Source organism: Seriola aureovittata, chromosome 4 (assembly GCF_021018895.1).
Source record: "Seriola aureovittata isolate HTS-2021-v1 ecotype China chromosome 4, ASM2101889v1, whole genome shotgun sequence".
NCBI classification, from domain to species: Eukaryota; Metazoa; Chordata; class Actinopteri; order Carangiformes; family Carangidae; genus Seriola; species Seriola aureovittata.
Genome location: NC_079367.1, coordinates 4,267,360 through 4,411,538, shown reverse-complemented (window position 1 = coordinate 4,411,538; position 144,179 = coordinate 4,267,360). Strand labels below are relative to the sequence as shown.

General features: G+C 41.2%; 6 protein-coding genes and 1 long non-coding RNA gene across 12 annotated transcripts; 3 read left to right on the top strand and 4 right to left on the bottom strand.

Moving 5' to 3' along the window:
* Positions 1-1,004: 1,004 nt before the first annotated feature.
* On the top strand, positions 1,005-14,683 carry LOC130167283 (POU domain class 2-associating factor 1). Its single transcript, XM_056373291.1, has 5 exons — positions 1,005-1,079; positions 6,575-6,702; positions 10,877-10,916; positions 11,007-11,272; positions 12,503-14,683. Exons 1-5 carry the CDS (start codon positions 1,064-1,066, stop codon positions 12,935-12,937), a joined length of 885 nt encoding a protein of 294 aa, XP_056229266.1. The 5' UTR covers positions 1,005-1,063; the 3' UTR covers positions 12,938-14,683.
* A 14,050-nt stretch (positions 14,684-28,733) lies between these two features.
* linc.pou2af1 (lnc RNA pou2af1) lies at positions 28,734-35,592 on the bottom strand. The gene is made up of 5 exons (XM_056375105.1): positions 33,513-35,592; positions 31,515-31,615; positions 31,115-31,166; positions 29,998-30,380; positions 28,734-29,297 (listed from the first exon to the last, which is right to left on the bottom strand). Exons 1-5 carry the CDS (start codon positions 33,517-33,519, stop codon positions 28,947-28,949), a joined length of 894 nt encoding a protein of 297 aa, XP_056231080.1. The 5' UTR covers positions 33,520-35,592; the 3' UTR covers positions 28,734-28,946.
* On the top strand, positions 31,714-35,547 carry LOC130168339 (uncharacterized). 2 transcript variants are annotated; one of them, XR_008827415.1, is made up of 2 exons: positions 31,714-32,207; positions 33,462-35,547. It is a non-coding gene; the product is annotated as an uncharacterized LOC130168339 (long non-coding RNA). The 2 variants fall into 2 exon arrangements; XR_008827414.1 differs by having other exon boundaries at positions 31,714-32,211.
* Positions 35,593-36,112: 520 nt separating the features above from the next.
* Positions 36,113-78,212, bottom strand: LOC130168337 (POU class 2 homeobox associating-factor 2-like). Of its 3 annotated transcripts, XM_056375108.1 has the most exons (7): positions 77,995-78,212; positions 54,826-54,929; positions 54,428-54,467; positions 46,422-46,522; positions 39,367-39,406; positions 38,799-39,103; positions 36,114-37,421 (listed from the first exon to the last, which is right to left on the bottom strand). In XM_056375108.1, exons 5-7 carry the CDS (start codon positions 39,371-39,373, stop codon positions 36,987-36,989), a joined length of 747 nt encoding a protein of 248 aa, XP_056231083.1. In that variant the 5' UTR covers positions 39,374-39,406; positions 46,422-46,522; positions 54,428-54,467; positions 54,826-54,929; positions 77,995-78,212; the 3' UTR covers positions 36,114-36,986. The 3 variants fall into 3 exon arrangements, with proteins under 3 accessions (XP_056231081.1, XP_056231083.1, XP_056231082.1); XM_056375106.1 differs by lacking the exons at positions 54,428-54,467; positions 54,826-54,929; positions 77,995-78,212 and adding an exon at positions 47,578-48,003 and having other exon boundaries at positions 36,113-37,421; XM_056375107.1 differs by lacking the exons at positions 46,422-46,522; positions 54,428-54,467; positions 54,826-54,929; positions 77,995-78,212 and adding an exon at positions 39,904-40,187 and having other exon boundaries at positions 36,115-37,421.
* A 941-nt stretch (positions 78,213-79,153) lies between these two features.
* zbtb44 (zinc finger and BTB domain containing 44) lies at positions 79,154-94,914 on the bottom strand. Of its 3 annotated transcripts, none has more exons than XM_056374279.1 (6): positions 94,358-94,914; positions 89,424-90,527; positions 89,016-89,100; positions 88,601-88,752; positions 86,123-86,423; positions 79,154-83,371 (listed from the first exon to the last, which is right to left on the bottom strand). In XM_056374279.1, exons 1-6 carry the CDS (start codon positions 94,419-94,421, stop codon positions 82,957-82,959), a joined length of 2,121 nt encoding a protein of 706 aa, XP_056230254.1. In that variant the 5' UTR covers positions 94,422-94,914; the 3' UTR covers positions 79,154-82,956. The 3 variants fall into 3 exon arrangements, with proteins under 3 accessions (XP_056230254.1, XP_056230255.1, XP_056230256.1); XM_056374280.1 differs by having other exon boundaries at positions 94,602-94,914; XM_056374281.1 differs by having other exon boundaries at positions 83,209-83,371; positions 86,340-86,423.
* Positions 94,915-97,538: 2,624 nt separating this feature from the next.
* LOC130167682 (A disintegrin and metalloproteinase with thrombospondin motifs 8-like) lies at positions 97,539-113,778 on the bottom strand. Its single transcript, XM_056374101.1, has 9 exons — positions 112,727-113,778; positions 110,426-110,665; positions 106,068-106,200; positions 105,750-105,917; positions 104,724-105,016; positions 102,040-102,226; positions 101,080-101,252; positions 100,480-100,655; positions 97,539-99,821 (listed from the first exon to the last, which is right to left on the bottom strand). The coding sequence occupies exons 1-9, from the start codon at positions 113,444-113,446 to the stop codon at positions 99,077-99,079; spliced, it is 2,835 nt and encodes a 944-aa protein (XP_056230076.1). The 5' UTR covers positions 113,447-113,778; the 3' UTR covers positions 97,539-99,076.
* Positions 113,779-115,236: 1,458 nt separating this feature from the next.
* On the top strand, positions 115,237-131,586 carry LOC130167681 (A disintegrin and metalloproteinase with thrombospondin motifs 15). Its single transcript, XM_056374100.1, has 8 exons — positions 115,237-116,512; positions 119,065-119,197; positions 120,950-121,117; positions 124,595-124,878; positions 124,951-125,128; positions 125,618-125,793; positions 127,159-127,334; positions 128,592-131,586. The coding sequence occupies exons 1-8, from the start codon at positions 115,559-115,561 to the stop codon at positions 129,367-129,369; spliced, it is 2,847 nt and encodes a 948-aa protein (XP_056230075.1). The 5' UTR covers positions 115,237-115,558; the 3' UTR covers positions 129,370-131,586.
* Positions 131,587-144,179: the final 12,593 nt, after the last annotated feature.

The window sequence follows — 144,179 nt, the reverse complement described above, 5'->3', positions numbered from 1 at the left end:
AGCAGGTTGATGGTCTGAACATGTGTGACTAAGCACAGGAGATATGAGGTAATTATTCATCATGACACATGTTGGTTGGTGTATTTTTGAACTTTGAACTTCGTGAGTCAGACTCACTTAATGCTAAGCTAGGCTAACTATGTCTTAACTCCGACTTCCTTTTAAATTTGAAACAAGATCATAATAGTAGAATCATGTTAAAGAGTATGTCACTGAACTCCTTCAACACCGTCAGACTCATGATGGACTGTTTAAAAACCTGTCACCTACATTACCCACAATGCATGTGTTATGCCAGTTGCCAGCGTTGACTCGTGACATCACTGGAGGACATTCAGATGTCACGCCACCACAAAAAACTTTTTAGCCTACAACTTTATTCACATCTCCAACATCCAAACAGACCTTGATGTGCAAAAGTGAAAGATTTCCCCTTTAAGTTAAACATCAACTTAATTATTGATTCATATCTGTTTAAATGATCCAAAGGTTTTTTTGCGATCAATAGCTTTATGTGAGTTTTCGAGGGGGTTGTTGTATTTTTTGCTGACTGACATTTTATTTTTATCGCTATTTTTGTGTTAATAAAGGTTTTTTTTTTTTCTTTCACATATTTTGGGCTTTTTTTGTAGCGTGTCAGACAAATCTACCCAGGTCCGACCTCAGCCACTTGTAGTTTGTTTCCTTAAGTCGTTACATAAAATGTTGTTGAATAATTATTGACGTTTCAGGAAGGAAGTCTGTCACACAAATAAAACAGTATTTGCATCAGACGTAACACGATTGTTTCTCCTTTATTTATTTGTTCATTTTCTTTAAGGCTCTGTTTCATTTCAGCATCACTCTGTTTCTCTTTTTCACAATGTTTTATCTCTTGTAGTGATGATTCAACTTAAATAGCATTAGCACTGAAACTAGATGCATAAGGGAGATTTGTGGTTGGAGAAACTGTGACATCCCAGGGGGATTATTAGCCAGTTACAGGCTGCTATAAAGCACGTCAGTCAACCCGCCACTTTGATTTTCTTCAGTTTAACTAAACGATATTAGCAAGATAAGCAGTATGCACTGGGAGAAATGTAAGTACAACACGACGTTGCTGTTTTATTTACATGATATACACAAACTTTAATATCTTTCATGCAGATTGTTGCACATATATGTTGCATTTATTGATGAGCGGTCTATGATTTCAGTGATTAAACTTTGGCTTCAGTGATGGAGATAAGAGCTGAAGAAAGTTTTTTAAGTTTTGAGACTTGTTTCAGGTTTCACCTCATCTTTTACAGTTTGTGTACGTTACATCACCTTTCACTTTGAGCAGGTGGAAATAATATCATCGGCAGAATATACTGTTCAATGCAATGCCATGCAATCCATTTCAACAGCCCTGCAATATCTTCAGCCTTTGAGAAGCATAGATTTGATTTGATTTAATTTTTTGGCAGTGTCTGTGTGGAATAATTTACAGATAATTATCTGCTTGAAGACGAGATTTGTTGCTGAGACAAAGAAATTTGATTTAATCAAACTATGAATTTCCGCTGTTGTGTTTTTGGCCAGTTGTAATTGATTAGTTTATTATTTCTGATTAGAAGAAATGTGGTTTGTAAAGCTCTAACCACAACATCACCTACCATAAAGAACATCCAGTGAAATGTTTAATTCAAGCATTTGGGTGATTTTTTGAATATTAACACAAGGAAACAACTGTATATGAAACATTTCCTGTTGTGTTCTGTGTCAGGAGAAGCTGCTGTGTCAGACTCTTTTGGAAAGAGGAAGGTGGTCTTTTGGAAGTTGGCTGCGTGTTGCTATTGGCCCAGAAATCTTGATAAGCAAAATGGTGGCAGACCTCCACCGCAGTAAAAGACGGTGCAGCTGTGGAGCTTCCTCTTTTGTGTTATCCCCCCGTGCATGTGCCGTGCTGATTATTTGTCTGTTTGTGTGTGCTCATGTGTTTCAAACCGAGGGAGATGAGAGACAACAACAGCTTCTCTACAACTGAGCTTCAATTCAAAAGTCCATATTAGCATTTACCTTAACTGTGCATTTACACAGCACCGTCTTCTGTTTGAAGTCACGATAAGCACCACACCCCTGTTTGTAGCACACTCCTCACAATCCTTCAATCCTTTGCCAGGAACTTTTACAAATCCTTTGTTACTGTTGGCTGAGTGACAGCCTCACTTCCTGAACTCCTGCTGCGCTAGAGCTGCTCCTGAATGCTCCACAATGAGCATTTCCAAAATGCTACAGCAGTCCTCTGTTGCATGATGGGAAAACTTTGCTTCACATCCAGAATAAACTGAGGCTTTGAAGAAATATCCTGCAGATTTACAAATATCTGATTTAGCAGACAGAGTTTGAGTAACTGAGCTGCTGGCTGAAAACATGTTGGCTAACTAGCATTTGAATAGCTAGCTGTGTTTTTGAGAGATTTCAGATTATACAATGAATGATCTTATTGTCATGTATTTCCCCGTTGTATGAAAACTGTTCCTGAATATCAGAGTTTGGGGTAACAGTTGCTCTTTATTGAATTTTGAAGAAAGTTAACATCAAAACAAATCCATCCAGACATGACTAGTTATTGTCCTAAAACAGGAGGTCACCAACCGACCCAGGTGCCGTCCAGATCTGTAACCTATAAATTATTGAGAATTATTAAATATTGACACAGCATTTATATTTCAACTCGCACAGCTTTTCTAGCCTTTACGGTTCTGGTCACGTGATGCCCAGTGATCAATGATTGTGACTCGAGTCAGTGAGTGGGATACGAACACAGAGGAGAGACGAGACAGGTTGGAGAAATGAGTGGAGAAAGTGGGATGTGAAAGAAAATGTAATGTTAAAATCAAAAGATATTGTTTTTAAATATAGAAACAATAAAAGCTAAACTCTGTTTGTCCAAGTAAAGCTACTCAAACTTTTGACTGGTACTGTATCTGGGTAAACTGGTTTATGGTTGAATAAAATAAGAGTGTGACATCCATCTAATGTTTTAATATTATATTTTCTCTTATCATATATACAGTAGTGGGACTAACTAGCTCTGCAATACACGAAAAACAACTCTTTCATGATGCTAACCTTTCACCTTTTAGCCTCAGTCTTTTAGCATAATATTGTGTATGTAGCCAGCAAGTGCTTATTTAAGATCTGTTAACCCTCTGGCTTGAAAATGAGTGAACAGGAAACATTAAAACGTCAGCTGGAGTTAGTGTTTGTAGTGTTTTCAGCCCAGTCATGTAGCTAAAGTTAGCTTCATGAGCTAGCTTGCTGCAGTGACCAAACCTGCTAGCGACAGTTGACATTTCAGTCAGCAAAATAATAAAAAACTGTAAACTGCCGTGAAATATGCTCCAGATATTCAGGCCCTGTTTCTGTTAAGCTTCGTGGACTTGTCTGCACACAGCACCCGGTCACACCGTGTTGTTCAGAGCGTGTCTGACCTGTGAAGGCAGATCAGTCAGCCGCAGATAGGAATCTGGACAAGATACTGTCAGGACACCCTTAACCTTACAACAGGGGTTAGGTAGAGGACAGAGACAACAGCAGTCTGGACCACAGCTCTCCCTCCTCCATCACTGATGGGAACAACAGTCACAGGCTAAAGGTCAGAGGAGCAGGCCTGATAACTGGAAGGAAATTCTTAGCAGGAGAATTAAGAGGATTGCGGTGATCGCAAAACACTTCCAGATTGAACCGAAGCTGATGAGATGATTGTCTTCCACATGATTTACTGAAACAAACTGATAAATACCATCAGAAACAGATTTGATAAAACTATTCTGGGCAATGGTAAAGAGCAGAGTCTGATTACTTATTACTTTTCATACTGTATGGGTCTATTGTTTTGTCTTGTTTGTTAATTTTAAAATCCAAAGAGGACAGCCATAGTTGGGTATTTTTATATCATATATCTTATATCATATCATATTATATTAATTATTATTTTCATCCTTTAAAATCTTAGATAATTACAGTGTATTCAGTCCACTGGCGTCCATGATCACTAGACTAATTCATCTAAAACCATTTTTATACACCAAATGCAAATATACTGATGTTTAGGGAAATAAGATAACACGGCCGACTGCATTTTAGGTTTAATTTTGGCGCTCTCGTGCATATGCATTGTTTGCTTGTTGCACCAGACAGCTGCTTGTTAAGGTTAACACATGCCCGTGAACTGTGGCGATGGCGTGAGCTGAACTGTGCAACAGCAGAACGATGGTAGCAGTAGATCAAACTGGATTTCTGTGGAAGCTGCTTGTAAAATCTCGTGTCACAGTCGCTTCCAACTATGCAATATGAAAATAAACAAGATTTAAACCGTGAACATGTGTCACCAGTGTGTGGACATAAAACTAAAAACTGAGGGTTTCCAATTTCACTGTGTGAAAATATGAAGGGGTTGTTACCAGATGCGTGTGCACACTGCCGCAGTTAAAACACAGTGTGGCACCTTCTTGCCATAAAACTACCATGTTTCCTGTTCGTGCACGCCGTTTCATTAGTACCGGCTTAACTGTACACCAGTCCAGGCTTACTGCCGACTTAACTGTACGCTACTACCACTCCCACGATCCCTCCCCAACAGCCGGCAAATCACACTTTCTCTCAAATGGAGATTTTGCGATAATTACATAATTATAAATGATTTAAATCACACTGTGAGGTAATGGCGACAGGAAGTTGTCGAATCCAAGAGAGTTGATGTATTGAGGCAGGTTGATGTCATTTTCTGTCTGCGATCAAAATACAAAGGTGCATTTAGATCAGGCAGCATGAGACAATCCTCACTGTTGGGATTCGGACTGATGTTCATTTTTCATTAAAGAAAAGTTCTTGCAGATTTGCAGCTCAGCCTCAGAGGAACTACGATGTCAGAGGGGCTCATAGTTAACCTAACCTAACATATAGAGGCTATAGGGTAATGATAGGGTATCACTATAAATACTGAATTAAGATGCTTTGACTTCTTTAAATGTTGCTGTGATCCTGTGAGTCTGAGGATTGTTGCTAAGCATCTGTCAGGAAATAGGTGGAGGTGACACCTCTCCTCATCTCCCTGTAAAACTACACCTGTGAATGTGCAGAAAAGTAAAAGTGGAGAAAGGAGGCAGAGGGGTGAGTGATTGAGAGACACGGTGCAGATCACTTTTCCTGGTGCTTTTAATGAGTTATTCCACCCTCCTCCACTTCCGTCCTTCTCAGGTGACTTTTAATGACTTTTAGTCATTAATGCAGGGTCAGGACGCGCTGCATTTTATTTTACTTCCCCTAAAAAATGAAACTGAACAAATATTGTCCTGCAGCCTATTTTGGGTTCACGCAGTGTTTAGGTTCAGGGGGGGAAATGCCTTTACTCTGACTCTGTAGCCTCAGGCCTGACTGAGGTGAGGGATGCCACTGTCTGCAGTTGCACAGGTACGCTACTGTTGCTTTGAGTTTATTCAGAAGAGGCCCTCTGTGTCGGATCAGATTTCTCCTCCCTCATGCTTATACCTGCAGGAAATCACTGGTTGTAAACACTGGGATGTACTGGGAGAGTATTTAGCCTGAAGTCTCACAGGACACTAAGCCTCGGTTATCAGTGAAAAATTCAAATCCATAGAAGTGTATAAGAACAGAAAATCTTTACGATGCTGCCGTTACCTGGACAACACAATAAACTGTTAACCATCAGTGACCACAGCAGGTGCCACCAGCCAAATATCACTGAAATATTTTGAGTTAGACGTGAGTGACAATGAATACTGTAAGTTATATTTCATTTATTATATGTATAATTATATTATATACTGTATGTTTGGATTTTATTCCTATTTTTACTCATTTAAAAATTAACTTACAGTACAAAATTACACATACAGTATCTAAAACATTACAACACAAACAGAGCTGCTATTAGCCTTTATAATGTACAATATTACAGTATTATAATATAATATTATAATGTAAGATCATATTGTGGAGAGAGGACTATTGATTATTGATGTGAACATTTATGAGATTTATGAATTTCACAAGATAAAATTTGCTCATTTAACATTTATTTGGATGATTTGGTCGAAAAAAGGAGTTTTCATTTTTATTTTATTTTATTTTATTTTATTTTTATTTTACTTTTTGCAGAATGTCTGAAGCTGGTCATTACTTTTATGCTATGTATTTCTCTCTTCAGTTTTTTATTTCTAGTTCTACGTTTAACTTTGACAGACAATAGAAAGGAATATTTTTGCAATATATACAATAAATATATATATTTAGCAGAAATTGTATCTGTTCAAATTTAAACTTTTCAAGTTAACATCTACAGTTTAACGTGCAACAGTATGTCGCCATGTTTTCCGACCTTTACTGACTCTGCAATGTCAAGGTGTGACCCCTTGTCACAGGTTGAACTTTTCTCTAAAAAAACAAAGTTGAAAGCGGCGACGTGGTGGTTCATGGTCGTGAACTCTGTGAACCCATCGCGTCCGTCACAGGAGCTGCCTCAAGACAACTGAAGAGCGATGAAGTCATGTATCTCTGCCTCTCTCTCTCTCTCTCTCCTGTGTAGCGTCACCGTCAGCTCTGGTCAGGTCCAGACCGTACCAAGGCGTTCGCGTCAGAGACCCGGTCAAAGAGCTGCTGAGGAGGAAGCGGAGTCTGGAGCCGCACAGCACCAAGACAACGCCCCTCACTGCGGTGAGGACACGGAGACACATGACACTAACATGTGATTGCATAATGCTTTTTGATAATATTGAACACACTCTGTATTCTTCATCTTACATTTACATGCCGACACATAAACCACTGTTTCCCATCAGGTTTGAGAACATGTTGGCAGACTGCCTTTCCAAAGAAAATCACTTTCCAAAGATCCTTGCGAACAATGAGACACATTCTTCTCTGCACTTTGGGATTAGTCACTAAACAAATAAGCAGCACAGGACACAGTTACAGTGTGGAGCAACATTAGGATCATGTGCAGGATGGATTCATCAAACACTCTTTGAAAGAGCAGAAACTTAATTGATAACATGAACTTTTTAAATGCATTTGGCTGGAAAAACACCCACAAACATTTCCTTGTTGTGCCTCAGCCAGGAGCAGCTAACTTAACCCAAGTTCACTAACTCTTTTTGGTGCTGCGACGACATTTTTGCACATTTTTCTCTTCGATGCATCACTGAATAATGTCTAACTACCATGTTGCATTTCGAAAAACACTTCCTCAATTGTGTTCAGATGATTTATCTCCATTAGTCTGCAGGCTAACATTCATCTGAACTATCCTGAAGATGAACAGAGTCAATAAACGTCAAAAGAAATGCACGTGGGCTGAACCTCCTGACGCAGGTTGTCGACCGTAAAAGCTGAAGCACGACAGATCAAAACTGTGCAGAAATAAAGGGGGTCCCTGCGGAGGCCATCAGGATGTGAGCAGTCAGGACCCAGGGCCTATCCCAGAGCCAAGAGGGGGGATTTTGCCCTTATATAATCCAGGTGTTTTTCCATGACAGTTACAGCCATTCCGTGCATGGCTCCAGGGCTGGGCATGCAGCCCTATGCAAAATAACTCGCAGCCTTGCCAAAGAGCCCTCCCCCTTGCTATTTATTAAATCCTCCAGATCAGTAGAGGATAGACACAAATCATTCACACACAAACACACACATGCACATACACACCCTGTGATAAGACACAGAGAGAGAGAGAAACAATCTGAAACTTTATTTGATACGAAGTGTAGTTCGATGTTTTGTTCAGGTGGGTTAAAACATGTAATACATACTGCTCAACTTTCACTCTGAGAGCATTTTTGAGGAACATGAAAATAGTTTATCGACATTAATGACATTTAATATCATCCAAAACATTCTTTGATTTCAGTTCTTATAATTTCCTGCAGCAGGATTTATGTCTCTTTTGTACTTTTGGCTTCAAGGTTCCTTTTTATCTTTAAATATCCGGGTCTTGAAATGATTCCAGTGGTTGTGTTATTATAATGTTTTCACATGTTCCACCTTATAGTTTGACATTTGAGAAATGTGTCTTTTCTTTCTTGAGATGAGAAGATTAATACCACTCTCATGTGTGCATGTGCGCCAAACAAACAGGTGCTTTTGTGTGTGATTGTCAGTCTGAGGTTGATGGTTAGCAGCAGAAACTCCTGGAATTCACTGCACCAGCGAAGAAATACAATATCTGCATCAGTGAAACCGCAACTTGTTCTTGTCACACTGTTGTTCTTTAAACAAACAACAGTTAACAGATTAAACAAACAATGTAGTGTGTGAAGACTTAATTAGACAGCGTTAAAGGTGCCTGCAAGCTGTTTCTTTTTACCCTTGTTCGGAGCCAAGCTAGCAGTTTCACTCTGTTTTTAGTCTGCATGCTAAGCTAACCGGCTGCTGGCTGTAGCTTCATGTTTAGCGCACAGAAAGGAGAGTGCTAACAATCATGACGTGTTATTTGTGTCAGCAGCTCATTACGACCCATAGTTATGTTTTATTGTTAAGCGAGCGAAGTAACACCCTCAGAACGACATGTTTACCTCCATAGACTGTAAATAAAGATGGACGGAGCCTCCGTGACGTCACCCTCGGTTTCTGAAGAGCAGTTTTGAAGCTCAGAGTGAGCTGCCCTGCTGTCACCATCTTGGCAGTGCCTGACTCCGCCCCTAAATTCGTGCTAATCCAAAAAATGGGCAAAGAGGAGGGACGTGTGTGTGTGTGTGTGTGTGTGTGTGGTGTGTGTGTGTGTGTGTGTGTGTGGAGGCGAGACTTTGGTGCATGCCGCTTTGTGACCAGCATATACTCTTATTATTTATTTCTAGAGTTACACACTCTGAATGACTTTTGTCAAAAAGGACAGAGTGTATTGATAGTAGTAATTAGTAATTAGTCTGGATCATTAAATTACATTTAACTAATGGCAACAATTTCAGTCCAAAAGTGCTTTAAGTGTTAATTTTTGTTGATTTGATTTGGTTTTTCCCACCATCCTCAGCACTTGATTAAAAGTAATATTAGGAGCTGAGTCTTTGGTGTAATGACTGAACTCTGTGACCCTCCACCTGCTGTCAAAGCCGTAACATCAACCAGCTCCTGGGCGACTCTGCAGTCTTACAGGCACCTGACGGCACGAGCCCTGCTGCCTGCTGGCTGACTGCCTGCTGCCTGCTGCCTGCTGCCTGCTGCCTGCTGCCTGCTGGCTGACTGCCTGCTGCCTGCTGCCTGCTGCCTGCTGCCTGCTGCCTGCAGTCAGCCAGCAGGCAGCAGGCAGCAGGACGAGGTCTTGCACTGCTGCAGCCTGAACACTGACACCAGCTGTCAGTGCTGTCATCATCCCTCTGACTTCAGCCTCTTTGCTGTATCGCTGCCTCATTGTGCACACGCCCTGATAGGGACCGTACAGAGCAGATAGACTTTTTCATATGTGCATACACGTGTCTCTCAAGAGAGATTACAGGCGTGTGGTTCTGCACAGTGGAGATCTGGGGGTGCACATGCAACACAGAGAGGTAACACAGGAAGTAGAGAGGGACAACTGGACAGGGTCACTGAACTTTAAGTACGAACTGACAAAATATCAAATAATCATCGACGCATCAGGACAAAAACATAAAAAACCAATGATTTCCTGCCCAGATTCAGTCCAGTGAAGGATATAAAGCTGAGGAATGCAGTTCAATCAAGATAAAAACAAACTGTCAAAACAAGTGATAAAAAAAGAGATGAAACTGAAGTTTGAGTTGCAGCCTTTTGGCTAATGATGTGCACTGTCTCTCAGAAATAAACCAAATTATAAATTATAATATAATAAATTGAGAAGATTCAAGATTTAAAATGATGTTACTTCCTGGTCAGCGCAGTGTTTTTCTTAAAGTCATATCTCTGTTGATCTTTGTTTACATCTCCACAGCTGATTTACAGCATCAACTCAACATCAGTTTATTTAATTTAAGATAAACACAAAGCTTGTGCTACAGAAAATGGACCAGACTCAGTGAATAGCTCCCTAAGCTTAACATGTCCTATGATAACTATTAATTTAGCTGTACAGACTAATGAGCAGTGATAACTAACATGTCTTTGGGGTCATCAGGTGGGAACCTCCTTTCACCAGTGTTTCGTCTAGTTGGTCCCACAACACCTCCAGGTTAAGATTAAGTGCGATCTTGAAGTCCATTAGTAGCCGTTCTGGAACTTTCGATCATATCTCAGGGTCTTCTTTGGTGGATGGTTTTCCAGAGAAAACCTTTCCCAACAATTTCTGACGAGTCCGTCGACCAGAGGAAGATCATGTGATACAACTTCCTGCTCAACAACAGAGCTGCTGTTCTGCTCCGACAATCCTGCAGGAAGATTTTATCAAAGGCAGAGATATATATAGCTTTCAACACCATCATGTGGTCTTCCTCAGCAGTCAGAGTATATTTTGTGTAATGTATTTGTCAGTGACGTTGTACAATCAACATTAATCTCTTAACAGATTCAGCTGCTGTTCGCCTGCAGGTAGAAACTGACACTTCAAAGTGAATCCTATAATTATATATGAATGATCTTCCGCCCGGGCCCATGTAACATATACACTTTCCTCCACCCAACACACACTTACAGCTGCTAACAATGTCCACACACACACACACACACACACACACACACACACTCAGACTTTATTTATGGTCTTGATTCAGCTGCTGCTCACACCTGGATTTGGTCGGTACAAGTGTAAATACTGAATATTTATATATCAACTTGAGAACCGGGTCCAGTTCTGCAGCAGCAGCATGTCACTATGGATCTTCTGCAACTACTGACTTGTTCAACTTCAACATTTTTTAATTGATGTAATCTTCTTCTTTTTTTATAGAATGTGCATTCTCACAACAACCAGTCATCGTACACACAAGGTATTTCTTCACTGATAATTGACTCCTGTTGGAGAAGCATGTGTCTGTGCACGTTGAAAGACTCACTCTCAGCCTCTCTCTGACATTCAGCCATCTTTGGCTCTGATGTCGCCGGCGGCACCGCGGCTGAGCCGTCAGCCACGGGAGGAGAGTGCGCAGGATGGAGAGCTCCGCCCCCTGCCACGGGCCCCGGCCTGCAGCCGTGGGCTTCACCCGAGTACAACCAGCAGGACCCCTCGGCCCAGCCTCTGGCCTACCCAGCCACCACGCTGACTGCAGACTTGTACATGCAGACTCTGTGCCCCAGCTACACCATGCTGACCTACACACACGCACCGCTGCTCACTAACTTTGGGGTGAGTAAGAGACAATGTGCCAACAAACCAGGCAAGACCTTACATGCAAAAATACACTGGCAACTTTACAAGAGGAGTCCTTTTCTCTAGTGAATTAAAATGATCGAGAACCGAAAGAAAACAAAGAAAAAACACTGACAATGAAACAAACCACGACTCTGTCTCTGAGGAATTATGTTTCTATGCAACTGAACTGCAACAGAAGCTTGTAGATACTTCAACAATGAGATTATATGATCAGAGCTAAAGTCACGCTGAGACTGAGGTTTGCCTCTAGAGGAGTCCTGTCTGCGGTGAAGTCCAGACAACACAAACACTTTGGTTTGTGTTTGAAGCCACTGAAGTTTTTCTGTATTAAACCAGATCAGGATCTTTCTCTAAACTGGACCAGGTTCTGTGAGAGTCTCAACATAAAACAGTTTAATAAAGCTGGAGTCGCAACATCTGATGTTTTGGAGGAAAACAAATATGTAGCTGAGACGCTCAGTATCAACATATCTCGGCCAAATATGTAAATGAGCAACATATCCTCATTACGATAATAGAAAACATGCAAAATGTGTTTGCTGCTGCAGTTTAGTTGAACAGAAATGAAACAGCTACAGGCAAATACTCAAATTACACCTTGGCAGATGCTAACAACTGGCATAATACATGATTAAACTTTCTCTGGTGGGGTTGCATTGTGGGTAATGTAGGCACCAGGTTCTAAGGAGGAAGATGGAATCAGAAACATAATATTTCTGCTTCTACTGCTGATTTTCTGCCTTTTTTATTTTTAAATTTCCATGAGTCCCAACAGACAACAGGTCAGTGTTGAATCAGTGGAGATGATTTAATGGTAGAGAGCAGGGAGTGATCAGCGTTTGATTCCCCGCCGGTCCTTCTGCCTCAAAGAGTCTCCAACCTGCAATTAACTTCATGATAATGATGTTTAAAAGTCCTTTGACTGACAATGAAAATAGACAATAAAAAGACAGTAGATGATAAAATATGTAAATGAAAATAAACAGGTTTTCCATATTTCTGGAGCAGTTAAAAATATTGTGTGTCTGTAAAAGCCTGACAGTCGAGGATCCAGGAGTTCATGAAGGATTATAAAACCACAGAGAATCTGCAGTGAAGGTCCCAAACCATTAAGATATTTTCCTATAAAATACAATTTGTGTCTTTGCTAGTTTTACTTCCCTTGTGATGGACAGTAATATTTTATTCTGTGGTTCTCTCCAGACCATACCAGTGGCCCCAGCACCAGCCGCCCTCCCTCAGATGGAGCTCCCAGACTCGGGGCTGACGTACCTCCCCTGGGCCCAGCCCCTCACCACCATATCCACCATGCCCAACCCGGGGGTCCAGTTTGCTCCCGGCTCTGCGGCCCTGTCCGGCTCGCCGCTGGTGCACATGCCCTTGTCCATGTCTCTGACCACCATGATCCCTCAGCTGGAGGCCCAGGGCGCAGACCCTCAGCCCCAGATCCTCGACCTCCCGCAGCGCTCGGAGCACCAGCTGGACCCCGAAGCACAGGGCCGGTCACTGGACGAAGATCCGGAGATAGAGCCGGAATCGCCGAACCTGCTGGATAAACTTCTGGAGGATCACAAGGAAGACGGCGAAGAGGAGGACAAAGACTCGTACAGCGGCTCGCTCTTCATCCCCAACGTCTGAAAACACTCAGACTGTACAGCAGTTTTTTCCCCCTGGGTTTCCTTTCTAATATTAATAGTGACTGCCATCTGTTTCAGAGCCCTGTTATTGAGCACGCTGGATAATTTCACGTTATTATGACTTGGGTCTTGATGTTGTAGATGTGGACAAAGTAACTTCAGACGCCAGGCTGGGTTGTCAAATAGGCAAATCAGGTAAATGTCCCCGGGGCTCCTGAACCTGAAGCCCCCGGTTGTCTGTGTGTAATATGATTCATTGCAAATTTGTTTGGTAACATGCATCAATATCACACTATAAAAACTAATCCTTGAGGTCCTTGTCTTGTGTAGAGAACCTGTGTCACAATCTATCTTTATTTTTATGCCGCAGAGCTGCAGCCATATTGTTTTTGGGTCGTACGTCCGTCCGTCCGTCCGTCCCATTCTCGTGGACACGATATCTCAGTAACGCCTTGACGGAGCTTCTTCAAATTTGGCACAGACATTCACAGGGACTCAGGGATGAAGTGATTAGATTTTAGTGGTCAAAGGTCAAGGTCAAGGTCAAGGTCACGGTTACCTCACAAACTGTGCCTTGTGAACGCAATATCTGGAGAACACAAAGTGTTTTGGCGGAGACCTACAGACTCTAGTTTCAGGTGATATTATACATGATGCATATTCTTAAACAAATTTGTTTTTAATCAGAATGATCACAGACTAAATGACCTGTTGTAGGTTATTGTGGGGCAGTAATAGTAGTTTGCCTCTTGTCCTCTGGGAAAAATGGGTTGGGGGGAAACAAGTATGTTGGGCGGAGGTCCGTTGGGGGCCCACAGTTCAGCTTTGCCCTCTGGGCCCCTCGCAGGTTCGTCCGGCCCTGAGATCTGGGAACACGTACAGCAACATGGTGACAGACAATCAGACAGCTGAGAGTTAACCAGATTATTTAAACCGAGTTTAAGTGGAGTTCAGATTGAAAGCGAACACAGTTAAAATGTTGGTAATGAAGCTGCATTTCACAGGAAACAAGAGGAAGGTCAAAGTTGAACCAAACAGTCTTTTAACTATGTTGGACATTTACAAGAGAAAGTTTGGGTAATAATTTATAAATCACCTCCATTTTCTGGTTGACTAACTTGTTTTTTTTTTTAAAAACCTGGTACCAACATCTATAATAATTAAACTGTTGCTAAAACCCGTCTGATGATGTTCCCAGATCTCTGAGTCATTTCATGATACGAGAACTAAACTGTATTAAACCATGTTAACAGTTAAACTTTTACATTTTTCCTCCAATTTCAGCCAAAATGCCTTCGACTGTTATTGTTACTGCTATTTCTCATATACATCATTCTTTTATTGAGTATGTAATAAGATGTAATGCTTTGCTTCACCTAATTTATATTCTTGTAGCAGCTCCTTCATTTTCTTTCCTTTAAAAAGAGACGTGTCAGATGTTTTCTGGGACAGTTATCGTACAGCACCCTGAGGTGTTGCCTTGGTTATAAAAGCCCGTCATTAACGCTGTCAGAGGGGAAAGTTGACGGAGGAACAACGATGAAGTCGGGTCCTGACTGTCGGTATCCGTCAGTGCCATCCTCGATACTGTGCAGCATCATCACTCAATTTTTAAAGGGAAGAAGGAGGTTTTCATGATGAAAAATGGATTTAGAAAAGTGCTTTTTGAATCCTGCAAGAAAAAGAATGTCATGGGCACAAAGTGAAAACTGTGTACTACAATAAATAATCAGAAAATTCAAACTGAGCCTTCAGTGTGTTGTCAAACAACTGACTGTGAACTCAGACTGCATCAGGAAAGATCAAAAATACAGTGTCTCCAGTGTCATGAAGCGCAACATGTTACATTTCCATTAAAAATATACAGTAAATTCTATGTTATTACAGAGATACAGCAGCAGCTGCAGCAGCTGCAGAGCGGGATACAGCAGGAATGCTCAGGCAAAGTTTCATAAATCTGTTCAGATAACAAAGAGGAGTTTCCCAAGAGAAATAAATTACTAATTTAAGAATCAGTAAATTATCTTGCTGCCATTTGGAGCTGTCCAAACACCAACCTGTCGGAGCAGCTTTAAAGTGTAAACTGGAAATGTTCCTGCTTAAATTAAAGTTTTTTTATAGGTAGTTGTTCAAGCAAACACATGTGAGGAAGCAGCAGAGAGCTGAGGCTTTTACCCCGGCGCTCCTGCTTCCTCTTGGCAGTGAAAGCCTCCGAGTCCCGGGGGTTTTCCCGCAGGGGACATTGACATCATGAGAGGGGCTTCAACTCACCTGTAGAATTCCACACCTGGGTAAAGCTGAGATCGTATCACAGGTTGGGGGGTGGGGGGTGCCAGGCAACAACAGGTAACATCTGGGAGCAGAAACCGAGAAACAGAAAAAAATAAGGGGGAGAGAGAATAAATCAAAATGACAGACACGTGGGTGCTGCAGTCAGAAGTTGAGAAAATGCATAATTCTCTGGAGGGTTTGTGTGAATTCCAGGAGTTGATGAGACGAGACGACAGAAGGAGAGCTGATATGGAAACGTGTGGAAGTGAAGAAGAATTTGTTTTTCAGAAATAAATTTAACTCCTTCACAATCCTGAACTAAACATGGAGGATTTTTAAGTTCTTGGCTGCTGAAAGATGCAGGAAATGTAGAAACTCGTATCTCCAGTGTGATTTTAAGACCCATCATCATCATCATTATCAGTTCCTGCTGATAATGATGAACCTTTCGCTGACTCTTGGCAAATGGTCGATCTGATGGCTCATCAGCCTGGGCGTGTTGTTTTTCCAGTCTTTGTGTCAGTTTATTGCAAAACCGAGCCGAGCGTCTCGCCGCTGGTCGAAGACGAGGCAGCTGGTCCTGCGCTGACACAGCTGATGTCCCCAAGGTTCCTCAGCAGCAGCGACACAGATGGATGGAGTTGAAATATAGCGTTGCTTTCATACTGGCTGTTTGTGTTAGAGCCACGTGTGCTGAATCAAAGGTTCCCTTTAAAGCCTTACATTTTGTGCCAAGAGGAACTGTGGAAACAAGCCTGTGCAGCACCTTCAATAGCGTGCAGGGGTGGGACACGTGGAGCCAGCCAAGGTTGCATCAGGGGCCCCACAGATCTGCCCATGGGCGTAGGTTTGCAGACGGACAGTCCGGACATGTCCTTACCAATATTTTGGGAGAACAGAATTATCTCTAACAATATTTGAGTATTTCATTCTCACGATGTTGTGAAAGTCACATTAGATGATTGCAATGTGCCCTCCAAAAGGCTACGTCTCCAAGGCAACCGATTCAGGCATGCTAGTATTGCATTGACTGAAAGGAAATATCACAGTGGTACCAGACGTCACCAGAAAAACACTAATGCTATTATGTTTTCTGACGTTTTCTGCCTCATTACACTGTGACTCTTTATCCCTTTCTTCACCATCAGTGTCATGACCTATCTCTAAAGCCATAACTAAAAGTAAAGGAACACAGTTTTGGTTATCAATAACAAATTTATCAACAACAAAATGATATGTGTGCATGAGTGGGATGTGTGATGAGTGGGATGTGTGAAGTGTCAGCTGTTAAAATATGCTGGGGAGTCGAGAGAGAGATCGGCCCGAGACAGCGCGAAGAGGCGAAGTCTTATTGGGCAGAAGCACTTGGCCCAGGTGCTTCCAACTGGGTGATCTAGGTGTAGCTCCGCCCTCCAGACACCTGCTGCACAACTGGAAAATCACTGGGGTCCATCACTGTGACGTTTTATGCCTTAATATATTATGACTTATGACATTTATATGACATATATGTGCTTATTTAAAGAGTTATGTTTCCATATAACATACGTCTATAATATAAATAGACATACTAAAAGACATGTTTCTATTAGCTAGACAGACATTATATGTCAATATATGAGATTTTTCCAATGTTTAACATGCTTCACATTTCATTTTTACACATGTAGGTAATATTTTAAATACATACAGTTATTAAAACACCTGACAGATCTGAAAATATTGACCTGTGATTTAATTTCACAAAGTTCATGAAACATGCAGATGGCTGCTCTGAACACAACAAATATGAGATGAAGTGAGTCCTAATGTTTTTATCCACTGTTAACTTTAATATCTGGTATGTCCAACTCTTGCAGCAACTACAGCAGCACATCTCTCTGGCATAGTGTCAATATATTTCCTGAGAGCTTCAACGCTAATGTTCTCCCATGTGTTCTGCGACTCAAGCCAAATGCTTTCCTTTGAATGTACAATAGATCTGTCCAGTTTTCGATGGGGTTGAGGTGTGGACTGTGAGGAGGCCAGTCCATCATTCTCAATGTTCCAGCAGATTCTTTCTGTCGCAGGTAGCTCCAGCAATAGTTAGAGGAAAGTTTAGGGTCATCGTCCTCTTGGAAAATAAATCCAGGCCCAATAAGACGACTCCCAGATGATGCCATCAAGTCACCAGTTCCTGAGGCTGAAATGACGCCCTACACCATGATACTACCCCCTCTGTGTTTAACTGTTGGCAAGAGACTCATTTTTATATCTCTCCCTCTCCCTCCGTCGAACATACACTCTTCGCTTGTTGCCAAACTGTTCAAACTTGGACTCATCAGTCCACAACACTTTGTACAAATCTTCCTTCGTCCATTTCTTGTGTTCTTTTGCAAAATTCAGGCGTTTCACTCTATTTTCCTCTTTCAGTAATTGTTTCTTTGCTGCTATTCTGCCAACAAGTCTTTCTTCTCCCAGTTTCCGACACACAGCTCTTGAAGACACTGTTGCACCGTTAGTCATTGTGGTGTTGATTCATCACGCAGTTCTCGTGACGTCTTTCTTCGGTCCTTAAGACTGAGAATTTTGAGATGCTTCACTTGTCTGTCTGAAAGTTTATTTTTTCTACCTCTCCCCTTTCGGTTCTGGTGTGAATTGGCGGCATCATGGCGGTCTGAAGTGAACTTCACAGTGCTCGGACTGCATCTCAACTCCATGGCTATGCGGCCGTAACTCCAGCCAGCATCAAAAAGGGCCTTTATTCAAACCCTTCTTCACTTTAACCACGTTCAAAGAGCAACATGTGCTTCAAGAACGACTTCTAGAGGCTTTGCATTTATACCAACTGGTGGTTTGACCTCAGTGACGAAACCCTGATGTTACCAATCACTTAATGAGCAGGAGAGGCCTCGTACATTCACAAGAATCACACAGCTGTGTCCTCAGACTCTTCAATTCAACCACGATCACACCTGACAATGATTACAAGAGTAATTAGGCGTCTTCTGAGAAGGAACATGATTGTGTGACATTGATAGTGAAATACGCCTCGCTTGTTTTTTGTAAGGAAAATGACCTAAATCTCCTTATGATGGCTCTATTCTATGGTTTATAGAGCATGATGAAGACTTTGTAGATATTTTATTGGTTTTATGGGTATTTTAATGGCCAGTTCAACAAAAACAACTGAAACCTCTTAAATATGCCAAGTCGTCTAATAATTGTGGCCACCACTGTATATGATTTTATTTCATATGTACATATATTTCATAAATGGAAATTCAATACATGTACATATGTTAAGAATATGTACATAATATATATAAGAATGAACTTCCAGAATCAGTTTGATGTGTATGAACTTCACGAGTGTTTGAAAAGCCGTTGCTGTGTTCTTGGAGCCCCCCCGTCCCTGTGCATTATATTCCCATGCTTGAATATTATATTGCTATTATTTGGTTTACTGTGAGATAATTTGATTAAACACAAGTTAGTTTAGACAGAGAGCGTATACATGCAGCTGATGAAAATAAAGTCTAGTTGCATATAAAGGCCATTATCGCTGTAGTTGAAGTTTTGTTTAAGTTGCACCTTTATTTTCCACACATAGAACCGGGAGCTGTTGGAGGTCAGGGGCCCTGGGGTGGATGTTAATCTCACCATTGTAATTTTATTCATCTGGGTTAATAAAAAAGTACACAGTGAGACGAGAGAGCTGTATCAGGTTGACTCAGGATAAAAACTGTGACTCACTTTGTCAACACTTCCCCACCTCATTGGGAAAGAGTCTGTTTTCTCTCTTAAGTGGCTCAAGTGGTTTGTTAATATTTGAACTCCCGTGATGATGAATCATTTTTAAAGACGGGGCTCTTCACAAGACGTGAATGATTATTAAGATTTCAGCATTTAATATGATGTCGGCCATTTTGTGAACTGTGGCGGACCAATAGCAACAGTTCATTTAAATGTACCTTTGATGCAAACAGACGCGTTAGTGGAGAAAATCATGGGATGCTTGGAGGAAGGAGGAACAACAACATTTACCAAGTGTGTGTTTGTGAAAGAGGGTCAGGTTCGACATTTTGGGGAAATGCACTTATTGCCTCTGTGTCACTCTCATATATGTCTGTTAGATATTTGCAGCTTTACAGGAGGTTATGTAACCTCCAGTGAACTGTGGTTTTCATGCTTCTGTTGTGGTTCAGATTAAAGATACTGAGTTTAAGAGGTGCTGGTAGACAGAGACAGGCTGTTTCCTCCTGCTTCGAGTTTTTATGCTAAGCTAACTGCTAACTGCTGGCTGTAGCTTCATATTTAGCAGACACACAGTGAGAGAGTACCAGCCCTTTCAATTCCATTCAAGAAACTTTATTTGTCCCCAGGGAGCAATTTAAAGAATTAGAATAGACATTAAAAAACATTAAAGAATGATATTATTGTAAGTAAATAACTGCACACAAAGAAAGACAAGAAAAGTGTTGAACTCTTCCAGCGTTTAAAGGTCATGTGGCATAAAACTGCAGAGCTCATCAAGCTGCAGAAAGTGGAGTGATCCAACTCTACATAGTCAGACAAGTCATAAACTGACTGCAGGTCAGATCTGTGATGTAAAATCAAGTCCTCATTGTTAAGGGTGTCTCCAGGTTTTATCGCCATAAAGAGTCAGAGGTACCTTTAGTTTTTTGTGCAACAGTTTAACTGACTTTCAGTTCAAGACCAGATCAGGAGAAAAGCTGAAATACTGCAGTGAACATTTTAAGGAAACATTACGGAGAAAACTTACCCTCTTCCAGAGAGTTTTTCTCAGTTCTGCACATCTTGTTCAGACAGTGTACAACATCTGCTTTCTCTTCTTGCACATCAGCTTTATCTTGGTTTTGATCTGTGAAGAAAAAACAGCACAACATGAACAACAGGAGCGGTGCTGGTACCAGTGCCGTCATGCCGAAGCCCGTCCTTCCTGCTCCGCTCTCTCAGACTGTTAATGTGAAGCTTTTCCCCCCGTAAAACAGTCCAAGAACAACACAAGTTTTCTGACATTTTGTCATCTGCTCTCACACACAGGCATCTCCACTGTTATCTATTAAGATTGATGCAGGTAGAGTCTTAATGCAGGAATGTGGTGGTTAAATAAAGACAGGGTTGATAATTGTCTCCCTCTGGTTTTATTTACATTAAACCTTTATGAAACGTCTGACAGGTGAACTCTGCCTCTTTCTGTCTGTAGCAGGTAAACTGATCACCAGGAACGTAAATAAACCAGTAACATGAAAAACACTCAGAGGGTTATTCCTTGGAAAAGCTCTACCCTTCTTTTCACAGCTACTGATTTACATGAAAAGTCCTGTCAGTCTCTCTGCGGTTGTACAGTCGAACCACTCTCCCTGTCATCGGGCCTGGGTGTGTGTGTCGGTGTGCAGAAAACATGAATGAGTGCAAACAGCCCTTGATTTACTCAATAAAGAAAAGCACCTATATGATATGAACACACACATGTCAAGGGCTCACTTATCAGCTGTTGCGAAATAAAGTGCGATGTTATCTGCACTGGTTACCATCCGCCTCTGCTGCAGCCGGGACAGTGTTTCATTTAATGTGACAGGGATCAGACGTGTTTCCACGTCTATCAGAGGAGGGCGGAAAAGAATTTATCCTGTTGTTTAAATATTAACAAGGACAAAAGAAGCTCTGTGTCTAGACACGATAAATATGATCATAAAACTTCAAAGGAGTCTCATAAACAGCATCACAGGACAGCGAACGACTTCATGTTTGATTCTGGAGCATTAGTTCAACTTCCAGAGCGACTGTGTCCTGGAAGTTACCTGACGCATGTGCAAGTAAGTCTCAAGAGACTGTGGAGAGAGCAAGTCACAAGCTGGACTTTCTTTCCTTAAGTCAGTTAAAAGACAGAAAAAGTTTCATTTTACTTCCAACATTAATGAAAAAAAAGAAAACTGAAACTGATTTGTAGTAAACTCGGTGGAGGGAAGGGACAGAGACCAGGGACAACAACCCTCTGATACGACCCATAGCAGTGTCTCCTGAATAGCGACCCTGCGGCCGCAGTTGTACCGGAAATCGGTTGTCATGGTTACAATAATAAACAGCGAACTGTACCAAGAGCGGCGTACCGGACCTTCGTCGCCATGGTTACGATAATAAACAGTCACGGCTTGGTAAGGTTTAGGCAAAGGTCGTGATTCGGGTTGAAATAAGTTCGTAGTAAGTTTCTCAACATTAGACGATCTTTGTTGTCACGGTTACAACAATAATAGCGTGTTTTCTGTAAAGCGTGGACTTTGTCGCTCTTTATACTACGTCAACGCACTTTTCCTTTTTTGCGCCTGTCATAATTACTACGACCAGCAGATGTCACCTAGCAACAAAACGAAACTTTGGGTCATAATTAGCTGCTGCACAAAACGACCAATGGGCTCGTTTTTTACAGGAAGACTGTTTCTCTGCATCTCTTTGTGGAACCTGAATTTTACTCTGATCTTTTTACTTCCTTCAAAATTTAAGTGTTTTCGGACTTAAAGCCTGTGATCTCTGGTCTGTGGGAATCATACTAGAAATCACTCCATTATGTTTCAAAAACTAAATTTTACTCATCAATATGTAATTAATAAAAAGTCAAGTCCTTTCAAGTCATCAGTCTCTTTGAAATCTCTTATCAGTATATTATATATATATATATATATATATATATATATATTTATATATACTGATAGAGTGTGTCATGGTGGCTGAGCTGTCAGCTATAACAATCAAACATTTCAAATAACTGTCATATTTTATTTTTTACTTTTCAGTGGAATAATCAATTTTTAACTTCTTATTTTCAATTTATTGCCTCTTTTCTGTTTATACTTTTAAGAATAAGATGAAAATTGATGCAACAGAAACAGAGATATCCTGTTTTTTTATTCTACACATTCATCTTCCTGGTGCCTATATTACCCACAATGCAACAATCGTTTCAGCTTTTGTTTTGATTTAATCCACAGCAGTTTTAAGGTTTGTCGTCCATGTTGACTGAAAGGTTGTTACATTACAATAAGCTAACAGCGTCTTTGTTGGTCCCACAATGCTGCACAATACTAATACGCTCACACAGTCAGTTCCTGCAGATCAATAACCAAGTGAACAGTAGTCTGCCATTTTTATAGAGACGAAATGTTCCTGTTAAAGTGCACAGAGAAAAAAATAATAAAAATAATAACTATAAGAAAACATCTTTGTCAAAATGTCATTTAGCAGCAAATTAACGCTGAGTGAGGATCTGTGCTGAGGCCTGAAGTGGGAGTTTCCTCACACTGATCTGGTGCTGCCAAGATCTGCAGGGGGATTTCCACATGTTCAGCAGGAGCATGAGGGGAGCCCGCCAACAGGATCTGTACACACACACACACACACACACACACACACACACACACACACACACACACACACACACACACACACACACACACACACACACACACGCTCACCGATACCCCAGTGTTTTACTTTGACACATCGTATCCAGTTTCAGGTGTGAAAGTTGGATTTCCAGGAGGGAAAACACAAAACCCTGCTCAGGTTTCTGTTTGTGTGTTTTGCTCAGCAGACTTTACTGAGACCAGGGTCAAGTCCTCACAGAGTCTCTTCAGTGCTCTGGACCTGTTTGCCACAGATCCAGATCCCAGCATGCACCGGACGCCAACATCAGAGAGACTCTAACGTCACACAGACTTTAAATTATGGCTGGAAATGAAAATTGGAATTGGCAAAAGTAGCATTGTATATGTTGTGATGACGTTAGCATGCGACGTTTAGAAGATGTAGGATTCTGGTTACTTAACAACACAAATTAAAACCAGCAAAACATCAACCTCAGCTGTCGTCAGTGCTCTCTGTCAAACTGATGTTGGCGTTAAACGTTGTCCTGACACTGAATTTCATCACAACCAATTATCAACACCTGACAACGCTGGTGGGCGGCTGAGCGCCGGCGGGGACGAGCCCGTCTGGCACCAGGCGTCGAGGCCACGTTTGGAGGATTGCTGAAGAAACTAATCGCGCTTAGGTTTTCACAACTAGATTCAACTTGCCATTTTAATGATATAAGACACCAGCAGAGAAAATATTTGACATACTTGTCCTGCTGCTTCATCTGTGTCTGATGACAAGTCATGATACGGATCTGGATCCCACGAGTTTCAGAGAGAAACGTGCCAAGAAAAGAAGAAAAAAAAGACTATTCTGGAAGGAGGCTCCGAGTTTTTGGTGTTTAGTGGTTTTGTGTATATTTGTGGCCAAAGTTAAAGATCCTGTGACTCATAAACATCTGGAACATCTGGTACAAAAACTTAGAGGTACCTTTAAGTGAAAGTGTTGGAAATGTTTAGATATGATTATATATAGAAAGTATTCAGACCCCTTCACTTTCTGCACATTTATTTCAGTTGCAGATTTAATTTGATTTTTTCAGTTTTTACTTTTGTAAATTGAAGATGTCAGTTTTCATGTTCTCATTATAGATTATTGATTATAGATTGATGCACAAAAATTAAAATTTTATGCCTTTAAAGTGAAATCTACAACAGAATAAAGTGACGGGGTCTGAACCACTGGATGTAAATTTTATTATTGTTTCCTTTATTTTACAATTAGCATAAAAAATCTCTTTTACAAGAGAGACCTGGCCACAAACTCACCACGTATTAAAATTCAACATAAAATAAATAAATAAAATACCACATGTACGACACAATAGGCTTCATGTGTCGTTAACCACAGTCCTTATGATGCCCTGAAAGTTTTCTATGGATATAAGTTTATCAGATTTTTACAGAAGCATAATGTTTCCATTTAAGAAGAAAAAATCTGCTCTGTTTTTCTAAATTATTCAGATTATTATCTCAGAATTCAGACATAGTGATTTTGTTTGTTCAGAAAAATTAACGCATCAGGCTTCCGTAGTTTTTAGATCTTTCCGCAGATTATTCCACGTCCGAAGTGCGTGATAAAGAGATGCAGTTTTTCCCAGAAAGATAAAGATGATGTTTACTCATAGAAATTCAGTGTCCTCTGTGTTTACACAACAAATCAAAAGCAATTACAACAAATCTCACACTGAATCTGGGAGGGGAGGGCGGAAAGAAAACATGGGGGGAGAAAGTAAAAGAAAGTTCAGACGTCTCTCTCTTCAGAAAACAAACACACAAACAAACAAAGATGTAATTGTCCCCAGCAATTGTCGGACAGCCCCTTGGAATCAAAGATTGTATTGTATTGAGGTGATGATATCAGTCTCCTCAGTTGCCCAGAATGCAGTGCAGCTACAGTCAGGTTATAATGGCTGCACTGTATATACTGTTTGTATTATGGGATGTTACCTGCTGTACTTCTAACTTCAGGTGCTGTAACTTTCAGTTTTACCTGAGAAGAAAGTGTTTGGGATAATTATCTCAAAATGTTGGTTATCTTGTCAGGGGCTGGATCAAGGTGGGATTACCAGTCATGCAAAGCAGGCATCTATCCGGGGGTGGGGGGGGGGGGGGGGGGTGGGGGGGTGTCGTACCCTCAGGCGACTGGAAACTTGTCATGAAGCAGCAGGTACAGATGCTGGGTAATGGAGAAAACAAAGAGATTAAGGCTTAACAGTACAGACACATGTGGGATCACTATATGGCAGCGTCAGCTCTTTGTTGCCTTTTCATCTAATGTGTAAATGATTCATAAAGTGTTAACAAGCTAATTAATAAACTAGTTATAAACCATTCATTATGACTCCTGTATCAGGGGAGTCTTATTGTGAAGTGGCCCCCAGTGGCCCCTGGCGGCCCCCAGTGGCCCCCAGCTCTGAGAGATAACTGATATGCAGATTAGTGTTGTTGTGATAAATGGATTGAAAGTTCACAATAGGCCAGACAGACTGAGCCACTAATTCCTTGTTTTCTCATCAGAGTCTTATTAAACACCTGAAGGGATGAAACATGTCAACACACACACAATACACAACACACACACCCACACCCACACCCACACTCACACACACACACACACACACACACACACACACACACACACACACACACACACACACACACTCCCCTCCTGCGCTGCCTTGTGGAAGCACTTGGCAGTGTCAGCAGCAGGACGGACCCTGCAGGGACTCTCTTGTTGACAGAACAGGATCAGAGTGAGGAGCTGCAGCTACAGGCTGAGGTGGATCACATCTCCATCTGTTTGAACTCTCCTGGTGTCAGTTTGGAGCCTCACATTCCCCGCTCCGCTTCACTTTAACTCCTGAGAGCTCCAACCTCTCAGGCATCGAGCGGCTAGAAGATGCTGTTGTTAGCACATAAAGCTAAACTGCATCAGGCCCAGTCGCACCAAACACCTTAGATTTTCTACTGAAGAATGACACAGAACAAAGTCTCTTAAAAGGTTTCCTTAGGGAAAAAGAAAAGTTAAGAAATTAACAGCAATGAAAAAGATTTTACAGCAGTGCAATTCTACTGTTTCCATGGAGACTTGTGATACCTGATCTCTCATCCTCCCGTTGTTTTGACGGGAACTTCTCCACAGTGAATTTGAATTGGTCGTTTTAATTCAACAATTTAACTGACTCTAAGTGATTCCTGAAGTTTAACACTAAGATGAGGAGAAAACCTTAAATACTTAAGTGAACATTTTACAGAAACTTCAAGGAGAAGACTTGTTTTTATTTTAAGGAAACCGTAATGAAAAATCTTAAGTCAAGGTGTTTCATGCAGGCGGCCCCAGACTTTCACACTCAGACACACTGATAAACATCTGGAGCCTCTGAACGCTCCACACATCTGCATGAGAGGCGTCGCTCTCTGGGACAAGTTCAACATTTATAAAATCAGCAACAGAAACAGAAACAGAAACTCAGCATGCAAGTAAAAGAAACATGCAGATGCATGGCTGCTCTATCATAATGTTTGCCCCCCCCCCCCCGCAGGAGGAGGGGTGTGTGTGTGTGTGTGTGTGTGTGGGGGGGGGGGGGGGGGGTTGGGGGGGTGGATCTAGTTAATTTTCTTTTACACATGTGGAGAATTTCTTCTGTTCAGTCAGATCAATAAAACATTTAAAGAGTCGATCTGATAAAAAGCTGAAACACAATAAGTTGTTGTTTGGGATGATGCATGGTGTTTTGCTGCGTTTCTATGGTAACGATAAATCATACCTTTGAGTGACCTGATTTATATGTGACATCTATTGATATTGATTATTGATTCCATCATCATTTATAGTTGATTATGGCAGGTGACAGGAGGATCTCTGAGCCTGTGGCAGTGACATCAGCTATAATAAGTTTAGAGTTAAAGTGTGAATCGTCACAGAAGCAGAATTTTATTTTTATGTAAAGAAACGTTTAATATGTGAATTCTGTAAAAATGAAAAAGGTCCAACAGTTAAAGGAGAACATCAAGAATTCAAATGAGTTGTTCTTCTGCTTTCAATCGATACACAATCAATACTGATGGACCATTAATATCTCCTATAACTTATTAACTTAAATCTTACGTCTCCCTCCTCTGCTGTGTGTGTTTAGTTTTTACTTGTTTATTTAGTCAATTATTTAATAGGGAAAATGTAATTTAACATAGCTACAAAACAAAGTATGAAACTGAGAGAGTGATGGAAACAGTGGGGAGATGTGTTTGTGTGGTTTTGATGCTGATGTGGAAACGTGTCAATAAAAACAACAATAAATAAAAAGGAGGTTAAACAAATTCAGAAAGATGATTCGACTCTTTGCACAGTGAAAGAATGAGCATCTCTCTCTTTGTGTTACAGTTTATTCGCCCATGAAAAGGGTTAAACTGCGGTTTACCTCCCTAAAGTGCCGGAGCGTGATCCTCGTTTGCATGTGAAACCATGATCCGATTTATCATTTATAGCAAAGCTCATGTGGAGACTCGCTGCCGGCGCTGTGTGGTGTCGCATTGACATGTAAATATATGGTATTGACAGAAACTACTGAGTCTGGCTGCTGTGATCAGGACTTCACAGATCCTGGAGCCATGAATCTGTGTTTACCTGCTCAGGTGGAAAGCAGCAGGTGAAATCTGCTGTTTGATTAACAATAAATATAATGATGTTTAAATATCAATCAGAATTGATTTGTACATTTGAGAAGTTTTTTAACCAAACTTTGTACATTTTTTTTTGTAGTATTTTAAAAGTCACATTTTTATTTATTAATTCAACTGTTCATTTTATCTCTTTAAATTATGATCTAGATGTTTCAAACCTTTTTACAGGTATGAAACGCTAAATCCATTTCATTTTGATTTTCTTTTCTTCTTTTTCTTGTTTAAAAAAGTTTCAGAATTTGCTTCAAAACTCAATTTAACGACGCTGCTGATCCAAGTCTTTCTTTGTTCCTCAGGCCAAACCTTGTGCTCATACAGAGGGAATTAAAATCTCCTTTTTATCTGAGTATTATCAGTGTGTCTTCTGTTTCCTGTCCATGTCATTGACCAAACACTTAACGTCCTCGCTGGCTGAGAGCAAACAGGAAGCATGTGTAAATATATCTGTCCTATATGTTGGGATGATATGTTTCTGAGAGAGAGACAGCTTGAGAAGTTTCCACAGAAGCCTGAAGAATAAAGAGAGCATTCATTAAGAAACCTTCACAGTCTCATTATCGCAGCTCAAGTTTGAGCAAGTCGAACGTCTCGTGGCTCGAGCAGCTGAGAGAGGGAGACAGACATGTGACGGAGACGTGCTGCAGCTTTCCTCCGAGGACGTCACGCGTCTTCTGTGTTTTACGTAACAACGAGCTTCTTGTGTCTGTTAAAGCTTTTGGTTTTGACATTTTGTTGGAAATAAAAAGAAGATTTACCCAAAATGATTGATGCTTCACAAAAATCTGTTCCCCTTCACCTGTGGTCGACCCGGCGTCTCCGCAGGTGACCTGTAAGTCAGAGCAAGGCGTTGCATCACAGCTCAGTCAGACCCACGTGTTGATCAGTCTGTGAAAGGAAGGACAGCTGGCGTTAGACAACATGGAGGATCAGTGTGTAGAGTGTGAACCTGCGGGACCAGATCCGTATGAACTTGACTGAGACCATGACTGAACAGAAAACCGACACCGACACAGCGGCTGTGAGTTCGGTCGTCATGACGCCACGCTCTGCTTTTTGCTGGTGCTGCACGATATGCAAAACAAAAACAAAATCACATTGCGATTATTTTGACAGATATTGCGATTATGACTTCAGTTTAAATTGTTTTTGCATTTTCGTTTTCACAGAAAAAATATATTAAAAGGATGATGATGGGATGTTTGTCGGCTCTTGTTTCAAACAAACACGTTCCTTTACGTCTGGAGAATATGATTTGTAGGCGGAGGGCTCTGTAGCACCAGATTGCTAATGGTGCTAACGATGCACAACAATATTGTGACACATTTCACCTTTATCAAACAAACTCCTGTGATTTGGATATTGTGGATTCGATTAATTGCGCGGCTCGACTTTTTACTTAGTAAATAAACATGAGAAACACTGTTGGTGAGTTCAACGTGTTTTTATTTAGTTCTGCAACAAGTTATGTGTATGAAAATAAATCTTAATAGTAAAAAAAAACAAAACAGTAATCAATACAAAAATATCAGCTTTTCCATCCATTCAGCATTCATCATCTTCACTCCACCAAAGCACAAGCCAACAACAGCACACTGAAAAGCAAAGGGGATCGTATTTACAGCGAGGACACAGCGAGTCTCATCATAGCACATTGTAACACATCTCAGAGCTCATCTGCAAATCCCTCTTGAAATAGTTCTCCTCCACGGGACAGGCGTAGGGATAGTCTGTGGGGGTGTAGTACGGCGTGAACTCGGGGGCAGAGTAGCTCTCCTGCTGCCCCGGCCAACAGTGGGGCAGGCAGTAACAGTCCTGGAGGGTGCAGTGTTGGTAGTGGTAGTGCTCTGAGGGGAAGCCGTGGTAGCTGGACTCCATCCTGGTGGGCGAGTCGTAGCAGGAGGAGGAGGAGGAGGAGAAAGAGTCCTGCGGCGAGTAGCTGTTGTGATCCACGGGGCTGCAGAGCTTCAGCAACTCTGGGGAGGAGCAAGGAGCCTGGGAGAGAAGAAGAAGAAGAAGAAGAAGAGGAAGAAGAAGAAGACATGGAGGATTAATTTTTTTGGTGTCATGTGATGGACATCAAACTGACACTACAGGCTCAGCAGGGACGCCTGTGAGTGGTGTTTTTGTTTCAGCTTTCAATGTGAATTCTGCTTTTATTAAATAACAACGCTCCTCCACTGATGTGTGCACGACTAAACTGACTTTATTTAAACTCATGCAGCTTTTCTGTTGCCTGTTATTCTCCTTTAATCACAAACAAATCAAACTTTAGCCGGGCCGCTCTAAATGTACCTGTAGGCCACATAAATATACAATAATCACATTACATGTGGAGTTCAAGACCTGACAAGTCTCTGCTGAGGACAAACTGCTCTGCCAAACCTCCACTCCAAAACCACAAACTGTGACACTGCCTGACACATTATTCAGTATTCTAAGATCACGATTTAAGGCGTTTACAAAAGCTCTTAAACCACTCTCTTATTCTGCATAATCCTGTTTATCAAACTGACTATTACTTTATTAATATGAAGAGTGTAAAGAATTGTAGATTGACCAGCAGCCGGATGAACAACACGACTCTCTACACGAGGACTGAGGTGAAATCGTGTTTGTTTATAATTAAGAAAATGCAATTTTCTTAAAAACACCGTTTTTTTTAAATGGAGTTTGGTGAGTGTCAGAAACCTACCATCCCATTCCCATAGTAATCCGCATCTGAGGAGAGACCGTGGCACCAGGGCAGCGGGAAGGCAGGAGGGGGAGGCAGGGAGGTGTTGTAGCTGCCGCCGCCGCCGATGTTGTTGTTGTTGTTGTTGCTGTTGTTGTTGCTGTTACTGTAGCAGTTGCCGGGCAACATCACGTCCCCAAACTGCTGCTGGATGTCGTTAAACGTGTCCCCCTGCATCTGGGTGGTGTTGCACGCGCTATCAGCGGCAGGGACCGGGTACTGGGCGGTGCGCAGCTGGAGGGCTCGCGCACCACAGCTGCTGCTCGCGTCCGCTGGTGTGATGGTGGTGATGGTGGTGGTGGCGGCGGGAGGAGGGTCCACATAGCGAGGTGACGGGACGAAGTCTGAAAATGAGATGATAAATATTCAATAAGTAAATACACAGGTGAAATGACATCATAGGCTGCAGGTTAATTAGATCCCCCCCCGACCCCCCTCCCCCTGACATATATATGAACCTCTCCTATATTTAAAGCAGTGTTAAAATCTGAGGACACGCTCTGGATTTACGTTGAATTTCAAATTAAAAGTTTATATATGTTCTTTTTTTTTCTTCTTCTTTTCTTTTTTTCTTTTTTTGGCCAAATCAATCTGCACGAGCGCAGTGGACACGGTGCAGCCTCCGCGTGGGAACAGACCTCAGGATATTTAAATAGGCCTATAAGTTCAGAGAGTGATGTCATAACACCATCAGCCAACACATTTAACTGTTGCCTCGTTTATAAGTAGGGACCCTGCACTTTTGGATTGGAGCTGTCAATAGTTGACTAGGATTGCTTTTCCATGTTAGTAACGGGTCATGACTGAGGCTGCACGTGTGCTTTTCACTTTGCTTCGTTTATTTTAATCCAACTTCTTCATCTGCTTCAGTTTAGTGTGTTGGAGTTGTAGTTGTGTAGTTATGGTTCAGGCTGGATTTTTGAGTCTGGATCTCTGCAGGAACATTTAGACTTGAATTTACAAGCTGCAGGTGTCTGTGATTTCTGTCAGATTCAGGTCAGGCTGGATTCACTTGCTGCTGTAGCTTCACTGGATTTATTTAACACTGGACTTGGATGTTGTTGCTGGTTAAACTTACTTGGCAAAGTGGACGCGCAAAGATCCTGAAGCTCCAGACAAGCCTGGGATATCTGGAGGAGGAGGAGGAGGGATTAGATATTTTTATCAGAACATTTGACTTTGAAAGACACTTTCCTTCATTATTTTCTGTTTTTTTTTTTTTACTTCTTGCAAATGTGTGTGTTTAAGTGTGTGTGTGTGTGTGTGTGTGTGTGTGTGTGTGTGTACTTGTGTGAATGCGCGTGATTGTGGCTTCGTTAAAACACGTTATTTGCTACTGGGACAGTCAATCATTTACAGGGGCAGTTTACTGCTTTGCACAGTGAGTGTGTGTTTTTCTTTCTTCTGCTTTGTCTGACAGTGAAACAACAGTGACAGTCAGGGTGTCATGGGGGGGGGGGGGGGGGGCAGGTTTTTACCGTTTTGGGTTTTTTACTGTTGGCCTCGCGGGCTCTGTGCCTCTGCAGCAGCTCTTTGACAGTGGTCTTCACGCGGACGCCCTGGTACACTCTCGGCTTGTCTGTGTGAAAGAGAACATGTTTACTAAACACCGCCCACCTCAGCAGACAGTAACAGACAATGACTCCTCTCCTCTCCACCCCACCGCTCAGCCCCTCCTCCACGTGCTCCCACTCCACGCTGTCTTTTCTTCCCTCACACTCAAAACATAAAAATCAAATGTCATCCATCTTGTTTTTTTTTTTTTTTTTTTTCATTTTAATCGCAGTTTCTCCCTGAAATGATTCTGTCGTCACATTTCATCCTAATCAAGTGCGGAATGTGATTTTTATTTCCAGGTGGAAAACGTCAGTGACAAAAACACAACATGTTATAATAAACAATAAATGAGTGATTCTGTGTATTATAATTTGTGGTGCTTCAGTTTGGAAAAGGTTTGTCGGAGAAATCTGTGCGTAAAAGCGCATTTTTCACGCTCAAGCTCTGGGTGTTTTCCACCGCTTCTCCCGACCCCAGAGCCCCCCAGTCCCCCCGGCCAGGGCTCGGTCTGTTTCCTATTCCGCCGTCACTGCCCTCCTGTGTGTGCTCCGAGCTACCGAGACGCCCTCCGTCCGAGACCAGGAACAAAGGAAATCGACACAAAATGCGCCACCGTAAGTGAGTATTTTTGATCATAAACGCAGATGTGGTAGATTGAATGTTTGGCTGCTGGAACCGGGTCGATGTGGAGGGTGAAAGACGCGAGGGATCGTGTGTTAAAGCTGGATAAAGGGCGCTCGGGGCGACCGCGTAAAAGGCACAAACAAAGAGCAGGAACGAGTCCGCGAAGCGATCCGTGACTAAAGACTAAAACTTCTCTTAATAAACGCTTCGAAGCGGCTGATCTGAGGCACACAGATATATTATATGAGTCGATTTCAAAGTAAAGTTTGTGTCGGTGAAGAGACTCCGCAGCTCTCCGTGAAAACAGGCAGATGTTTACGCATCTGAGCGCCATGTTCCTGCCTCCGGTCGTTCAGGAAAAGTTGGATTCATCGAGCTTCAGTTTGATCCGATTGCTGTTTTCTGGAGGAAATTTTCACCGACGCATTGTTTATAATTCAAACCCACTCCTCTGCGCTCTCTGCCACTTTATTAAACCCCCCCCATGCCCCCTCTTTCGGTATGAAACAGTGAAATGTTGTGGCACTTTTACAGGGAATTCCGGCTTATTTTTCCTATAGGTGAAGCTTGATTAAGGGACGCGCAGAGAACGCCTCGTATAGGTGCGCGTAATTTAGACCCAAAGGCGTAATGTAAAGCACCAGGAGTGGCGATCCGCCTGAAAAATGCGATTTGATAAGAGACGAAGCCTCGACTACGAAACCTCATCTGATAAATATTCATACAGCTAAATGCTACTTCATGATTTGTCTTAAATGTGGCAAATAGTGGGCCAAAATCACACGGCAGACACATCCCACTCTAACGCGGTTACTCACAACGTCCTGTTACGCAAAGAGCAACCCGGTGTAGATACGGCAGAAATGTCAGATCCACAGTAATTATCTTTATAAAAATGTCTTTGACAATGATCGTGTACATGTCCTGACGTGTGTTAATACAAGTGATCACAAAAATGAAACATATCATGAATCTGTAAAAGTCGCTAAAGCTGAGCAGGAGAGTTTGAATGGAGAAAAGGCAACTGTTGATCCACCCAGCAACAGGGAGACAGGTGGCATTAAACTACACATTAACCACCTCAAGTTTAATGTCACTCTTTCTCATTTTATAAATCACATAAAACTCTAATGAAATCCACATTTAAAGGAAAAAAAGCTGCTGATATTACATGTGACTCTGCTGTGTTCTCAGTTTTGACACTAAACTTTCCATTTTTCTCTTTTCTCTTTTCTGTCTAACAGGAAAAAAGGCTGCAAAATGATTTCCAGATGAAAATCCGACTTGAAACTCACCAGACATGATGACAAAGATGAAGAGAGGATCTCTGGAGAAGACCTGAGGGACTCCACAACGTCCTTTTCTGCCTCAGCAAAATGGCCAAGAACGAAATTTGTGCAAAAGTCTAAAAAAATCTCAACACAAAAGTCTTACAGCAGGGTCAGAGCATACAATAATATTGTAATATAGCTGTGAACATATTAGTTTGAGATTTTCTCCCTCCATGCCTACTATTTAAAACCCCTAGAACTCAATGATTTGACAATGATTTGATTGCGCGTTACTTTCAATTTGAATATTCAGAGGCAACGGAGTTATATCGATTTTTCAATAAAAATCACTACGCATGGACATTATATAAGCTCCACTTTAATGTAATATATTAGTATTTTATACTTTGACCAAAAAGAAACCATACTTTTATTAATTTTATCCTCCATTTACAATATCAGGGCATCACACCCCCTCATTAAGCACTACAGCACTGGGTGCCTCATATACGCAACTTTAACGCCGCAATTCGGCTCCTATCTGCGGCCACACGTTCACTGAGGTCCCCCTTCATGCCAGCGATACTTTGAAACATATTTTTAAGCTTTTTTTCAGAGAAAAACATAAAATTGAGAGAGAAGTGGGCGTGGCAAAGGACAGCAGCCATCTTTGGCACTGCAGGCCTTTGCAGGCTCCGGTGCTGAGCACTCACCTGCTGAAGGCTGCAGGGGGACGACTCTGCTGCTCCCCGCTCCTCCGAACATCACGTTTCACACACTTTTAATTCTTAAAAAGCTCAATTTCATCCACAATAATGAAGATTTTCCCAGTGAAAATCCTCAGTTTAATAACATGTGTATTAACATTTAAAAACAGCACCAAGTCTCCTGCATCTAAACTGTTTCACAGCTGATTTAAACTGAAATATATTTGTTTTAATCACTTATAAAAGGCTGTTTTAGGAACTGTCTGTGCATCACACAGCAGCAACACGTTCACATCAGCCTGTAAATGCTGCCATTCACTGTTAGTACGTTTTAAAATGTGGGAAAAACATTAGAAGTGATTCGTTTATTCGAAATTGCAGCAAATCACAAACAATTTGATTCATTTTTAAATGTTTCATATTAATCCAGCTGTGAACATCTGGGGCAGTTAGGTCTCTGCAGCTGGTTAAACGTTTTTCATTAGATCTTAGTGTTATTATCTTTATTATGACTTTCCTAATTATATGATGTCTGTTATTAGTTACAGCAGCAGCAGAGTTACTGTCCACGCTCCGTGGAGAAGACGTGCCATGATCAGCAGCAGCTGCAGGTTTGTTTGGTCTCTGGTTAAATGTGACTCATTAGATCTTAGTGTTATTAATGTTGTTGTTAGTATGACTTTTCTTATTATAGCAACGCTATTATTAGTTACAGCAGCAGCAGCAGATTTTCTGTCCTCAGTCCGTGAAGAAAACATTAGCTGCAGGTTTCTTTGGTCTCTGGTTAAATGTTTATCATTAAATCTTAAGTTATTAATGTCGTTTTCATGACTTTTCTTAACCACTATAATGAATTAGAGCAGCAGTGGTAGAGCCACTGTTTCCACTCCATCATCTAGATCAACATCAGCTGCGGGTTTGTTTCATGTTGTAACTTTAAAAGTCCTGTTCTCATCTCAAACACTTCTCACTAAGTCCCTCTTGTCTCTGCAACACTTCTTCATCCCTGCTGCAGCCTCCTCCTCCTGCTGCAGCAGCGGTGCAGTGGCTCCACCTAGTGGTCAAACACCAGAACGACCTCTCCCTCCGCCTCAGTTTAACTGCTCTATATTAAAGCCTTCGTCCAAATCCCTTTTGTATTAAATTCTGGACAGTACTATGTTATATATACACACATTATATACACACACACACACGGTGTAAAGATGGTTGATTCAGTATTGGGCTGCACTTTGACTGCAGCTGATTTCAAGCTAAAGAAAATAGAAAACATGGCGCTCACTGACAATTACAATTGTACAAATGTTGAACATGTTGAAAGTGTTTTAAATAATAAAGTTGAACAGATGTGATCCATGTTTTTGTCAGTTGTTTGTTTGATAAAGTTTGATGAATAAGAAGGAATTTTGGGTTTACACTTTATTTTAACCCCCATTTTTTTCCATCTATATTAATACACTGTAAGACACTGTAGAGTAGCTGTAAACATATTCATAAATGTTTATTAATGTTAATGCCTATTAACTAAAGTAATCAGTTAATGAATGTTTGATAATATATAGTTTTAATAATATGTAATCATGTGTTCTGTAGTTTCAAATACATTTGTATAATTAATACATTAAGTGCCACACCCTTTAAATTCACTCATTATGTAAACATATCATTTAAATTTAATTACATGGTTTATTACACACAATAAAATCATTGTAAGCAATATTAATAAGTGCATCTTATTTTGATATTCATATATATTAACCCAACATAAAGCAAGTGTAAGTGATTCAGTAACATTTTTAATGGTAATAAACACAAATAAGGAAGTGATAGATTTATGTATTTATGTATAATGAACATTCATTAGAGAGTTTTAAGAGTTTTAAGTTGTATAACAGTGTGACCTGTTATTAAATGTTTACAGTGCTGTTTGAGTGATAAAGAGAGGGGGGTTAAAGTAAAGTGTCAGAGGATCCAGGCCCCTCCAACAGAATTTAATTCTATCCACAGCAGCTCTTTGTTTTATTTTAATTGTTCCACATGAATGACATCCACTCACAGACTCTGTACTAAAGTATATCTGACAAGCTCCTTTAAAAAAGAACCAATAATCTTCTTGGATGTGGATCCAGGTGTTAAATCAGTGACTTGTTTGGTGTGAAACTCGACATCTGAACTATTCATCCGTTATTTCAACCGTGTCTCTTGCCGTCTCTGCTCAGGCTGGGGTCCTGTGCGCTGGCCTGTTGTAGCTGCTGGTTTATTGGTTATATGGACAGTAAATATCAGCGTCGCACTAATCTGAGATCCTACCTGTATTTTCACCTAAACACAAACATGTTAACATATTTATACTGTACATTTTACTGAATTATTATTTCATCTTGTCAGATTACCCCACAGCCCACTGGTAACTGCAGAAGTGCTCACTGTGGTTCAAGAACCATGTAAGTTCATGGTCACATGGTTTTACAACAACCACAAATCCTCATATCTTACACCATGAACGAGACTGTCCTATTTTATTGACTGTTGTTGTTTATTTTCAGTTTGAGGGTTAGAGAGTTTAGAGTTATTTCTCACCCCTTTTTCATATAAATTATACAAAAAGACTTTTTTTGTTTAGTTTTTTTGTTTCTTAGAAATAAGCAGGGACTTCCATTGGATCAGGCTGTAATATCGACACACCGATACTCTGGAAACGCACTGAACACGTATCTACAAACACCTCTCATGTGCTCGTTGGGTTCCTGGTTTAAGTGTCTGCGAAACCTCCAGGTGAGCAAGTCATCCGTCAGTAGGCCCTCCTGATCTCGTAGGGCGACCAGGAGTTCACCCCGTCCTCTTTTACCCAGGAGCCTTGAGCCTCGCCGGTGGGCGGGAGGCTGCCGTGGCCGTCGGCCTCCTCCGTCACCATCTTGGACACCAGGTCGCTGGCGGAGCTGCTCATGTAGGGAGGACAGGGGAAGGAGGAGGAGGGGACGGGGTAGGAGCTGCTGGTGGTTAAAGGGTGGTAGTGGGTGTCCTCCAGGGGGTGCAGCGTGTAGGGCTGGCTGCTGGACACGGAGCCCATGGAGGAGCCTCGGCTGGTGGACCGGTACTGGGAGGGGCTACCCGGGGGCTCTGGGCTGGGCATGGAGGGCGGGACGCTGACGGGGGCCAGGCTGTCCGCACAGAGAGCGTCCACCTGGGATACTGGCTCTGGAACCGACTGTTCCCACGAGTCTCTCTGAGGCAGGAAAAGAGAGGAGAGGATGAATCATTCATTCATCAGTTTCCTCTCTGACATCAGACAACACCACCTCTATTGTACTGATGAACCTACAGAGAATTTCCATGTGAATGCTCAGCTCCCCTCAGCTTTACGGGCAGCTCGTTAATCTGCAGCTTTACTGTCACACTTTTCAAACCCTGGTTCACAGTGTGCTGATAGACCGTCAGCACTGCAAGCTCCGACTGTAACTTAAACACCTGGATCCATGTGTGTCAAACACCACCTCTACATAAGAGTCTAGTTCCTGTAAGGAGCCAAACGAACAGAAGCATCATCGTGTCCGTCCAGGTTTTTACAACCTGTCAGCTCAAACTCACAGAGGTCACATTTTACTTTCACTTTCCGCGTGCGCGCGCACACACACACACACACACACACACACACACACCTCAGCGAGTACAGCAGCTTTGATGCTTCTGTTATCAATGTACAACACAGTACATCTACTAATAAAACCTGACATTTAAAACTGACGTGGTGTATAATGAGCTGCTCTGTCACCATCTCATAAATATAAAAATTATATAAGAACACACTAAAGAACCAAGAAATGTGAAGCAGAAAATCACTAACAGCTGTTTTAGCAGTAAAAAGAGCTGAGCTGCAGCAGCAGATTTGCATTTGTGAAGTAAACTATCTGAACTCCACTGTTTTTCTGTTTTTCCCAGCATGCAGTAGGTTTTATAGGTCAGCATTACAGGTAGTTACACAATAGTCAGGTTCACATATGAACATTAAAACAGGTTTTCTTCCTGTTCATAGAAGAGATCCCTTTATCAGTGGGAGTCATGGGAGTCTTCTGTGCAAAATGTATTCAGGAGTTTATCTTTAGTCTGAGTTAGATGGATGAAGTGGATATCTTCCACTGTTACACTGTTTTCAGTCTAAACTTCCCCCTCTGTTTTTCCCTGGCCACTATTTCCTGGTTAAGCTGCAGAGCAGGGACATGGACACGAAGGACTTTGGAAGATGCTCACTGAATCAGGACTGGAGTAGGTATGGGAAGAGATTTCCTAATGTCCAGTATGGACAGGAGGAATGTTTCAGTGTTAATATGGGAACATGACTATTGTTTTAAGACAGAGGAGGAACCAGTGGACTTCTAACTCTGTGCTAATTTTACTTTAATCCAAAATACTCATGTAACCTGCAGTTCCTCTCATTTCCTGTAGGGCTCTCACTTTGCACACACACACTCCTCACTTGCTAAACCAATGACGTGGTAAATGAAAAAAACGTTGCTGAATCCCTGCCAGTCATGACCATGACCGTCGTTTCAGTCTTCATTTCTGTATGTCATACACAAACACAAATCCTGATCCCGAATCCTACCAGAAACAGATGTGAGGACTCTCCACTGAAGGGGGGCAGCAGGGATGAGAGGGCTGACGAGGGCAGGAAGGACCCTCCAGAGCTGGAGAAGGTGGCAGCGCTGCGGTAATCCCCAAAGGCCTCTGGGTAGTAGCTGTCAATGAGGGAAGAGTAGCTGGTCATTGAGGAGGGATCGCAGCCCAGAGGTTTACCGCCCAGGGTGGAGGAGTAGACGTCGGGGGAAAACTGCTTGGTGGACGGACAGAAGTCTGAGTCGGAGATGAAGGGACGCCTCATGCCGTAGTAGCTGGGCAGCATGTGAGACCCTGCAGAGAACAATATAAATCAGATCCTCATCTTCACCACAGCAGCGGTGAATGACAGTGATTATTGGCAGCCTGCTCTGTCTAACCACAGTGTTTACACCTCCCAGATTCTTGTGCAGACAGCAGAGTCAAAATGCTTACTGGGGTCCTCCAAGTATTAAGTATAGTAATAATGATAGTGCTGATGGGGACTGTGTTGACAGATTTATGTTGCAGGCAGCGAGGAGTGAATGATGGAGATCTTTGATGTCTGCAGTTCTCACCTGGCATCTGGACAAATGAAGGTGGAGTGGTCGATCCTCCCTGTGGCACAGAAATTAGACTTTTAGTGAGCCATGCAAACCGGATGGTATTTTAGTTATGTGTGAAAGTGTAGATCATCAGAGGAATGGAGTGAAAGTGCTTATTTCTTTCTTTCTTACATGTAAGAATAATAATAAATAATAATGGCATTTCCCCAATAACACCTTTTTACTTAAATTGAAAATAAACAAATAACAAACATAAAATTTCAGCAAAAAACCCTCACTAAAAATACTTTAAAAAAGGACAAATACATATTTTAAAGTGACAGACTTCTTCAGACTAACATTTCAGAATATATAATAACTGCTGACATGGACTTCTTGTTTGTTACACATTTAAGAGACTCAAAGAGAAACAACTTAAATGAGGGAATTGATTTAAGAAATTTCACCTTAAGAGTATGAATATTTCCTAGTAAAATTAGAAGGTTAACAATATTGCATAAATAACAATAACACTTTTATTTCATGTTAAATTTAATTTCATAGTGTCACCTTCCATATAATCCTGTAGCTCCTGCGTCTCTCAGGCTAGCAAGTTCAACAGCTGCTAGCAGGTTTAGCTAGTTAGCTCCCGTTAGCTACAGCAACGACAACGTTATTCTGAATCAACCAGCTAGAGCCAAGGTCGTTATTAGGCGGGACGGTGGTCCGGACCCGGACCCGGACCCGGACGCCGCCCTATCCGAAACCGGAGCTACAACCTAGAAATAACTGAGAATTATTTATTTCTGACGGAGTTTCTATTTTAACCGTTGTAGCTTTTCTAACCGTTACAGCGCTTCACTGGTCACGTGATGCTACTCAGCCAATCATAGCGATTTGAGTCAGTGGGAGAAATTAGTGTTGAAAGTTAAAGTTTTTATTTAATTTTTGTAAAATTAAGCTACTTATTTTAAGATGCACGTTTTTAAATGTATTACAGCCGTTATTTTCCTTAAAATTAAAAAAATATATATAATAATATTAATTATTATTATTAGTAGTAGTATTATTATTAATAATACATAATTACATGTGGTGGTGTGAAATAAAAATGTCTTACAAGAAATTATTTTGAAAGTATGAATGATGAAAAAACATTTAGTTGATTTTTAAAAATCATTTAAATTATTCTGCAAATCATTGTTCATTTATAGCTATATTTTACACAATATATCCACATAGATGTTTATTTAATAATTTGTTATTTATCTAAAAATGAAGACTTTGGGGCTCCTTCATTAAATGAAAATGAAATAGCACATATCCTTCCTATTTTCAAATAACGAAATGATATAAAATTTCATTCAGAATTAACTATGTCTAGATTTTTACACATTATACATTCAGAAATCTCTTGGACATTCACATAAACAGTCAGACTGTCCTTGTGGTGTCCTTCAGGTCACCTCCATTCACAAATAAATAACAGTTTTTTCCTGATTTGTTTAATTCAAATCATCACCAGTGGACTATTGCAATTATTGCCATAAACATAAAATGCAAGAAAGAAAATCTTTGAGTACTCTCCCTACTGAAATCACTGCTCCTATTTCGCTCACTTTTCTTGTGACCAATTTTGTAAAATTAAATTTAACATGACAAATAGGGATATACAGAGATGTGTGGACTACAGAGGACAATGTGGGCAATCCACACAACAAGCAACGCAAAAACAAGATTGGCAGCTGAAAGAGGCGAGAGTACAGGCCCAGGAATAAGCACAAGAGTAAATAATACAGAGTAAATAACAGTAGAACGTGCAGCTCTTACTTCCTACTCTCTGTGGCCATATATTACAGTCAAAGGACAATATATCTACCTCACACAGCAATATCACAATATAGTTTCTTTAGATTATAATGCAGTGGTCCCCAACATGTGGCTCGACACCCACACAAGGTCACGATTCATGTGAGGGGTCGAGTGATGATAAACAGGATAAAGAGCAGTGAAAGAAATATTTTTGCTGCACTAAATTGCGCTCGGTGAAAGGACATGTTGCTTCATTCAAAAGGTCACAACCCGAAACAGTTGAGAACTAAATCATAATACAATCATCCAAAGTTTAAAAAAAACAAAACAAAAAAAAAACAATGAGGAATAGATCAGACATAAAGTTAATCATTATCTCTGGTGGTTATTCCTGCTCGGAGAATGTGTTACGTGTCATTAGTCATTTAATCACTTGTTACTCTTATACTTCCCTGTAAGTGAGTCGGCACGTTTGATCAAGGCTGTTTTTTATTTTATGTCTAAATGTTTATTCATCACACTCGATGAACAACTGTTTTTTTTCCTAAGGGCCAGACTTGTAACGCTGGTACACCGATATCCGTTTAATAAATATTAGGAATTCTTTAAATTCTTAAAACATATATAAATCATAATATTATTAGCAATTTGAATCTCTCTCTAGGCTCTTGAAAATAAATGATCAAATTCACATTTAATGATTCACTAACGCTGGACTCTTACAATCCAGAAGAGATTGAGGAACTGTGCTATAATACATGTTTTTGTCTTATTTTATCGTTTTCTCAGCGTGTTCCAGCTCAAATATTTAAACCTACAACTTCCTAATTTATTCCCCCAAAATTAATTTTTCTTGTTGGAAAAATCTAGTTCTATGGATACTTTACACCTGCAGGGAATGATCCATCCTGTTTGCCAATTCATCTCTCTCGTATCATCTTGAATAGAGAATAGATTTGATGTTTCATTAAGATGCGTGCGTCTTTATTTTGACCAACGACACAAATAGTTTGAGTCTCAGTCTGTTTCTACTCTAAAAGCAGCGTCGGAGAGGAGCAGAGTGCAGGGACACACAGACGAGGTTTGACAGGCTCGTTTGCATATTGCTAGCATGAAAGAGTTGATATTAAGCCAGTGTTGGCTGGGAGGCAAACAAATTTTGAGGGCAGAATTTGAATGTGATTTGCCAGTGCCAAGACTTCCTCATGTGGCCCAGGTATGGCTCAGTGCATCTCTGAAGGCTGTGTATGGAAATCTGCTCACTCAAACTCAGGCAGTCGCACAGAGCGAGTGTGTGTGTTTGTGGTGGAGGAGAGGTGGGGTTGGGGGGTTGGGGGGTTGGGGGTGAGGATAATGATGGAGTTATTTCACAGAAATAAAAAAACTCTTCCTTCCTATGCAAAACACTCTTTTATTCCTCATATTCCCACTACCTGTTACATGATATTTTAAAGAGTCGCATCTGTTTCATCCTTTACTAAGTGAACATCCACATGCATATTTTATAATATTCCCACAGACCAGACTTCTCGCTCTACTGCTTCAGCTGCACTTCCTCTAAACTCATTCGTATTCAACATGATCTTAATTTTTCAGGATTTTGTTTGGTTTTTTTGTTTCAGTTCCATTAATTGTTATTTTATCGGAGCACGTGAATCATTACAGCTCTTGTTGCTCATCATTAACATTCACCCAGAGATGCGTCACAAACCGCAAAATAAAAAATTCCCCCGACTCGAGCTTTCTTCATCACACACCTTCGGTTCTCACGGTGCCGGATCATTTATGTAACAGCAGCATGTTTGGGCAGTCCACCTTAAACAGAAACGTTCCCAGTGAAGAGAAGCCGATGAAGTGAAATAATGCAGGATCTTTATATTGTCACTCTGACTTTCTCCGTGTCCCGACACGAAGAGACTCACTCTGTGGTCACAGTTTGCTCTTCTCTCTCAATGGCCCTTTATTCTCAGTGATAAAAGAGAAGCATCAGCGAACGTAAAGAGGTGGACGGCTTTAGTTATTGTGCGTCTTTGTCCATCATTAGGGCTTAAAGCACCATTTATAAACATACAAGTAAACAGTGCGTGCAAAAGGTGCTGAGACGCAGGACAGATACAGACGGGTCACGAACTACAGTTTAAACCTGAGTAAATGAGTGGAGAAACATAATGAGTGCAGATGCTTCCACACTTCCTCACTGCATGGTACAATTAAGCAGCTGATATCCCATCATTCTCTGCTGCATGTTTTAAAATGCTGAGCAGGAAGAGTTGAGTCTGATTTTATACAGAGATGTGAAGAGGAAAAGATCTGAGGGACCGTGAAAGAGGGTTGATCGGATGGCTGAGGCCGATCAACTGGCTGCTGTTTCCATGGGAACGGTGACTAAAGTGACATCTGCATTTAGATCTGTGGGGTAGAGACGTCCGTAAACATGGCCGGACATCGTGTGATGCTCGTGCATTAGCGAGATACGTAAAGAGAAACAGAAGAGCAGCTCCTCCTCAGGTGACGGAGATTATCAATGCAGCACGTGATCAGACTGTCGGACACAACAGTCCATCCACAGTTACACACAGAGGGATGTTACAGCACGGCTGCAGCGTATAAACCCTCATTACAAAAGGCGGCTGGTCTACAGCGATGTGGAGACAGGTGATGTGGTCAGATGAGAGGAAGAGAAAGGTGTTCATCCTCCAGTAGAGTCCAGACACTTGCACCTGAAGCAGCGACATCTTACCAAGACAGTTTTAATTAGTCACCTGTCTAGTCCTGCATTTACAAAGCAGCGCGGTGGAAGAACGGCCTTTCAAATACAGTATGAGTCGGTTAGACTTCATACAGATGTGGAACTACTTTATCATAAAAACTACTTAGACTGTAGCAGCACAGCCACTCTGTGTATTGAATTGATCAAGGTTGTTTTTTTATTGCTTATCAATTCAATTTGAATTTGTAAAAAGAAATAATGTGTTTGTGTTTCTTTTCAAAATTGTACAGTGTCACTTTAATGCTGCATTTTGTTCACTTTATTTTGAAAATATCTGATGTAGGGCAGTTGGGAATTAAAATAGCATTCAACAGTATAGATGCAAATTGGAATCAACTGTAAAATATTGATGGAGTTTGAAGTCTGTATTTTTTATCACTCCAACAGTTAGCGATGTCGTTGTTCCTATTTTCCAGAGTAAAGCAGAGACTAGCTGCTGCTGCTGCTGTTGTCTCACCTGTGGACTCACTGACCCCTGACAGAGACACACTCCTCTCCAGCCTCCTGCTGCTGCTCCTGCTCCTGCATGCATCACACACTGTTTGCATGCGTTTCAAGATGAGACGCAGCGACAATATTCTGCTGCTGCACCGTTCAGTGAAATGCACAACAGTTGCTCACAAAAAGAAGCAGATTTAAAAAAGGATAAAGTTTTGCATTTTTCCCAATTATTTTTCATCGTCAACAAATCCCATGAAAAGACTAAAATCCAATAATAACGCCCCACTGGCCTCTAGTGACACAGGTGAGATATAAAAGCTTTCATTTGCTAAAAGCTAATCCCATTTAGTCATGAATATGTGATGTTGTGCAGTCGAAATACAGAGGAATAAGCTCTGTCACACACTGGTTTCCCTCTTCTTGAGGGATTTGATGATACAAGTCTGTAGAATAAGATCAGCCTTGTCCTTAATGTCAGAGAATGAAGCTACAAGACAAATCTGGACCTAAACTTCATCCATTAGCACGACTGCTTATCCTCTGAGGGTCGCAGGAGGGCTGAACACCGGGGGAGGGCGCTCCCTGGACAGGTCGCCACTTTCTCATAGAGACAAACAACCGTTCACACTTACGGGAAAGTTAGAGTCGTCAATTAATCTAATCTGCACGTCTTTGGACTGTGGGAGGAAACCAGAGCACCCAGAGGAAACACGGGCTACATCCACACCAAAACGATTTGGGTTCAAAACTCATCTCCTTTGCTACGAGTTTCCAGAAGAAAAACAAGAACAGACTTTTGGAATCACTGCTGTACGCGTTTTAATTTGAAATCCTGAGGGTTGTGTTTTATTCTGGAAGGGCAAAAACAGAGACCTTAAGAAACGATGACGTAAACGCCAACAGTTGCCCTGATTGGGTCTCATCAGCCTCGGCTTCCAGTGGTGGGAGCAACATGAATGTTAAAATACAAGTGTGGACTTCTGACAATCTACTTCCTGTTTACACCGGCTCGCACGTGCCCAGTGTACGTTGAATTTATTTCCACGTCTTCACGGCTTGAACCAGTCAAAAAAAAAAAGATCAGTCACAACATTAAAACCAGTCACCAGTTTTAATGTAAAAGCTGATCGCTGTGAAAACAGGAGGAATTAACAAGTTACTGTGGTTTTCTTGTCGTCTTGTTTCTCACAGGATCTCGTGGTTGTGATCTCTTTGTCACACGTAAAGTCCTGAGCTGGAATCATCATGACCAGCGTTGCATGAGAGGAGGGGAGGTTTTGTTGCATCTGATGGTATTTTCTCTTTGTCTTCCTCCCGAGTCGTTAGCTTATCTACAGAGTGGACATGCCGATGCTGAACAGAAACCAAACAATGAACCTGTTCTGTAAAAAGCCTTTTGACTGGCAGCATGTGGAAAATGAAAAGCCAGTCTTGCTTGTGCACGCAGACGTCTAAAGTTTGATTTCTCTGACTGTGTGTATGTGTGTTAGAGTGTGTGTTGATGTGCGTTTCTCAGACAACAATAGGAGGTTTGTCTGCGGCCTGTACACAGCGGAGGACAATGTCAGCTGGCAGGTGTGTGTGGATTAAACTTTGCATAGGCAGCCTCCTACACATGCCCCCTTTCTCTGTCTCTCTGCGCTGCCTGTCCACCTCAACCCTCCCACCACGCCCCCGCCTCCAACCTCGGGGCAGTTTTTTGGGAGATCATGACCGTCGCCATTGCGAGCATTGTGTCAGTGCTCTTTTGTGAGGTCGACATGGGACTTGGCGCTTTGTGTTTCTCTCCACACACGCCGTGCTCAGCTATTTACAGATTGGCTTTGCGAGCACTCGAGGGGAGCGGAGACAGAGGCGGGGGGGTACAGGTGGTCAATGGATCAACCATGGATCGTTACTCCACAAAACAAGCCAGAGTGTAAACAAGGAGGGGAGATTTGTAAAAGCCGACCTCTTAATTGTGCTCCCAACAGAATGTCAACTGTGGTCGTGCTGTTTGGTTTGGGAGAAAAATGAAGTGGGAAGAGACGAGACGGGACAAAAGCAGAGCGGCTTAGACACTCACACTGTATCTGGTCCCGGTGGTCTGCCTGGACCTCTTCTCCGCCAGCAGGTCTTTGACCGTGTGCTTGACTCGGACGCCTTGGTAAACTCTCTTCGAATATTCTGGACACAACGGAGAAAAAAAAACAAACAAAAAAACACATTTGAAGAACATTCGACAGAGTTTGACTGTAACACAACTTCATACAAATTTTCATCCATCCCCACAAATGTGTGTTCATTTGAATGTTTCACAGTTTTATGCATATACGTGAATGACTCTTTGGGATTGGTGTGTAAATGTCATGGAAATTGCCTTTGGTTTGGTCGATGCAAATGGACAGCTAAAAAGACGCAATTTACTCCAAACACCCGCTCACACAGGCCGGAGGGTTAATTAAGCACTTAAATTAAGATGACCAATATCGCATGCATTAATAATGATAATAATAATAATGATGATAGTAATAATAATGATGATAGTAATAATAATAGCATAATTTATGTTGGTTGTCACAAATCTGAAAGGTGTGCTGGTGTGATTTGGGGACATTCCTGGGAAGCAGAGGCATAAACTCAATGAAAATGCAAACTTTATTATGCAAACGGATATTGCATGCAAAAAACTTTATGTAAAAGATCTCAGCTTTTTGAATGGATCTTTTAGATAAGCCCCCAACTTTGCTCGGCCAGTGAGATTCTTGAAAATATGAGATGTAAAAAAAAAAAAAACTAAACTCAAAAAGACTCAATATCATCCAGTACGCTATTATTCCATGTTCAAATATACATTATGCATGATATTAATTAGCTTACAAGTGCTTGATATTAAAAGCAATAGAGTAACTGTATTTAGAATATGTTTTATGACATATTACTTTGTCCTATATGTTTTTTGCAGCACAGACACTAAACTGACCTGGTTCTTATAGGAAATCAACATCAGCAAAGAAAACTCTTGATTTATCAGGCACAGAAATCTTCTAATTATTGACTAAATTTAAATTAAGTTGTCACACATTAAAAAAAAAAAAGTTTCTATTAATTTTTCTCATGCAATTATTAATATAATTTTTTAAAAAATCAGATGTTCAACAGGTTAAAAAATAATATTCTTGCAGTAAACTCTCTCAAACATTACAAAGACAGCTGTTAGTATATAAATAAATGTGTCTCACCTGCGTCCATGATGCTGTTGAGCAGTCTGATGCACACACACACTCATGCACACACACTCATACACACACAGGCCTCTCTGTTGTCCCTCTGCTGTATTTGCCTACAGTAGTTAAATCCCAGTGTGCAGCACCATACTGAGTGGAGTGGCGTGCCACGGTGGGAGCTTTAACCAGGCTGTCAGGAGGGCAGGGACACATGGAACATGCCACCTCACACTGCAGTCATGAGGAGGCAGCTTTTCAAAATGACCTTTATCTATTTGTTTAAATGCAAATGTTTGGTAGGGACGTTTTTTAGACTATTTGCATCTGCAGTCAAGATTAGGGGGTTAGGAAGCATCAGGAGCGTGGAAGAGAGACTGGGAAGCAGCGTGCCACTCCTCCACGAGCCCCCGCTCAGCACCCAAATTTTTAAAAAGGATGTATTGTTTCCACATTTTGATTTGTAGCTGCAGGGAGTTTTCTCTCTGCTGGTTTTCTGTTTTCTCTCTGGAGTAAATAAAACATGCAGCTCAGAAATAACCAGAGCATCTTCTCGTGACTGCGAGCCGAGGGTTTGCATCCCAGGTCCGACAGTTGAGAAACGACTCTGAAGCCTCCTGCCAAAAATGAATATTAAAAAAAAAAAAGAGAAATTTTTTGCATAAAAAAAAAATTATTGTGTAATTCTGTACTCGAACGGATGTGCTGAAATTTGTATAAAACACTGTGAGCAAACTAAAAACAAATGAATCATCTCGACCTTGGGTTGGAAGGAGACGGGAGAAAAGCTGGAGGCGCTCTCGGTTCAGCTAAACAGTTTGTGTCTGGCGCTGAAACAAAATGTTTCCTGGCTGAACCGCGGTGTTTAGTCTTCTCACCGAGACCCTGGAGTGGAAAACGTGAACGGCATCAACAAACATTTACATGAGTTTCCCCATTCTGTGTGATGCCGGCATGATAAAGACTGAACCCGGTCTCACTGGGCCGCGCTCCAGTTCATAGAGACACCGACACCAGTGAGATAAACGAAACATTAGAGTGGCACAGTTTATGCCTGCGTGGATTTGCATGCAGTTTGGTGTGACTCTTTTAAACAGAGCTTCCGACACACTGATCATCCAATATGTTTAATGTTGCTCTGACTCACAGGTGGTGGTCGCCTTATTCACCTGGCGCAGGTAAACTGACACAGTGAGCGTGAACAAGGTAAACAGTGACCTGCTGCACAACAGAACCACCAAGCTCAGGAGCACATTCAGCTTCCTGTAACTGTGACACACTGATATATACGCCCGGTTCCACGGCCCGAATCTGGCCCGTACACAGCACGATTGTCAGATGCTACCTCCACATCTGGACCAATTCTTTTCTTTCAGCTGTCCGTCAATACCTCAGGATAACAGCTGGAATCTGCCCAGATGTGGAAGTATATGGGCTGAGGACCCGGGAGTATGTTGGGCCAGAAGTTTTATTTTGCTAATGAGCAAGTTTTTAATGAAGCAAGGTTATTAACGTATCTGTACTGCGGGGTTTCCCCACACACAATCTCTATGTAGGAGGGCGCGCCCGGGTGTATTTGCCAATTTAAATTTGACATTTTACTTTTCTAACGTTTTTTAATCTGTCAGAACGACGCCATTATCAAAAACCCTCCAGTTGTATATTCATTAACCTGAACACACACGGCAACAGGTGCTTGATAAAGAGACTGAATGGTCTAATATAACGTCCCAGAATTATACAACCTACAGAAAGAAGTAGTTCAAACGCCCTTCCAGGAATCAGGAAAACAAGCAAATGTAAACCCTCCTTCGTTCTTGTGTGTGTAATTGAAGTGACTGAGTGAACATATATGATCAATACGTGCTCTGGCTTTTCTAAATGCATTCTGCTCATCCTCTTGCAAACCTGTCTGCTCCGAGGGGTTTATAAATCTGCACATTAAAAGTGAGGAGTGCAGTTTATATACGGGCTAGTAAGAATTAAAACCCCGTCACTGAGCGGGATCAAGATTTAAGGACAGATTTAATAACAGTCTGGTGCCACTGTCAGACTCAAACAATTCATATGACACATTGAAAAACCTCAGTGACTTCAAGACTAAAATTACATATAAAATATTATTGTAATTTACATCAGATTTCATTTCAGATTCTATCTTCCTCTTTTACACGAGATATTTCCTTCGAAAACATCCGATGAGTTGATGAACCCAAAAGAAAAAAGAAAAAACAAATCTGAAAAGTTCTTAACCCTCTTTTGTGAAACAGTCTTTTAATTTAATTTCAAAAAACCTTTGGAGATTGTGAGTTTGTAATTTATCAATAAGCAATTAAAGAAGTTTAATAAAACTGTGGAACTTTGCCTTTTCTCTTATTAAATCTTAAAGGTTTTCTCTGTTGTTCTTAAATGGTCTTAAATTATCTCATTAAGTCTTTTGTGTTTGAGCAAATGATTAATGCGACTCAAGAGTCTTTTATTCTGTCGACATTAGAGCCAGAATTCAGCACTTTGACTAAAAATGAAAGAGGAAAAGTTTATGAATAATAAAAGAAATCGTGTCGAGCATATATTTTTAAAGCCTTGACCTCTGATTATGCAAGATTAAATCTCTTATCTCAGTGTTTGTTTGTTTGTTTACGTTACGCATTTGATATCACTCCCTCGGCTGACTAGACGCTCCTCCTCTTGATACCTTTGGTCTTTTGTGTCGACAACATCAAGCACATCTTCAGAAACATCATGTTTCAGCCTCGTATCTGCACATGATTTCTTTCTCTCTCTCTTTTATTGTTGCAGCCATGTGTCAGTACATCATGTTGGAGGACGTGAAGGCAGTTGGACTGAGTTAAAGGGGGAACTCCAACAACATTACACATCAAAGTTTGTTTACAGGAGTACGAGGAATAAGTGGCACGGTGCCTTTTGTGTCTCTGTTGAGAAAAGCGCCTCAAGTCATATCGATTGAGTCACTGTCAAGTTTGCAAATGAAAACAATCAGGGCCTGTGGAGTTTCCCCAGAGCTCTGCAGCCACGTCTCTGCTGAAGACTTGTGGCTCCAGGCTACAGAAGCCACCACAAGCAGAACACACCCGGGTCCCTGCCAGAACCGTCACCCGCCCAGGCGCTAACGTAGACACCAGGCACCGACCAGGGAGGAAGATGTGCGGGAGTGTATAGGAGCTCAGTGTGCTACTGCAGCTACAGAACAGCTTTTCATTAAACTAAATAACTTCCCAATACTGCGACACAACACAGGCTGCATCTGCTCATTTATTTTACCTACTCCGAGGTCTCGGCTGGTGACTAAAGGTCCGGGCGCAAACCAATCGAAATCCGACAGGCTACATCTTTAGTGTCTTTTAAACCTTCTTTATCGGGAGGCTTTTATGAAAGTTTTATATGTTGTTGTTTTTATTTTCCCATGATACGGACAATCTATATCTTCATGTATATTCATGTTGTTTTAATTCCCCTTTTTCTTTCTGTAAAGCACTTTGTAACTGTTGAGAAATGTGCAGCATAAATAGAGTTTATTACTATAATTATTATATATTATATATTCTCCTTAAGACGTAGAGTTTTTAAACACTTGACAAGCCTCACTGTGGAGCTGCATAAGGCACAGTGCTGCTCTGAGCTAAATGCTAACATCAGCATGTTAACATGTTGACAATGACCATGTTAACCAGCTGATGCAGACAGGCTCTAATGTTTACTGTAAGGTCACTATCTTAGTTGAGTGTGTTAGCCACCTAACATTTGCTAATTATGCCAAACACTCATTAGCATGTCTTTGCTAATTAGCACAAACACATTAGGCTGATGGGATGTCATTAGGTTTGCAGACACAGTAGCAGACCTCTGTCTGCAGTTTGAAAGCATTATGTTTGTTGTGGTTGTTTTAGCTAAAAGCAGCTAAGTTAGCTGCTAACAGTGGCCTGCAGGGCTCTGAATGATGTTCATTGTTTCATCTGATTTGTCTCAACTACATTAACTGTTGTTCATTATATTACTATTAAACTGTTTTAATTGTTTTATTTGTTTTTCTTCTCTTTGAGTTATTGATTCTATTTTCTTCTGTCTTTGTCAAGCACTTTGTGATGTAGTTTTTGAAAAGTGCTGTATAAATAAAGATTATTATTATTACATTTCATTGACTCTATATACACACCTAGTTAGTGTTGATTTGTCAGTATTCGAACATTTCTTTATTTTAACATCTTGAATAAAGTGCTGAAACAATTAGTCAATAATCAGTTTGTTAGACATAAGATCAATCAACAATATTTAGGTTGACAACCATTCTCTCGTTAGTTTCTTGGGTTAATATTGTAACTCTAAGATCTTTGGGTTTTGAACTGTGGGTCAGATTTAAACATTCATTCCTAAAATTCACATCGGGAAGTTAAATAATCACAAATGAAAATGAGTTCTGGTTTCAGCCTCAGACATGTAGAAACACAGAGGGACAGATCAGTAGTTAATAGGCCCCTGGGCACAGACATGTGAAAGGGCCCCTCCTACTGGGTGGCGTTAGTCATTTTGAGTCTGTTTCAGCAGCTTTTTGCAGGTTAACTGTAACTGTCAAGTCCAGCTGCCGATTGAAAACTGAACCTTTTGTTTTGCCCATGTTGCAGATTAAGAGGCTGTTTAAACCTCTGACACGAGATCCACAGATTTCACACAACACAACAGAAAATATTATAATGAAATATGTGATGCAGGTTATACTGTCTGAAAGCAGAGATACTCTTCCGTCAACTTCTTTTACTGCTATAACATCAATGCAGCAGAGTCCCCTGACCCCCTGACCCCCTGAGGCCCCGGGGCCCATTCATTAATCCATCCATGGAAGTACAGAGATGACGTCCATGAATCCAGGTTACAGTTCATATTATGATCTAAATGACCACGTGAAGCCACGAGATCCGACTGAAAGCTCTGGAATACGATTAGTAAATGGATTATTTTCCAGATCCTCTGAAAATTTAATTTTAAACCATGTTATCTTACGATGTACTTTACATTATTCTAATGTCATGTCACTTAAAACATACTTTATATCTGGAGCTATTTGTTTGCTATTTTTTTATCAGCTATTATTTATATTTGTGTGAAGTTTGATCTCCACAGTTAAAACATCCCAAATGTGAATGATCATTATTATTATTATTATTAATACTTGCAACCTTTGACCCAGCACGTTCATCCAGTCAGACTTTACAGAGGGAAAGTGAAGGAGAATTTCACACAAAAAAACACTTTCCACCGTCCACCACAGTGACCAGTGTTTCCACATCAACATGGCACGTTTGAGTCCTGCCTGGTATTTACACTGAATTACAGCAGCCGACTTCCTTGTCAATAGCTGGATTGTGACACTGTGTACTTTTTTTTTTTTTTTTTTTTCAAAGGGATGATGTTATGTGTGCAGACTGCTGTGTGGAGTTTTTATCAGTTAATGACTCAGAGATAAGAGGGATGCACAGCTCTCCTCTGCAACGGACATCTGGGACAGAAGAGGAAGGAAGAGATCCCACTGAGCTGCACAGTCTCACTCTGCTGCTGAGAGGATGGGGCTGTCCAGATGTGCTCTGATGTCTCCATGTGACCCCATGCTCCCTCTGTGTGCGGCTAATACAACACAACAGTGATTACACCATCAAGGCTTTTCTATCTCAGCTTGTAAACACGGAAACAACGTCCGACTGTGTAGAATAAAATACACAGAGGGTTCAAATAGAATTAAAAAACTTAAAACTAAAACTAAAGAACTTAATATAACCACCAGCTTACCAGGTTTTACTTTATGAAATAAAACACATACATTAACATCAACAATGTGAGTTTTCATGATCTAAAAGTCCAAACTAAATAAGAAAAGCTGAATGCACGGCTCAAAACACACGTTCATATTTTCATTTTTGTGCATTAACACTAAAAACAGCAGAAGTCACATGTTAACATGCTTCAGCGTTGCTCACTGACGGGTTCATTTCATGTCTCTTCATTATATTATTCTGTGAGGGCGGACTTTGCAGAGAGTTGCTCAACACAAGCTCCTGAATGTTGGATTGCGTCACATATTCACGGTGACCGACAGTGAGACATTCCACTGCATCAGAAAGCTGAATGTTCAAAGTGTAACTACAGCGCCACACAGAGGCCGACTGTGACTGTGACCGCGTTTCAACATCCACTGCTGCAGGTAGAGTTCTGCTCCGAGCATCAATAACCCAGATTAAATGTGCATCTTTAACATCGTCACATTTTTACAGAGTTGCTGCTCATTGTGTGAACGTCACCATAATCTGGTTGCAAGTGGATGACGCATTATAAAGTGACGGTGTTGCTGTATCAGCAGCCACATTAGTCACGTGCACCTTCTGTTTTCTTTTCAAGACATGACGACATAAAGACCGAACTACATATTCAAAGTTTACTCTGTATCTTCACACCTGATGTACGAACTCTACTCTGGTTTCATTTACTCTTACTTTTGTTTTAATTCTATCTTCTGCTGTGTCTCTGTTTATACACATGTTGCTTTATCCCTTTGTGTCTCAACATTAATGATAATTCAACTTTACTCATCTTCTGCTCTTGTACACTTGTGTCCCTGTTAACGTCCTTATCTGGGATCTGTGCAAAGAACATGACACCACACATGCAAAACCTGGGTATTGATATCCCTGTGTAAATCTAACATTACACAGGTTTCTGGCAGTCTGCTATAACCATCTGAAACCCTTTGACTGCACACAGGTGATCTCTAGTCAACTAACCGAGGTTTCAGAAGTCATGTGACCAGATGGTGCACCGGTGATGATTAAGGTGTGTTTCCTTAAAGGGGATGAATACTTACAGTTTTAGGTCACCCTGTAGAAATCTGTTTCTGTTGATCACTGTGAAAAATAGAGACAAAAAAATCAAACCTTCAAAAAAGGGGATGTTACATTTTATAGGCACTAAAAATAACAGTAGAGTTTTATCAAATTTAATTTCTTTTTTTGCAATCTCCATAAACAGTCACTTTTGCCATTTTGATTTGTGATTCAATCTGTGATTTGTGCAGGTTTAAGTTTATGGATGTGTTTATATTTTGACAACTTGATGCTCAGGGTTGAGTTAACACAAAAACTTTTACAGGGTTTTTATTTGTTCAGTTCAGAACTTAAACTCAATTAATGAACCTTGTAAAGAAAGAAAGAGTAGCAGCGACTTGTGTGTCCATTAACAAGTGTTGTGTGGCTGCAGACTGACCTCCAGTGGATTCCTTCAGTCATGACAGCCGAGTCACTTTCCTCTTTATCCACCAGAGGGCAGTAAGAGACAGGTGAAGTCAGGGGCGTTTGACTGACACAGCACTTAGAGAGAGAAGAACAAATAAACTGAAAATACCTTTAAATGTAATAAGTAAACATGGTTGAGAAAGAGGAAATCAATAACTGGACTGTGAGAAGTCGAAAAGACTTTTAGACTTTTCTACCCTCGTGGATCTATAGAGTAAACACATATTCGATCAGAGAGCGAGCAGGAGGAGCAGGAATACAGTGTCTCTCATCCCTCTGTCATGTGGGCTTGTTCAAACAGCTTTTACTTATCATGCTACACTGCTGAGTCATGATTTATCACAGGCTTGGTCTGATCACACATCTCCTCTGCTGCTGTTAGTCTCCACTGTCAACAGAGAACAGACTGTGCTCAGGTCAGGCTGATATATCAGCCTGAGCTTTTTATTGGAAACTGGAAATCGGCCAGCCTCCGTCTACTCATACGACTCTGCTGCATCTCAACTACCAACGCTGCCTCTGAGACGACTGTCATTATAATATTCCTACTGACTTTACTGCTCATAACAAGATGAGAACAGCGTCTGATGATGGTCAAGATGATTTTAGAGACTTTAAGACGAGAAATCAGCAACAATCACAAACAGAGAAGATTTACGGTTCAATGTTTACATGTCGGTTTAATATTAAAAGGGAATATTTTGCACTTTTTACTCTAATAGTTTCATAGCTTTTGTTACTTTGCAGATATTTTTTTTTTTACATATTTTGTATTTCTGCTCCTTCATTTATATGAACAGCTCATTAAATATGATGCAATGCTTTAGATTAAACTACCAGCAGATTATAGAAATGGTTTGTCGTGTTAATATCAGGTCTTAAGGTCTGGGACCACGTTCCTTCCACGTTCATGTTAATGCCATGTTTAAAAACAGATCCACCTATCCAACCGTTATTGCTGAGCTAAACCAACAAACTGCAGCCTCATAATTAAAATACAGGCGTGAGAATACAGGGGAGTCGTCCATCTTTAATCACGTTATCAGAGAGAGATTCTCGGACCTCAAACCAGGGACAGTCGCAGTCTGAACCTCTAAGACTCATTAAAATGATGTGTAATGCGGATAATGAGGATTTTTTTACCTTGATACTTAAATATTAATCTAAACCTGTAATAACTTTAATTCTTTTTTTGTTTAGCAGCTAGTTGCTAACTGTGTCTGTCGTAGTGCGAGGAGGGAGGAGGGAGTTTATCACAGCTAGTTTACTGAAAACAGGCTGATGAGGGCGGCGACACTAAACACAAACAATGAGCTGAAAGAAGATAAAATAGTCGGTGTGTTTGTTTGTGTGTGTGTGTGTGTGTGTGTGTGTGTGTGTGTGTGTGTGTGTGTGGGGGGGGGGTACTCCTCTTTGGGTATGTTAGTACAATCAACACCTTTCACATACATGTCATCCATTGTTAATATAAAGATATTGCTTACAGCTGCTTTTACAAACATTTTTAAAACAAAACCTTCAGTTGTAACTGAGTATTTTTATATTGTAGGAATTCCAACGTTTACTCTCAGTGCTTCTTTTCCCACTGCAACATAAATATCAATATAAATATTGATTGGCCCGATGAGAAAGATATTCCCATCACCTTGAGAAATAATTTTGCACTAGACCGTCTACAGTTTTTACTCCCTTGTTAGAAAGCGACGCTCCTGAGGGTGTCCTTCCTTTTCCACTGTTACCCGTTACATAAGACTGAGCTGATGTTGAGGAACAACAGTCCTGCTGTCGTTTCCAAAAGTCTGATTTCTTTCTTACTGTTTGAAAAAAAAGAAGATAAAATATTGTGAGAATATCTATCTAAATTATATAACAACACAAGCAGGACCTTGTAAACTTTATGACTCATTTGGGATTCTCAGCCTCTTAAAAAAATGAAGAAAAAAAAAAATCCCATCCCATTATTTCCTCTGTCACCGTCATGAATAACAGGTTTTCTTATCGCAGGACATGGTCTTGGAGCGGTGAGTGGAATTTTCCAGAGGACAGAGTCTTCTGTCTCGGACAGAGGAGGAAGCCGTGTTGGAGAGGATTCTTTGTGGGTTCCTGTGCGTATCATGCACATATAGGGATTATTCTCATAAAACTAAATTCCAGCTTGTAAAGCTTTGGTATGTCTCTGAGCCCAAGCCACTCGCTTTTTCTTGGAAATTATAGTGCTTCGTCACACTCGAGAGAAATACTTTAAATTCTTCAAAGAGTCTGGAAGATGTGTTTTGCTGAGTGGGGTAATATAAATGTTTATTCAGGCCCTGCCTGCACAGATACTCGCATCACTCCGGCACAAGCAGGATAACTCACACGAATCTCACGTTATCATTTCTCTGAACATCGACATCATGTTGCGTCTTTACGTTAATGATTTAAACTCGTCGCTGTTCGAATGGTCAGTGTCACCAAATATGGGTTGGAGTGAGAATCAATACTGAGCCACGATAACCTGATGTCACACTTCTCCATCAGTAACACATTCTGTCACATTACAGTAAAATGGAAATGTACTCATTAAACCAAAACCAATTAATTCCAGCAGCAGAGGACAGCTGGTGTACTCTAACATTCAAGTGGTGATATATTACAGTAGGCTTCGCAGCTCTTGGACAAGCACATGGAAAGATATTAAGGTGAAGGGAATCTAATCCCTTTCTTCAGCACTTTATAAACAATTTCTCTTTTTAAATGTGCAGGAGTGAGAGTGAGCAGGACACGTTATTTAAGCCGGAGGAGGAGGAAGCAAGGAGAGATGGAAATATGAGGTAAACCAGACCGCTGGAGAGAACCTTATCAAGCCGGTGGGGAAATACTGACAGTGCCGATACCGCTGCACAGCAACATTAAATTTACAGGGACTATGATGGAGACATGAATGATAGGCTGCTGCCTGTCTTCAGTTTTATTCCCTTCATGGTGACAAGATGTGCAGGAGTAGACAGAGTAATGTGAAGTCCTCCCGGAAAAAGGATTTGAACTCTGAGGCAATCACAACAACCAGTCGGCTACCTGAGGCGGCGAACAGATGTGGCTCCAGGTGCAGGTGCAACAGAGATGCAGCACGACACAGACAAACTGCAAACCGCAAACCGCGCGTCATTCAACCTAATATGACCCCCACCTTTGCTGTAGTGTTTTCAATAGGGATTTAGTTACTCTACAGTTAATACCCTCCACTGTGGTTTCCTCAGACAGGGTTTAAGCCTTGCCCCCGTAAGCTTCGGGAAGTGGCTGCGTGCTGCCTCTTTACTGGAGGTAGGAAAGCTAACCAGACCTGCGTTTGCCAAACCAAGCCCTTCGTCTTCCTCCTTGAAGCCTTTGAAGTCAAACCGCATCGGGATCATTACAGCTGCAGCTGAACGAGCTGTTTTTCCCCAATTGGCCTCAAGGGGCAACAATAAAAAAATAAAAAAAAAACCCCAGTTCTCATCCTCAAGAATAAACATGGTCAGGATTGATGCTTCATCGGTTGTAAGTATTGGTTTTTACAAGCAACAAGGCAGAAAGAATGAGGACTAACTGGTCGGTTTGGCTAATGCACGTTTGGTTAACCTTCCCTCCAATAAAAAGCAGTTCACAGCTGCTTCCCTACAGTATTGTACGGGAAGCATCCAGAACTGTCTCCCAGCTGAGAGTGGACACACAGGGCTGGGTTAAACCTAGTTTTAGATTAATGTGGCTTTTTTTTTAAAATAGATGTACTTATATTAACTTTATTAGAAATGGTTTGGAGCAAGTCAACATGGTCTTCAAATGACCACTAGAGTCTGGCTCCAACAGTGAGTCAGTCCCCATGTTGAAATGTCCAACTTCACAGCAGAAATAAACATGTTTACAGCCTGGTACAAAAACAGTTTCGGTCTCTAAAGCTAATTTCCTCCTTCATGACACCTGTACAGGGGGTTACAATTATTTATTAAGGCTTAAAGTTATGTATAATTCAGGGTGTGGCTGCTTCGCAAATTTTTGGATTAGCTGGGAGCTGGGGGCGGAGTTAGGCACTGCCAAGATGGCGACGGCGGATCAGCTCACTCTGAGCTTCAAAACTGCTCTTTGGAAACCTGTGCGTGATGTCACAGAGGCTTGTCCATATTTATTCAGAGTCTATGGTTTGGAGTAGTCGTAGATTTAACCCTAACCCTTGAATTAAATGAATGACTTCTTAAAGGACGATCAGAGTTTGAGTGCACCGATCCCTTAAAAGTGTTTGTAGACCACCAACAAATCCACCAAGATAACTGACGGGAACAACCAAGTCAACAGAATGGGGCTTCTGCAGTAAACTGTTTCTGAGAGTTTTCACATGTATGAAGAAAACTCAGTGGAGGTGATTCCTGGAGTTTATATCTATGATGTAACCTGCAGCTTCTTCTCTTCAACTTCTGTTGCTTTAAAATTTTGGTCCCTGAGAACTGGTTCTGTTTGTGAATCCATTTGTTTTTACTTTTCAAAATATTGGCTTTTTGTGCTCAGTTCTATCTTTTCTGAGCATCCCTCAGGCAAGTGGAGAGCTGTGTGCACATACTCTTAATAACAAGAACTAGCATAGCTGGTATTCATCTTTTCTAATTTAGTCCAGGTCTCCACAGTCAAGACGTGACTGATGCAAGTTCAGAGCTCCACTAAGAAATATTTCTACCATTCCTACAGTGAGTCACAAGACTTGGTGATGTGAAAGGAGTGGCAGCCGACAATAAGCTGTAACGGTCCGATACACAGCTTTTAGCCTCTTTTAGCTAATTGTTTCGGTACTACAGTAAATGGTAAATGCACTTACATAGTGCTTTGCTGGTAGTATCTACCACCCAAAGTGCTTTACAATACGTACCATTCACTCACACATTCACACACTGATGGAACAGCCGGGGATCGAACCATCAACCTTCTGATTACTTTTAATCCTCTCTGTATAAAGCTGCAGGCAGCTACTTCCTTCAACACGCTCAGGCTACGTCCACACTACTACGTTTTCTCTATTCCTACATTTCCTTGCCGTCCACACGACTCGAGACCTTTGGAAACGCTGCTGGACACGTTTTAGTTGGAAAACTCTGGGGTTGTGTTGTCGTCTGGACTGGTCTTATCAGCCTCGACTACCAGTGGTGAAAGTGACATGAATAACAAATGACAAGCTTTTATGACCTTGTTGTTTTTGCTAGCAGCTGTTGTTCAGTCAAAATCTGCATTTTAACGCTACAACTGCATTTAATACGTTCTTTGTTCATAATATTTTGTGCGCCTAATGAACTGCAGAGTCAACCATCTACTTCCTGTTTACACCTGGTCACACATACATATAGTTGTGTGGACGTAGCCTCAGACAAACTGATACTGATCTCCCCAGCACCAAAGAGCAGACAAAGTTAGCAGCTAGCTGATGAACAGCTGATATTTTCCCTCAGGAGTTGCTGCAGACTAAAGCTAACAATAGGATAATGGACTTATATTTGCGAGGTATAGACTGTGATTGAATGATAATGTAGCTTTGTTTCTCCTTCAGATCCTTCCTGCTTCCTAATTAACACCCGATGAAGAAGAACGACCCCTGGTATTTATGTTATCTCGTCCACTGACAATATATTTTCTCCCGCAACACTTTGCTCATCTCATGAAACTCCTGCAGCCAGACGAGATCATCCCAGTCTCATACACCCACTTTGGCCTAATTAGGGGATTAAAGGCAGACGCAAATGTTTATATTCACCCCGTGACTCCTCTAGTCTGGATCGCAGTGTACAGTACCAGCCAGGCCGCGCTCACAGACAGAAGCTGCCCCTCAGTTCACAGACAGGCCAACGTGCTGTCGGGCCCAGAGGTTGGCATGCGGTGCGGCCAGACATCAGCAGACGCTGCAGGTTCGTCAGAAAGACATAAGCAGAATTAATGTAAGAACTGTAGGAATGTGGAGGAGCAGTGTGTGTTTTGTGTTGGTTTGTGTGTGTGGGAGGGAGACACGGAGAGGTAGAAAGTGCAGTAAGCAGAACACACACACACACACCATAAATATCGCCTTTTCACTTCACGTGTGAAAACGTCTCTCTCCCGGTTTCTGAGGCAAAGCAGTTTTCACAGCTTCAGTCTCTTTGAATGGAGTCACACACACACACCAACACACACACACACACACACACACACACACACACACCAACACACACACGACAGTAGCATGAATAGTGGCCTGATCCGTTGACCAGGACTTGTTTCCAACAACACTGACGAAGTCTCACTAATGAGCTGATCACAAGGTCCCAGTGAACCTTGGTCCAGTCTATGTGATGCTCTCTGTCAATAACACCACCCGGGGGGGGGGGGGGGGGGCGCAACAAAGGCAGACATTGTTTTGGTTTTATTTTAAAGCTCTGATAAAACCTAAAGTACTTCACCGTCCCATCACCAAACGGCTAACAGGTAACAGGTTACCGACTAGCTGGAGCGTTTAGCTACAATGAGAGTGAATAATAATGTTGCTGTGTATCTGCTGGACGTGTAAATAAACACATTAACAACAGCAACTTTAAAAAAGTTGATAATATGTTGGTGTTTCCTTAACTTTATAGAAACAGAAAACCTTATCTTTGAGATGAATGAAACACTTAAATGCACAGGATGTTAACTTCTGCCACTGTGTCGTCAGCGTCACCTGGTTTCTCCACCTCCAGTGTCAGCGGTTCAGGAGGTTTTTATGTCTCCTCCTCTCCAGAACAAACAGACCATGTGATTATAAAAAGTTAAAAACACTGAATAAAACAGTTTCACACTCAAAGTCAGAGTTTCACCGACATCAGGGAAGAGTTGGAGCTGAGATTGATGCTGACCTTTGTTTTGAATGTTTCTCTGATAACTTATGAACCAGACATTCAGGAGGTTTTTACCAGCAGATGAATTATTCACCGAGGTGTCCTCCTCTCCATAACAAACGGACCAGGGGATTAAAACACTGAATAAAGCAGTTTCACTTTAAATATCAGTGATTCACTGATGCTGTTTGACAAACACAGGATTTACTCTGCTTTTTCCTCTAACAACTTAAGATCCAGACATCTGATGATTTAAATCCTTCATCCAGTCAAATATATAGTTGAAAACGACCAAGATTTAAAAAGTATATGTTAAAAATGTGACTTAAAACTGGATAAAAATCTATTTTGATCTTCTGGCAGGCAACAACAACACTGACACGTGACTGAAATCACGTATTTCTCTAAGCCTGAAAAGTGCCGGAGACATTTGGGATAATGTAAGAACACAACTTATTAACATATATAACATATGTCTAGTTGCTTTTAGACATTTAAATATGGAAAAGTTACATATTTAAAGCTCTTCTGTGCTCGTTTGAATCCTGAATCCTGCATGTTGTCTAAACTTCAATTTCAACATTCGTCCAGAGCTTCACATGAACTTTTATTCCCTCTTTCCTGGATTTCTTTACACCTACTAATGTTGCTAAACTATTTGAGCTGATACAAGAATTAGGTGTTTGAGTCTTAAATTCTCTCCAGGTGTAATATTGAATGCGTCAGCGCTGGAACACCTGAGGCAATATTACAGCTAATAGTCTGTCGTCAGCAGGTTTGCATCTGTCGATGAAGTTTTGTTCATTTGATGCTTTGCAGAACAGCCAGGAGAGAAATAAAATGTGGAAAGCAGTGACATATGAAGTGAGGCCTGCAAGATTGAAAAAGAATATGTCCAAACCAAACTGATGTACAATGTGTGGTCTATTTGAGAAGCCTTTTGCCATGGGCACTCCGAGGCCTGATGTTGATTTCCAGATGTGTCTTCGGGCCCTGACTTATGTAAGGTAAGGAGTCTGCACAGTGGGGGCAGGCGTTGGCTGTCTGCTCTCTTGATTGAAGAAGTTCAAATGTTGATTCAGTCTCAGTACACTAAGTATTTCTCTTTTCACTGCAGCAGGCATCATTAACCCTCTCCTTATTCTGTCCTCTTGCGCGCGAGCTTGGGTGTTTGCTTTCCAAACTTACCTCATGAATGAAAACATATAGGCCCAGGATGACTGCATTTCATAACTTCTTGGCTGACAGAAGCAGAACTGACAACTTCAATTCATTTGTGGTGCAGAAGCACAGAGAGGTGGGCCTGTCAGTCGACTTCTCTCTCCCCGCATGAGCTGACACGCAGGATTAAAAGAAAACAGAAACCAACGTTTGCTTAAATCACTCCTTTATGTACATTGTCTTCCCTCAGATATGCGTGTTTGGTTTACTCACCTGTGTGGACCTGCAAGTGGTCCTCAACAGGTGCTTCTGCGGTCCAGGGTACAGTGTGTACAGATGTGTGTGTGTGTGTGTGTGTGTGTGTGTGTGTGTGTGTGTGTGTGTGTGTGTGTGTGTTTTAAGCGGGTGTGGCTGTTTCTATTGATGCATTGAAATGCTGCTCAGAGAAGAAGGAGGAAGAACTGCTGCTGCTTTACTGAAATCATGTTTCAGGAAAAGCAAATTTGATTCTGTAAAATATCTCGGTAAGAAGTAAAACGGTTTAAAAGAGCTTAAACTGTTAAAAAACTAATTCATTTAATTTCTTATGTGAGCTTTCTGGTATGTAGACAAGACAGAGTCTCTTTAATGATAACAAACATTTATATTTCTACACCTAATAATCTGTATTTATTTAAATTCCAAAATCATTGAGGGCAAAGCAACTTCATCAAAACTAATATTATATATATTAATAAAAGCTTAAAATCCACAGAGAAGGAATCTGTGTAGCCGGAAAACTTAGCCAACAGGCTAAACACAAATTAAGCTAGCGGCTGTCGACAGTCGAAATTAAAATAATCTAGACGTCTGATGTCCTGAAACTTTGAAACATAAAACTAAAATAACAAAACTGTAAAAAATTTTAGCGTAAAATTATAAGTTAAAAAGGAAGTGAAGCTTTAAGAAATGTTGAGATTGTGACAGAGCTTCTGTCATGCGTTCCATGTGGAATAAAAAAAGATTAAAAAAAATAAGATTTTGTGAAACGATAACTCCATTGACTTCCTAAACCGGCCAGAACAGATTTCTTGGCCACTTGGGGGCAGTGTAAACACAACACTGACAAATCATCACCTTTCAATAGCTCGACTATGGAGCTCTGTGGTGCAGAGGAATAAGATACATCAGACATGGGATTTGCTGACGATGAAGGAAGTATCGAATATTATTATTATTATTATTATTATTATATTATTGCTTCAGTAGAAAATTGTTCTCAATGAAACCTGTTCACGCAGCCAAGGTTGCTTTCTGGGGTTTTAATGAACTCAGGGGACAGAAGTGCAGACGAACTGAAAGATGCTGAGATGCAGTGAACATCACTGACTTACTGATTTTACACAATACAAAAACACATGATAGTGATTTTCTTTACTCAGAAAATACAAGCTTCTCAGTTACAGGAACAAAAGTCAGCATGTCTTCATCTAAAGCTGCTATAAAACACCCTGACAATTAAAGCCTTTGTTCAGGCTTACAAATAAATTTACTTATTATATAATACCTCACTGACAGTTCCTTAGACAAGAGGTGAACTTAAATGTTGTTCTCAAACCATAGAGCTGGCTCTGCTATAGTGGACATACCTGAGCTGAGCCTTTAAGCAGATCAGCTGTATACACAGCCTATCTGCTCATCATCTTTATTATAAACCGGCTGTTTTTAATCCAAGGCCACTCCTGACGTCAGCACTTTTGGAGAGGAACCTGCACACATTCCTGAGATGAGGAGGGATCCAGACCCAGGCTCATTACCCCTCCTCCTCTCCCCCTGCACTGCACTTATCAGCCAGGACAACAAGCAGAGCTCTCTGCAGACAGTCTGATTGATGGATCAATTTGAGCTAACCTTTTTTTTTTTTTTTTTTTTTTAACTCATAGCTGCCAAAGAATGACACAGTGGCTCATTTTCTGCAACACAAATATGTGACATTATTGTTGAACAGCCAACGCAGAGCGACCTTAACATGTCACATGAGGGGGGGGTGGGGGGGTTTATTTATGAGGTACAACTGCTGACCCAGAAACCCAGGTACAAACCTGCTTTGACCGGGTGGACGGTGACTTCAGAATTCAGCATTGGTTATATGGAAAAACGTTCATATTATGCAAAACACTTAAACTGAGTGTACTCATAAGACAGACGTCTTGGCAAGAAGAGACCTTTCTTCCAAAGGAAAATCATCCTTTCATTCTTTTCTAACAGTTTTTACTGTTGATATATTGACGCTGCAGCTCGACCATCTCGAACTGTTCCCTGCGTCTTCCACAAATCACTGGGAAGCTTCTGCATTTACAGTCAGAAAAAAAAAAAACTAAACACACACTGCTGTTTGCTCAAAAACACAAAATAGCTTACTATGCAACTGCATCCCTGTAGAACATGTGCCGTGCTGCTTTTAGGAACATGAACTTTAACTGTGCTCATTACAGGACCTGTAAATCTGCTAGTAAATACTACTCTGAAAGCCCCTTCCACATACCTCCACTATCTCTGCGAGCTGGTTTCAAATGTTGGTCTGCATCAGAAATGTTAGTCAGTCTGACCATCTCGGTTCTTTTATAATTGTAAGATTAAAAATAGGATTAAATATTAAATAAGCGTTAAAATGACCTTCTCTTGTGCCTTTTTCACTCAAAGTTAGAAAGACAAAAACATGTAAATAGGTTAAAATGTCTTGGAGTAATAGCTGTTTGCATTTGAGATGTTAAATGGGAGTTAAAGCAGCTGAAGTGTGAGTTGAAGTTAAAGCAGTTTAAACTTTAGTTGAGAGTAAATCGTCCTGTGGGCAGCTTGAGCAGTGAAAACAGTTGAACTATCTTTTCTAAAGAGTATGAAATGAAAATCAGTTTAACTCCAAACGACGAACGCAAGTGAAATTTCAGCTGAAGCCGAAGTGCCAGAGATAAAGTGCACTGTAAATAGTTGAGGTCTGAGCTGGTATGTGACAGCAGTTGAAATGGCAGCTGAACTATAAACAATGAAAGCAAATGAAGTCGAAGCGCCAGAGGTGGTTTTAAGTGCACCGTAAATAGTTAAAGTATCAGTTGTGGGGAGTGAGTCAGTGGATGAGCTGTCAGCTGAAATGTAAAAATTACCAACAGATTTAAGAAGATCTGACTGGAAAACTATGAGAGGTATGAAGAAGCAGAATAACACCATCATGTACAAAAAATCTGGTGACTGGTTTAAAGTTCGAATAAAAAAGTTTCTTGGGGATGATGAGGATGATTTAAACCACTGAGTGTGAAGAGGATGAAACTAGTGGATATCTTAAAAAGTATGAGTGTTTTCTTCAGGTTTTAAAAAGTCATGAAAAGCATTGAATTCAGTTGTGTCTAATGTATAACACTAATGTATAAAAAAAAAAAAAAATGTATAAACAAATATTCAACCGACAATTAGTAAACCATTAAAAGGAGCTAATTGTAAGTTTTGCTATTGCTACATAGCTAACGTTAGCATTAACTGCTGTTTACTTCCCAGTCTAGAAGAAACACGACTTCAAACTTCGTTCGTTTACTCACCAACAGCTGTTTCCAGAGGTGGAAAGAAGCTTCTATTTCTATCGCTTCTTTTTCCCCCCTGAGGTTAGCATGCTGCCCAGTTAGCCTGGTCACTGGTAAGTATTTAGCTGTTAATGCTAGCGTTGGCTAACGTTTAACAGTTGGGGTTACGGTTAGTGAAACAGTTGAATCTTAATAATCTTTTGAAATGTTACTAACTGTGCTACCTGTCAATTTAGGGTTTATCTAATTAAGTTAATTTAATTAATCATTTTTAATTGGTTACTCCATCCATCCATTTGTTCAAGTTTCATTAACTGAATTAATTATATTATTAGGAATTAACTTTGGCGTGTAATACCATGAAAAGGATATTCACATGTGAAAAGAGTCTTAAATATAACTTGAAGTTTTATGCTTGTGTTTGGTTGTTTGACGTGAAAGTATTCAGAAGCAGCTGAGAAACAAAAAAATATCATTATTATCATCATCATCATTATCATTATTATAATTATTACTATGAGTATTTAGAGATAATTACTAATTATCCTGCATCACTGAAGGAGAGCACAGTAATTAACCACCTCTGGATTTGTTCCCCAAGACGTTTAAATCTGATTAAACCCACTGGAGAATTAGATCAAATCATCATGTTTACTTCAGGCTTCGTTACGTTCGGCCACGTGTGGAGAATTCATTCACATTCTCAGTGAGCTATCAAGATGAAAAGTGCCCGTCCATGTTCCCTGAAAATCATATGCAGGTTCTAGCCCCCACAAATTGGCCACATGTGCTGGCTGACACCGGGACTACTGGAAAATGTCACAGGTGTCAGAGGCGTTTTACTGTCACTGCTGTCAGGTCGGCTTTTCCATGACTTCCCAGAAATGCAATGGAAAGACTTTGCCATGAAAGAATGGAAAGAACTGCTCCAGACCCCTTTTCTGATGGTTGGTTGGTGGGTTGGAAATCACTGCGACGCTTAAAGAAAATCCTTATATGCTCCAAATATCGGTCCTATAAATTTCAACCTCGTCTCGAAATGAAACGCAGCCGTTGCAGACAATGGCTGCAACACTAATGAGGGAAAAAGTGAAAGCATGCCTTTAATATCTGCAGCACGTGCCTAATGTCACAAATCTGTCATCCTGGGGAGAGCCTACTTTCAACACATATGTGAGCTGGTTGAATACACTCGCAGCTCGGGGGAAGTGAACGCGTCACAGAATGTGAATGAAATGACGACGCCGCAAAGTGAAAAAGCAGACCGTCGCTTTGTCACACACGCACGCCTGAGCGGGATAAACTATCCAGCCGGTACCTGTGAGATCTCTGCTAAGATTATTTGGGAGGATGAGACCAGCGTTTGACGTCAGAGTCGCTGTCAGGCAGAGATAGTGTCCTTAGCAACAGCTGAAAACAATAGATCACAAATACGATTTTGAGAGCAGCGTAGCCAAGGACCTCATCCCAGTATTGTTACAAGAATAACACATTCTTGGAAATTACTTTGAATAGCTCAGTTGTGAGTCATCAGTTTGATCCCTACACCCCCGCCACCCCCCCAGCACTGGAAACCTCTGCTGATGAGAGAAATGCTAACAGACTCCACTCTAGTGAAACAGACTATTGTGGGTTTTATTGTCTTTTTTTTTTTTTTTTTTTTTTTTGAGGCTTGATTCATTTACAGTAACGTCAGTAAAAGCTATGACTTCATGCTCAACTCATTCTCCTCCGTCGTTCCACAGAAACAGAAGAATCATGACAAATAACTTTCCGACAGCAGATGAGGTTAACACATTACTACTAAATAACACAAGCAGTACAATATATACTATATACAACCCGGGGTAATTTGGGGGTCCAGTATTTAAGACGCCTCGAAATGCAGCCTGGGGGCGCTGGGAATCGAACCACCGACCTTCAGGCTCAAAGATATAAAGCTTTAAAAGTAGTGGACCGAGTAATGGCCGAGTAGTTAGGGTGTGTACTGACTCGGCATCCCTGGTCCCCGGTTTGATTCCCGACCGGTCGGACCCTTTACTGAGCGCCTCTCCCCCACTCTCTCTCCTGTATGTCTCTCTTTCCACTTTCCCTATCAAATGAAGGTATTAAAAAACTAGAATCACCTCCTCGTGGTTGTCTGCCTCCTCCACTCAGACTAGTGTCAGGTTACATCCCTGTTTATCAAGAGTCATATAAAATATGAACTATTTGTCTTGAGTAATGGCTAAAAACTGTTTTGAGAGGTCACCATGAACTTGACCTTTGCCCTTTAGCCACCAAAATCTAATCAGTTCATCGTTGAGTCCAAGTGAATGTTTGTGCAAAATTTGAAGAAGTTCCTTCCAGGCGATACTGAGATATCGTGTCCACGAGAACACGACGGACGTACAGACGGACAACCAACCCTCTCAGTTCGCCCCCTAACATCCCATAATGACAGCATAATTAATAATAACTCATTTTAATTCTACGATACACTGAGTAGGAATCATTTTGATGATTCTGGTTTACCACAGCTAAAAGTCTTTTACCAGTCAGCTCATGAACCAGCAGCAGGTGCGTTCAGGTGCCTTGTTTGTGCAGCTCTGAGGTACAGATGCTGAAACAGACTGTTATTCACACCATGTGGTCTGATCACTGAGATGAAACAGGAATTTAACGGTGCTTTCACATGTGCAGATGCCTCGAGAGGACATAAAGTGAAACCGTCAAACTTTTATTTCTCTACAGCCTTTCCTCTTCAGCTTATGTAACTTCACGTTATTTGCCACCTACTCGTGGAAACCTTCACGGGTTATGACAGGAATCAGGATTCAACGGTTTCATTTTCTTTATGTTTCATTCTGTATCTGCAGCCACAGCTGCTAGCGAGCGATTAAAAATAATCCTCTGGTTACAGAATTAGTTACTCAAATGTTGAGAATCTACAAAACCAGTGTCAGTTTTTTTTCAGGTTGAACTTGCCAAAAAAAACAAAAAAAAACAAAAAGAGAAAATAAATGTTATTGCTTTTTTTTCTTTTGCATAGCAAAGACGTGACTGAATTCATGACTTTATGCTCACATGTGCAGACGCGTGCCAGCTATCTCTCATAGTGAGAAAACAAGTGATTCATTCTCTCCAGATACACTGTTAGGTTAACAGCTTTAATTTACCGTGAATGTTTTTGGTTGTCAAAGTCAAATAAAAGTTGTGCATGTGTCTCCACTGCCATAAACTGGCTCTTTATCCATTAAATCTAGTGACTCAACACGTGTTTTGGTCAAGTCAGTGGTTTTAAATAAATGTTGGAGATGGATTAAATAAACAAACAACGGGGGAGGTTCAGATATCTTATTCGACCCTGTCAGAAACGACGTGTAAATACAACAGCAAATATGTTTTAAAAGGAAACGTAATTGTAATCGATACTGAACGAATCACTAAAATATTCTGTTTTAGAACTGGAATGTGTCAGTGTGGATGGAGCCGAACCTGCAGAATTTCAATCACCCAACACTGAAGTTCCTCTCAGATCCATGGAGCATTTTATTGTCTTTTAAATCTGTGTTTTGGTTGGTTGGTTGGTTGGTGGAGACCAAAGTAAAGCCAGAACAGTGAATACTGAACTTACAATCACCTGAAGCTAATGCTGCGCTGCATCTGCTTTAATGTATAGAGACTGACCACTATAAGCCTTGGTTATATGTGGTTATATACGTGAAACTGTGGTAGGGCAAACTAAATTTAATATTAATTGAATAATACAAATAGTGTTATATAATAAGTATAACGCCTGAACTTTTTACCGTCCTGTTGAGAGTAGGACTGTGTTTACTCTGAACAGTCAGTTACAACAGTGAAAGTTTGAAAACTTCACATTGAGGGAACCAGGATAAAAAAGAGACTAGATCAGTTACCTTGAAACAGAATACTGACTGTGCAGATTTACAAACTATAAAGACCATTAATGCAGATGTGACCAGTCAGACTTCATACAGTACAGACCTGTCATATATATCCTCGTGTCATTCAGTCTCCTGGGGACTTAAACGAACATTCATCTCGACCTCGATCTGTCTCTGTGTCAGTAAAAACCATCTGCATCCAACAAGTGCTTTTCTGCTCCACTGTGTTTCCCAGGGCTCCAGGCCTCTGTATCACTCTGCTCAGCAGCATCAGCATTAATGGAGACACTGCTGGGACACAGAGTGCTGGGCAGTAAAACGACTAAATAAATGTCAGCTCTGATCTTTAATGTAAGTGATACTCCACAGCAGGTTGGGGGGGGGGGGGGGGTTTTACTGGAAAAGGCCTGCTCCCTTACACACTGGATTACTGGTACCATACTGGGTGGATTGGGTTTGCTTTTATGCATCAGTGCAGCTCATTGTTCAATAAAGTTAAAATGTTTCAAAGAGTTTCTGTGGACTATATAAAATATATTAGGTATTAGGCTCAGTACGCATTAGACTGGATTTCTCTTTTCAATTACTTACATGACATCACCTGAGGACGTGAGGGCGTCCTCTTGAACAGGTGGTTTCTACATTAAATATCTGCACCCCCAGCTCACCGCCACTATCAAGTTGAATTAATGAAGCTTTTAGTTTGAGTGATGAAACGTCTTCTGCTGCTGGAGCCCAGGGGATGTTTTTTTCTTCTGCACTGAGATAAATGGATGATTTCATCTAAGAAAGCGAATAGTGCTGACATTAAAGACTCTGGAAAGAATTAAATAAGACAGACATGTCTCAGAACGAGTCCACTGGTCTCCATTTCTGAGGCTGCGTAGAGCAGTTACACACAAATATACACGTGAACCCTCGTAAAGCTTTTGCCAAAGTTTACTCATGCCTGCAGAATCATTTTTCCCCATTCCTCCGAGGAGAGGATCTGGCGAAGGCCCGGTGACATTTTTGCAAATGAACACCCAGAGTCATCAAAACAAAGCGAGTTCAGCATTACGCCTGGAACAGTAAGTGACAGGTAGTGATGTTATGCTGCAGCGTGCAGCCGGTCCAAGTTCTGCAGAGCTCTAACGTTGACGCTCCCGACTGTGTGAAGCCCCGTCTATGTGGAGTGTGAAGGCAGGAAGACAATGAGCCCATAACCTGCTGATGAGAGACCATATAAGGCAGCGGTATGAAGGAATACACTGCTGGGAAACGCTGCCAGTTCGCAAGGAAAAGGCTCCACAGGTCACCCAAACACTCACACACACACTCACACACACACACACACACACACACACACACACACACACACACACACACACACATGAACAGGATTTGTTTTTAAGACCAGGTCCTGTTAATCAAACTGTACAGTGTGACAGCAGAAAGGAACCTCTAAGAGCCAAATCATTTATAAATCAAGCTTACATAAGGAGCTGCGAGTACTATTAGACAGCCTGATAAAGCATGTCTTACTCTACAACACAAAAACATCAGTGCAATGTTCCAAAAGATTTCTGCCATTTAAGACGCTTAAATTGCCAAACATCTGCAGAACAAAGGACGAGATGCAGCAGCAGTGACGTACAGAGACGGTTTCATCTGAAGCTGAATCCCCTCGAACACCACAGGCACTGTCACTGTACTCCACCAGGCCTGCAGCTTACTACATCATTAATGCCTGTTTTCTGGTTTCTCAGGGAAGTTACACCAGGCAGTGTTTCTGCATATCAGCCTGAAGGACAAAACACAATCCAAACGAAGAAGAAAAACTAATGAATACATCCTAGATTATCCTCATTTATCCACATAAAATACGACAGGTATAGAGCATGCTTTTACACTGAAAACCTGACTGGACAGGAAGTGTAACAACCTGGCTGGTAACTATGGAAACAGTATGATTATTTTTCCATCACAAACTTTCTCAGCACCAGAAATCAGGCAGTTTTTACAGAATAATATTTCTGGTAAATAAACCAGAAGTATCCACTGAAGCTCCTGACCTGTATCTGCAGGATTTTATACATCACCTTGCAGCCACCTGATTGGCTGACTGGATAAGTGCCATGAATTTACAGAAGGAAAACTGAGAGAAGTGGCAAATAAAACTAAATGAAAATCAAATTTAAGATAAAAAAAGAAAAGAAAATGACATGCAGTGGTGAATGAAAGCTTTGAAGTATCTAGTAAACGCTGTCTGGCCACTGCTGTTATACAAACACACAAATCTCCAGTTCGGACTTAACACTGCAGGGGTAAAGCACCGGACCATCCCCCTTGTATGGGTCAATTACAGGAGTCCAGACAGAGCAGTTTCAAACTGATTCTTTTAAAACAATAAATCTGTGTCACATAAGTTAAAGCAGAAATGTGTGGAGTCCCATCCCACAGCAGACGGCTGCTCTGATGGTTCTACCTTCTGCGTGTGAAATGAGTCTGGGGGCAGGAAGCCAGCTTCCCAGGACTTCAGCAGGAAGTCGAGGTTGCAACCACCGTGGCTGTACGGTGACCAAGACGTGCATTAAAGGTTGATTCTGTTATGTAACTGACTGGATAGCTGTCTGATACTGTTGGAAAATGTGCTCCTGGCCTCAGGACAGGCAGGTGGGAGGATAAATGTTGGAAACAGTAGCTGAAAAAGATTTTTCAAGTCAAAAACCTGGAACATTTTCATATAAATAAATATGTTTTACTCCTTACTATCACTCAACTGTAATTGAAAGCTTTTACACTGACCACTGCAAATTCAAGCCATCTTGCCTATCCCTGCATTCAGAAAGTGTTTTGTAATACTGTAATCTTGTATAATTATGTTTATGACAAACAGAGGAGACGCTGGGTAGTTTGCGTGAGCAGCAGTAAGAGCTCAGAGGGAAAGAGACACAAATAACGAGGGGCTTAAATCCATCCAAACAGTCGCCCAATCACCAGAGAGGAGAACTCGACGATCCAGCGAAACCCCAGATTAAGCTCTGAAGCATTTATGTGTCGATGCATATGATCACGTTTTTTTTGCTGCCAATACTGATACCGATCATCTGTGAGTGAGATCGGCTGATAACGATTATTTTTGTCATGCGCTGCAGATGGCGCACATTATATCAGTCTCACACACACTTTGTTCCACACGGCCGACAGGTCGTTGTTTTGGAGGCGCCACAGACACCAGGTTATAAACCACAGGTGACCCGTGACTAGAAGCATATTTTTTTTTGAAAATCAGCTGATAATGATCAAGAGCTGATCAATAGGGTCATCCTTTCAATAACCAACTCAATAAGAGGCAGTAGCATGGCTCAAAGAAGCAAACAGTAACTGCACGTCTGTGAAAGGATGCAAACTCCACACATCCACATTAAACTAAAGATGCGTTTCACTCTGTAATTCATAGAGATACTCAGCTACAAAAAGGCATCACAGAACTCACATGCTGCTTCACTGAAACATCACAGTAATGACCTAATGATGCAAGAAATGTATCAACAATTAATCAATATTATCGAAATCTCAATATGGCCAAGTGCAATCTCCAAATCCCAGGAGCTGCACATTTTATTGATAAATGTAAAATGTGTCAAAACAACTGAAATCATATTCCTCACATGTAAGAGGGAACATGTTTGTTTAGTACAAGCCCCAACAAAAGAAAAATATTAATCACATCATCATTTTCATATTTTTTTCCAGTGAAACATAAAAATGATTGTTCTGCAGTATCTGCCAAAAACAACGACAATATTATTTTCTTTGCTTATCGTTCAGCTGTAATCGGGAACATCACGATCAGACACACAGCATGAAGAGCACTAAGAGACGTTGTTGATGAAGTTAATCAATATATTATCTGATGTTTCTGTCAATGTCTTTCTGTTGTTTGAAATTCAAAAAGACAAAGTCATTTACTTCGAGCTCCTGCCCCATGAAACAATATAAGACCAGCTTTGCTTTGGCCGCTGCGATGTTAATGCGCTGACGGACATTTATCAAAGTGTGTGTCTTTAGCAGCTGTGATTACAGGGTGGAGCAGCAGGGTAAGGTGTAAGCCCGTGGTTAATTGCTACAAGCCGTGTGGACAGCCCCTCTCACATGTTTACCTCCTCTTCCTTCCTCAGTCCACTACACTGAGGGGCGTCACGTGACCCAGAGGAATTTACACTGGAATGAAGGCTGGATGTTCCATGTCTGGCTAAAACGAGGCTTTTCCAAAACCTGAGAGCAGATTAAAGTCTGAGCTGTAGTGGAAAGAATCAAAAACATCAAGTCAAGTGCCGAGAAGCTCATCAGAAATGAATGGAAACTGATGGAAAATGCTGCGGGAACTGATTTTCTTGTTGCTTCTATTAGCAGGTATTTGGTGGCGTGGAGCTGCTGGTGGACGGACATGCAGCGAGCTGTGGCGAGGGGAGAAACACTGGTCGATGCTTTTCAGACGGCTGTCATCACTGTCCTTGGATGTTGGAAAATAATGGAACAAATGTATTCACTTTTGGCATAACTGCAAGATGTCAGCCGCATGAATGGCCGGTAACATTACCCAGGTCCTGGGGTCACTTCTGAAACGCAGGAGTTTGAACGTCTAACTATTATTTTCTGTGGATACAAAAGCCTAATGAATCTGGCAAGGATGTGATTTGTGGAATATTCCATTGAATCCAACCCCTCCATTGATTAGGAATGTATGACGTGTATTAGTCATGCAGTGTGTTTTATTTTTCCTGGCACGAAAGCGCAGCACAGCATTATCACTCTCCTCACAAACTGCTGTATCCGGTTCGTCTGAAACTCCCCTCGGGCCGTGCACGTCCAACAGATAAGCACGAAATGTAAACAAGCCGTAAATGCATCTGCAAAAACATGTTTGGCTCTGCAGTAAAAGTTTACAAGGAACCGAGTAAGAGCCCGCCGCGGTTACGCAACGGGGCTGCAATGGAGGCAACACATGCAGAGGGGAGCAGAGGGGGTGAAGGATGGCTCCCAGTAATTCACATTCATCCACCTGTCTTTTCCCAGCAGAGAGGCTGCACCTTTTGTTTCAGTCTTTCATCAGTAACAGGTTGCAGCTGCTGAAAACACTCTGCAGAGTATTTCTATCAAATATATTTGCACAGAAATGACAGCGAGGGAAGAAATATTCTATTTTATATTCATTACATAATAAAAACACTATTTTCTTCTCTAAACTTTAGGTAATTGCCTTCATCTTGGAAAACACAAGTTGGGAGTGCTGGGATGAATTTTCTCTCAACCGACCAGAGGCCAACAGCAACAAAGCTCTGGCTCTGTATGATGGAATAGATTAGCTTCAGCTTCAATAGCACCAATCTCTGTGTCTTCTTCATCACAGATTTCCAGGAATATTAAAAAAAAAAAAAAAAAAGTTGTTTACGAAACAGATATAAACCAGATTTATGCCACATGTTAATGATGCTTCCGTCAAATAAATACTCCCTTCTTGTTTTTTATGAGATGAATGTGGCTTTAGAAAAGCGATAAATTCATAATGACTGGTTTATTTATTAATGATTCTACTGTGCGAGTTATTCCAGACAACTGTTGAAGCAATAACTGTTCATTTTTCCAAAACCAAAAACACTTATCAATGATGAAGTTAATCCAAAGAAATTCAAGACCAATTTATACTCTTTAGGAATTTTGTACGGTGGCCCTGAGAGCTCAGCGCACTGCAACTTAAGAAAACACAAATAAATGCAGAAAACATTTTAATTAATTTGACAACACGAGCTGAAAATACTCACAACACAACCAAATACACAAATGCACTGCAAGTAGCACGGACCACAACGACAACAAGTGTTTCCAGGGGACACTAAAAAGTGATGCGTTTGTGTTGCAACATACCAGTATTGTGATGTTCTAAAAATACAGATACATTAAAGTGAATTAAATATGCTGAAGGTGAGGTTAAGGTTCGGCTTATAACACTTGTTTATGTTCAGGGAAAGATAATGGTGCCGGTAAGAAAAACACGTTATTAATTACTGCCAATGTCGTGTCCCCGGACCATCAGGGTAATCTTGTCTGGTTTGCTGTTGTAAAACAGGAAAATGGAGGTTTCATGACAGTAAAAGGCTGAAAGTTGTGATCCGCCATGTTCAGCACAACTAGCACAGTCGAAAGCTCTAACAGAAGCTTGCAAAGTAGCCAGAAACCAAGTTGCTAATGTGTAGACTGACTCTGCATATGCTCATTGCGGTTGCCATCTATTTAGAGCAGTCTGGGAACAAAGAGGGTTTACGAAAACAGACGGGACTCCAATTCAACATTTATAACAAACTACTCTGCAACGATGCAACCTACAAAACTTTCCATAATCAAATGCCAAGCACATAGGAAGGGAAATGATGACATCACAGGAGGAAATAATGCAGCAAAAAGAGTAACCAAAAGCCAAATGGCTATTTTAGCACCACTAGTCTGACTAGAGCCAGTGCAGACCACACGGTGCAGAATCATCCAATAAGGACATAATCCCTGTGAAATACTGAACTGGGCCACCACATTGCCGCCCCCATTTTCAAACCACTCTAAAAAAGTATGTATTCATGTATGTTTTTTTCCAATATGGTCGATAGTGCATCTTCCTAACCTGTTCTGAGTATATTTCAGGTTTAAAGCTGTTTCATTAATCCTATAAACCCTCACTAAATGCTGTAGCTTCAGCATTTTTAGCCACACGTGTAAGGGCCACAGACAAAGTGGAATTTAAGTTTTAAGTATTGAAACAATCTTTTTCTTTTTTTTTAAATATACAAATATATTGAATTATGTAACATCTCTATTTCTAAATACCACACAAGGATCTATGTTTACAGACACAGCAAGGGTGGGTTTTTCTTTTTGTTATAAATTAGAGAAAAACACAGTTAGCTTTGGCGGCAGCAGTCATCAAATCAGAGAAAGAGAGAACTCAGGTTTCATCAACAAAAATCAAAGGAAGAAGAAACAGATGTAGTGCTCAGAGGCTGCTCACTGTGACAGCACATGATTAGCAGTAAAAACATTTTGTCCTGGCTGAGCCTTTGTTTTACTACAGAGACAGTGGTGCCACTAAAGGTAGCAGCTATGTTTACTGGACTCAGTCCATCTGTGGACTGCTGAGATTTTTATGCCTTATTGTGCAAATGACTGAAGATTAAACTTATTTTGAATTGAATAAGTAATGCCACATTATAGCAGCATAACCCCCTATTTCTGGGACAGAGTCTAAACTGAATTAACAGTCACTACCAACAGAAACACATGGCTGTTTATATGAGCTGTAGTTTAACTTGTATGTGAATAAAGCTGAGAAACAGAACCACAAGCCAACTGGGAAGCAGCTCCTGACAATACAGAGTGACCTGTTGGACCTTTCATACACAGGTGTGTGGCTTTCTAAACGAATGTCCATCACAGGTGACTCCAATCAACTTCTAGACACATCCAATTAAAGCATACAGGATGCACCTGACCAAAGTTTGGAATGACAGACAAAGTGTCTGAATACTAATTAAGAGATTTCAGTAATTCCTGTCAAGCTACACCTCCTTAGATCCGTTAATTTTACAGCAACCATGAGTACAAACATATAATGTACCAGCATCACATATCAGCAAGATGGCGACAGGTGTTAACTCCCTACCTTTTGAAAGTCGCGAAGTCCGTCTTTTTGTCCATTCCTCGATTGTTTGTACTCCTTAAATCCGAAAGGGTCCACACATCAAAAAATAAAATAAAAAGAGTTTTCCATAAAAGTATTCCAAATGGTGAAGTCCATTGAGTCTGTCGAGCGACAACTCCCATCACTTCCGTCCTTCCGGCCTCTTGGCTTTGGCTAGCTTGTGTTAGCTTCATCCATGGTTAGCTAACTGCCGACAAATTGGCGGTCTCCCTTCAAACTTCCGTTCGGGAACTTCCGGTAAAGACAGCGCGCGTACCTTAATGATAGACCCAATGACGAGCTTCTACTAGTCGTAGAATGCGCTGCTATTGGCTGCCGCCTCTGTCAATCATTCTAGCTCGAAGACAGGCATTTGCGCTGTCCAATGAATTAAAGGTAGGGGGGCTGGGCTCTTCTGAGCAAATGCTGATTGGCTGTAAAGCTGTAAAACTGTCCCACCTCACAGCTGAGGAAAATGGATGAGAAATACAAGTATCAACACTGTTTTTAATGATGTAAAAAGGTTTTTTAGGCATCAAAATGCTTCAGTATGTTTTTCAATGTTACAAATTAAAGAGTAAAAGCACAATTTGGTCATTTGGAGCCTTTTTCCACAAGTTTGAGGACTTCAATGACAAAGGGTAAAAAGTCAACAGCTCCCATAAGGCTCGGCCTGGAGGCTTTCACATTTCACACAGGTGTTTTTGACTAAATGTAGAAGGGATATAATGATTTTCATCGTTCTTGCATAAAGTATCTCCTAGTTATTTGTTATCAATTATGAATTTTATTAGGCGAAGACAAAAAAAATATTTTGAACCATATAGCTTGTTTTAGTCCCACATTTTCTGAAATAATATATTTCCAACTGTGTAAAACGGGCAGAGAGCTCTCAGGGCCCCGACAGCTCCAGGTCGACTGTGTGTCAACTGGTTTGTACTAGTTTACTGAGAATCTATGAGTATGTAATTACAAAAATCTAATTATAAATTCTCTTTGTTAATGATGTTATAAATAACCTTTGCTCTGTGATGTTGTAGAACATATTAGTAAAGTTGTGTATTACAAGGAATAAATGTGCTGAAATTAATTTTAAGTAAACTTAAAGATATTACAGTGACAAAAAACAACTTCAGACAAGTTTTAGACTTATTCTGACTTTTAGTTTTTTTATTTACATTTTATACTTTTACAAAAAACGACTCTTTTAATAACAACAGGACTCCAAAGCCAGAGCACTAGTAAAGATTCAGAACAACCATAAACCCTAAAATACAGAGTGGTCTTGTCAGTTTTTAAAAGCCAACTGTGGAATATGATCCAGTTAAAACACTCAACACCACAAACATCAGTTCTCCCTTATCACTGTGCAGGTTGTGTTACTATCTGGGATGTTTTTGTACAGTTTCTCCGAACTACAGTTTAAATACAGTATCAAAGACACAAAATACAACATCTGTCTCAAAGCAGGTTGTAATCAAGTAGCCTACAGTATAAAGAATACGCAACATAGTATGAGTGTATATACTGTATATTTATATATATATATATACATATACACACACTGCAGACAGTCACAAAGTGAAGACTACCAAGGCCCCCCATACTCCCAGACTATGCTGTTCTATTCACATTTAACAAGAATATCCAAAGATGCCATGAAACAGCACCCATACAAAAGTCACCAAAAATATATATGCCATTATGAAGAGCTACCATGTTTTTTTTTTTCTTATATTTTCCTACTTTTAAATAAAACCATAAGGACTGGAAAACGTATACAACATCAAGTGTACATTGAAAAGGCATGTCCTGTATATAATCGAGATATTTTTAAAACATTGCACATAAAAAGGGAAAAACGTACAGAAAAGAAGAAGGGCATGCTGAACAACAGATCGAAGCTATGCTGGATGAAGAGTCGTCAACAAATAAGGCCTTGACAGAACGCATCGCCACCTGGAGACATGCTCTCCACTTCACACAACGATATGAACATGCAGCTTCAGAAACAAACAGAAACTGAACAGAACCAGTCACTTGATATCAAAGCCTTGTTCCTTGTTTCACAGATCAAATGGGGTCCTTGCCTACCTTCAGTCACATTTGAATAAAACAAAATGGTACATTCTTTTTATATATATATATATATATATATGTATGTATGTATGTATATATATATAATTCATCATTCCAAAGACAAAATTAAAACTTTTAAAACACCACCTGTCCATTTATTGCACACCATTGGTTCACAAAAATATTTTGGGCACTTTGCGTTTCAACAAACAGCAGCATTTCATTATAAAAACGTTGTTTGAATACAGACACCGAACACAACAGATGAAAAAAAGCATGACGTACAAATGGAGAATAGAAAACTTTTTTTTTTTTTTTTTTTTGAATTTCGATATTGTGCAACTAGAGTTAATAGGTCCATTTACTAAGGCTAGCCTCTTAAATGCACAACATCATACAGTGTTTTCAGGGGCGAGACAGCGGGACCCCCTTTGCTAAATAGCATGGACCACTCAAAATGATTATCTGTATTTTATTATGTGCAGTTACTGATTGCCATGGCAAATCCCCAATGACATAGAGGACATTTGGTCCTGGAGGAAAAAAGCTTGATTTGTACCCAGACAAAAAGGGCAAATGGCACAACTTCTAAAAAGTGTCTGATAGGATGGCACAGGGGGGGGGGGGGGGGGGGGGGCTCTTATTAAGACAGCTCTCAGTGGATTTCAATGGTCAGGACACTGTAATATTGATGCCCTTATCACAGCAATATTCACCTTTGCATTTACAATCAACCCTGCGTGTGAGGGCTTACATCCTGCTGTGATAATCCCAAACGTGGGCCATAAGTACGATTCTGAGGGGGGGGGCAACAGAAAGATTTCACTGAACGAGAAACCCACTCACAGTCAGTAGCATTCAACTCATGGATCGTCACCATGGGCGTCATTATCTTCTCAAAAATACAGGCACAACAATGTCTAAGTACAAAATTACAACCATGTTGGCACGACACAGGAAACAGGAGCCGGAGGTTTGACCCAAAATCAGCATAAAATAAAACGTCGATGAAATTAGTAACAAACTGCCAAACTGTGTTATCGGCTCTTGCCTGACACAACATGTTTAAGTCATCATTTATAATGATTCCACTCACAGTATTTGCATTCACACCAACACGCTCCCATTGCTTCCAAAGCAATATTATCACATAAACACCCAACGTCCTTAAAATCTGTTCTGACTGAACACAGGCCATCACAGACAGCCACCATCATCTGTGTGTATCACTTCCTGCTTCCCTGGATGCAGGCGTACAGTAAATTTCAAAATTTTAGTCAGGGAAATTTTCACAAAGTAGCTTTAAAATTTGTGACAACTTCAGTAAAAAAAACAAAACAAGAGAGAGGATGCTGGTGGTCAGTCCACACTTTGGGGGTCAACGTAATATTCTTGGTGTTTCACCCACAAAGTCTCACGAGGATGAAACGTTGAAAAAGACAATCATGGTGTACCGAAATGAGACATCACTGTAACAGTCATGCAACATCTTAGAACATCAGCAGTGTACCTTGGTAAATCAGGACGACCAGAGGTTGAAAGCCATAATCAGATATCAATAACAAACTGGGTTTAAAACGCTGTTTGACATTAAGCAGGCCTAACTTCAGCTAGGATGAAATGCTACATTACCATATCTCATATCTTAGAGCCCATGTGGGACTTCAACACTGCAGCTGTGAGGAAACCTTGTAACTTCAAATTTTAAATTCTTATTCCTTTTTTTTTTTTTTTTTTTTTTTTACATATTTTGTCATTATTTGTTTGGATTTTTTTGTTTTTAAAAAGATGCATCAGTGCTGATCTGAGTTTTTCTAAACTCCTCGAGTTTAGCTTTGATGTAACAACAGTGTTCATCGAACGTGAAAAAAAAAAAAAAAAAAGGAAAGAAAATACTTGTCGTAGGTCAGAAAAATCATAAACCGCACAAACATCTAAAGGGAATACTCTGTCAATATAATTTCAAGTTTTAAACATTTAAAAATGAAATGTACTGTGTTCATATTGATAAAAAGAAATGCACGCACACACCTGACATGTCATATTTCACAACACCCAACTTACACAGCATTCAAATAGTAAAACTACAGTACAAGCTATTGCAATATAGATAATATAGACATTGAACAGTTTGCCTATAGCGACGGCACTGAAGGAATAACACAGTCTCTGCCCATACAAACTAGCATTATCACTACAAATGAAATACAAGTTTTTTTTTTCTTTAGCTCAGTTTGCAAAGACTTGATTTGTCGCCGTTGGCAAAGTCAAGACCTCTTCTTCCTCTACAGGTTACCTTGTTAAAATGGGAACTCAGGCACTTTCCAAAAATAGGACAAGGCTTGGATTTAACAGACCTCAAATTGGCTAAGACAGAAATGACTTTAGCTAGCGCTGCATTCACGTCATATGGGAAAAAAAACAAAACAACCTTCTGTAAAACTACTCTTAAAAAATACTGTTCACTTGCTTTCCCGGGTGATAAATACTATTTTGAAATTCAGGTCTGGGGATGAACTGAACCCAGATTTTATGATCTAGTGAAATCTCATGTCGCCAACAAGGAAACTGCTTCAGTCAAGTTCAAGAAATTATAATATAAACAAAGAAAATGATCATTTACTTTGCTGAATTTGGTTTGGTGTAAAACATGAAATCAAATAAGTGCATCTGAGTTGCAAGTGGAAAGCAACACTAAGGCAACTGAAGTCTTCAGGTAACTTCGATCATGGCGTCTTGATGGCTTCACACGACGAAGCTTCACCGTGTCCGAGTCGTCCCTTTAAGCCGTCATGGCGTCCCAACAGATGTTCCCATATGACATGGCTGCAAAATAAGACATGATGGGCAAGTAGAAGACTTGAATCATTCTATGGTAATGGAAACCAGCTCCTTGGCCTGGGCATGCTGCTGCTGCTGCTGCTGCTCTTCTTCAAACACCTCTGGGGAACTGCCCCCCACACTGTTGTCCATCTTGGTCTCCTCTGTCATGGCTGCCGTCTCGTCAGCGTCCATCTTGAGGGAGGCTGGGGCTTCCAGGGGATCCAGGGGCTCAGGTGAAAGGAAGCCGGAGGAACTCTCGCAATTCTGGGTAGAGGAGGAGACCTGGGAGATGACGGGCATCTGGACTGAGGAGGAGGACGAGGCGGCAGTGGTGGTGGAGGTGGAGGTGCTGACCGGGTAGACGGGGTGATGCTGGGACTCCTCCAGCTCATACTGGACTCCCAGCACCTCCTCCTCCTCCTGTACCTGGCTCAGGTAGTCGGGCACGAGGAAATCACTGCAAGGATGAAGAGAAGACGTTGAGTTCACTGTCCTGTTATTTGCTGCCTCAACACAAGTTTCTGAGGTAAACGACACATGAACGTCTGACGTCACATCAGGCAACAACAAAGTGACATTTAAAGTTTCCATCTTTAACTTTGGGAAATAACAAAATGCATTTATCAGATTCTGGTGTTGAGCTGAAACTGAGTTTGGACGTTTAGAACGTTTTCCCTAATCATGATAAATCTAAGTAACAGAGAAGGAGGCTTTACTGAAAATAAAATATATTTCTGGATTATCGTTAAAGATGAAATCATAAATCGATCCATCAATTCGTCAATCACCAGAAAATCTATCTGCAATGAATCTACTGCCAAGGATCTACATTCCTGATTTTATTTCTGCTCTAAATCTCCACTGTAGCTGCACTGAACATCTTTATGGCACGTCTACGGAGGCCCAGAGAGGACATGAATAATGACCATATTTTAATGTTTTCCTATGATTGACATAATAAGTTTGTTTTCTTGAGATCACAAGCTGATGTATTTTATTACAAAAGCAGTTTCTTATTTTGTGATGATATCTAAAGTTTCCCACTTTCCGTGCGTATAATTCACACAGAAATATCTCACAACGCTACAGTGCATCACAAACAACCTTTCGGTTGGTCTATAAGAGCGTTGGATTGTTTCTTGATATGAATGGAAGTAAGTCATTACCAAAATAATTTGAATCACCGACTGAATTTTGAAATTCAATAACATTTAAATACCACCGAAATATTAGAGTGTATCTTCAAGAATTTCACTCTGTGAAATCCTCAATAGTCGATTTCAGGTTGTGCAATTTCAATTTTCAATTTTCATTTATTTATAATTTAGGGTTCCAAAAATTTAGATTCACATGCCTAACATTCAAAAGCTGTATTCAAAATTGCTTAATTTTAATAAGCTCAACTCAGATCTATCCAGAAATTCAAGATGTAAAATTCAGATCGCAACCAATGAAAAGCAAATCCAGCTTGAAGGGAGCAACTTTTTGACTATTGAGGATTTCGGAAAGGGAAATTCAGACGACATTAATTCAGAAAAATTTAAAATTGTGGTGTTCAGTTGTTTATTATTATTATCATTATTATTATTATTATTATTATTTTGGCATTGATTTGCTTCTATATGTGTCCAATGTGTTGAACGCAGGTAAACCAGAAGACATGTCAATACAAATTAACGACATGAAAGTGGATTTATAGAAATTGTCAAGAGCGTTGCTTTTTAAATATTATTTTAACATAATCTAAGCGTGGCTGGGTTTTCATTACAGAGAACTACACTTGGACTCCTATAACAGAGGCTCTTTAAAATGTGTGAGCGCACGTGTGACCATGGATGTAACTACATTTATCATGCAGAGACCAACAGCGGGAACAGAGCTCATAATCCAGAATAAACAGTTATGGTGGAGTGTGACTCTGTGACACAGACAACAGCTGAATCTGGAAACCAGCAGCTGAGACAAAAACATACAGTGTAGTTAACATATCTTTTTATGTGAAGACTGAGGATGGGAGTTAAGAGACTGACTGGGTTGCCAGAGAATTTTCCATACTGTCATGATCTCAGACGTAGACCTTCTACTATAAAACTTTTGAGGAGTCAATGGCCCGTTTGAGTCCTGCTGACCTGTGAGGACTTGAGTTGATTAAGAAGTGGAAAAGTCTGGGAAGTAAAAACACACTTCGACTCCATAAAGACACTGTGTTCAGACTTTCACGAGGCTTTGTGGGCCGGGCTTCTGATAAAAACAAACAGCCCTCTCTATTTGGTGAAGGAAAATCCATTCATATAGAAACAAACAGAGATGACTAAATGATCAGAGTTGTGTTTTTACGGGACCAAAACATTTGAGAACACAAGTTTTAAACAACACTGAAGTTGTGTACGGTGCTTTGGCATTTGAATTCCCACTTCATCCTCACATCTCATGGAGTTTTGTCCATAAACAGCCAGAACGTGCTTCAGATATTTACCATCTCCTCTCAGTGATCAATGTTAAAAGGAATAGTTCAGCATTTTTGGGGAAATGTGTTTATTCCATTTCTTGGCGCCAGTTAGAGACGATTGATTCCACTCATGTCTGAACGGTAAATATGAAACAGGGGAAACAGCTCGTCTGGGTCTGTTCAGAGGAAACAAAACCCACCGACTATCACCTCTAAAGATCAGGAGTTAACACGTTACATCACGTTTGTTTCATCCAAAAACACAAGTGTAAAAACGCCAAATTCACAGAGGCGAAGAACAGACACACCCTGCAGAACAATGAACTGGCATTTTTACACTTCAGTTTTTGTGCGGATTAAACAAATGAGAAACATGTTAATTAGTGAGCTTTAAAAGAAGCAGGTAGACAGTTTGTTCTTGCTGTTATAATGCTGCTGCTGCATTTTTACTGCACAGATATGAGGGTGCTATCAATCCTCCCACTCCACGGAAGAAAATGAAGGAGCACGTTTCCCAAATTTCATGTGTAAATATCCCTTTAAGTGAGTGAAATTCAAACTCCCCAGAAAATACAGCCAAATACTTCAGGTACACTTGATCTGAGCATTCAAATCACCTGCAGTCATCTCAAAAACAAACCTACACAAGGAAAAAACGATCAAATGAAGCTCAGGTATGAGAATCTAAACCGTAGTTTATTTTCTGATCCAGGTGAGATCTGAGTAAATGATGGGGGTCAGCGCCCCCGGACTTCTCACCTGCTCTGGAAGTAGTTTGCTAGTTCGGATGCCTCATGGTTCAGACTCCTCAGGTGTACAATTAAATTGCCAGAGTTGGTGAACATGGCGCCGCACGTTTTGCACTCGTAAATCCGCGGCTTGCGGATTATGTGTCGGGAGACCCTCATGTGGTGCTTATATTCACCGAAGGACGTGAATGTGGCGCTACAAATCTGGCACCGGAAACAGCGTTTACCTTCGTGCTTCAGCCGATGCATCTTTAGGGAGTAGGCCCGTGTGAACTTTTTCCCACAGCGGTCACACTGGAAAGGCTTAATGCCTGAGGGAGGAGGAGAAAACCAAAGCTTAGCCCATCTGTACATTAGCATCACTCAAGTGTTACAATCCAAGTGTGCATGAGGTGAGGTGGGGAGGGAGCCTCAACTGTTTTCCTAATCAGCGTTTCCCAGAATGCCCGGAACAAAAAGTTTCATCCATTCATCACTAAGTTATATACAAGGTGTTGGAAAGTAAAGATGCCCAGTGTCATTTCACCTTTTATTTAGACCTCTGTTGGCTGACGTGCTACTGTTAGCAGATCCACTGATAATAACAACTCTCTATGTGAATTCCAGTTCGTGTTTAAATCCAGCATTAAAAGTTTAATGAATCTCTTTTATCTCAAATTTAACTTTCCACTTCTACAGAAAAGCAACAAAACAATTAGGTGGTAATTTAGCTAAATGACAAATATGTAACTCAGCCCCTTAAATATTCTTTTAAAACGTTAATTTGATAAGAAATATTAAGTCCCACAAACTCTCTGCCAAAACAGATTCAGTGAGACACATTCCAGCCTCATTTCAGGTCAGAATACAGGTTTACATATTTCTGAGGCTTTCCCTGGTGTTGCATCAGCTAATCGCTGAGCGCTTCAGACTGACTCATGCTTCACTTTGTTTATACATTTAAATCTGGTCTTCCCCTAAAAGAACGTCCTCTGAGCCGAGCAGAGGAGAGACGTCAAAATGATTCAACCCTCGTCTGTAAAACAAGCTGCTTTTATTATGAATGAGTTGAATGGTACAGAATTAATTTCACTGCCTTTTAAAAAGGAAACACCCACTTTAAAACATCCATTCAAACATATTTACACTTTTCCCACAGTTTATTGTGTTGTAGCTGATAGTCACTCATCTACCCTTATATCCACAGACCTTTATTGTCTGGTCTTAGGAGCCGGTTTCTCCACTCACAGACCTGTGCTCCAGCTCTATCTTGACAGGTTTGCGCAGAGTTCAGCAGATTTCATGGCTCATGTTTTTCTGATGTGCACTTCAAACTGTCTGACCTTTTATAAACAGGTCTGACTCTCACTAAGTCGTAGAAAATGATTTAAAACTTCCACAGACAGACTCCAGCTAAAGGCTGAAGACGTCTCAGAGGTGATTCCACTGAGACAAAAGTCACCAAATTCTTCATTTGGGTTGTTTCGTATGTGAAATATAATTCCAGCTGATTACACATGATTTATACACGGTGTTATTAACATTTCAAGTATCTTCCTTTGCAGGTCAGTTGATACTATTCGAAGATAAATCAACAATGGACAACTTGTTATTTTGTTGTCAACAACAGGCCGAAATTCTTTTTCTTTTTGGCCTTTAGACGTAGAGGTTTTAGAGCTCGTGTAACTGCACTTTTCACAGGTCGTAAAAACACTGACATGTTTATCTTTCTCCACAGGAATAACAACACACCAACGACAAACACAACGGCCCACAAACACAGCTACAACAGCTAAACTTTTCTGACCTGAGCAGCTTTTTATTTTGTACTTTTTCTATTTCAGGCTGCAAATTCCACTTTTTTACAATCTCACTTAATAACATCTGATGTAACTAAACATTCAAGATGCAAGATTAAATCCAACAGTTTTGTCATGTGGGTAAAGATTGCCAACGTGGTAATTTGTACAATTTCTACATGATCTAAAAATAAGCGAGGACAGAACATCCAAAACATCTTACAACAGGCAGCGTTTCAAAACTTTCCTCGCAATGTCCTAATATGTAAGATACACCGACTATAAATGCTTACACCCTTTTCACTGCCCCCCCCCCTTTTTTTTTTACTGGCTCACAGTCGATGTTATTTGGATATAATAAAAACATAAAAAGCAAAAACCTTTTACTATTTTTTACTGTGATGCACCTTGAGGTGAGACGCCACTGATTTTAAACATAAAAGTGTGTTTACAGGTGTTGGACAGTGCTAAATGTGAAAAAGTTTTATAAAGCTTTCTGTGAAAGCTGCATCAAATCTGATAAACTGCCCCGAGTGATTATAAAGAGTCGATTGCAGAAAAAAAGAAATCTTAGGGTGTGGAGTTTCCAGAGAAGTGAGCTCACCAGACAACCAACAGTATCTGTTCAACACTGTTTCTGTTGATCAGTGTCAAAAACATCGACTCGGAATGAATCTTTTCAAAGTTTCTTTTCCCCCCGTTTCACCTACCGGAGTGTATGAGCATGTGCTGCTTCAGATTTTGAATGCGTGTGAATCGGACTCCGCAGGTGGGACACTGAAAGGGCCGGTCAGGGCCGTTGGTGCCGGGTCGGGCTGAAGGGCTGATGTAGAGGTGGTACGGGTACTGAATACCCTCCAGCCTGAAACACAACCACACAGAGAATCAAATCGAATACTTTCTTTGTCTCTTCTCAAAAAATATCTTTTTATCGTGGTTCTGGTCATTTAAAGACACGAGCTGTGGGATGCTCTCACATATTAATGTGCATCATGTCTTCAACAAGACGTCTAAATTTATTACCTATCCAGGTGTGGCCCAGACACCCACTAATGATCTCTAGGTCTATATATTCTCTCGCTGCCTGTGACTCGCCTCGCTGCAAGTTGTAACAAAGCGTGATACCTTTCGTCATCTTCTGCATGTCCTCCAGCGTTAGAGGTGCTCTGCATTGACGGCAAGCCCTCAGACACTCCCTCATCCATCGACCCTGAGAGGACGAACAAACAGAAAATCATATGGTAGCTGTCTACTGAATTTCTGACAGCAGAAGAGTTAAAAAGTATACTGGAGGCGTTTGAAGACTAATCCGTTATTCAAGGGTTGATGCTGCTGACCACTTCCCTTTTTTTTTTTGCTGACACCAATACAAATAAAAATCCTGCTGGTGGGTGAAGCAGGTTGATTGTGTGTCTTACAAAGTGACGCTGTGTTAACTGGATCAGGACGCAGCCTCTATTATAACACTGGTAGATACAGTAACAGTGATGTGTCTTTAATACACCCATGAAGAAGTAATTCTTAACACCCCACCTATAGAAGAGGACTGTGGACTGATGAGGAGCTCCTCCTGGACCTGCTCACTCCCCGGCACCGTCTGCTGGTCACTCATCGAGCTCTGGGAGGCACTGACCGGTTGAGAGGACGCCTCCTGAACCTCCTCATCACTGAGACGCTCCACCTTCACCCTCACGTCTTCTTCTTCTGCCGGCACGGGCGACGACACCGCCTTGGAGCTCTCGCACGTCAGGAAGTCGCTGAGCCGCCGGCCCACCACCACCTCCGAGGTCGCCGGAGCGCCCTGCTCTAAACAGCGAGGGCTCTCCGGGAGCTTCGATTTGTCCGAGTGGAACCTCCGGTCGATGCCGAACGGGAACGTCCATGGGAAGGCCAGGGAGGACTCCACGGGCTGGGCTGTGCTGTCTGAGAATGAGGGGGAGGGGTTGGGGATCTGAGGGGAGGTGGTGACGATCTGTGTAGTGCATTTGAGCGGACTCTCAGGTGACGCCATTGTTACAAAGCTCTTGCGTTTCCGTCGGGACTCGCGGCAGATAGGAACGTTTCTCTCCATCACGCTGCAGTCCGACGACACCGGCGACACGCTGCCGTCCAGAGGCGTCAGGGCGCAGTTAGACGAGGCGCTCTCTTGTGCTGTTTCGTGCGGTTTGTCTGCCGTCATGTTGTTGTTGTTGTTGTTGTTGCCCGGGCTCCACAGAATACTTGACTTCATGAACTCGGAACACGTGCTCGCCACAGCAAACATCTGCATGTAGCTTGCAGCCGCCAGGACGTCGATGATGTTCTCCGTGCTGATGGAGAGGGTCGACGTGTAGGCGTACTCCAACAGAGGCGCGAAGCCGCTAACAGTCACATGATGGAGGTCCAACACAAACTTGTCCTCCTCCTCCGGCCGGCCCACCAGTTTGGAGCGGAAGAATTCACTGCAGCAGGCGAGCACCACTTTGTGAGCCAAGAAGAGCTTGTCTTGGACGCGGATGGTGACATCACACAAGTGACCCTCGTTGCGTAAAGCGTTGAGCTTCTCCAGCATCTCCTGGCTGTGGGAGGTCGAGCTGTGGGTGAAGGTCTTGACCCCCATGTTGGAGTCAGGTCCTGACTCTGTACAGGAAATGCGTCCTGCAGGGAGAGGTGAAAAAAAAAACCGACTTCAGTTTGTAAAAGTATTTCAGGAGTCAAAGATCTATTTCTGGTGGGAAAAGTGTCATCGTTAGTGTATATAACAATACCTATGTGTCCAATGATTACCTAACTAACACTTCATCAGAAATCACCAAGTTCAGAGAGAAAACTCAGATGTCACACGACACAAAACACCAGATCCACAGTAAATAAAGTGTGAAAAAAGTCAGTTTCACTGTGGAAGGCAGTGGGTGTAGGTAAGGGAGAAATACTACGGTGCTCTCTGAGCTCTGAGGGGAAGGAAAGGTGGGGGCATGGGGGACAAAATGCCAAGTTATGTAACAACAATCAAAGCAGATGCGCAGCGATGCGAGCCAGACCCATGTGGAGGCCAGTGCACTACAGGATGCTCAGCAGCTGTCTGTGAGACATGTGGATTCTTTGAGGCATGAGATTTTCCATCAAACAAAAGCTCAAGTGAAGGGGCTCTCGCAGGGAGAGCGCACTCCCCTTCTCTCTCTCACACACACACACACACACACACACACACACACACACAAACACACACAGACACACACACACCAAAGGAAAATACTCTTGGGCTATGTTGGCCCAGTGAAGGCAAAGTGAATTATAGACCTGGGCTTCGGTGGTGCAACAAGAGAGTTCCTAGTCTGAACCAGCAAACAGCGCTAATAGAAAAGAGTCCACCAAGGGGTTTTCATACGGCCACACTGTCTCCTGAAGGAGAATTATTCGTCTACATTATCTCTATCAACTTCTTCCTGATGTAAGAGTAGATGAACTTGACAAAGAGGTGATGTTTAAAAATCAAATGTCACAATGATTTCAATAAAACTTTGACCTCTGATACAAATTACATCTTTAAGAGAAGATTCGACAATTCTTCAGTGAAGAAAAAAGTAAAACCAAAAACATTTTACTTTATCTAATGATCTAAATTAATGTCTTATAACTTGTTGATAAGTCCTTGGTCAAATTAAAGACCATTTTACATCTTAAAGGTCATGCAGTGCATCAAATACACCTGTATGATTACATTTATCTCCTACGTGCCTCACTGCAAAGCTTCAACAATAGATTCAATGGACAGAAAATCCTGACAGTGACTATTTCATGATATTTTCATCGATAAATATAAAACCTTTTCTTGGCTGAAGCTTCACAAATGTGAGGATTTGTTGGCTCTTTCACTTTCACTTCACTGTGCACTGAGCATTTTGCTTTGTCAGACAAAATAAGCCATTTGAAGACACAACTGGGACATTTTATACGCTCATAGATCAACTGATAGATCAACAGTTATGTAACTAAAAATCAGCAACGCTAAAAAATAAAATAAAAAATTTGCCACAAAAATATTTATGATTGTGATAGAGCAGGAGCCTGAACCACGGAGCAGGATTTATTGTGTTATCCAGCTGTCTTTGGGCTTATCTCTGGTTATCTGGTATCACGTAGCTGGCTCACTTTTAACCGAGGCAGATCGCCATGGTAACCTACGCTGCTGTAGGGAACTTCAGAGAATCAGAACCTGTCAACAGCCCAATTAATGACCGATCAGATCCCCAGACAAACGGGAGTAATAATTCCTATGGTATCCCAACAGGGACAAAAGAGTTTACAAATAATATTAATAAAAGGCAATAGTTATTTTATATAAATAAATTCACTCTGGTTTTAGTTTATCTCACTAAATGAATTCATAAAGACGATTATTGAATTATTGAATTTTCACTGCACAAAGATTCTTTCATTCCCGATAGTTTTCCTTTATAATATGTCCTGAGTTTTACGCTGATATTTGGAAATAATTTGTGTTTCTACAGTGTATTCTAGTTTTCAGGGCTGGATATCTTCACTGATCTTCCCATTGTTCAACAGGTGAACTACACTGTTGCTTGCTTGAATATAAAACTGTGTAAAGTGCACAAATTTCCCGGTTATAAAACTGTGGAACAAGAATTTATTTTCCTTGGCAAATGCAAAACAACTAAAACATGATACGTTTAGACTAGTTCAGTGAAAAACAGCTGAGCAAGAATATAAAAAAAGACCTGCACCACTTACAAGGGCGTCATCGTTATGCACATTTTCAAAAATAAACGCTACAGCTGCGCGTGGACTGTCAGCAGATGCTTAAACCAAGTACACCACATTCACTTTAATGGTCGCTTTGAGAACAGACAGGTCAGGAACTGAAAGTCTGCTCACTAATTCATCTCCACTGTTTGTATTGAAGAGACGTCAGCCAGACATCTGCACACAGCTGGCTAGCTTAGCGTTATCTACCGGGCAGGGACAGATTGAATAAAGTAGAATCCCACAGCTTCATGAGCAGTCTTTTTTCAGTCTGTCACTCTCGTAGATTTGATCTCTAGAGTCGCTTTAAGATCGTCAGCTGACCTGCAGCGGATCGGCAAAGACGGTAACTATTTACATCACAGCAGTGTCAGGTTGGAGGATACGCATCCTCAGGGCCTGTACCACAAAGCGAGTTCATATTGGTCTGGCTCTCTTTGGGTCACCTGGCTTCACTAAGCCTGGATCACCTGTATCATGAAGCTAGTTATCAACTGGCTCAGTTAACTCCAGGTTTACCTATCTAGTTACAAGTGCATTCATGCAACACTAGAAATAATTTCAAATTATCAAAGTAAGGTTAAGGCTATTTCATTTAGTTAAGTGAATTCTTATATAATATATATTTAATATAGTGTGAGTATTTTTTGTCTGGTAATAAACAAACTTTTATGAATATGTGATGCACATAAATCGCAATATTTAAGTGTGTGGAATATTTTTCAAAAAAAAAATACAAGAAGGCAAAGTTTTTATTTCCAATTATTATCACAACGTCTCCTTGTGTTATTAAGAGCTTCAGTTGTAGAATATGAATGTAAAATCATGTTTATTGTAAGAATTATGACAGGAGTGGAAGAATCTTTGTGCAATTAAAATGCTGCTATAACTGTCATTTTGTATTTTGCTTGTTAGAAGTTTTTATTGTTTAATACTTTTTTGTAAACATCTTTGTCAGGATCCTGTGGGAATGTTAAATCAGGTTTTCCAGTGATCTGATTGGTCAACAGTCGGGCTATTGACAGGTGTTAATCTGATTGACTGAAGTTAACCTGCTCCATCACAGGTCACCATGGTGATCTCCTCCGTTGAAGCCCGAGTTAAGCCCAAACACATCTGGATAACCCACTTATCTCGCTCCGTGGTGCAGGCCTGTGTTACTTTCACTCTGTTTACATCACATATGAGAAAGTGACCACAGACACTTGACAGGAAGAGACTGCAGAGAGCTGACAGAAAACAAGAAAGCGTGTGTGTATGTAAGGAAGAGGGGGGAAAGTATCTGCTAAACAAATATGTTTCCTACAATCACAGTTTAGCACTAGCTAACAGTGTCAAGTTAATAGGTCAAGTCAGCCAGGAGATGAAAAGCACATCCGATTTCAACTGTCAAAATAAAAGACAGATGAATCCTGCAACATCTTTTATCTCAATATTACATTTAAATCATTTTCTTTTTTTAATCAGATACTTTTATTACCTACACATATTAAGATGTAGTTACAATTTCTGTAGTATAAATTAAAATAAGAAAATAAAACCCATTATTTATTCTCATCACCTGATTAGACCCGTACGTTATCTTAAAAACAGCTCTATTCTTATCCTGTATTGTGTTCAGCATTTTTCCATTCCGGTTCATTTGTACATAAATACAACATTACAATACACAATTCAAAAGAAAAGTTTTATGACCAAGTGGCAGAAATAAATCTTTTTTTTACCCCATTTATTTTGAAGCCGGTTCAGCCACATTCCGGGTTTGACCGTGGATAACCCCGCACACATCGACGCAGCTGCTGCACATTAGCTAACCGCCGTTAGCTATCAAGCTAGCGCTAGCCAACGCAACACGGTGCTAATAGTCGCTCTGTTTGCTCTTATCGATGCTTAGACGACAAAGCAGCCCGATACGAGCGTACAACGTGGGGTTACCGTAATCACACAGACTGTATGAAGGGAATTTACCTTCTGAGTTGAGGCCTGAGGTAACGGCTGGGCCTCGGGATGCGAACAGCTCAGCTGACAAAAAGCAGCGATAGTCGGAGACAGCGGTTCGCCCTGCTGCTCCCCTCCGCTCACTCACATTCCTTGTGTTTCTCGGGCAGTTGTCCGCCTGCCATCCGCCAAACCTCACAGTTTAAACAACGCTCGCACGAATTCACATCACACCGCGCGGGCATTTAAAGTTTTCGAGGTGCTGTGTTTTAATTCCTTTGTGCTCCCCGCTGTTCTTTCTGCGCTGTATTTGTATCCCCACAATGCAACGCGCACCCCTCCACTGTACTGTACTGTAAGAAACAGGAAGTGTCACATTTAGCGACATGTACAACACAACTCACATGCTGCTCAGGAATTCCCACAGTTTATATTAATTCACATGCACCAATATGACTTTCTATAGACATGTTAATCTAATCAGAACTGCAGATCTGTTATATGTGCTGTCCATACATTTTTCCCTCATATTATCATTTACTTATATTTTCAAATGGATTCTGAATTTAATATACATTTTTTTCAACTTACTCAACTCTTTGACACCTGAATAAAAGGCCATGAGACTTCATGAGTCTGGGAACCCCCAGGGATCCTTGAGGGGGTTCCTAGGGATTCCCAGCAAAAAGGGGAATTGATTATTTTCACTATAATTCTGTCCCTAATTAACATAATGAAAGAATGCATGAGTATTTTGGTTCATGGGTTTCAAACACTTTCTGTGATAAAACATCTAAAAGCAAAAATCTTATCAAACTGGGGTCTGTAGTCTCATTTGTGTCAGTTTTAGTCGCCTCAAAAGTTCGAGAACCAGTGCTCTAGGTAAGACGTTTGCTGCCGCCCCTGTAGGGTCAGATTTCGCCATAGAATATTAAAGAAAATAATAATAATTTTAGAATAATTATTATTACTTTAACTTTATTCAACTTCTGTTCTGTGTCATGTCGCCATCATCTGTCAGTTAATATCTGTTTTTAATATGAGCCTTTCACATATACCATTACACAACATTCAGAGCACATAACAGTATGTATGATGACTCAGCAGGTCGTTCCCTTCAGTGCTTTAATGGAGCCCATTGAATTTGACAGCTGTCAGTTCAGGCACAAACATCTGGAGTTATCACTGATAGGCTACCTTCATCAAAACACATGGATTTGTTTTCTTCGTGACATCAGAGACATTACCGTGATGTCAGGGTAGCCAGTTTGTTTATTATCACAGGCTTTCTTTTGTTAGACGAGCAGAACATCCTGGTGCCATCTGTTCTTCAGGTAAATGACGCACATGCACCCGTCCGTCCACATGAACAGAAAACGTGATTCATCAGACCAGGACACTTTCCTCCACTGCTCCAGTTCCAGCTCTGTGGGATTCGGGCCAGACGGGCCAGCCTTCACTCCCCTCGGGGGCCCATTACCCTAACGCCAGTTTAACAGTCATCCCTCCTTGGATCACTTCTGGTAGGTACCAACCACTGCACACCTGCAGTTTTGGAGATGTTCCAACCCGGTCGTCTTTCCTGATTCCAACAAGTCAAGCTCAAGAACTGACTGCTGACGTGCTGCTGAAGGCTGGTGTTGTACTATCTGCATCCGCAAGCACACAAGAGTCTGTTAGGGTCTGAGTGACGTGAAGTGCGTCATCAGAGAGTGTACACAAGGCTGTGTGTGGACATTTGTGGCTGTTATAGTACAAGGGCACCGACTGTTAATGTGTCCTCCAAGCAGACGAGAGAGTCGTATAAAAAGGATAGTGTTATACTTTCTTCATCCGCAAGTACGCGAAGGTTTGAGTGACAAATATGTCATCGTTAGAGGGTGTAAACAAGGCTCTGTGTGCACGTACGTGTACGCTACACTACAAGGGCACCGACTGTGCGAGCGTCCTCCAAGTGGACTAGAGAGTAGTATAATAAGAACAACTATGTGTCCGCACTGTCTGCAGCTGTTCATGTTTAATTGAGGCTTAATACTTCCCACCCCATTGACAGGTGCCGCTGTAGCAAGATAATCAGCGTTATTCACTGTTGTGTCTGATCGGTGTTCACCAGGGAGCTGATGAGGGAAAGGGGAAAAGGTCAGCGGGTGGGTGTGGGGGAATCAGGCGACTGGAAAGACAGGAAGGGGTGGGGTCACTGCAGGGCAGGTGGAAGTGGCAATGAAAGATTTAATAGCTGTTTCTATTTTCTAATATTTCTTAATGTCAGACATCAAACTCATTTTTTCCATTTCCATGGAGCTTGTTGAACTGTGAGAACACCAGGATGGAAACAGATTTAAAGTCTGATATGTTGTATTTTATAAATACATTGGTACGTTGTCAACGATCCAAACCAAACCAAATTCTGTGAATGATATTACGGCCACTCCGGTATTTGTAACCCATCATGATTTTCACGTCCGCCGAGCTCAGACAGCTGCGAATAGAACACGACTGACATCAAAAATAGGACATTGTTAAGTTACAGCTGTTGCCTGTTAAACGGAGGTTCCTCCCTAACCACAGCTACTGAGTATTTTCTCCCTTTATTTCAGATGTCTGAGCAGAGAAACTATTCCAATGTGGGAGGATTTTACTGAGCATCTTAAGGGGTTTGAGTTAGTAAAACGTGCAATGAAATCTGCCGCACCCAGCTGTTAAAAGCAGTCGACCCACCTACGTAAAAGAATTCCATTAGTCTGGTCTTCGGCGGTCGGGTTTAGTGTCCCGTAACGGTCTAAACGAGCGCTGTGGAAAACATGGAAAACTTCAATGTTTGTTTGGAATTTATGGGACATTTTCAAGTATGTGTACTCACCGTTCTGGAAACAACAATCTGGTTTTTACAGTTTTGGATGCAGACGTTTGAGGAACTGTTGCCTCTTGTTTGTCACTGAGGATAAGGATCAGTAAAGGAGAGCAACGTACTGACATAAATGTGTTTATTTGACCATTTTTATGACAAAAATCTCAAAGACAGCAGCATTTGCCATTTTAATTACATGTCCAAGGTAAAAACTTTACAAAAATAAATAGCTTAAAAAGGAAGCTGTAATAATAAAATAGTATGGTCCTTCACTGAAGGGATATAGGCCTAATACTTCATCTCTTTTGTTTTATAACATACTGTAAATTAACAACAGGAATGAAGAAATCAAATATACATACCAGAGTCTGAAAACAACTGTGAGGGTTTAACAAATAAAAGTCTGAAAATGAATAAAATCAATGTTATTTTTTCATATACACGATAGATAGTAAGCTAATAATTTAACTTAGTAATAACACCTCCAAAGGAACATTTGTTGCATTGCAAATTGTTTGTACCGCTATTCGTCTCCACTGCATCATAATGCACCTGGGAAAAGGCTAAAGTTCAACTACAGGGCAGAGGGAAAGTCTCTGTCGTGGGTTGTTCTGGTCGGGAACGACCAGTCGGTATCTAAACTAAAATCTTTACACATCATGTAAAACTCAAATTCTGTTCATTTCTATAAATTCTACACGTGCAGTTCACCAATTCAAACTGTTTATTGTGATTTAGGCCTCATTTTAAAGTCCAAAATATTGTCAGGTTTTAGCGTCAGTGGATGTTTGTTTTTTTTGCATATTTCAACAATGCTAAGTTTCAGGATAAAAACATGACATCTTCATCACAGTCACATCTTGGTATGTGTGCATAAAAGATAAGGAATCAAAACAGAAGCACATTTCCACAAGGCTTGAATCCCAGCGCCTCAATCATATGGACCTACCTCAATAACAGGTAAATGGCTTGATCAAAGCTTTATAGGGGATTGAATGGAGGTATATTTACACTGTGCTGGTGTTTGACAGCAGGTTTCGTGCCGTTGTTCTAGCCCCACTTTAAACAGACAGCTAACTCACCAAGACAAACTGCAGGTGTTACCAAACGTTATCCCAACAGGGTGTTTGTGTTGAAAGCGGAACTAGAAAAACTTCTCATTCTGGAGAAAACACACACACAGCACCTTCATCTAGCATCTATACAAACATCACATGAGGTAGATTTCCATTGTTTATAGTGGTTGTCAAATGTCAACAAAAGATGACAAAGCAAAAAATTCAGGCAAATGCCCTTGATGTGACTCGATGTGACCAGTTGGTAACATGGACGGATTATGAGACAGTGGGCCACTGACACAAAAGAACGACTCAGAGATGTTGTTTGTCATTTTGCTTCTTTGTGGTTGTTTTGCATCTCTTTGTTGTCATTTAATATCTGTTCGTACTCATCCTGTGTCTCTTTGTGGTTGTTTTGCAACTCTGCAGATAGTTTGTTTTATATTTGTTTGTGGTCATTTCGTGTCTCTCTGTAGTCATTATGTCCCCTGACCCCCGGGGGCCCCGGTGCCTGAGCCCAGCATGACTGCTCAGTAATCCATCCATGGTTGGTAAGTGCAGTCAGACCAAAGCGGGAGAGTTCACTGTACTCATGTTCTTCATAAGCACTCCTGGTTGAGACATTCTCCGTAGACCGGCTCTGGGATTTTGTTCGGGTCGCACTTCTCTGGCTCAGCAGTCTTCCCAGTGTAGTCTATGCAGAGGACGCTGCGGCGGCGCTCGCCCTGGCCACAAGTTCGTGAGCAGGCGGACCAAGGTCCCAACTGCCACATGGGACACGGCGCGTCCCCACAAGCCCTGATGTCCACAGGTTTCAGGTCTTTGTCGCACTGGCTGGAGAGGATGCCTGCACTGTCTCGGCATTCAACGTTCCTCCTGGACCACCCGGAGCCGCAGCTCTTGGAGCACTCAGACCACTCCCCCAGCACCCAGTCAGGCACGCCGAAGGGCTGAATCATATGCAACGACAGCGACGAGCCCTTCCTCTCCTTGGATTTATTGAAGGTCACATCTCTCGGGATGAAAAAGGTGTATTTGACCTTAGGCAGGTTGGCGTCGCCGGCGGTGGCCAGGAGTTGGACGGTGATGGTTTCCTTCAGCTGCCTGAAGCTCTGGATCCTCTCCAGCGTGGTGGAGGAGCCGCTGTACTTCAGCACGGCACCGAGCACAGGGATGTCCTGCTCCACCGTGGACACAGAGAAGTTACCGTTGAGGATGTAACCACCGCTCTCTCTCTTTATCGCCAGGTAGTTCCCGTCATGTTTGATCCCTCTGTGGCTCCGCTGCTTGATGTCGATGTTTGTGGCGCCAATGGGAATTGTCACAATGTCACTGTATCCGTATCTGGTAGAGAAAAGACAGAACTTTGTTTTGATCATGAATAGACTTTGTTTTGCCTTAAACTGATTTAAAATTTTTGGAAAATGTTTTCTTTCAAGAGACAGAATAGAAAATGGATAAAAGCAGGTCTAGGTTCTATATTAATACTGTGAAAGTATCAAAGCCTCAGTCCACAGAGAAATGTACACAGCCTGTATTCAGAAACTGAGCCTTAAAACCAGCCGTCAGGACTTCTGGAACTTTGTGATGTCACAAAAAACCACAAATATATCTTCAACAACACTTAAATAAAACACATGGGAAGAGGAAAATATGGAGCTTTAAGTGCATGGCTGGAACTGGGAGGAAGTTAGCCTAGCTTAGCATAAAGAAAACAGTTAGCCTAGTTCTGTCATATGGAAGATACACTTATAGACAGAACCAGGCCGTAATATGTTTATGCTCTCATAGCTTCAAAATATTAACATCAAGATAAGCAAGCAAGAGGAAGTGATGGTTTCTCTGCCACAGTCTTGATTCACTCAGAGATCAACACTCACACAACTTGATATCAAAACCTTCTCTGCACTCTCCTGCTCTGCAACTGTAGAGCAAGGAAATGAAGACGTGCACTTCAGTGAATATTCAGTGTAACTACATTTTCTATTTTTACACCACTTACGTTGCTTTGTTGTAGGAGCCTGTGATCTTTCTGCAGGTGAGCCCGCTTCCTCCACACACTCCACACTTATCCACTCTCCTGTTGGATCCGATCACCTGGTCGCAGCCCGCCTTCACACACTGGCCTTGCACACACACCGATGTGGTGTCGGGGCCGCAGGTCGTCCCATCGATCACCTGCGTCGACACAACAAGAGGGTGTTGATTCTACACATACAGGTGCAACGTTGTCACAAGGACAACTGCAAAAAGGTTTAACTTAAAGTTTTTACAAGCTTTTTCCAGAGCTTTCAATAACAGGTTACAGTTTTCATCAGTGGATGAAGGTTAAAGGATACAATTAGGAAACATCCTGATTGTGCAAGACCTGATTTTAAAGCTCCACCCACTGATGAAGACCATGAGATGCAACTGAAAACACCTAAACAAACTGCCAGACTCCTGCTGTGCCATGTAAGATCTACATGTCACTGACAAACAAAACTGAATTTGAAGAAATAGTTTCACTTTGATGGGAAAGCATCAGATCGTATCAGAGCTGGAACACGTCATGTGTAACATGGTTGTGTTGGAGCTGTGGCGTCGAGCGCAGACACTGTACCTTGGATTCGAACACCTTAAATTCGCTGCTGCCTCTGGCCCTGCAGAACAGCTTACACCTGTCTCTGGGGGAAACGCCGGCGTACTTGGGTATCCACTGTTTCATGTTGCCGTTGAAGTCCAGGTAGTGGAGGCTGTTGTACTTCTCACACTGCTCCTCTCTGAAACTCTTCCCTGTGGGTCAAACACGAGGTCGTGTACAACAGATCAGATAACAGGAAGCTCTTCAAAATATAATAACAAATCATTTTCAAAGTAAAATCTCTACCTACCAGAACTATAAAATAACCCTACAATCAACTAAGTTAATAATAAAACTTTTATTATATATAATATAATTAATATATGTTAATAATATAAGTGAATAAGTCTGTATTTATATTTCTATATTGATCAAATATTTGAATGATGTTATGATTGATTGTTTGCAGTAACATGTATATCAGGCTGATATACTGGATGTGTTCCGGTCTAAAAGCCGAAACAATAAGTCAATTAGTTGATCAATACAAATTTAATCAGAAAATATATTGATAAAATTCAACTGCCAAGTCATTAATCAAACAAAAATACCACTAATTAGTTTCAGTTGTGAGAAATGTAATATTATACTGTCTGCCTGAAGGTGGGAGGTAAATTGATTCCATGAGCATGATGATGACGAGGATGATGATGATTGGTGAATGATGATTTTTGTCATTATTTCTACTTTGTCAAATGAATAAAAGTCTGGTCAAAACACTGAATGTTTGTATTTGGTTCAAAAACGTTTGTTACATTTATTTAAAATTACACCGGATTGTTTTTATAGTTTTATCTGCTCTTTTTCAAGCACTTTGTAACGTAGTTTCTGTATAAATAAAGATTATTATTATCATTATTATAAAATAGCAAAATATTACAAAGGATCAGTTTACATCATATAGACTATCAGCAGCCTCAGGTGTGTGCTGATCCTCACCTTCACTGTTGTGGCAGGGCAGCGTGTTGCAGGACTGGTACTGGACCCTCTGGCCCTCACAGTACTTCCCTCCGTTCTGAGGCACGGGGTCGGTGCACTCCCTGTAGGAGAACTCCACCCCGCCTCCACATGTTCTGGAGCACTGCTGCCACGGTCCCCACGAGCTCCAGCCGCCGTCCACAACCACCTGCGGTACAACACGAGCGAGAAAAGAGGGGGAAAAAAAAAAAAAGAGCATTCAGAGTATTTGGTTAGAGCTCGGTGCCAAAGGCAATCTCAGCTGCTCGGTCCAAAACCACAGTCTGGGCTTCTGGGTTTGAGGCCGCACAGTGTGTTGGCGTGCCGCGCCTCCAGCCCAGATCTGAGCTGGAGTTCGGCACGCGCCTGCTGTCTGCCTCGACCCATGTTCCCGCCACATGTGTCACTCACCGCTGGGGGAACCTGCCATGCTGCAGCTTTGTGAGGCTAAAGTATGAAAGTAAGTGTGTGTGTGTGTGTGTGTGTGTGTGTGTGTGTGTGTGTGTGCAGGATATATGGGCGTGTGTTTGCTATCATGGGTGTCCTTTCCAGATGTTTTCTGAGTTTGGAGCAGCTAACATCACAATTCATAAACAGATGTGTCATTATAAACACGAGGAGAAGATATCAAGGCAATCAAGCTAAAATAAAACTCTGAGACGTAAAAACGTTCTTTAAAGGAAGCAGCTGGATTTAATGCTGTAATATGTTCTTTCAGCCTGAACTTTCATTCATGTATTTCTACTTAAAACTGCACAAAGCTGCAGTACTGAAAAGTTCTTTGTATTTATTACTTTTTAGTAGTTTAAGCTGAAAGTCTTCTCCTAAAACACAAGATTTTTAAAGCAGCTTTTTGCATTAGTTCTTTGGGTTGTTGGTTAAAAAGGAAAATAAAGTCTGAATCAAACAAATTGTTGAGATTGTTAAACTGCAGCTTTCAGTTGTGTCACACAGTTTTCTTCTGCCCAATTGTTTTTGCAATTGTAGACGTTTAAATTTCCATTTTTCTTGGCGCTTTCGGGACTTCTCATCACGATTGGCTTAAAAGTCGAGCATGAACGTTCAGTCTTTACCTCAGAAAAAAACAGATGACCAAACAGTTTTACCTCAAGGTCCCTTTCAACAATATTACACAACTTCTCCAGCTGCTGTTTTCAAGGTCAAGAAAGAACTTTGATTAAGTTCAAATTTACAATTATAATTTTAAACCAGATATTGATCTGGGCAGAACGCAAATTAGCTCACAGTTAATTTAAGATAATAACCGGTGTCATTAATGTTGTAACACAAAACATGAAACTCTATCAGGCCTAAAGAAATCACAGATCTAATTATGATTATATCTGTGGTGGGAGATTGTTTCAAAAGTTGCTGACTCACGAGTTTCACGACTACAAGTTCGTTCACTCTGTTTCTGAGAAAAATGAGGTTTGAACTTCAAAGGAAGTGACTCATCAAAACCTGCAGTTGGTTCTCAGCAGCGAGCAAAACACACACCATCAGCACGCAGCACCAAACAGCATGTACATGAAGTCCGCAGAGTGTGAATGCATCGACATCGTGTTACATGCGTTCAAGGTTAATGTGGTCAGAAATGATTGACAGCTACTCTGGAAGAGCAACGTGTTGTTGTGACTTCACAGCTCTTCAAGTTGCTCTGAAAACAACTGAAACAGTTTTTGGTTGATGTGATGATTCGTCCTGCTCTTTCTGTGACAAAGTCCACAGTCCTCGCTCTGTGTAAAGCTAATACAAGGTCTCAGCAGTGTATTTTCCAAAGCTACCTCCCTTTTAATACACAGTCTCTCTGTCATTGCCTGGATTTGGTTCCTGGTTGAATTGTATTTACCTTGCGATTGTGAAGTTGGCACCGTGGCAACTTTCCATTTATGAAATCCTGTCAGTAAGTATAACAAACCGCTGTGCAGTGTTTTGGAGTCTGATAAGTGTTTAAACACATAATCTCTTACTGCAACTTGACTCAAGAGATCGTATTTGTCCCTGTTGGAACCTTTTTAAACAACACGCCGCCATCAACGCAGCCGCCTGCACTGCTTCAGCAGAGGGCTGTTCATTGGTCTGAACTCCTGCTAACCTTCATTTTTGCACAGCGGGAGGAAGTGGAGACACGTCGTCCATCTTTATGTACACATTACTACACATCACATTACGGCGTTATGAGCTTGATATGGTCGTTGCATCAAAAGGGAAGTAGCAACATTAGCATTATTCTGGAGTCGTGTTTCTGGATATCTGATGAATGTAAGTCCAGTGTATATTCTCTCTCCTTCTAGATCGATTTTGTTTCCAACACTTCATTAGAAAATATTCTAAATCGCTGCAAAATCAGCTGATCAATCTCTGTAGGTTTGTCGTTCAAACCAATATTGACTCTTGCAGATGTAAAGACCATGTAACTTTTGAGCAACGGTGGAAACTGTGTTCATAATTGACAATTCAAGAAGTGAAGAGTCATAAAGTCAGTGAACTGTCTCATTAATGTCAGTTACGCAGCTACGTTTGCTAACATTAGCTAGCACTAGCCACCATAAGCTACTGGTCATACCGGACCAACGAGTTGAACAGTGGGTGGTTTTATTACCAACATGATTTTTTATTTTTTCCTTCAAAATGAACACAGTGGAAGAAAAACACAATTTTCTTACCAGTGGCTTCATCACCTCTTGGGTTGCCATGCAGGCTCCATGGAGACAGGTCCCGTTGAGGCCACAGGAAGTGCCGTCAGCCCAGGGCAGGCTGCCGTTCTTGGTGGTGCACTGCGGCGTCCCGTCCTCCTGACACCACAGCTGGCTGCAGACTTCACTGTCTGACGTGTTGGGGCAGTGGATGAACTCCTCTCCGAAGGTCTGCTGGCACTGCTGGTCCAGGCTGTACTTGGTGCCCGGAAGCTCTCTTGGTAAAGGCATGGTGCTCTCTGGGACGTCCAGCAGACAGTCCCCTGCGCTCGCAACACAAAGCAACACTGTATGAGACTAATGATATTGTGATTTATGGAGAGTCTGAACTCGACAATGGCAGCAGTGGGACAATGGTGAATGTGTTGCTCTTTGTGTGTGGCGTGACACCAGTGGAAAAACATTCAGGGAAAGTTGTGTCCCGACTATAAAAACAAGTAATTTAAATTTTTTTATAGGCAGGCCAGTGCTCTGAATCTGGACATTTGACAGCTATTCTAAATCTGAATTTATTCATTGTTCCACTAATGATTCTTTATTACATTCAATAAGCTCTTGTCTGGAGTTGTCAATGACATGCACAGTTCGGTATGAACATTCTCAGCCACATGAGTTTTCGTTGGAGACATTTTCCAACTGATAAAGAGCATATTTTGCTGACACCAGCTGTTGCTTTTGGCTGCGGAGGTGGAGAACAGGAAGAGGTCCATAGTATGACTCAGTGGGAAAGAAGGTTCACTGATAGGTCTAGCAAGGATACAAACAATACAAGATGCACGGCACGAGGCGGGGAGAGAGAGAGAGGAACACAAAAGGGAAAGAGTGAGAAGAGGAGGATGTGGAAAGAGAAGAGGTGGAAATCCCGGGCAAGATAAACCCATAATTTGAAGGGAGTGACATGTTTGAGCAGGGAAGCTGTAGTCGGAGCAGGAGAGGAAGAAGAGCATGTTTTATTCAACTGGTAACAGAGCCGCAGTGTCCTGAAATATTTCCTACCGTGTCCATTGTCGAAGAACTCTGTGATGTAGAGAGCGCTGCAGGGCGACCACGGCGCCGTCTTGTTGAGGCTGACAAACAGAGGGGCCATCAGGTGATGTCCTCCCAGGTCCCCGAACAGCCTCTCGCAGGTCTTGGAGTCGTCGTGAGGCATGCTCAACACGTGACCTGCAGTGGGAGAGGACGTGGTGATAAGGATGTGATGTTTTGTTTTTTCCATAAAGCCCACCCGCACACACACACACACACACACACACACACACACACACACACACACACACACACACACAAACACACAGCAATAAAACTCGATCTAACCGAGCTCATGTGCAGCTGTGAAGGCGGCTTGGAGGCCGTTGTCTTCGATGACTGAGCAGCTTCTCTTGGGGTCGCACATCGTCCCGACGTCGGCCACGCCCAGCGTGTCGCAGCTCTTCTGTCCGCAGATGTCCTGCAACACAAACACAGCAAACACTGAAGAAAATGGAGCACGAGGTCAAAAGGTGGTCAGTTCTTAGTAGTATGGCTCTTTGACTAGTGGTATATCTCTGCTGATTGACTGGAATACGGCGCATGAAATCAGTTTAGCGCTGGTGTTATAGTGCAACACGCCATCCCCACCTACACATGATGATTCTTACATGCATCACACTCATGGTATATCACTGGTTATTGACTCCAGTGACGGTTTTGCACTGAAACAAAATTCCAATTCTAATGTAAAACAGCTCATTGTGTGTTTAAAGCTGTTTAATGAATGTTGCTAATGTTTTCCAGCCGCTCTGCGTCTGATGTGTTTCAGTTTGTGACAGCTGACAGAGGAGCAGACTTATTGCTTTGGATGGAAAATTTATCATGTTGTTACGGCTGTAACTTTCCACAGTTTAAAACGACGTGCAGTCTCTTTGTGTGATCCTGCGCGGCTGATCGATGATCCTGATTAAATCCCGTGTCAGGAGTTTACACTGCTGTCCGCTCTAACTTTAATATCACACACCTGGCAGGTATCCAGTCACTGCTATATCATGAGGAACGAGCAGGATTTTCATACAAGCTAATATTACAAATACAATTCTTGTAATGCTAAACTTCACTGTGTGAGGAGGCTGCTGGATTATCAACCAGTGATGTTGGTTGTGTCTAGGTCATTTCTTGCTGCCTGTGGCGCTTGCTTTGTGTATATGCTTGTTTAGCATTTATCATTGCTACGAGATTACCTTCTCACATTAGCTAGCCAGCTGACAGAAGTCAAAGATGGGATGTGGTTAAAAATAAAAGCGGCGTGCAATGCTAGGATGTGTGCTGCAGACAAATCTGCCTCTGGACAGTCATTCTATGAGCAAACTGCTTTATTTTATAGTCTTTAGATTTCTTATTCTTTATTTCATCTATGCATTAGCCGTGCACGGCTAGCTCAGGGAGTTGGCCTTCGACAAAATTTGATTGATGCTAATGTGCGTTAGAAAATGCTATTTTTATTTATTAGTTATGTATTTATTTGTATATTTAACGTAATATGTATCTATATATATTATATATTGACATACAATTGGTATCTACCTGTGGAACACCAGGGGAACATGAGACACAACCCACCATTAACCGTAAAAGCCATGCGCCACCTTAATGATCAGCAGTGACACACCACTCAGAAACAAGAGCTGCGTTCACTCAGCCTCTTCTCAATCTCTGCGCTGCTGCCAAACAGCTTTAATGTCATGGAACACCAAGATTTTTCCACTGAAACTAATAAAAAAAAAAAAAAAAAAAAAGCATACTTGTAGCGGATCCAATCAAACTATTTCATTCAAATCAATTCAGGTTTAGTTCTCGTCATGTAGAATCAGCTGTAATCAAACAATTTGTGACAACGACACTGTGGAGAACAGACTTTATCTGGGGTTTCATACATGGACAATGTTGTTAAAAGGAAGCACAGTGACTGTTTGCTCAGAAACATCTGGCAGACTGGACGATTGAGGAGTTAAAGACATTATTCTGTCATATAATAAATATAGTAAGTGTTTGGGCAGCTCTGAGAGACTGGTATATTAATCACGCAGGATGGTGAGCCTTCACCGTCTATTTACTGTATGTCCAGTTGTTTTTTCTGCCATTTTTAAAGAAACAAATCAAAAACACGTTGCTCAGTGTTTCCGTCGTAAAACACAGCAAATAAATATCTGCAGCTCGCAGCTGTCCGGAGCTGTGGTGTGGGAAAAAGAATAGTGTGGTCTATCAGAAACCTTCCCCTGTTCGAGAAGACGTCTGGCTGTGGAGGACGGAGACCGACGCGTCCGTGGCTTCGCCTCAGCCCCCCCACAAAAAAAAACAAAAAAAAAAAAACCCCACAAGGCAGAGCCCTCTGTGATTCAAAACACATCTGGACTTGGAGCAGCAGTTGAATGCAGCCCAGCGTGTGTTTGTACATCACGTTCCACAACAGCATCTGTCACTCATGTACAAACACACTCGCACTCACACACACAAAGCGAGATGTGTGGGTCAAAGCAGACAGACATACAAACACACACATACAGTATAAAACCACAAAAATCCATGAGAAAAATGTTTCCACTACACACAGCGGAGGGTAGATTCTGACTTTCACAGCATCCAGCACCAGTGGCAGCTCTCTCCACTGACTGTTGGTTTCAACTCTTTACCCGGCTGCACACTCAACCCCTGACCGTTTAGAGTGTCGTCATCGTGTCTGGGCTGATTTGTGGGGGCACTAAAGTTAGCTCATCCTTCCATCTTCTACATTTCAAAGCATATCTCCGCGGAAATGGAAAAACAAACACAAAGCAGGTTTGGCTTGAACGGTGGTTTTTTTTTTTCCCCTCAGATCGAATGCTGCTTCAACAAGACTGCAGAATCCCATATGTTCTCATCATCATTTCCCCTGATCCGGGGTCAGACTTACACGCTAACGTCATTCAGTAAACCAATAAATATCAAGCTGCAACCAGGGCACTCCCCTGATGTATTGTCTGCTAACACCTTGTCCACATGCTCGCACCAGATGAAAGACAGCAGCCAAATACAGCAGAACAAGCCAATCACATATCAAACCCCAAGGACTTGTGAACTGCTTGGAAAAGATTACAGCTAACTCCATCTCTACAATCCATTTTCTTGACCTCATCTTGTTTCTAGTCTCACACGTGTTAAGAGCAATATACTATATGACAAGAACCTGCCCATTTCAGCTGGGACCTCCTCCACATTACAAGTAAATTGCCTCAAAAATTCACCTGTGTTGCTATAAAACACATCTGGTTTTAAGGAATGGTTGTGTGGTGGAGGGTGATGCCTCTAATACCGCAGCATGCGCCGCAGCTGGCCCGACACTGAATTCCACCAGGGTTTAATTCATGACTCATCCTTGCTGGGTTGGAGAACAAAATATTCCAGAATATCGTGGGTGAATTGATTTTACATTCTAGTAATATATTGTAAATAGCTCACAACATTGTATGTACTGTTCGATGCTTTGAAGAGAAACCTGATCACTGTTATCTATCATGATCACCGTCCCTCTTGTAGCTTGATTCCAGTGTTTAGATATTTTGTTGTTAATACTTGTGTTTTCAAGCTGCATTCATTTTATTTTCTTTGTTTTTTCTGCCACTTGGGGGCAGAGCTCCACAATAAGCTTAAGATTTTTACAGCTAATGTGTTAGCCAAACTAAACTGACTGTTGCGCCCGACACAGAGAAACATTAATATTAATTTTGAACTGTGTTTCTGGTGAGCTGACAAACATAAGTCCAATATTCACTCTTCTTTTAGTTCTTGAAATATATCTGCCCCTCCCAAATGTTTGAGAGCTAGTTACTTACTAACTTGTTTTCCATTTGGTGCTGGACAAACAGCCAGTTTATGTTTTATAGAGTTTTCTCGCTAAAAAGAGGTTCCTGCAGCTGCTGAGAGTGGAAAGGCATAACCAAAAAAGTGTCTTCTTTCTTCATGACCCATTGTTTATATAAAAAGATTCATTAATGCAGCTCTAAATTACAGTTCATGCCCAAATATTATAAGAATTCAGCATTTCCAGGAGCCAAAACTCTACAATAAAACTTTCCATAAATGTGGTGTCCCCCAGGGATCCGTTCTCGGGCCACGGCTGTTTTAAATCTGCATGAATATTCCATCAAATTTAACACAAGATCCTTTTATTAGCTTTTTTCCCCCAGCGATTTCAACTACATCTCACAGTCTTCCTCTGTAGATGAAGTTTGCTCTTTAAAACTGAGATGGCTCAGTTGTTATCACGTGACCCAGGTATTGGAACTGGGTTTGGGTTTGGTCCGGTATTCAGATAAGTTGATGTTTCCAGTGTTAATTCAGTCTCTTGTCCAAGGTTAGGGTTAGGGTCACTGTTGTTTCAGTGATGAAGTCTCTGTGATAACTGAGCAAACTCCATCCAAGAAGACTGTGGGTCGCAGATGAAAGCTCCAGAAAGAAGCTAATAAGTGGACCTTGAGTTGAAAGCTTTTTGTCTAGCTGAACCTTCAAGCTGAAACTCAGGCAAAGGTCATCACATTCTTATCACCACGTCATATATATACATCATATATTTACAACGTTTTATGCAGATGATGCTGGGTTTTATTGCAGAGGCCTCGACAACCGTCCTGCAGCTGTAAACCACATCTGTACTCATCCCTCACCTCTCTAGTGAACAGCATGGCCGTGTCGTAGTGCTCTGGGTGTCTCTGGCTCGGTGGATTGAAGAGCTGCTGCCAGGAGCAAAAATTCCTCAGAGCCACGCCTCCGTTACTGGAGACCTCCGGGCCAACATCCTCGTCCTCCACCACCAACATCTTCACCACCACTATGTTCACTGAGTTCTTTATGCTGGGGTGCTTGTACAGCTGGGCTGCCATGGACATCAGGGTCAGAATGTAGTGCTGAGAAAGAGGAGAACCAGGACATTTAAAAACTTGAAACCTCCATGAACAAAAACTTTTACTCACAAGCCATTTAAAGAACTTGAGGGCATAGTTAAAGCCAAATGTACCGCACCACAACACCAAGAATCAAAAGATACTGTATCTATGTTAGGCTCTTGAAAGAATCTGGAACATTTTTTAAATATGACATCTTACAATGCCGTGATTGGAGCATGTGCAGTCCAGATTTTCATTATATTTGAGGTCATAGTTTGAAATATCTGGGCAACTCCATCTCTGCACAAACTAGAACCAAACTGAATTATATTTTTTGAGACCAGTGTTACATAAACATTTTTTAGGGGACATGTAGAATTGGTTATTAAAGAGCTGTGACTGAGATATGTACTAAACAGGACCTTTCTGCCGGTGACAGTGTTTCTAAATAATTCAAAACATAGCTGTGATCTTATCATGTGCTGCAATCTCTTGGCCGACAAATATATACAGTATCTGCAATGAGCTAGAAGTGGCCAATACCGCTGATGTTTCAGCTGGGCTCCATCACACACCACCTCTTCTCACACATGCAAATGAAAAGAGCAATTTCCATGGCTTAAATTGGCTGAGGTTCCTATTTAAGGTTGTTGTTTTGTTTTGTTTTGTTTTGTTTTGATTTGATTTTGACTGTGTTTTAAACAAAATAAAGATGACTAAGTAATTAAGAAACTGCATTACACTGCGCTACAGCAGTGGCTAACTGAAGCATTAGTCATAGTACGAGAGCATGAATAAAATTTTCTTACAGAAATAACCGTGTGCATCATTACTCATGTACAGGAATTACTGTGCCTCTTAAAATGGAAACTTGACTCAAAAAGAGACGTCATTGGAACTTAAAGCATGGAGTGCTGCATATTTCTGTCTTGTATTGTAATTATTTGTTATTATTATGTGTATTTGTGCCTTGTGTCTCTGCTGCTGCTGTTGGAGAACAGTTTTCTGACTAAACTGTTAAAAAAGTGTTATTTTATACCTTAATGTCTTCTTCTATGTGAAGAATTCAGTAAGAATCCCTTTGTTTATAAAGAGCTGCCTCCAAATAGTTTAGTTGGGGATGATTGTGTTGTGGGAGGTAGGGATGGGCAGGGTTTGTGTCTTAGTGGACAGCTTGTAAATCATAATGAATGTCCTCTTGATATTTTATCTAGAGAACATCCAGAGTGGGATGATATTCTCACATAAACAGATTTTCCACATGTGCTGTAAACACACCCGACGTGTTTGTTTTCTCTATCCGAAGCACTCACAAACCATCCTTGCATCATAGACGAACCAGGGTGACATGAATGAATGTTAAAATGAACCTGTCCGTAACTTTCGTCCACTTGTCTCTGGTGCCTGGTTGCCTGTGACTGACTGTGGTTTGAGGCTGAGTGTTTGGCAGCTGAGGAGCTTTTTAAGCACAAACAGACTAGAATCTGGCTGCTGCAGATTGTGGCAGGATCACAGATTGTCCTACTTTTTTAAAGTAAATAAATGTCTTTGGTCACAACCAAAGGATTGATATTGTTATGGAAGATTATTTCAGGAGATCTGTCATTTAAAGACACCATCCATTAGATTCTGCTGAATTTAAATATTGAATGTTTGCAGCAGGATTTAATGGATTTATAAGACGGAGCATAACAGATATTGTAAGCCCTGTGAATCTTCCCTGGATGATGCTGAAGATTTGCTGCCAAATCATGACCAAGTCCTGAGGAATGTGGTTCAGCATTGCTTGCATTTCTGTTCCCTGACCTCTTTCTCAGCCTGTGGAAAACAGGGAGCCCACCGGTTTCCTCCCCAGCTCCCAACATTTTTATGAAGCAGCAAGGAAAAACAAATCCCTGCCTTATATTTCCTAGGCTGTGAATCCTGACTGAGCGGGAGGGATGGTGGAAATAAAGAAGGAGAAAAAAAAACAGATGACGTCTGCTGGATTTTGTTTATGGGACAGTTGCGAAATTAAACTAAGGTGTGTTTAGGTTCCTATCAACTGTGTGTGCAGGAAAGAATGATTTCATCGTGTCTGACCTTTATTTCATCTCCATAGAAGTGGGTCATGGTTGAGTCAGCTACCACCAGGGTCTCTATGAACCGTGGCGCGGAAACAAAGCGTCTCCGGCGAGGTTCCCTCTGTGCGTCACCGTCCCCGTGCGTAAAACTTTCCCCATTGTGCTTCTCCGCCGCATGATCAAACAGGAGGGAAACACTGGGGCTTCTGGTGAATGTCCTCCTCCTGATGACATGCAGCTGCTCGGCGGAGTCTGGCCCCAGGCTGCCGCTGAGTTTGGGCTCAATCAAATACTCTTTGCCCTCCGTGATGAAGGAGCCAAAGATGCCGGAGCACAAACTGACTGCCACAACCGAGTTCTGATCGTTATCTACGTTCCCAGAGTAAAAGCAGCCCCTCAGCTGGCCTTCACTGTCCTCTGTCTGGCTCATGAGTTTCTGGAGATCTGTGTCCGGGACAGGTTTGGCACCTGAGGCGCTGCGTAAAGCGCCAACATCTCTGGCTCTGATACGCTGTATGGTGAAGGAAGGAGCGATGAAGCTGGTGTCCGGTATAAGATTTAGAGTCAAGTCCTTGCCAAACGCGCTGAGGACAAACCTCGGCAGCTCCTCGCTTCTTTTCCAAAAGCGGCCACTGACTCTAATCCGCACAGGTACAACATCCTCTGATTCAAACGGAGCGGAAAGCGCCGCGTTCATTACGCACATGGATAAAACGATCAAACGCACAGTGGGACACATCTTCTGCAGAGGGAGTTGATCACAATGTTATTAAGTCCTTTATCTCTGGAAAGTGGCGCGTCTTCCCCGGGCGAAAGAGAAACTTCTCAAAATCAGAGATCTCTTCAAATTAAAAGAGATTTTCCGGTGCTGTAAAAACATAAAACCAGTCTCAGTCAAATGTGTCTGGTATTTAATTTCAGTCTGTCTGAGTCGTTTCTAATTCCCAGAGCCAAGCTCAAGTCTTGTTGTACCACTCACCAGCACCGCTGCAGTCTGGACATATCGGTGGTATTTATACTTTCTGCTCTTCCTTGGACATGAGGGGGTTTATTTTTGATATCCTGGAAATTCTCCTCCCACTCGCACTTCAGGAGAAACTGGCGGATAAAACGGATCCAATGAGAATAGGTCGACACTCCCCCCTTCCGAAATAGCCTGACAACCGCGTTCCTATTATTAACCCAGCGGGCTATATAGCAGCGGCAGGACATCAATACTATGCATAGCTGGAAGTCCGCTACTTCGAGTTATTTCGGACACACACACACACACACACACACACACACACACACACACACACACACACTGGGTGTTCTGCTTTATCCCTGCACAAAAGACCCCCGTTTGACACTGACAGGCGCTGTGTGTGAGAAAGGTATAATCACATTAGAGCCAGACAATAAGAAGAATATTATCATTTAATTGTGTGTTTTTGCTCAACATGGAGAAACCTATAAGATCTGTTTTCTTCACGTGCTCTTTACCCAAAAACATTTGAATAATTTTCAGTGAATTTGTTAAAATCACACTTCACTTATAAAGGAGCAATGCCTCCAATAAACCTCTTTCTTTAATCAAAAGTTCAATAAAATCAAAGAACCAAATGTGAGTAAAACTAAATGCTGCAGATATGAAACATTTTTATGTTTATAAATATTTCTTTGTACAATAAAAGCTGCATTACATTCACGGTGCTACAGAAGATTATTCTAACAGGCTGAAGACTGGACTCATGTTCTGTCCGGCGCAATGTAAATGACTTTTATTGAGCCTGTGCGCGAGGAATGTGAGAACTTTCATCAATAAAAATGATCCTGGAGACGCAGTTTAGCGCATTAACCGGCAGATGGCGCCAGAACATTACGAACTTATCCGCGCGCACAGACACGATGATGCTCCAGCAGATTTCAGGCGCAAACAGGTGTCGCTCTTTGCCTTTGCTTTAAGTTTGCGTTTCCCTCTTTGTCTCTGTCCTCTGCAGGACGATGCGCAGAGAAAATTACATTTGCGTTTGCATGACAGTGTTTATGTTGAGTTTGATAAGAAGGTAAAATTTGATGTTTTGAAAAGGAAAGAAAATGAAAAGAAGAAATATCCACATAAATAAAAGGACATGAGAGATTTGTGGAGATGTGTTCCTTCATTAAGTTTACAGTTATGAGGTTTAAGTTTATGGTGCAGACACATTCGTTTGAAATGAATGACGAAATGTAAATATTGTATTATTATCTATCATTCATCTTTCGAAGTATTTATTATTGACATTTTGCAGTTGTTGTTTCTTGTATTGTTTTTGTTTCTTGTTGCTGTGACACAGTAATTTCCCCTGTGTGGGACTAATAAAAGACTATCTTATCTTTAAACCTCCAAATTAAACCAGTCTGTGTATGTGCGCGCGCGCGTGCGTGTTGCCTTTTGCTGCTTGTGTGTCCCCCTCTCAGTGAGGCTGGGCGGTGGGAGGGGGGCTGATGCTCCAGTTCCTGTCACACATGCTGTACAGCAACAATAATATTTGGAGAGTTACAAGTGGCTGCAGTCTGCAGCGCAAACCGAGACGCTATGACCAATGAGCTCTCTCTCTCTCTAGCGCGCGCGCGCGCACACGTTCAGGTCTCAGTTGACATCAGTGATCACCGTCAGTGTTTGTGCGCGACTTTAAAGCGCAGCTGCTCAGAGAAGTTGGTGTCCAGAGTGGAGACGGTGCAGGATGGGACAGCAGCTGGACGCCAGTGAAGGTGCTTAGTTCTGTGAGGACGCACAAGCGGCGCTGCCATTGCGCACAACTTCTCACTGCACGCGAACGCACCGCAGCTGAGTTCCAGTCAGGACTTTTCCCGTGCAGGAGCAGAGATGGCTGCACTAATTCATTCTTTCGTTGTTTTTATAAAATTCATTCTTTATCTGAAACTAACATTTTGCATGGAGGTAGACTTCTTCACACCTGTTCGCGTGGATCACCAAGAGGATGAAAAGCATCTGCACCGGCGCGCGGAGCAGGTGAATGAAAGACAGATCGTTATTAAACTAAATGCGTTCAAAGAGGAATTTTACCTGCACCTCGCGCCGGATTCTAGCTTCCTTGCACCGGGAACCTTCCCTCCTGAGAGCGGCTCCTTAGCATCCAACACCTCCGACCTCAGGGAATGCTTCTACTCCGGTGATGTCAACACAGATCCAGACTCCTTTGCCGCGCTCAGCCTGTGCAAAGGTCTCCACGGGGGGTTCTACTATAAAGGCATGGAGTATTTCATCAGCCAGGACAGGACTGAAGACGCAGCAGGATTTAGAAACTCTTTGGACAGGACGCATGTCATCCGCCGCAGGAGACGCGCTGCGCACTCAGGAGGCAACTTCACCAGCAGGTGTGGAGTTGCACCTGACACCAGCTCCACCGCTTCCCTGGAGAAATACAAGTACATGAGTGAACTGGATAACGATGGCTTAACTGAAACTGTGCTGAAAACCTTGGGGAGATCCAAGAGGTTTGCCTCAATCCCCAGATTTGTGGAGGTGCTCGTGGTGGCGGATGAATCTATGGCTAAATTTCACGGGGACGACCTGAAGCATTACCTCCTGACCCTGATGTCAGTGGCAGCCAGGCTGTACAAACACCCCAGCATTTTCAACTCCATAAACATAGTGGTGGTGGGCTTCATGGTGCTGAATGAAGCCGACAAGGGACCCAAGGTTTCCACTAATGCCGCTCTGACTCTGCGCAACTTCTGCTCCTGGCAGAAGAAGCTGAACAAACACAATGACAAGCATCCTGAGTACTGGGACACGGCCATACTCTTCACCAAGCAGGTAAGCAGCAGCAGCAGCAGCAGGGGAGGAGGAGGGAGCTCCATCAAACTCTGAACTCATCTAATACAGTGGCTGGTACAAGGAAGAGAACAGACATGCTGCACTCATACATGTGCACAGACAGATTATAAGATAAAGGGTCCTGGGCACAGAGATATGAGAAAGACAGCCAGACTGAAAGGGACACAAAATGACATTTGTAGTCTGTACAGGTGAACCACAAGACTCAGCCACGCAGAAACAACTCATCTGGCATCTCTTTGTGTTTACACTGTGATCATTGTTGTCGTTTTGTGTTCATTGTGCATCTTTTTGGGTTCATTTTGTGTCTCTTTGCAGTCGTTTTGCATCTTTGTGGTCACTTTCTCCACTTGACCTGCGACCGTTGCACCCATTCACTGATCCATCTGTGAACCAGTGTGTTATCTATCACAGCTGTTCAATGCCCTTCATTTAGTTCTGTGTTAGCTGCTTCAATGAGTCACTGGAAAAGATCAACTGAGCCAGTTCTTTCCATGAAAGACCTCACCTCTGCCTCTACAGAATAATAACTGGGTCATTGTCTGCCTTCATAAAGAACCTTCATAAAGACCAAAGCGTTTTATAAAAATACTAGAATCCAAATTTCTCCTTCATTCGAGCTGATGTGAGCTGACACTATCTGAAGCTCTCAGCATAGCCACAACTGTGAGATAATCCCATGTGGCCACCAGAGCTGTGACCGCTGACGAGTAAATCTTTCTCCACAGTCACTAACTTCTCTCTGACGTCTCGCTGTTGCTGCCTGCTTTCAATTAGGTCCAGTTTTTGGCTCCGGCTGGCCATCTGATACACAACCTCTCTCCTTCACTGCACAGCAACATATAAAAACACTTCAAGGTCAGAACGACTGAACAATCATCCCAGTGACGGGAAAGATCCCTCATTTACACTGAAGCCACTTATATATAGGAAAGTCCATGTCCAGTGTTGTTGTCCTTGTAGGGCACAATGAGCGCAGCTGCTGCGTTGGAAAAAATCTTGTAATAGGTTACGGAGAGCAAGTGGTGTGGAATACACATGGCTGGCAGAAATCGCTTCTGGCATCCCAGGGCCTCACTGAAACACTGGGTTAACAAGTTCATCATCCACAGTGTTTTCTGATTTACTTTGAACACTACAAAAGAACAAGAAAGTTATTTTTGATGAAACATAATAACACAGTCCCTGACCAGAAAGATCCAAACAGAAATAAAATAAATGTTAGATACACCCAGAGAGCCACGGGATGCAGCAAAGCATCAGTCATCCTTAAAACCAATGAGCCGTGGCCAATATTCCATTAATAATGACTTGTGTGAGAGGGAAAAGGCTTGTAACTTTTCCTATGATGTTGAGTGACAAGACTATGAGGTTACAGTTATGCTAGCTGCTTGTGAGGCTGCACATCTACTTAGGACCACTGGGGCTTTGAGCTAAATGCTAATGTCAGCATGCTAACATGCTCAGAAAAAACAATGCCAACATGCTCTAGTGTTCACCATATTAGTTTAGTGTGTAAAATGCTAACATGCTAAGAGTCTACAGCTATGTTAGCTGTATGTGATGTACTGAGGACCACTGCTGCTTTGAGCTTAATGCTAACATGATCACAAAAACAATGGTAACATGCTAACCTTTAGCATGTGTAATGTTTACCTTATCAGTTTAGAGTGTAAAAACGCTAACATTTGTTAATTTGCACAAAACACAAAGTACAGCTGAGGATAATGTCATGCAGGTAGGTGGTGCTAGATAATAAGCTAAGGGACCACCGAAGTTATTACAATTCCTCCTGATGTCTAAACAAATTCAACAATTCACTCAAAACCACAAACATCATGATGGCGCTAGAGGAAAAGTCAAGAGATCACTGTAGTCAATGGGATTCATCATTGAAGAAAATTTACAAAATTTCCTTGGATCCCATCCAACATCTGCTGAGGTATTTCAGTCTGTACCAAAGTGGTGGACCAACCGACCAACCGACCGACCGACCGACCGGTCCCAACAGCCATTGCTATTGCTGGGGAGGCTTATAAGATAACCACAGCACCATGACATGACAAGTATGGATGTTTTTTTAAGGCGTTTTGAAGTTTATGTCTGACAAGGCCAGGAAAATTAGCAAAAGTGGAAGTACCCCAAGGGGAAAAGAGTAAACAGCAAGAATTAGCCATTAAGTCATAAAGACTAAGCTGTAGTGCAGAGTGGAGTTGACATGGTTTCCCTTTACCCTGCAGGTGGGACTCATCTAGACCTCCCAAACTATCTCCTTACGTCTTACCCCTTATCCAAACACCGAGGGGAAATCTGTAATGGGCTATCTCCCCTGACCTTGTGCCGCAATATATTTTGAGAGCAGAGCAGCAATAAGCAAACCCATGTGCCATGTGCTTTGTATTAGTGCCTTCTATGGTCTATTAATGCTGCAACCACACAAAGCATGTTTGGAACATGAGTCCGATCTGATTTTTCATGCTTCCTATGACAATAAAGAAAAAATTAACCCTTATCTCTCTGTGTGTCACCAGGATCTTTGTGGGTCCACAACCTGTGATACACTTGGGATGGCTGACGTCGGGACCATGTGTGACCCGAAGAGGAGCTGCTCTGTCATCGAGGACGACGGCTTGCCCTCCGCTTTCACGACGGCCCACGAACTCGGTCAGTTGATTGGCAGGGGCTGAACTTTCATACTATGCATTCTGGATTTATGCTAATACACACCTGAGCTGTAGCAGGCCTCAGAGTGAGATGCGCTCAAGGCAAGAGCTGCATATAACCTTAACTTAAAATGTCAGAGGAATTATGCAGTCTGCTTTGACGGACGTATACACACATAATCAGTGTGCAAACCGGCCTGCCTGGAGGGCTTTGCAACTTTCTTGTGATCTATACGGCTGTGGTTCTCAGTCCTGATCCCAGAACACTGCAGGGTTTCAGTCCTACCAGCTATTTAATTACATTTACCTGATGTTCATTTGTAAATCAGCCCCTAATCAGGCGAGCAGAATCAAAACTAGCAGATCTCTGGGTCTTCCAAACGAAAGTTTAGATTTCCAAGAGTGAAATGGGAAGTTTGATACCACTCTCATGTCTGTGTATTAATTAAGGAGCTGGAGCAAGGACATGGTTAGCTTAGCTTAACAGTTACCCTGCTTTATCCAAAGTTTATAACGTCTTTAAAAGCCAACTCATTTATATGGTGCATCTTTTTATGTGCAGAAAGAGAAATGTAAAATGATTGTTTGTGGTTTTAGGGGAAGTTACATGCCTTGAGTTTTGCCTGAGAATCAACAGCTATGTCTGGTAACTGTGTGCAGATTATCAAGTTTTATCAAGTCCTGATGTCCCAGTGAGGTTGCCAGGTTTGGCTCCAACGTGTCAGAAACGAAAACCAAAAAGATGCCATAATAGGATATAACAGGATAAACAGATGAACAAACTGTTATTTTTCAAGAAAAAAAACATATAACTGCATTGAAACTGTTATGTTATAGTTTTTCTTCTAACTGAGCCCCACAGACAAGAGACTGATAACTGATGATTGATATTACATTAGCTGTTTCATGGACCTGAATTATGAGATTATACTGATTTGATTTGTGTGTCCAGTACAGCTTAAAGTAATGAATTTACAGCAACTTAACTGACAATACATACTTTTTTATTCCTCAGGAGTTTGTGATTTAGTCTGATATATATGTGAGATTTTAAAATGGAAAAAGAGCTAAAGTTGAACACTGCTAACCTGTTTTCTGATGCAGTTTAATAGATAGCATTAAAATACATGTAGTTTTACTCACTGCTAATGCTAACCCTGTTAATAATACAAGTGACTTGTTCTTTCACATTTTTAATAATCAGCGGTTGTGGGGTCTGTAAAAGAAGCAGGACTCCTGCCTCAGACCAGATGCACAAGTAACTCTTGAGGCCCCAAGAGAGGCATTGGTTTACACTAACCTCATGTATGTTAAGTAATTACACAATTTCCCCTCAACATGATCCTGTCCCCATGATTGAACAGTCTGTTTTTTTTTCTTTTGGAAAGTACTTCATGTTCATATTTAGGGAAGGACACAAATTCCTTGGGAACCAAATCCCCCCCCCCCCACCATCAGTCTAGCTTTAGAACATGGACGTATGCCACGCTGTATATTCCCATGCATACATGCATTCCTGTCTGCTATGATATTAGCTTCAAACCAGTCCAATTTGAGTCCACTTTGCCTAACACAGAGTTAACAGATGCATATTTCAGTGTCATCACCACAGAAACTTCACTGCGTCTACCAGGCAATTGTTACTAACTCCTTATCGTGTTTTAAATCACGGTGTGACTGTAAATAGACCTACTTGACTCTAACAACAGCCGTGACCTTCTTGTCTCTGTTCCCACCACCCCCCCCACCCCAGGCCACGTCTTCAACATGCCCCACGACAATGTGAAGGCATGTGAGGAGGTATTTGGGAAACTAAAGGACAACCACATGATGTCTCCCACGCTGATTCAGATTGACAGGAGCCGACCCTGGTCTGTGTGCAGCGCCGCCATCATTACCGAGTTCCTGGACAGAGGTCACGGTTAGTAAACACTTCCTGTATATGTCTCTGGACTCAGATGGACCACTAATTCTGTCCAGGCTTCACGCTGTCAGCTGGTAGTAATCTAACCCACAAGAAACAGACCTTGGCTCTAATTTATCACAGTTATACTGATTATTTCAGTAGTATGACTGAAGGACAAAAATATTTCTCTTGTATGAAGAAAATGAAGCATAGAGCACTAAAGTCACTCTTGAATTGACTGACTGGCTTTGAAGTATCCTTTACAGTCACAGCTGTGTAGCTAATAACAGCCAGTCATAATCATTCAGGTGTACATCACATTACATTCTGACCCTTCCTCACTGTTACTCTGACCTGACGTCGCTGGTGCATATAATTTCGGACAACTTATTAAGGAGTAAGCGATCATGGCGTTTCTTGCATCTGCTGCTGCCCACTTCCTCGGTGGTCCACTATGTCAGGGTTTGAAGTTGTTGGACGCTGTTTTTTGCAGGATATTGAACTGAAGAATATTTAACTCAAACTTGGTTGTGGCTGGTGATTTTGGCTGTAAGATTTCTCTTGTATTAAGATCCCATTAGCATCTTTAGGTACGTTCATCTGAGAGTTATAATTAATACTTAGTTGCATCTCAGATTACTAAAGCTCTGCTAACATCCAAAGGGAATTGAAACAAGCAATGTCTCTTGAATCAGGATACTGTTTATATCTTGCTAAATGTTCATGTATCCGTTTGAGCTTTGTCTCACATGAAAGGGGCTTTGCAAGATTTCAAGGGAAATTGCAACAAGCTTGTTGCTTCTCGGAGGTTTCATACATTTAGTTGAGGATATTTCCCCTGGAAAATCAGGAAATTTTGGTTAGTAGGCATCTGTACAGCAGTTGCCATGTCATGTTGAACGAAAGGGCATATTGTTCACGGTACAATGATGGAATAATCGATCTAAAACACATTAAAACTTCTGATACTGTTGCTAAAATACCTCACATGGGATCAGAGCTCTGGATCCGTCTCCAGAAATCCTGTTTCCAATCCAGTAAACTCAAAGTGACGCAGCTCTCAGCTTCTCAGAGAAGATTACAGCAAAGCTTTGTGAAGTGTTGGAGAATGAAAAACTAATAAAGTGGATTATGTTGTCTGCTGGTCAGATTGTTGAATATCTGGGTATATTCTGCCTTACTGTGATGTTGTTTCCAGATATCCAGCATCTGCATCAGTGGATGGGACTAGGAAAGTATTTGTTATATTAATGGAATCGACTGCAATGAATAATACACAAATACACTTGAAAAGGAAAAGAACTGCGTATATCCTAGTACTTTTCCTTCTTCCACTATCAACATTAATAAATGTTTTAATATATCATCTCCTCAGTAGCTCCTTTTCGCCAAGTTTTTCCTGCCTGAGTGTAAACTCCCATAAGTGACTGCAAGTGGATTGTGTGTAATAGACGGAATTAAACACACCAGTTCATCACCTCCACTAAAACAGACCTCTCACTTCAGAAAGCAACACCACTGTCTCTGCTACATGAGTAATTTGCTTAATCTAAACAGGTGCCTGTCCTCTCTCACATGGAGCTATCTCTGCTTTTTCTACAGACTGAAGACAAAGTTATTGATCATATAGCATTAACTGCTTTAAACTCATTCATGCATTATTTATATGATCAAATGATATCTGTCGTTGTTCATATTGTACAGTCATTTTTGAATATTGCTTTAATACTATAAATCATACAGACTTGTAAAACCTGCAGTCATTACCTTACATGAACTTCCCTGACCATCCTTGCAATGAATATTTTTAAAGAGCAAAATTGATTTTGAGACGTGATATCAGGAAGATGATACAGTTCATGTTCTTCCCACAAGATGATAACAAGTTCGCGTTACCCTTTTAGTTGATTCATATTATTTTCATATTGATGGACTGGACATGGTGCAGATCAAGGAACACTAATGGCTCTAAACCTTTTAAAATTACTGAAGATACCACCAGAGAAAAATCAAACACCGAAGAGGAAGAGATCAGCAAAAAAATCTAACCAATTAGATTGATAGGAGTGGTCCTGTACTGCTCAGTTATTGTTCCGTACATCATCTATTGCTTAGAAATATGAGGAAATACAAACAAAATGTAAAAAAATCCAGTTCTTATACTACAGGAAGAAATATCATCACATCAGATCATAAGTGGACATAACAGGAGCTATTTGTAAGTTTTAATTTAGCCAACATTAGCATTAACAGCTGTTTAGTGACCAGTCCAAGAGCTTCCGCCATTGTTGTGTTTACAGTACAAGAGGTTATAATACGTCCTGTGAGCAGCGCGACTTCTTCAGGGTAGAGTGGACGCTACAGTGACTCCCTATCGGAAAGTGACAAGACAGGGCAGCCTGGCTGTAGCTAACTGGCTAGCATTCTAACTTCATTAGATGTGATACAAATAAAAGCTAATCAAGAGAGTTGCCTTCCACCTCTGTAGACAGCTGTTGGTGAGTAAAGGAATCAAGTTTGATGCTGAACTTGCTCTGTTAAAATTTCATGATCTGATAGATTATAGTACTGCACAAATAATGTATAAAGTTCATATAAATTTGTTCATCATCAAATTTTGTGTGTGTGCGTGTAAAGAGAAACTTAAATACCAACTTTAAAGGAGCTATTTGTAAGTTTTTGCTATTGCTACATAGCTAACGTTAGCATTAACAGCTGTTTACATACGAGTCTGGAAGAAACATTGTGAGTTCAGTATCAAACTTTATTCCTTTACTCACCAACATCTGTCTCCAGAGGTGGAAAGCAACGCCAATGTTAACTGTTGTCTCTATCACATCTTTTCTGAATTTGCACATTAACCAGTTATCCCCGCCCATCTTGTCACTTTTCTATCTACCCTGACGATATAGCGCTGCTCACAGGACGTATTATAACCTCTTATCTTGTGAACACAATGACACCTAAAGCTCTTGTCAAGCAACAATCACCACCACCTGCTCCTGGCAAGAAACCACATTTGCCAGCAGAGAAAACGTATGCACATGAGTAATCATGTATATGCATATGACTAAACATAACTATTTGTTTGGCTTTTGTCTGGACTGTGTAGCTTGTGTCAATATTAATCTGTTCTTTATTTATTTCCTGAGGGAAGTTTCTTGCTTTTACGTTTCTAAATGTTCACCAGCTAGTCACTCACGTTGTCTGTCTGCTGACTGGTAGCATACAGTCGGTTTGTTAGAGCTTTTGTTCTATAAACTGAAAACAGCTGCTGCTGGAAACAGGGATGATGCTGGAAATCAAAACAGTCAATGATTAAAAAGGCTGCAACCAAAGGCCTCAGAAAACTCTGGTCATGGTGGCTTCAGATGGAAGGATATTTGAACACACTTCCAGATTTTAGTCATTAAGTCACCTCGATTTTAATATCCATATGAGGGAATGCAGCTGCAGTCTGATTTATGGCCGTGCTGTTGGTTTGTTTCACAGGAGACTGCCTGCTGGACCAGCCTCAGAGGCAGCTGTCTCTCCCTGATAATCTGCCTGGCTCCAGCTACAGCCTGCACCGTCAGTGTGAGCTAGCCTTTGGTCACGCCTCCAAACCCTGCCCGTACATGCAGCCCTGCTCCAAACTGTGGTGCACTGGGAAGGCCCGTGGACAACTGGTCTGTCAGACCCGACACTTTCCCTGGGCGGACGGCACCAGCTGTGGCAACAGCAAGGTCTGCTACCGAGGAGCCTGCACTGACAAGAACACTACCATGCACATCAAGGTGAGTGTTGACCCATCAGTCCTTCTTGGTCACTTTTTATGAGCACAACTGATGGACCACTGTCCCTCGCAGGTGGACGGCCGGTGGGGGAAGTGGGGTGCGTTTGGAGAGTGTTCCCGAAGCTGTGGTGGAGGAGTTCAGCTCGCCAAGAGACAGTGCGACAACCCGGTCCCTGAGAACGGAGGCAAATACTGCTACGGCCTTCGCATCAAATATCGCTCCTGTAACCTCAACCCCTGCCCTGACACAGGTACACTCATCTCTGTTTGAGTGTGTTCACACAGGAAGACACACAAAGGGCATCATTCATTCAGATTTTTGAGGGAGCACAATGTTTCACAATGTTATGAAAAGTTTAAATTCATCATACAAATTTACTTGCAACATGGATTAGATCTATAGAGAAGTCAGTTTATTTGTTCTCAGTTTAAAAGACCTGCAAACTATATTAGTCGGTCTCTTAGTTAAGCTTGTTTTTGTCACTTTAATGGAAAGCTATAAGTTTTCAAAATGTCTCAAATTAAATGGTCGACTTACATGCTACATTGGTTTTTTGGAAAATTGATTACATTACATTTGCAAAACACACCCAATAAGACGCCTTTTAATTGCCCGTGTTATTATTATTGTAAAATGCATATACAAGAACAGAAAGCCTGATTAGCTTAGACATGCTAACTAATCACGATCCCTCGAGGAGTTGTCAATCTACTCTATGGTTGTTTTTCTCCACCTCCAGGTAAGAGTTTCCGTGAGGAGCAATGTGAGGCGTTCAATGGCTTAAACCTGAACACCAACCGGCTGGGGTCATCTGTGGTCTGGGTACCCAAGTATTCAGGCATCTCTCCCAAGGACAAATGCAAGCTCATCTGCCGTGCTAACGGGACTGGGTACTTCTACGTCCTCGCTCCGAAGGTGTGTCCGACTTACTATTTACACTTAATCATTTCTGATATCAAACATCAGATTGTATCCGTTTGAGGCTACATACAGGCTACTACGTTTTAGTTTCAATACGCATTAGTTTTGCTACATTTTCGCTAGTTTTCCAGGCCCTAAAACTGAGTCTTTTGGAAATGCTGCTGTCCCTGTTTGAACTTGAAGACACCCCCGGTTATCAGCTTTGACTACGAGTCATGAAAGCAACATGAATAATGAAATACAAGAGTTACTTGTCTTTGCTAGCAGCTGTTGTGCAGTTAAATTCTGCATTTTACTGCTAAAACTGTTTTTGCTGTTTCTCATTTGTTGTATTTTGTGCAACTAATCAACTGCAGAGTAGATAATCTGCTTCCTGTTTACATCAGCTCATGCATACCCCGTGTACGTGGATGGTCATAGTTTCTGATGCGGAACTAAACCGGTCATCTGGACGGAGGTCATTTTTGTTTTTTAAAATAAACACAAGGTAGTGGGACGTAGGCTCAATCATAGTTCACTTTTTCTAATCACTGAAAAAGTGCAACAAGTTCAAGAACATAAATTAAGTTTACTAGATAACCCTGTAGACGGGATGTGTTCATAAAGTAGAGAAAGGCAAATCTATTCACTGCTTTCAAATTACCAGCCAATCATAATTACCCGAGGCTCATTTGAGCCTGGTAATTGCTGGCTGTGTTGTGAATGTGGCTGCATGTGGCCTGTAGACAGCAGCTCTGTCAGCTTCCATCATGCTGCTACGAATAAAAATGTCCTTAGGTCTGCCTAAAAACATGAGACGTGACTTTGGGAAATTCTCTCAATATTCTGAGCTGCTTTTGTGCTCGCTAATGAAATCTGAACTCCTTGTCATTGAACACCCCGTCGTGAGTCAAAGCCTCATGGGAGGTGAAATTGAAGCATTTATTGAGGCGCTCTGTGTTTACAGTAACTATTTGCCTAGTGTGATTTGGCTCTTATCCACAATGCAATAAGTAACAGCTAGATCCATCGGCGGCACAGCGGTGAGTGGTGCTGTGTTGGTGGCTGCTGCTGCAGGATGGATGGAGTGGTGAGAAAGGGAAACATGCAGGGATAGTATCACTTCACAGCTGTGGCTAGTCAGCTACTATTTATGCAACCAGCATGAAAACAAGTATGTAGCAGCAACACAAGGCCATATCTCGTTTACACTCATGGACACTGCACACTCTCTCTGCTCTAACTGTTTTTTTGGAGACTGGGAGTAAAAAACGTCTGTCTTGCTCTCTCTTTCTACTTTCTTACTGTTGCTCCTACTCACATATAACCCAATGACATCAGCCCAGCATGATGTAATCTCTAAAACCTCACACCCTGCAGGTTGTGGATGGGACGCCCTGCTCTCCTGACACCTCAGCCGTATGTGTTCAGGGAAAATGCATCAAGGCGGGCTGCGATGGCAAGCTGGACTCCAACAAGAAGTTTGACAAGTGTGGTGTGTGTGGTGGAGACAACCAGGGCTGCAAGAAGGTCTCAGGGATGTTCACCAAACCTGTGTAAGTCCATCGGCACATTTCAAGCGCTGGAAAAGGTCAATGTGGAGGTCGACTATATTTTATTATTAGGTTTATGTTTAGGGGTTTTCTTTTTGTTAAATGAACAAAGTAATGATAATGACAAGATTGAAGAAGTAAATTTAAAACATATTTCATCCTCGGGACGACCAGAGTTTTAAAGCAGGACGCAACGATCAAGGGCCTTCAAACAGGAGACAGGGCCAGAGGGGAGGCGTGCAGCGACACGTAAAGAAACTACAGTGAAGAAATCGTACTCCTCTCCCTGCTATTGTCTTGGCAAATTTGCAGTGACTGAAACAAAGATGAGGAACTACAGGCCGATGTCTGTCCTCTCTGGGAATATAAGAGCGCCTGTATATTGGTATTTACGTTTAGACCTCACTTCCACAGATATACAATGTATATCTGGTTCTCCGCAGAGTTTCGAACATTATAAAAGTTGCTGAAGATACAGAGATCGTCAGCGTCTTACAGGAGCAGAAACAGGGTCATGGTGCACTTCATGGTGCCAACAGTCATTCCTTCAGCTTAATGTTACCAAAACAAAGAACATGATTGTTGATTTCAGGAAATCCCCCACTGTCCTACATCAGCTAGGCTCTGAAATCTCCCGGGTAGATACTTACAAACATTTCGGGACAGCAGACTGGATCTGTTTCATCTTTTTGCATTGTAGTGTGGTATTAAAAGCTCAGCCTGTCCAGTAAAAGACTTTTGTCATTTATAATCAGCATGCTCTTAGGAAGGCCGAAGCTATTCTGGCTCTTCCAAATCATTGTCTATAAATGGAGATGATTTACTTCTGTGGCTACTCTCCCTAGAAGTGGGCGCCCAGCTAAGATCACTCAAAGACACAACTAAGAAAGATCAGTGAGGTAAAAATGAAGCCCAGAGTAAAAGCTAAATGCATAAAGGAATCACTGGAGCATGAACATCTCTGTTCATGAGTCAACCATATGTGATATATGATATGACCATATCTGGACCAAAATGTCACAGTGTTTTTTTAGTACAGAACACTCATGTAAAATCAATTTCATGTTTCCCACCAAAACATCCTGGATTTGGCAGGAAATCATCTTCATTACTTTGTTGCATTACACAATGCAAAGTGATACTGGCAAGATTTTACATCCTGAAGGGATAATATCTACTATTACTTTGCCTTAATGCATTGGTGTTGATGTATAATGTATAGCATAATTAATATTTTACATCTCCACTCTTCCTCTCCAGTCATGGCTACAACTTCGTGGTGATGCTGCCAGCAGGAGCCTCCAACATTGACATCCGTCAGCGCGGCTATCGAGGAATGGTCAGTGATGAAAACTACTTAGCTGTGAAGAATCGCTACGGGAAGTACCTCCTGAACGGCAACTACGTGGTGTCGGCTGTGGAGCGCGACCTGCTGGTGAAGGGCAGCCTGCTGCGGTACAGCGGCACCTCCACGTCCGTGGAGATTCTGCAGGCCACCAGACCCCTGCAGGAGCCTCTGACTGTGGAGGTGCTCTCTGTGGGGAAGATGACTCCACCCAGGGTGCGCTACTCTTTCTACATCTCCAAGGAGAGCAAGGAGGAGAAAACTCTGCAGAAAGAGGAGAGAAGCATCAAAGCGCAGAACAGCGTCTTAGTTGATAGCAACAAAGTAGAAGCGAAGAAGCAGGTGATGGGTAAGAGGCCAGTTAGTCACTGGGTGACAGGAAGTTGGGAATTATGCACGGTGACTTGTGGCAGCGGTCTCCAGAAGAGGCTGGTGCAGTGCCAGAGCATGGAGGGGCGTCCTGCAGTGGATTGCGACAGTGCTGACAGGCCTGCAGCAGTCAGAGCATGTGGGGATCCATGCCCCATGTGGGATGTTGGCACCTGGTCTCACTGCTCCAAGTCCTGTGGAAGGGGCTTTAAAAGGCGGCCAGTGCGCTGCATGACCGAGAATGGTGGGAATCTACCCAGAGAGCACTGCTCTGGAAGGAGGAAGCCTCAGGAACTGGACCTGTGCAACCTAAAACCATGTTAGAGCAGAACTTAAGCGGCCCATGGACTTATCTTTGGAAGTCAAACTGATGATTTGACACGACCTTTAGCCCAAATCAGCGTAACAGTGATTGTTTCGCTGTGTTGGGTAGAAATACTCTCAACTTCAGTCTGACTGTAGTTGCAGGGGAAACCCAGTGGAGATAGAGAGGATCCTCCCCCATCATGTTTACATGAAAATAAAGACGAAAAGCTGTCTGCTCGTAAACTGTCAAACCATCTGTGGCAGGTTTGACTTTCGGTTAGTCTACCTCGACCAGGAACGACGACATGATGCCTGTGTGAAGTGTACACAGAGCAGAAAGATGCAGAGACAGTGATCACACACATCTGCACACAAACATCATTTCTACACATGCAGAGGATGAAATTCCAAGTTAAGGATGGATGAAAGTCTGTGAGACTCACACTGTGCTGATATCTGTGAACTGACATTTTTCTCATTTCACTGGGGAACTAATCGATATGTGAAACACAGTACTGTATCTGCCATGTTCAAGACCTGATTGCAGTTCTTGCATCTTTCTTTGTTTATTTTTCTTGATTCGGTGCTATCGGCTGAGGTCTGCCATTCAGAGTCAGTTCATCTTAAAAAAAAATGGCTTTACAAGCTTCCAACATGACAGTCAACATTATATCCTACACACTTGAAACAGTCTTTATCAATTGGATCAATAACAAAGAATCCCTGAATTTTACTAGAGACCAAAAATCTTAAAATATTTTTTTATAAAAGGTAAATTAGTTGAGTCAGAATTAAGATGTTAGCATCGTCTTTACAGTAAATGTAGGCTGTTGTTATGGTGCAATCCTAATGCGTCTTTGCCCGTTCTGCTCAACTGTTTGTTCTGTGTTGCCAAAGAGTTATAACCTTCTACAAAGCCTTAGTTTTGTGAGAGACACGTCTCTGCATGAGCTGGACAGAAGTATGGCTTTACTCAAAGAACCATTGCGCTACATTTCTGTCATCACCTTCAAATGTTCTCCTGACTGTTAAAGCTCCCACCTCCTGCGGCTGGAGGCTTTAAAGATGGCTGTAAAAAGTTAGTCCACCAATCGATTAATCTGTCAACAGGAAATGAATGATAATCAAAGGGTGGCTTTAGTGAGTAATGTTCAAGTCAAAACTTCACTGGTTCCAGCTTCTGAACTGTGAAGGTTTTGCTGCTTGTGTCTCTTTGATGTGATGGTTAATTGAATATCTTTGGGTTTTGAACTGTTTGTTGGACAAAAGAAGCAATTTGAAGACGTCATGACGAGGTGTGGTAAATTGTGATTAGCGCTGTATAACGAACTTTAATACTTTTATGCCCAACCAAATTAGTTTCATACTATTAAGAATCAAAAAATGTCTTGTCATCTGATACCTAAGGAATAAATGAGTAAATCTCATCAGCGTCAGTGAGCCAATGAGCATGAAGCATGCTTGGACCTAGATCTAATAACGCTGGTGATTGGTTGTTTATTTACACGAACACTACAAACGTTTGAGTGTGTAATTTTCTTTTTGTAAAAAGGAGTTGATAAAATTGAGTATGTTAAGTATGATTAAGAACTGGAATTGGTGTCAGTACCAATATCCAATATTTACGAACGATGGCCAGCCCTAAATGTGACCAACATTTCTCACTAGTTTTCTCGACCAGGAAGTATCAAAATATCCGTACAGATTTCTCAAACCACTCTTAGCAGCATAAAACCACTTTACCAAATATCTATATGCTCAGTAGGTATTCCCCATGAAACATACCCATAGTGAAATTAAAGGTAAAATCCACTTTAAAACACAATCAACCACCAAACAGATATTGTTGTACTTTACATCCTGGCGTTGCATTTTGTTGTTTTGATGAACATCTCCAACACACCTGGAAATATGTGGAGTTCAAATTAATCGACAGTCTTAAAAATATTTGGTAAAAATCCATCAGACATCACAAAATGATGATAGATAACTCTTTGTACTTAAAGGTGATGAGTCTTAACATTTAACAGAAAACCCTTCAGTCTTAATCCCCAGTTTGTTTTGGTTCAGAGGGACCAGCAGTTATACCATCTAAAAGATGGTTTTGTACAGTTTTTTTTCTTTTACATCATGTACAGATAATGTTATTTTCATCAGTTGTCTTTTGTATTGTATACTATGTATACATTCATCTAGCAGTATAAAATAAAGTATATATATGAGATTATACCCATATGCTGAATCATGATTGATGATCTGTCTGTGAAAGTTTCTATTATTCAGATCTTTTACATTAAGACAATAAGGACGTTACGGATATCTGTTGTCTCCTGAACGTCTCCCTGTGCTCCTGCAGTATCTGTTACATAAGATTTCTGCTGCGCCTGCAGTCTCTCTTTACATTAGATGAGACAGTCTTCTCCAGCTGAAGCATGACCGATGAACAGTCATTCATCCACTTTGGTATTCTGCTGATTCAAGCTCTGTTGTCGCAGCTGTACTGTAATAACACACCCAGCTTGGCCAGCGCCTGCCCAGTGAACCTGACGCATTGTTGGACAGATGTCTTTCAGATTTGGACGCCCTCACCCCGAGGATTTGACCTACGTGCAGGTTTGAAGGTACTAAAATCAATATTTGTGGTTGGAAAATGTGGATGAGTCACGACATGAAACTGTTTCCACAAGGTAAAGAGAACTAACCATTACTAGTTAACTGATGGTCCTATATAAAATCGATGGAGTGCCTCTTTAACTTTATTAACCCCAGGTGAGAGGTGATTTGAAGGCCACGTATTTGCAAAATTAAACATTTTGTAAAACATCACCCTGTTTACATCCCTGTTATCTGCTGATTTACAGTAAGATAAACAGATTAGGCCTAAAACTCAAGTGGGATGAAAAAGGTCACAGTTCTGAAAACAAAGTAAGATCCAAGACTATTTCCCTGTGGAAGAAAAAGTTTAAAAAGGAGCTATTTGTAAGTTTTGCTATCCCTACACTGTCAACTTTCGCATTAGCAGCTGTAAGACTTACAAGTTTAGAAGAAATGTTGCGATTTCCTTTACTCACCAAGAGCTGTCTCCACATCGGATTAACCATACATACAGAGTAAGTATTCGAGGTACTCTAGCCAGATATTTATCCAAATTAGCCGATTTTCTGTACAGTTGATGTGAGTCAAGAAAAGTCCTTTTTCATTCCCATTTCTGACAAATGTCTGGTGAATCTGACACATTCTCAGTAGGTGTTTTCAAGATTTTAACCTTAGCAAAAAATGATTTTGCACAATGTTAATTTTGCTCTTTGTAGTTTTGATGCGGTTAATATTATTCTAATGGCAGCTCAAAGGATAATTTTAGTTTAATCTGTGTAAACAAACCCTGGGCGAGACACAAACCTGCATACTGTTGGTTTTTGGTCTTTTCTTGTGATTTGCTGACAATAAACAAAATACAGACTCTCCAGCCTTTTCCGTTCATTAGGATGCTCTGTCTCAAGCTCACTAGCACTTTGTAAATATTTATCAGCATGTGAGTTTGTAGAAGTTTATGGTGTCTTGCTCTGTAAATATTCAACTAAACGAAATATCCAGATGCTCTGAATTCCATTTCACCTGAAAAGCCAAAACCACTAAACCTGTAAACCAGATGTGTTTTGTTGTTTTGTGCCCCTTTTTCTTTAAAAGAAATCTATAATATCCAGTCAGTCAGTGCAGCCTGTGAGGGCAGTTTGCTGAAAACACGAACACAATTCCCTCGTCATCATGATAAATATCCAAAACACAGTTGTCAGCCTGAAACACAAAGAGAAGAGAATCTAATCTCTGCTAAATGAGATGCTGTAGATTTGCATAAATGAAATTGTATGTGCGCACAAACAGCAGCAGTGACTCATCAGTGTTAGATCTTTCTTTTGGTTTCCCTGTGGTGTCCTCTGGGATGAGGCAACACAGACAGGCTGGGTTAATAAATATGAGGATGGCTGTGTGCACTTTAATGATGACACATCCTATAACTCCTGGTTGCTGAGTGAAAGATAAAAGAGCAGACCTTGTGCGATGGGTTCAGTGATTTGTTGGCGCATCTTTCTGGGGGAAGTTGAAAAGATGAAGTTACATGATGACATCTTGGGTGGATTGGTTAAACAAGCAGGGAGGGGGGATGGATAGAGATTAATGAACCTAGGCTGGGAAAGACTTGGATGGGTGTTCGGTCTCTCTTAATAAAATGAACATTACTTTTCAGTGTTTTCCAAAAGCAACTCAAGGGAGATCAGGCAACTAAATATACTTAGTTAAGGTTACTTAAAAGATTAACTGCAGGTTAATGTTTTGAAAACATTACTGTCATGTTGGTAGAAGATGGGATGTGAACCATTATCATTCATGCTGCTATCATATACTTTGCTGAACCGATCCATCTATTTGTAAGTATTCTCGGCCACCAAACATGGCTTCTTGCCAGGAGCAGGTGGTGGTGCTTGTCGCCTGACAAGAACTTGGTCATCGTTGCGTTTAAAAGACAAAAGGTTATAATACGCCCTTTGAGCAGTGCTACAACTTTAAATGACGAAATTGGCCGGGACTAGCTGGTTAGCGTGCTAACTTCAGTAGAAGAAAAGACATGATAGAGACAAGATTTAACATTGGTGCTGTTTTCCACCTCTGGAGACAGCTGTTGGTGAATAAAGGGATGAAGTTTGATGCTGAACTCACAACGTTTCTTCTAGACTGGCCTGTAAAAAATATGCCGACGGGTCGTTTGTGCTGCAGGTCATTATGAGCCATTATTATTATAATTATTACTATGATTTGTTGTTAGGCGACATCTAGTGGCTGTAGTACTTATGACAGGAGCAAAGGAAAAAGTCCAGTGACGTAGTATAAGGAGAGATTCTCGGTTGGAGGAGGTTGTGGCGGATGGATGTGACCAAACAGGAATATGACACAGAAGAAAAGTAGCAGTAGTAAAGGTAACAGTTAATGTTGTTTCTATTATCCATGACAGTTCGACATGTTGTTATTATTGTAACCATGACGACAAAGATTGTCTAATGTTGAGGGAGCATTTATTTTAACCCAAATTACGATCTTTTCCTAAACCTAACCTGGCCAGGAGCGTTTATTATCGTAACCATGGCGATGAATGTAGGTACACTGCTGTCGGTACAGTCCGTGTGTTTATTATTGTAACCATGACAACCAAGGTCTGGTACACTTGCCACCGTAGGAGTCCTATTTCGGGCGACACTCCTAAGGGTCGTATTAGAGGGTTGGAACAAATGACCTGTCTGGTTGTTCAGGTTGGAGGAGTTGTTGTCTAGACTGGTAAGTAAACAGCTGTTAATGCTAATGTTAGCTATGTAGCAATAGCAAAACTTACAAATACCTCCTTTAAACCTCTCCACTAAAACATTCTTGTGGTGTTATGTGGCATCAACACACAACTTCCTCCTACAAATATGTGCATGATACTGTAAGTTATTAAGTTTTTGAAAAGTGTTAGCCACAGCACACTGGCCTTTAAAACTGTAGCTGTCAGTCTGGCACCAATCAGCTCCCTGGAACAATCAACACACTCAATCACACAATCATTCACTCAGCCAAATAGAGGCTCACATGCAGCTCATTACACACACACACACACACACACACACACACACACACACACACACACACACACACACACACACACAGTAAATTCACCAGAGAGGGAGGGAGAGATCCACAAGAACACACCAAGGGGATTAAGTACATAATACATAATACACTAATCCTATAAACTATTATGAGCACAGGCAACTGCTTTTAAGAAAAATATATAAACATATTTCATTATAACTGTTTGAACAAATAACCAAAGGTACAGCCTCCTGTCTCTCTCATTGGCTCCTAAATTAGGTGGATGGAAAACTGGAGGAGTTGGGTGGAGAAACATACAAGCTGGGAGGATTGAGTGTATTTATATGGTTCTGTATGGGAGTGTCCAGGTTACACTGAGTTATGATCTGAACTGTTGACAGGAAAATTATCATTTGCTGAAGTTTGAGGTTCAGCGCAGTGTTTTAGTAATTAAGAGGCTAACTTGCAAAAGTCTTTCACTGCCTAATTTGTTCAGTCAGTAAACACCAGACATGGAAAACAGCCAGAAGCAAAGTTGTTGCTAAGACACTCTGGATGTTTATTTCATAATATATAACACTGCATTACTCACTAATTAGCCTCAAATGTTTATGTTAAAATAACACATTTTACATTAAATTATTTCAAAGTTACATTGTGCATTTTAAAGGTTCTGTAAATGATCGTCACTGCTACTAGATTTCACACTAGACCAACAGCATCTCACACCAAAACAAATGATTCGTCAGACACACCTCCGACCTCCGTTCAGCCACAACACCCCCTCCTCCCGTCCCTTCATGTTCTCAGTCAGCAAGGTGTCACGAAGCCAAGAGACAGCGGACACTAAACACACAACAAGAAGCTCAACTGAATAAAGTTATCTTGTGTACACAAGAGCCAACAAAAAAACAAACCAGCCACAACCATTAGCCCATGCTAGCATTGCCGTGAGAAGCCCTAGTCAAAAACTCTGCACCTCTCCCAATAGAATACTTTAGGATCCTACAGGGTATTCTATCCACGCAATAGGAAATATGTTTGATTCTATAAGAATTTTCCCAGTCCTTTGGAAATGTATATTTTTTCATTTGAATTTTCAGTCCTATTGGAAATATATATTTTCTATTGGATCTACCTTACTAATATTCTTATTTATGTTCTTTCCTCTCTACAATAATTACCAGTAGGATTCTTAATTCTTATTGAAAATAATTGCATAATAAAAAAAAATGTATAATATGTAATTCATTCAGTTCTTATATAATTGTTCTTTGTGTACATCACAATCATATTTTTTTTTAACAAAGTGCAAAAAACATACACAATATTTTTCTACTGAACCAAATGAAATGAAATTTAGAAGATATTAATATTAAAAAATAATTTAATCATTACATTTAGAGAGAGAACTGTCACTGAGCGACTAAAATAATGACTGAATAATAATATGTATGTATTACATCACCAGCAGCACCGTAGCTCACTGGCACCCTGAGGACCGGTCGTGCACATCAATGCTGACAGTGTTGAGCCCCTGATAAACAGGAAGAAATAATCATGAGTGATAGGATAATGTTTCCTCTATGAGAGCATTTACTCGAATGAATAATCGAATATGTACACAATTTACAAACAAACACATCTACAAGCTGGTTGGTTTGAGTTGAGTACACAGCCTCATTAACATTATAACAGCATAGTGTATTTCTGTGAGACATAATTCTCATTTTCTCTGGCGTTACTTGTAAACAACATATAGCTACAACTCAGCAACTCTCACACAATATATAAAAACTACACAATATATATAAACAACTGTGTAAAAAACATTCACATTTGTGTACAAAACGGCAGAAGAACTAGGCGCAGTTAGGGGTTGAATTTAGCTAACAAGCTAACAAGTGTGTGTGTGTGTGTGTTAGCTAACTTGGCTAACACACACACTTTATCCAGCTCTGTAATACGTCACGCTAACTTACGCAAAACATCGCCAACACCTTCTCTCGACACTTGAACTCGAATAAGGAAATTATGGCTACGATTTAAGAAGATTAAATTACCGACAACATACCTGAGAAACGACGAGAAATAATCCCACGATTGATAGATTACTGTTCCCTGGATGAGAATGTTTACTGGAGTGAGGAAAACACCGCTGTTCCCTTGGTAACCAATGTGGGAGGAGACAAAAGCAATCGATGTCAGACTAGCAAATTAAGACCACTTTGTGGATCACCAATAATACTATTATATATTAACTTTTAACAATAAAGAATGAAATAAACATTGAATTAATTAAATACTTTTTCAGCATTTTTCATCTTTAGCATCTTTTTAACCTTATCGCAGAATTTTAATCTCAGAACATGAATTCACTATATTTTTAAACTTAAAACAGACCAACAGTGAATTAATCTTTTAACTTGTCACATAAACCAGCTAGTGATAGCTTACTTAAAAAAAAAAGCATTATATATATATATTTTTTTTAAATTTAATCTATATTTAATAGTTTGAATGTATTTGTATTTTTCTATTACATTTCTTCACATTTGTATTGTAAATATATTACTTTATTGTTAATTTTTTTTAATTTATATATGCTACCAAAACAAAGAACAGAGAAGCTCAGATTACAATGCACACAGAGAGGTTGTGACTTTTTCTCTGCTGAGGACACCATTACTAAACTATATCTGCTATCTGCTGCTATATTAATGTTAAAAATCTAATTTCCAAAACTTTTAAACTCTTGCCAACAATGTCTGTCTAATGTTCTCTATTGACACATTCACCACATAAATATTCAAAATAACACAAGATGATTTTTCTTTATAGTTGGACCATTGCACTTATTGGAAAAATCATTCATGTCTGCATATTGTTATAGTTTGGACAACATTTATCTATGTAACGTGTTTATAATGACGAGTGTGGAAAGGTGCAGTAGCTTTAAAGAGTCATGATTCACACAAGTGGTTTGAAATAATCCTAATAAAAAAAACAATTAGTGTGCAGTCTGGACTAGTTCATGGAAAGGCGTGACACGATGTATGCGACACTGCATTAATAAAATGATTGATGTGAATGAGTCTGGAAATTATATCAACCAAGTTAAGTCAGCCATTACTATTCTGTTCCACCGGCCTGCACAGCTCCTCCACACATTTCATTACATTAGAGAGTAAAGGAGCAGGGACCTGCAGTGTCTTCCTGTGTCATCAGTGTTTGAGTTTTTAATGGACTTGGACGCATCCTGAATGGACCAGGTCTCTATTGAATGGGAGATCCGGTCCAGTGTATTTAGAAAATCACACTCTTGGAGTCCATCTTAAAGAGTTTTACCTCACAGTGGGCTGCCACTGTGTGAAGAGAGCTCTTGTCCAGAAATCACATTATCTGATTTACACAACAACACAGCAGTTGACACTAACCTGTGCCAAGAGCTGAGTGGATTTCGACCTCCCTGCACCCCCTTCCCCCCTGGCCCCCCTTCTCCACCTATTCAGACCCCACTCACGAGGCTAATGAGCATGAAGGGTTAATGTTTCTCAGTCCATGGGAATCTCTGAGGCTTTAAGTTGGCCTTTCTTTACATTGACTGAGCCGCAAAGTCAGAATGACCAGCGTTGCAGAATTAAATGCATGTGGAGGGCTGAAAACAACTGAGTGTGAAGTTCATCTGCAAAGCCAAGCATCAGAAAATACATCCAGATCACCACCTGTTTAACAGAGGCTCTTTGTGGAAATGCACTCAATTCAAGAAAGAATGGAAATGAACTTCCATTCACTAAAGTATGCAGTATAAGATACAATAGAACAAGATGGACTCTATGTTTCCAATGCACCATGTTCTTCTTCAACATGGTCACATTTCCAGAGCCATCTCCAGGGAATGAAACTTGCCATATGGATTCATGTTAATCTTGACCACAGCCTTTCCACCAACACCATTTTAGGCTAAGCAGCTACAGCTCAGAGGTCTTTGAGAGGATCCCTGGGGTGACAAATGATTCTGGGCTTTTTCCGAGTACCTATAGCTCCTGTTAGCAACCCCCATTCCCTTGAAGTTATTCCATTATGAGCAGCAAGAGACAGATTTTTCCAAGCTGGGAATGGGAATTGTTTGACGCCTGGTGCTTTTAGGGGTCGGGCGTTTCATGTGTTAATGTGTTATTCCGACAAATGGCGGTGCTAGGCAGTGTACATGTGAATTTACAGAAACTGTCCAATACTATACCTGCTAAGTCTCAGGTTCAGTCCCAGCAACATATGTCCTGTTTATGTCTTTAGTAAAGTAAATAATGTCAATGTAAATGCAGTGTTAGTTTAGTGGTAGAATGACAATCTCACTGGGGCTGTAAGAGAAGGTGATGGAGGACAGCAAAGCAATGAAAGAGAAAAACAGATAATTATGCCCAAAATGGAAAGAAGAAGCATATAAAAAAAACATATATATATATATATATACAGTATTAGAGAATTCATCTCTACTACCTTTTTTGGTAAAGAGGAATATAAATCCAAGTTTAGATGCAGATACAGCTTTTTTTACACACCACATATGTCTCTGTTAGCCAGAGTACAAACAGAATTGCAGCCATATTAGTTTACCCAGGCTGCATGCAAATGGGTGTAAGCTCCACTCCAGTCCAGACGGTGGTAATGCACATGTGGCAAACTTCTTTCTGCTTCCCAGTGCCAACATTGCATCTAACGCTGGCATCTGCAATTGTACATTTGTTTATTTTATTTTTTACCAAAGTGAAAAGACTCATGATTGTCTCTGTAATAGTACATGAAATAACCCACCAGTACATTTAGCTTTTTGAGTTGCCATAGAAAACGGTATCTTGCCGAGAACGCCAGAATGAGGCAGGAGCATTGTCTTTAAATCTCTCCTCAAAACTTATTATTTTAGAGTTTAATTCTTTTGAACTGTTTTATTGTTCTATGCTTTTTTGTGTGTTTTAGTTAGAGATGTTATACCTGAACTTGTGTATCGGCCGATACCAAGTACTGATCCAATACCATTGCGTTACATTAGTTGTCCTACCACTATAGTGCCACCCCTCAAAATTAAAGCCTTTCATACTGAACATGTTGCATTTTAACTGGACTTTCCAGAGTAAAGTGTTGACAAATTGCTGACACTATGCTAATGGCTACTGTAACAGTATTCACAGGAACATCAATTCTTCTGCGCTGCTCTAAAACAGTAGTTGCCAGTTGCTGCACAGCACAACTTTCTGTGTAGGCCACTGCTTTAAAGCAGGGAAGAATTTATTCCTGGGGAAAAACTGCCTTATGTACTCATCAATAACCGATACAGTATTTTAGGCAGTATCTGCATTTCTAATACCAATACTAGTAGTTTTAGTGTAACTGTGTTTATTTCTTATTTATTTAACATTGATCTGGGATTTTTTGTTTTGTGTCTAAGTAAAGCACTTTTTATTTGACTTTTTACTTGCTTTTGAAAAGTGCAATATAAATAAAGTTATCATTGTCATTATTATTAAAAAAGAAGACTAAGAGTCTACAGCCATACGAGCAACTCTTTGACACAGAGGTGCTTAGAGCTAACTGCTAATGTTAGCATGCTAACATGGTGACAGGACTTATTTCAGTGTTCAGACCGTGGCTCCTGTGGGAGGAATAAAGACTTCTCATTCATCCGAGAGAGTCGGATGCATTTACACTTTTACAACACCTGGAATGAAAATGAGCAATCAGATTTCATTTCATCGGATAGCTGCCTGATCCATGAAGTGGCTAACAGCTGAAACGTGCTTCTACAGGCTGCACATATGTGAATGTGAACAGTGGCTGTTTGGAGATTTTCCCGTGGCTGTTACTTTTATACATGAACATAAAACTTTTATTATGATACATTTTTTTCATATCCATTATATCAACACATCAGCTTTCTTTACAATATGCACTGGTCTGCATGAGATGCTGTTGTGTGTTGGCTTCTCTGTGACCTGGCACCTGTCTCTTCGCAGACATTTAGGTGTATTTAAGAGGCATAATTCCAGCTTAGGTATGAATGGGGTCAAAAGGTCTTACAGCTAATGGTGGCTGATATTTACTCCAAGTCAGTTTGTGGTAGAAGAGCCATATGTTTCACAAGATTGATTCAGATATTTCACTTGGATATTTGCTTGTGATTTATCTCCTCTCTATCGCTAATTACAACCTTACATGGTACAGTGAGGCTTGCATGTGAGGCTTCAAAGTCAACACAAACAGCTTTAGCTCATCTCTGTGGCGCCTCGTGTCGTCGTATCTAAACCTCGGCCCCCGGTCAGACAGGAGTCCTTCCTCCGGAGGCAGAGAGGCCGTGGTTTAAATCAATAAATCTAGAGGATCAGGGCTGTCAATGTGGGGTTAACAGTGAAGATTCCAGCCGCAAGAATTTATGGGCAGTGTCACGTCCCTGGACCAATCTTGTTTCAAAGTGAAGGATTGAGAGTCTTCAACCGGAGATTAGGTTCTGTAATATACACTCAGACCACAGCCTGCGTGATTTCAGCAGTGTGTGGTTTTAATTATGTCTTATCACAGGATGTAGTGAGGCAGCCGCTGCCAGTCACACACACAAACACAAACACACACACACTTCAAACACATATGAAATCATGAGTCTTTTACATAAGGCCATGCAGACTGCATAATACAGTTGTCAGTATGTCTCAGTTTAACTTATCCTTTCCAATCTGATCTGTCTTCAAGATCATCTAAAGAGACATTAGTCCCTCTGTATCCTTCTCCTCTCACTTCTTCCTTCTCTTTCCTCCCCTCAAAGAAAAAAAAATTGTAATGAGGACTAAATTGGGGTTTTTCCAGGGCCAACGTAGATTTAAGTTGCCATGGAAACTTTGCAAAATAAGGGCTGGGCTTAGTTAGCTGCTCACCTAATGTTTCAGCAATCGTCTTGGCTGTAATGAAAAGCAGCATGTTTAAAAAAAACTGACAGCGGCAGCGGTTCTTTACAGTCCACTGCTCTTGGTTTTATAGTTTTCATGTCTGTAGTAACAGTTTTACAATCTCTATTAAAATGTTGTGAATACCACAAGGATAAACTATCGTATTCATGTAGCTGCTGAACACACACACACACACACACACACACACATATATATATTCAGCAATGCTACACCAAATCCCAGCTGCTTAGAAAAGGTCAAGTTGATGAAAAAGTGAGAGCAGCATCTTTGGGGATCCGGCCTGCTGTCCTGCCGAAGACACCAACAATGAGTGATTCACTTGCCCGCCGAGACTTTGCACATTTTAAATGCTTGCTTGCTCTTGCACAACAGAAACGCCTTTTGTTATCTGAAGGAGATGGAATCAATGGATGGCAGGAATCCGTTGAAGATGCCAATAGGCTTTGATCCCAGAGAGCGGCCTCTGCTCTGGCCCGCAGCCACAGCCTCGTCAAACTGTGAACCAGGCGTACTGGAGAGAGAAGTGAGTGAAGAGGAAATTGTGAGAAATTATTATTAAAAGTTAAAGGAGTAAAAAAAAAAAAAAGAAGAGGGAATCAGGAGAGCGAGAGCTGCTCCTCAGCTGTAATAACGCTGACTGTTGTTATCCTCTACAGGCGTGGAGTGAGACAGCATGGTTTTAATCACAACACACTGTGTTTGCTTAACAAGTTTACACTAGAGTGGTTCGCCTCAGCTCACGCTGATGAACCTCTCGGAGGGGAGGCAGCGCCTCAGAGGACGGTCTCACAGCAAAGTCAGCCAGGTGGAGCAGAAGCACGCACACACACATACACACACACACACACACACAGACACACACACACACACACACACACACACACACACAGAAGACACTGACAGAAATTAAGCCATAAAATGTCTTCTTTCTTTCCATTCCTACGTCTTTTCTCACAGCACATTGACAGTTTAAAATGATAACCACTTAAACTGAAACACTTAGCACTTAAGTTTGAATGTCACAATAATATGAGACAGAGGTCAACAAAAGCAAACTGCTCATTTCTAGCCCGCCTACATAAACTGTCACAACCTTTTTTGATCAGCTGTAGCTAACTAGCTAATTAAGCTAACATTAGAGTTAGCAATAGACTGTAAAATAAAAAAAAAAAAAAGATGGACGTAGCCTTTGTGACATTATCCACAGGTTTCTATCAAAGTGGTTTTGAAGCTCAGAGTGAGCTGCCCCGCCGTCGCCATCTTGGCAGTGCCTCACTCTGCCCGTAACTCCCAGCTAATTCAAAAATGGGTACAGGGTACGCTCACCCAAAGAGGCCACACCCTCAATTATACATAACTTTAATACTAACTTTAATAAAAATTAACTCTAGAGACCAAAACAGTTCTTTGTACCAGGCTAAACATGTTTATTTCAGCTGTAAAGTTGGACTTTAACATGGGAGTCTATGGGGATCGACTCACTGTTGGAGCCAGACTCTAGTGGTCATTAGAGGAACTGTAGTTTTTTGGCACTTTCAGTGCTGGCTTAAAAATGCTGTCCTTGTTTCGACCTAATCAACTCAATTAAAAACACAAATCTTGCAAAATGGGTCTTTAGCATCATCAAGTTGATGTGCTTAACGACTGAGGCTAAAGCTGCAGCTTCACCCGTCGATGATCCACGCAGAAGACATGGAAGATGAGGCTATTATTTCATTCCAATACCTACTTGCTTTACATACCTGTTTAACTCGGAATTTAACCAGTATTATTAGATGTTGGTCCAAGCACGCTGCGTGCTGATTGGCTCACTGACACTGATGAGATTTACTCATTAGGTATCGAAACTTGGCATCAAATGACAATGATTTTTTGATCTTCAATACTACTCCTTGAAATTTTTAAAGCCTTGATAGTATCAAACTTTTTAATGTAACACCACAAACTCTTGTACTTCACTTAGTGAAGATGAATTCCTTGTCTTGGCTGTCTGAGCTCTCTAACCAGTCTGCTCCTCCCACTCCTCCGCTCCATTATCACTCAGCAGGATTAAACCTCATCTATCTTCGGTTCAGACAACCGTCTACAGCCAAACCTCGGCCGTTTATTTAGGTATTGTTATGGTTAGTATCAATCACATTTATAGTGACCTCTTTTTCTCTGCTTTGCCAAAAACTGAGAACATTTTGGTTTGACTACCTAAATCACAGGGCTGATTGTATTACGTAATGCTTTCTAGAGGAAATGTGC

Bases quoted from the DNA above. Each gene is read 5' to 3' on its own strand.
- LOC130167283 (XM_056373291.1), top strand. The intron at 10,917-11,006 runs GTATTTCTTCAC...TCTGACATTCAG, and splicing joins CCAGTCATCGTACACACAAG to CCATCTTTGGCTCTGATGTC. The intron at 11,273-12,502 runs GTGAGTAAGAGA...GGTTCTCTCCAG, and splicing joins CGCTGCTCACTAACTTTGGG to ACCATACCAGTGGCCCCAGC.
- linc.pou2af1 (XM_056375105.1), bottom strand. The intron at 30,381-31,114 runs GTAAGTTTAACC...TCTCATTTTCAG, and splicing joins TTGCGCGTCCACTTTGCCAA to ACTTCGTCCCGTCACCTCGC. The intron at 29,298-29,997 runs GTAGGTTTCTGA...CTTCTCTCCCAG, and splicing joins ATTACTATGGGAATGGGATG to GCTCCTTGCTCCTCCCCAGA.
- LOC130168337 (XM_056375106.1), bottom strand. The intron at 39,104-39,366 runs GTGAGAACTGCA...TGTTCTCTGCAG, and splicing joins TTCATTTGTCCAGATGCCAG to GGTCTCACATGCTGCCCAGC. The intron at 37,422-38,798 runs GTAGGATTCGGG...TTCCTGCCTCAG, and splicing joins AGTCCTCACATCTGTTTCTG to AGAGACTCGTGGGAACAGTC.
- zbtb44 (XM_056374279.1), bottom strand. From the start codon at position 94,421: ATGTGTGCGGGGTTATCCACGGTCAAACCCGGAATGTGGCTGAACCGG. The intron at 89,101-89,423 runs GTGGGGTGTTAA...TCGTCCTCTCAG, and splicing joins TCCACAGTCCTCTTCTATAG to GGTCGATGGATGAGGGAGTG. The intron at 88,753-89,015 runs GTATCACGCTTT...GTTGTGTTTCAG, and splicing joins CATGCAGAAGATGACGAAAG to GCTGGAGGGTATTCAGTACC.
- LOC130167682 (XM_056374101.1), bottom strand. From the start codon at position 113,446: ATGTGTCCCACTGTGCGTTTGATCGTTTTATCCATGTGCGTAATGAAC. The intron at 105,918-106,067 runs GTTAGATCGAGT...CTCCCACTGCAG, and splicing joins CACAGCTGCACATGAGCTCG to GTCACGTGTTGAGCATGCCT. The intron at 99,822-100,479 runs GTAAGTGGTGTA...TTTCTCTACCAG, and splicing joins GGCTCCTACAACAAAGCAAC to ATACGGATACAGTGACATTG.
- LOC130167681 (XM_056374100.1), top strand. From the start codon at position 115,559: ATGGCTGCACTAATTCATTCTTTCGTTGTTTTTATAAAATTCATTCTT. The intron at 119,198-120,949 runs GTCAGTTGATTG...CCCCCACCCCAG, and splicing joins CACGACGGCCCACGAACTCG to GCCACGTCTTCAACATGCCC. The intron at 124,879-124,950 runs GTGAGTGTTGAC...TGTCCCTCGCAG, and splicing joins ACACTACCATGCACATCAAG to GTGGACGGCCGGTGGGGGAA.